The sequence below is a fragment of the Vanellus vanellus genome (genome assembly GCF_965231255.1).
Source record: "Vanellus vanellus genome assembly, chromosome: 1".
NCBI lineage: Eukaryota > Metazoa > Chordata > Aves > Charadriiformes > Charadriidae > Vanellus > Vanellus vanellus.
This window is the reverse complement of record NC_138905.1, coordinates 115,315,014-115,459,192: the sequence shown is the minus strand read 5'-3', so window position 1 is coordinate 115,459,192 and position 144,179 is coordinate 115,315,014. Positions and strand designations below refer to the sequence as shown.

General features: G+C 41.9%; 5 protein-coding genes across 6 annotated transcripts in view; 3 read left to right on the top strand and 2 right to left on the bottom strand.

Moving 5' to 3' along the window:
* Positions 1–8,118, top strand: part of LOC309685936 (amyloid-beta precursor protein) — a 12,255-nt gene extending 4,137 nt beyond the window's left edge. Inside the window, exon 3 of the mRNA XM_082498425.1 lies at positions 6,843–8,118. Coding sequence (XP_082354551.1) covers positions 6,843–6,944 — 102 coding nt within the window. The 3' untranslated portion in view covers positions 6,945–8,118. The remainder of the gene's footprint in view (positions 1–6,842) is intronic.
* Positions 8,119–39,913: 31,795 nt separating this feature from the next.
* Positions 39,914–68,625, bottom strand: LOC309672361 (GA-binding protein alpha chain). Its single transcript, XM_082483860.1, has 10 exons — positions 68,564–68,625; positions 64,247–64,347; positions 62,419–62,563; positions 61,437–61,521; positions 55,953–56,198; positions 50,445–50,639; positions 49,589–49,645; positions 48,438–48,578; positions 46,888–47,080; positions 39,914–42,718 (listed from the first exon to the last, which is right to left on the bottom strand). Exons 2-10 carry the CDS (start codon positions 64,321–64,323, stop codon positions 42,490–42,492), a joined length of 1,368 nt encoding a protein of 455 aa, XP_082339986.1. The 5' UTR covers positions 64,324–64,347; positions 68,564–68,625; the 3' UTR covers positions 39,914–42,489.
* A 279-nt stretch (positions 68,626–68,904) lies between these two features.
* On the top strand, positions 68,905–73,752 carry LOC309686189 (ATP synthase-coupling factor 6, mitochondrial-like). Of its 2 annotated transcripts, none has more exons than XM_082498755.1 (4): positions 68,905–69,047; positions 69,478–69,666; positions 71,315–71,439; positions 73,629–73,752. In XM_082498755.1, exons 2-4 carry the CDS (start codon positions 69,497–69,499, stop codon positions 73,655–73,657), a joined length of 324 nt encoding a protein of 107 aa, XP_082354881.1. In that variant the 5' UTR covers positions 68,905–69,047; positions 69,478–69,496; the 3' UTR covers positions 73,658–73,752. The 2 variants fall into 2 exon arrangements, with proteins under 2 accessions (XP_082354881.1, XP_082354880.1); XM_082498754.1 differs by having other exon boundaries at positions 69,000–69,137.
* A 444-nt stretch (positions 73,753–74,196) lies between these two features.
* LOC309686087 (junctional adhesion molecule B-like) lies at positions 74,197–116,411 on the bottom strand (the record flags this gene model as incomplete). The annotated part of the gene is made up of 9 exons (XM_082498617.1): positions 74,197–74,926; positions 76,064–76,097; positions 77,828–77,939; positions 79,603–79,705; positions 81,136–81,341; positions 83,143–83,295; positions 84,493–84,606; positions 88,922–88,987; positions 116,357–116,411. The coding sequence occupies 9 exons, from the start codon at positions 116,409–116,411 to the stop codon at positions 74,894–74,896; spliced, it is 876 nt and encodes a 291-aa protein (XP_082354743.1). The 3' UTR covers positions 74,197–74,893.
* Positions 116,412–124,836: 8,425 nt separating this feature from the next.
* On the top strand, positions 124,837–134,794 carry LOC309686088 (large ribosomal subunit protein mL39-like). Its single transcript, XM_082498618.1, has 10 exons — positions 124,837–124,904; positions 125,457–125,663; positions 126,018–126,157; positions 126,662–126,761; positions 127,401–127,468; positions 128,783–128,895; positions 131,468–131,533; positions 132,751–132,904; positions 133,570–133,617; positions 134,658–134,794. The coding sequence occupies exons 1-10, from the start codon at positions 124,853–124,855 to the stop codon at positions 134,742–134,744; spliced, it is 1,035 nt and encodes a 344-aa protein (XP_082354744.1). The 5' UTR covers positions 124,837–124,852; the 3' UTR covers positions 134,745–134,794.
* The last annotated feature ends 9,385 nt before the right edge of the window (positions 134,795–144,179 follow it).

Genomic DNA, 144,179 nt, shown 5'->3' with positions numbered 1-144,179 from the left:
TGCAAGGATTTTCCCTATACAGATACTTTATTACTTTTTGTTCTCTAAACAAGATTTTCTTTTGCCACCAATGGCCTTTGATTTATGACTAATCTGAAACTTAATAGATTTGAGAAACAAATAATATATGAGACTCTTATATGGGATTTTCAAGATGAAAACCCTTGTCTTTTCCTAATCTACCAAGTAAATTTGTGGTCAGTTTACAGTAATTTAAAATACCTCATCTGTTGCTTGGATATACAAAAGAATCTCTGTAAACAGAAAAACTTCATTATGAGAACTGGAAGGGGGTTCATGTAACCTTTTTCCCCCTTGTATATTGATATCTAGTTTGCTGTGTGAGTGCTTTGTGCATAGTGCTTACATTAGCCCGCGCTTGAAACTTTTATATGGTTTTGCCTTCACAAACTGATATTTTAAATTTTTGGTTGAAACTAAGTCTTTTTCAAGTCCACAGTTATGTTGGTTTCGCCTTGAGTCAAATGAACCTTGCTTTGGTCTTGCTGGAGGCATACATGCTTCCTCATGCATGTATTCCACCATCTAGGGCAGTGCAGGGTCTTAAAAATATTTGAGGAAGCCTTTGTCTTAAGCCTGTGCTTGTGTGTCCCTACGTCTGTGCTGTGGTTGCCCACATGGTTTCCAAAGAGACTTGGTCAGAAAAGCAACCAACGGTTTGAGGTGAGATTTGAGCAGACAGCAAGCTGTGCCGAATTTGGACCGAGAAGCAGAAAACAGTGAGGAAGAATCTCAGCTTTAGCTCTCCATATGAAGGCTTCCAGTTGTAGAAAACTGAAACAGGTTTTAGTTTTAAACCGCCTAGTTGATAGCTGCTGCCAACAGTTGTGCAACCTGAGACCCTCCTTTGTCTGAATTTGGCGATAACAGACTAGTCCAAGGAGGCTTGCTAGGTTAAAGCCCCGAATCAAACATTGATTGTGGACATACCGTTATGGCAGTACAACCTTAAAATTTCAGGTGGGCTTCACCTGATCAAATGCTGTTGCAAAGGTAATCCTGGATTCCTACGAGCTTTCTTCAGTGACAGTGAACTTGGAAACGTTGGACTAGGAAAAAACATGCACAAGCTGAACAAGTAATTTATGTCAAAATGACAGCTTCACTTCAGAAATAAAAAATTTTGCAGATAAAACCGTAAAGCTATAGCATGCGGCTCTACCAAGAATATTAGTCAATTTATAGTACCACACTGTAGATGCTGTCGCCTTGTAGATTGGCTGCACTGTGTCTGGCATTGGCAAGCACGTTTCCTTATGCTGTCAGACTTGCTCTGTGGTCTTGGCAGACTGCATAGCCTCACTGTCTGAGCTTCCTGCAAGAAAGGCATAACATCTATTTTTGTCCTAAGTTGATGAAAATTTTTTAGGATGCGCTTTGGGGAAAAAAAAAATGCACCCGAAGATCCATATACGATTGATGTTTAATAATAAAATGTCATCAAAATTAAGCTGTTCCATTCTAAAGAGGATTAATTTATTTAGCAACAGTGTACCTTTAATGTGCTGAGCACAAAATGCATGAAAGAGCAAAATCACTTGATATAAAAATAACTGTGCATCAGCTCTAGGTTGGCTGAGTATATTTGAACAAATCTTGCCACCTGTTTGTTGCGTGTCAGAAGTTACTGTGAGAATTTAATTCTGTGATAATGGATGCGAGATGACAAAAAAGGTCCTGTTCCACCTGTATTCTTATCTTCCAAAAAGTCAACTCTGACTGTAGTACTTTCTCTCATTTCACTATTTCTTTAACAAAAGACATTATTAAAAATCCTGTTAGCCTTTTTTTGAGGCTCTGAGGAGGAATATACTTGTCCTACTTAGAAAAAGTGTCATCATCATTTTCTTCCAAGTCTGAGAATAGAAATGTTTCAAAGTGGTTCAGCCTCTCCAGGAGCAGGACTGCCATAGTTAAGTAAGTAACTGACCGAGTGATTGAAAATGATTTATTGTATGTGCACATAGGAGCTCCAGCAAACATTTTGAAAGTGTTTTTTGCTGGTGATGCCACCCCAGCTGTCTGCAGGAGGTTTCTTCCTCCGTGAAAGCAGGTGGCAAAAGAGAGGTTCTCGCCTCTCCTGTGCTCCAGACTGCAGCTGACTGTCTCAACTCCGCCTCTTTCAGGTTCTCCTCATTGAAGCTCATTTGCTTTCTGTTATAGAGGCAGGACCTCCAGCAGGAGCATGTGGGGAGAGGCAACAAGGGGAGGGCTCACAGCAGTAGCAAAGAAGCCATTAAAATTGCTGTAGTACTCTCCGAAGTCCATCTCTCAAAGTCCGATCTGCAGGTGTATGTTAGGCAGCATTCATTTGCCATTCTTTAAACAACAGTGTTGTGTTCGGTGCATCTCTGAGGGCTGCCAGCACCTCCTGTCTGGGCTTTTGATCTGCCCCACATGTCTAGAGGCAGCATATGAATTTTTCTGTAGCATTACCATCTTCCTGAGCCCACATTAGGGTTTTCTGTGTGAAAGATCCATAGGCTGGAGCAGAAGGGGATAGATGGACAGACAGTCTCAAAAGAGGTTATGTACCTGACTGAGCTGTTTTCTCAAGAGACATCACGTCGTAGAAAAGAGAAGCATCTAGACTGCTTCTCAGCAGCACCGGAGTACCCACACCTCTTACATGCTGCGTTCAACTTCTGCCACCTCTGTAACGGGTGAAAAAAGCTTCTTAAAATGGTAAAGGGCTTTAGGGATTTACTGACAAGGAGATAATCGGGCTCAAGGCATGTCGTTTGGCAGAGCAATACCTAGGACAGAGGTTGTAAGGAACGAGAGGAAGAGTTTGGAAGAGTCAAAATGGGTAAAAGTGAGTAGAAGAAAAGACATTCAGGATGAGCGATAGTGCACGTAGGTCGGTGGTGAGATGGATTACCCTGCGGCAGACAGCTACAGGAAGGAGAGGAAGTACCACTAGTCATTTTAAAGGCTGAAGGGGAAATTTAAAAAAAAAAAAAAAAATTGACTAAGTAGAAGCCTCAATAAATCCCTTTCATCTGTAAATACCATATTTCAGAAGTTATTGGACTGTCACTATAAACTAGTTTTATCAAAGTGAGACTTTTTAATATGGAATATTGTGCAAGGTGTTAAAAATTCAGTCTGATTTTACTGTCCTTTCTCATATTTTTTTTCCTAATCTCTTTCTCCTCCCTGATTTTCATCCAAGTTCCTCTGGTTTCTTGTCAATTCTTTAGTCTCTTCTGCCTTACACTTTCTTTGATTCTTTTTTATTTATGTTGTTGTCTTACTCTTTTTCTTTCCCACAAGCAGGTTATGCTGTGTGCTTATCACATCTCCTAGTCCCGAATAAGAAGTGCTGAGTGGGAGGCTTAAGCTAAAACGGGTGACAGAGTTCAATACAGTGTTGTTTGCAGCTTAAATATGAAGAAGTATGGCACAGGTTCTGGTATACCCCTCCTTTGCACCCCAGCCCAGTGTGGGGAGCCTCCTAGAAAGGAAGATGGTCTCAGGCATGTACTGGTACATAGAGACCCCCGATTCCTCAACCCGAGAACTTCATATTGCACTTTAATTTCATGCTAGAAGAGAATCTGTTGGTGGGTTTAGTTGTGAATTGTGAGGCTGTCACCTCTTGATTTAGAGAAGCACCCATATACTCCTGTAGTGTGGTGTTATGGTGCACAAGAACCGGGGCTGACTTGACGCTACAGCAGCGCCTTCAAGAATGAAAGGAAGGGTGGCTTTTCCTCTGCGCTTGCTTTGTATTCCTATTTTCTGTGACTGCTGAAAATGCCAAAGGAACACTCTCCATTTTCCCTACTTTGTTCTTCTCTTCCCTTCCCAGCCACGTTAGCCACCACTTTAGCAGCAGCAGATGGCATACGGCAACATTGTCACAATGGAAGTAGCTGACACTGTTAAATTTGCACAGTCCTCGGGGCGCAGGCATAAGGCCTTTTACGTGTTTGTACAAAACCTATGTGGAGTGGATTTGTTAGGCCCTACTGTTGTTCCACTGATTACATACATCAAAAACAAGCGCTCTGCCAAACGGCAATAGGATCGAGGAACTGTCAAGAATTGATTCGGTGCATATCCTCCCTGCGGAGGCAGAAGTTGGCAACCCCTGGAGAAAGGACAGGTAAAGCAGCAGGAGGCAACCCAGCCCCTGGAGATACTTGCGGAGATGAGCGCTGTGCGTTGTGGCAGCTCTCGCTGCCCCTCTCTCACCCAGCCCCACCGCTGCCCTCGCTGCTGGCTGTAGGTGAGACTTGGGCCGCAGGCACAGACGAGCCTTTAAAATGCAGGCGCACGGTTGTACGCTGGCTGCTGAGCATGTTGTTGTACAGAAATGTCTCGGGGATTTGGGTGTAGAGGTTGAAGAGGAGACGGGCTGTGAAATTCCCAGAGGTTCTCCTGTCCTTGATGGATCAAAAAGATTGCTGACAGCCGAGCTGGCACTCACCACTCATGTGGGCTGGCCAGGGGAAGCTTGCATCCTTCAGTAGAAAAGAAGTTGTTTCTTTTGTCACTTCTGGAGAGGGAGGAGGGCACAGAAAGAAAAACACTATTTTTTTTACTGCCCCCTGATTTCTGAAACGAGGGAAATCTGGAAAGAGCAGCTTAAAGCAAGAGCGCCATCACCCTAAACAGGATCTCACTGCCTGAGACCATTTTGCAGGAGGTAAAGAAATTAGATGGATTTGGGGTTTGTTGCGTAAGAGGATTACTCCATTCAAATGCAACTTGGGGGGGCGGGAAACAAACCAAAGAGAGAAAGACAGCCTTTGAATGGCAGTATTTTAACAGCAAAAAGGCCAAGTTATATTGCAGAATCAGAAACACAGGGAGTACCGTGTTAGCTCAGCCCAGGAATCCTTTCTGCGGGGCATCCTCTTCCCTGCCGGCAGGAGTCAAGGCTGGAAGGCTCAGGAATCCCAGCTATGGGAAAGTTTCACAATAGCTTGCGAGCAAAAGCAGTACATGATCCTTAAAGTTGGGTATTTCACAAAAATGTGCAAGTATTGCATAAGAAAAAGATTTGATGGAAGATACAGTTTTGACTGAAAATGCAATTTGAGAGTTGGAACATCAACGAGGAGATTTAGAAGGGGCACAGATATGAAAACAGATCAGAGTTGGGGTTATCAGTTCATCTAAGCAGTCCAATACACATGCCACAGAGAGGACTATTTCTTCTCTTAAGTAACAAAAAAAAAACAGAACATGAAGACCAGAGATGGCTCTGAGAGGAGCTATTTTCCAGTTGGTACCGTGGGAAAGGTGGTGCTGTGATATAACCTACCCCAGTAAAAGAACGGCTGCAAAAATAAGCTAAGCTGTGTGCATTTGTCCCAAACATGGAGGAACATAACTTTAATCTTTCTCCAGGATATCAGGTTAACAACTTAGCGAAGGTCACAGTCTGTCCTCACTAAGCTGAGTTATTTCCAGTATTGTAGAGTAGATTTAAAATGAGTATCAGCCTTAAGTACTTCTCCTTTGCTTTTTTTATTGGCAGGTTAGAGTAAGTTAGCCTGCTATATACGGCTTCTTGAGACAATACACTTTCCGTTATCCAAAAGGCTATTTCTATGCTAAAGGTAAATGGCTGGTTTTCCTAAAGGTCACAACTTAGAGGAAGCCACAGGAAAATGTTCATACCTAATAGCGTAGAGTCTTAGGCACCTTCCTGCTTTAAAATTTTTGACAATGTAAATTTCACTTTTTGCTTTCTCTCTTAAGGGCTGTCAAAAACTAGATATATCTGATATCAAATGAAACAGCCGACAAGCCGCCTTTCTTAGCTCTGCTTTCATATGTTGTCACTAAACTGAACAAAATTTGACCTCGTACCCAGAGCAGTTCTGTTTCCGTGAGTGCAATGGGACTTTTTGCTCACCTTGTGCCTGGCTACTCTGGTGTTTCCTTGCTACCCTCATTTGATTTTTTCCAATTAATTTTTCTTGGTTTTGAGACCACAGCATCTGCAACAGATCTGGGAGCATGATATAGAGGGAGGGCAGCCTCAAGCCACTTCCTTTGGCTTTTTAGTCAGCTTTTTGTTTTCTTTTGAGATCCAGTTGATCCCAAGTACAGATACTCATATGTATCCGGGGAGGGGAACCTAATAATGGGGGCCTAGTGGGGATATGCAAAATATATCCCCTTCTTTTTGTTTGTGGAGTTGCATGTTTTCTGAGCCAGGCAACAAAACCCAGGTAGTGCTGAGTTTGATCAGCTGGTTTTGAAGCCCTGCAGCAAAAAAAAAAAAAAAAAAGAGTTGCAGAATTGTTCCTGTTGCCTCATCTTCTTGTGCATATTACTTTGTCTAAAAAGTGAACCATGAGTGTCCAAGCTGGAAGGGCCATCTCTTGCACGTTGCTCTTTGAAGCTGTTTGCTGCCTTCTGATGTATTGCTGGGTGCAGTGCCGTCTTGTTGATGTTGTTCGTGAGGCCACTTACAGTCCTGCATAACTTGGAGAGAAGAGTGTTCAGAATCAGTTGTCTCTTCAGACAATGTTGTAGCCTCCAGGTACTGGGTTTGATGCTGTGTTTAGTGGAGAAGTATCCCTATCACTTCCCGGCCACCTTTATTTTAGACTTTCTTAGGAGATTTGGACTGAGCTTGGGACCTAACTTGCCTTTCATTAAAAAAAAAAAAAAAAAGGGGGGGGTAGGGGCAGGGAAGAACCTGTCAAACAAACTCTGTCTTGTGTATCGGAAGATGCTTTCTCCCTGAATGCACAGGAGAGGGTACAAAGTATGTTGGATGGCTGTAAAGTGGGGAAACATGGAGTATGCTGTGAATTAAATGAGAATCTGACCCTGGTTGTTTCTTCTCACGGCAGGTGGACGCTGCAGTGACACCAGAGGAGCGCCACCTTTCCAAGATGCAGCAAAATGGCTACGAAAATCCCACCTACAAGTTCTTTGAACAGATGCAGAACTAGGACACCACAGCAGCCTCATGAGTTGGACAGCAGAATGATTGCTTCACTGCCCATCGGTGTTCAGCTATAGAATAATGTGGAAAGAAAGAAAAACACTCTGTTTTATTATTTACTCATTCTCGCCTTTTGACAGCTGTGCTGTAACACAAGTAGATGCCTGAACTTGAATTAATAAAATCAGTAATGTATTTTCTCTCTCTTTCTCTTTACATTTCAGTCTTTACACTACATTATTAATGAATGTTTTTTGTGTACTGTAAAGAGGTTAGCTGTATTTAACTAGTGCATGGATAGATTCTCTTTCCCAATTATTTATCATGTAGCTCCTTAGCCAGTTGTATATTATTCTTGTGATTTGTGACAAAAATTAAGTCCTAATTGAAATATGCTTTAAGAATTGATGGGGGATGCTTTCTGTGTCTGTGGGGTTTAGCTGCTTCTCTTTGCTGAGCATTTTTTTCTGATCACTATGCATTTTAAAGTAAAACAACATTTTTTAAAAAGTATTCCAGATGACTTATTGAAATTCTTTTCCTCTGCAGCTGCATTTTATTGTACAGATTGTTGCTCCTGCTGTATTAGTGACGTAGAAATCATGGGAATACACATTCGTTTCTTTGTGCCTGTTTTATGTGCACACTTTAGGCATTGAAAGGTAAACTTTATTTTCTTTTCCATGTATCTTTTTGATCTTAAAAAAAAATATTAAAAAGAATCCCTGTTAATTGTGAGCACTTCTGGGCGGGAAGAGTGCCTGCTGGTCGAAAATTAACGGGGATCCTCTGCAGGATGATTGTACAGAACCATTGCTTATGAATTGATAGCTTTCTACACTGTGTTACATAAATAAATTAAGAAAAAAACGTTTGGGCAAGAGTTTTCTTTGGAGGCAGAAAACAAATATTTCTGCAAGCCACTTAAACAGAAAACATGGATGTTCACACTGAGAGAGGGTTGGGAAGGGATATTCCTACAAGGATCACGGCACTTGCAGTCGGACCAGAGCGGAAAGAAGGCGGCAGCAAGGCAGGGTGGGAATGAGGGGCGCCAGCTTTGGCACATCTGCCCCTCTAAGACGTCATCTCTTTTTTTTTTCTTCTCGCTTTCTTTCTTTCTTTCTTCCTTTCAGTTTGTATAATAGTCTTTTAATGTAAATAAATACATTCCTGGAGGAGCCCTGTTGTGGTGGTGTGTTTCTGTGCCGACCAGCCGCCCTCACTTGTGCAGAGGAGCGCGCCAGCAATGACCAACCTCCTGCCTCCCCGCCTGTCCCCAGGAGCGACTTGCTGGCAAGCTCTTCTCTCGCCACCACTGCTCTGCTGCTGTCGGCTTCCCGGTGAGATCAATGCCCTGCGATGGTGACGTGCCTCCTCGGTGAGAACCAAGAGGAGCCTCCCAGGCTGCAAGACCATCCAGCCCGGTACTGCGGCATGACAGTGGGTGCCCAGGAAGGGTAAAACAGTACCACCAGTAATTTTTTTCCCAAAAGCTGATCTTCAGGGTGGCCTCTGTACCCAGCTTATAGCAAGGACCCCTCATGGAGCTTGGAGATCAGTTGATGGAGCTAAAAATGGGGTTATGAAGTAAAACGAGAGGTGCGTGTTGCATGAAAAAGAAAGCTAATCACTGTTCCTTTGTAGCAACCAGATGAAATAAAGCAGGACTGAGGAAGGCGAGCTAGGAGCAGAATAAAGACGGCAAGATAAATGTCTGGGGAAAGCTTCTTGCTAACTCATTGTATCTGCAAGCTGCAGCAGCCTCTTCTCCGGCACTGCCTGTGGCGTTTGCCTCCACAGCAAGATGGAGCGTGGCTGCAGCGGGGCCACACTGCACTGCCCAGGGGAGCAGGGGAGTCATTCCTGACCTCATCTAAGACAAGACTTCAGTTTCCAGCCCTGTTGCTCTGATTTGTCCCTCTTCCCCATCCATGACCTTCCACAAAACCTCACCTGCTCAGCCAATTTGCCTGCCGCCCGGGGCCGCAGCCATGCTGGCCGGCTGAGCAGGAGGTGTGATCATTCCATGAGGGGACAGCAGGGGCAGGTAGTTTCCCAAGCCGCCTGCCAGGATGCAGGATGCTGAAGAGACACCTGCTACTCTGCACCAGTAGCAGGGAAAACTGTGGAGCTTGCCATTGCCTGTCACTAACTGAGTGTTTATTGCCCTTGCTCTCCCATCCTCGCTATATCAAGGGAATTCAGCGCAAGGGACCGGAGCCCCGTAGGTCCTGGAGTGCCAGTCTTTTATAAAGAATTTATAGAACCTCCCTGGAGGATTTACCACCTCTGGTTTTAAAGCTGGACTCTTCAGGCCAGAACGACGGGTGGTGGGCAGAGGCCTTCAGGCCTAAAATTGCTCCACAAGAACCAAAAAGGTTTTGTTTCATAAATATTTGGGGTTAGGCTAGTGTCTGTGTATGTCTTGTTATATAGGTCACACACAACCCCTAGAAAGAAATACATAAGACTCCCTTCTGTGCGCATGTCCAGTATCGTAGAAAAAGATTCAGCTTTTGGGGGAAGGCAGGTTGTAATTCAATGTAGTGCAGTCTCATTAAAGGAGAATTATCAAAATTCCTTTTAGGAGGAGCTGGAGTATTCCATAAAGTATAGAGGGCCACCAGCCTTTAGAGCAAATCCCATTTATAATATCATAATCCCATGCAATCCCTGTTATAGAAAAACACAATTACTTGGAAGAGTAATTCCCAGACAGTCGAACTTCCTGGTGTGGGGTTATTTGTCCAGTGAGACATTGGTGCTGCTCTTGCTACTCATGAACCAACTCTTAATTAATTGCTCGGTTTTGCACACTCATTAAGCGATCATTTTTTTACGATTGCCTCCACATAGGTGCACCCCTGAAAGAAAGGCAGTAACTGCACACCATGACGTGCACGTAAAGCACAGGAGGTGAAGAAAAGTTTCTGAAAGTTCAAGGCAAACACTGCTAAGGCTGCTGCAACCCCAAAAGCTGCCCAGCCATTTATCACAGCTCCCAGGTAACTGTGGCAGCGTCCTGCCCGTCTCTAGCCATGCAAGCTCCTTATTGTGAAAAGATTGTATTAGGAGTGAACAAAAAGATGTTGACAGGCTCATAAAATAGCAAAGCTGACAGAGGACAGTTGCTAAGCGCCTCGCTTCCAAGTGCAGGATTGATTGGGCATCAGCCACTTCAGCAATAAACTGAGCGGGGCGGTTACATGCAGCTACGGACTGGAAACAAAATTCCGCTCCCCAGCCTTGAGGAAATTACTCTTAGGGGGAAGAGAAAAATAAAATAAAAGTATCCCTGGCTGTTGAGGTGATACATTTAATGGGAAAAGTTTTCTAGCCTGAGTCATTTTGACAGAATAGGGTTAGGGAGTGCTCACACCGCAGGTCCACCAGCTGAGCTGGTGAGGGTGGTCCCTGGTGAGAGGGAGCAGTGCCAGGCAGGGATGAGGGTCACCCCAACCTCCTCGGCTGCTCGCACACCCACTGGCTTTTGAAGATGCTGGCAGTCCCTCTCTTGGTTTGCACAGACCCACTCAGATTAGCGAGTACCAGGTGCGAGATGAACGTTATCAGGCACATGCTAGATGAGCCACCCTAAAAAACATGCGTACACATCTCACACTCTGGGTTCAGTACCTGCCTCTTGCTAAATTAGGTTCTCCAGCTACAGGGTGGTCTAGGAAAAGCAAGCCAAGGCCTGGTGTTGCCCTTGTAGAGAACATCTTGCAGTGGCTGTGTTTTCCATTAGGTCTGTCACGAACCTCGCACAGCTCCAAAGTCTCCATCCTCATTATATCTGCACTTACCAAAGCAATTTTAAGGCCATAGCTGTGTGGCCAAATGGCTCATTTTTATTTTTTAAACTAATGGATTTTGTGGGTGGTGGGTAAGCTGCTGTTAAAATGCCTCCAGGCAGCAAGATTGAAAATATCCTAATGACATATGAGAACAGATTACAAATAATGCTGTGTGCAGTGTCCTGGTTGCATTCCTCTGCAATTTTTCCACCACTGGGAAAGTGAGAGTCTCAATTCTGTCAGGCCAGGATGTCTCCTCTCTCTTGCTGCTTTCCAGTAACTCTCTCTCTTCCACCTTCTTCCAAGAAGAAGCAAGCACTAAATCTTCCCTGGAGCCTTCTACAGTCCTGGGAAACTTATTTGGCTGACTATACAGAAAAATCTTTTAAGGTTCCAAATATAAGTATTGGGATTTGTATAGAGGTAATAAAATATTCTGGATTTCATGTGATTCTTAGTTAAAACAGAGTTGAATTTGGACGCTGAAATAGAGAACGAGTCTCTATCTATGCCTCCTGGGTTTGTAACCCAATTTCTCTAGGGTAGCTCAGTGGAGAAAAGCATCCACGCCAACTTCAGACAGGTTATCAACTAGATCAAAAGGTAGACATTCCTCTTTTAAAATGTTGCTAGTAAAAAAAAGAAAGAGAGAGAGAGGGAAAAAAAATAGCTGGCACAGGGCAGACTCCCCTCAGCAGGGGCTGACCAGCACCTGCAGGAAGCAGATCCTTGAAATAGCAGTGACGCTGCTGCTGGTCCAAAACAGGACATGGTAATTACGGCTATTTTGAGTCCCTGATCACCACACCAGGTCCATCTAACTACGCCTAAGCTCTGCTTCAGGCTATAGCTCCGGAGAGCATTTCAAGTGCGGGATCTTTTTTCTGTTTCATTAGGGTGAGGGGTCGGGAGAAAGGGACAAAGTCCTATTTATGCCATATACTGCTTCTCTAGAAAGGGTTTACGAAAAAAGCCCTGCACCCCTCCAGCCTTTACACAGAGGTGGGACCAAACCCAAGCTGTGGCAAGTGGTGCTCCCTGCCAGGCTGGCAGGAGGGAAGCGAGCTCCAGACACGTAGTACAATTTCCAGAGCCCTTTGGAAAGATCTATTTTTATGACATTTTTGCACGCAAAGAAGCCATCTGGCCCTTGGGGAGGGGGCTGTACCCGCTGTGGGTGGTGCGGGTTGGCCCTGGGGCAGTGGGCCATGGAGGCCTGCAGCCTGGTGGCTCTGGCATGTGGCTGGTGCAGTCAGTCGCTTGTCGCTGTGTTACAATGGCAGCACAGTGGTAGCTGCTCACCAGGAATGGGCACTGCCTGCCATGAGGCTCCCAGCCCCCATGAAGCCCCTGGAACTGCAGGCCCCGGGCACCCCTCTGAGGGCTGCCTGGAGGGCGGACGCTTAACCCTGTGCTTCCACCTGCCGTGCGGCTGTGCCGGCCCACACCGGCCATGCTGAATACACTGCTCCTTCGCTTGGTTCAGAGTTGCAGCTGGGGGTAGCTGCAATGTCCAGGCAACACAGGGATGCACCGCCATGGCAGGCTAGCTGGGATCCAGACCCGTAATGACAAGTTTGACGTTACGATGCCGTATCAGCAGTAGCAAGGGCTGGAGTCTTGCTCCATGTCTTATATGCGTGCTGCCTGGTGACCACCTGGAGGGACTCTGCTGATTGTCACCATAAGGGCCGGATCTGGAGGGCTGAACCACGGCCAAACTGGCTTTAGCACCTGGGGAGCCATTATGGAGCCCCTGGTCTGCTGCCAGTGCTCTCTGGCACAGGACCACAAAAGGTGATCGTCACCTGCCTTGCAGGTGTGATCATTAGAAACACCTTATTTTCCACGGAATAAAGTCCCCCCAGAGCTGACATAAACAATGAGCAACAGAAGACTAAGCTGCAATTAGCCCAGTCTTTTTTAAAATATCATTTGTACCCATTACCTATACAGAGTGTTGTAATATGGTTTGTCTTTTGTTTTTCTGGCACAGAAAACCTGCATTGCCAAGGCACTTGGCTGATTTTGGCAATAGTGTTGCTAGAAAATCTGCCATGAAAGTCTGTGGGCTGCCAAAATTCAGTAGCCAGAAGAGTTTAAGAGTCAACAGCCTGCGTTTTGCGAAGCCTAAATTTTACATGATTGATTGGTACCAAAAAAAGTATATAAAAGCCAGATATAGAGAATTAAACTCTCTATTCAATGCCCCAGAATAGGTGTTATCCTTAAAAGCCTCCATAAATGAAGGGGACATCAGGAGGAGCAAGCTGATGACAGGCAGCAAAGAAGAGCTGCTTTCCTTCAAGGAGAGCTGGTCAAACCTCCCTCTGCTGCTTGCCAAGCCCTGAAGCCCGGTTTTGGCCTGATCCAGAGAGAGTGTCAGGGCATCCTCTATCAAATCTGTTGACACTGGGGCACAGTAAAGGTTCATGTGCCCACAGAGAGTGGAGCGACTGAGCATCTTCCGAGAGGAGGAAACACCTGGACCCACAAAAAGATATCATCCCAATCCCACTTATGATCTGTAGTTTATCCAGAAAACAACCAACACCCCCACCCCTCTTCAATGCATAATCAGTGCCCTCAGCAGGGACCAGAGGACATCTCCCAAAGGCTTTAGGACCCACCAATGGAGGCTCGAAGTAGAGAGAGAAAAGTCCAATTTGCACTGCATAGCGCTGGCATGACCAAGGCGGTCCTCATCCAACCCAGAGGAGAACAGAAAGAATAAGTAACAGCAGAAAGACACAAATGGATACACAGTGTCAGAACATAGGTCCACCTCAGCCCAGCATCCTGTTTCCCATGGTAACCAAAAACAAAGGCTGGAAAGAAGAGTGTAGGAGCACAGCAAGCTTGTAGTGCTGCTTTCTGTGGATATTCTTCATGCCTTACATAAAATTGTGGCTCTGAGAATCTGCCTGACCCAGAGATAGTGGTTTGGTATTTAACTTCCCTGAGTAAAGGTCTTTTCCACAACCTGCCTAGCCATTCTTAAGCCAACATACATTTTAGCATCCTCTGACAGCCTAAGTATGTGTTTGTGAAGAACCACCTCTTTTTGCTTGTTTTCAGCCTTCCACATAGTAATTATATTTGATACTCCCTAGTTCTTGTACTGAAAGAAGCACTGAGGAACTGATCTCTACTTACCCTTTCGGTACTGGTAGAGATTTCTTAGATATCCGCTGTGTTCTTCCCCAGCGGTCTCTTTTTGTCAGGACTCCTTGAAGGGTGCTCGTGACTGAGTGGACGGTAGCTGGTGCAAACCTCGGGGAACATTTAACGACCACAACACTTGGTCTAGATAGGCACATCTAGAACATGGCAGTGCAAGACGGGACTCCGACGGGATGCAGGCGTATAAGCTCTCTTCATTATAGAGATACCACAGCAGAGTGTGTCTAGCCAAGATAATTGCTACTGCCTTTGGCCTGTGTTGACATTTTAATGCAGAATCACATTTGTGACACAGAATCATTAGAATAAAACCCAGCACTTGTAGGCAAGCGACATGTCTGAGAATAAACTCTCTTTAATTTGGCTGAACATATACCAGTCCCACCAGAGGACTGAATCGTCATTCTGAGCATGACTTTGATCAAATAATATCATGCTTAAACATAATGGTTAAACAACATAATGCAAATAAGAATGATAATTTTGCAGATTCCTCAGAACTCCCACCTTCTCTAGCCTTCTGGCAATATTAAAGAATTGGGATTCAGTATGATTTCAGTTGAAGTTGCTACTGAGCTTGTGGCTAAAGCTAAACCATGTAAATGCAGACTGAAGGTGGCTTCAGCTTTCAGATCTGAACTCCGGGCTCCCTTGAAGTAAAGCCACATAAATCCTGTCCTGGGAAGATGCCTGTGGTTTTACACCACTGCTCCTGGGGCAGAAGATGTACAATGAAGCAATGAGACCAGGCACTGCCCACCTCTCACCACCACATGCAGGTAGATGTGCTAAGGAAGCAAGGAGTTTCCTTCCCGTCTTTCCTGAAGTGCAGACTCAGCCCCATGCCCACCTACCAACTTGGTCCATCACTATTTTCTAGTGGTAAGCCCAATGGCAGGAGCCTTCCTCAGCATGTAGGACGTAAGAGGGCTCAAGTCCTCAGCTGCAGAGGTTTCAGAAGTATTTTCTCATTTATCCCAACACAGCAGCCTGCCTACACAGTGAGATGGCTGTTCAGCACTGGGAGGAGTCTCTTGTGCTCAGCTTGTGCCATCTTAAAACGTCAAGTTAACTGAGCCTGGGAGAAAAAAGAGCCTAAGAAAGTTTCCGTAAAGCAGTCATGAAGGGTGGTTTGGTTTTTTTTCCATCCAGGTGGGGGAAGTTGTGGAGTTCTGTGTTAAAAATCAGTTCAATATACAATAAACAAAGGGCAAAAACCTCAACTGTATTTTATGAGCAGAAGATTAAACCTTGCACAGTTTCTGGAAGGAGGAGACATACAAACCCACTTTCTAGGGAGGATTTATTGCCCTACTTTAAGAGGAAGCAGAGACAGAGCTCTGAAGCCCTGAGGACATGGAATAAACACACATCCTCAGTTTTTCTTGCTGGTTTTCTCTAGGGGGCTTTCCAGTCATTAACCTGACTGTAAGACCTCATCTGAGGCTTGGAAATCAAACATGTTAAAAAAAAAAAACCCACAGCTTTTATGTACATCAGTCTTCTATTGATCTGTGTAAAATCATGAGCCCTGGCATATGGTTTTTATAGCCGCATGTGAGAGCAGTAACAAGTTTAGTTGAGAGAAGGAGCATTCTGCAGCATTAGCAGCCCTATGTATTCAAAACATGTGCTTGAGCAATGCACGATCCTGCGACTTCAATATATTATGCATTCTTATCTCCCTCCCGATTTCAGGACCTTGACGGTATCCTCATATCTTACTTCCAAACATTGGGCTGCGGTCGCGTGGACTACAGCCTGCTTGGCATGCTGTGGTCGAAGCGCAAGGTGAGATACTTGTGTGATTAGTCCAGCCCACCTTCAGCCTGAATGAAATCCATAATGCTGCTGAGACTGACACAGAGCAAAAGATCATACTGCCCTTTTGTGATTATAAAAATGCCCTTAAAAAAAAAAAAAACAGCACTGCCATAGCATGTTTGTGAAAGCAAGCAATTTTGTCAGAAATCTTACCAAGTTAGCATACCTAAAATACATACTTGTACTTGTTCAAAATGCAATGCCTGTATGCAGGCAAGACACCAAGATCAGGGTTTAGACTCAGAAGTGAGCACAAAGATTCACTTTTTCCCCAGTAAACTCTTTCTTAGCCCAACAGTATGCAAAACACAAATAACAGCTAATACCTCATCAAACAATCTCTCTTTCAGGCTGGGAAGGAAGACAGAAAATGCTACTATTATTTCTATTTTGAAATAATTGCGAGCTCTTTGAGGTCCGCAGTTCTGTAGCTTTATAACACAAGATTTTCATTAACATAAACTTTTATATTTAAAAGTTTAAATTTAAATACAAAACTCAGGAAATATTTTAAGTCAAAAGCCATAATAAAAATAGGCCTCTATCACAGAATCGACTACATTAAGAATACACACTTGTATATGCATCTCTGTGAACCTGTAATTACAATAAACACTAAATATATACGCACAGTGCAGGCAAGTCAGTGCTAGCTGAATGGCATTTTAAATGCCTCCATATGCTTTTGACTAAACTACTTTGTGCATGTCCACAATGAAGTCCTCAACATTTTGCTACTGCATAATGTTTCCTTCAGTTTTATAGTGCTGCAGACTATTACACAGCTCAAGAACAAGCTCTGACTCCGTTAACACAAACCCATGGATTTGTTTATAAGTCTGCTCTGATTATTTTCTTCCAACCTGGCTGCAGACTGCATAAACTGTAAACTCTTTGAAAGTGTCTTTTTTTAATCTGCTTTAATGGCACTTAGCTGAAGGAAACTCTGGTCCAAAATCTGTGCTTCTTCAGTAATAAATAATTAAACCTCAATAAGCACTGTTAGCCTTTCCTTATCTGTGAGCAAAGGTCTTAATTAGTTTAAAAGCGGGTGAGATATTTTCTCTGTAAACATGCAATATTTCTCATTTTGTACTGCTTCTAGCTTGGGAGCATTCAGCTCAGGGCTTTGTGAAAGTGGGGAACTCATAGGTCTCGATATTGCAAAAGAAATGCGAGTTCTTCTAGGGTTGAATTAAACAGAGCTGTTCAAGCAACTGGAAAAGAGAACAGGGGAACCATGAAATATAAAAGCTGTTCTGCAGGCAGTGAGTGCTGAGATGCATAGGAAACTTCTTGCTGCTGCTGCTTTTGATGAAGAGAAAGCTGGTGTGACATCTGGCTCAGCCTACCTTAGCAATTAATGCAGTGTAATAACTGTGGATCTGCTGATCAAAGCATTTGGTCCTGAGGCGTCTCACGTCCCCATTACGACCCAAATTCAAGGTGTTTATTTCAGAGTATCTATAATCCAGCCTCCAGGGCTAAACAATTCGACTGCATGTACGGTCTGGCACTTTCAGAAGCCCACCAAGCCCTACCTCACTCACTAGAAGGCCACCCCTTCTAGAAAGTACCACGCTGTCCTTTCGTCTGTCTCCTGTTAATGTGTCACTGCCCACATCAGTTTGTACACACATCATCTCCCTTTTAAGACTTAACAACAGAAAAACTCTATTTCTGTCTTTCCTTGTGCTGGTCCTGAGTGGCACCACGAAGTCGGCTTCTCCGTCTGCCTTCCTGCTCATGTTTGGACAGTGTGACCTGTAAAGTGCTGTGGGCAGAAGGTGGGATCCTAATCCTGTGGTGGTACTGGGAGGACACCTGATGTCTGTTGTCCTGGGCTGTTTTTTTCCCAAAGGTTGAGGATGGCAGGATTTCCTCCTGAGTGGCCACCGTGCTTGAATTCCTCTGCCCAAGTCTGACCAGGGCCTTGGGGACATATGGGGCTGAATCACCCTTGGGGTACCTGGCAAACATCTAGCTTCTGGATGCTAGTGGCCACAGTCAAGACCATCAGCTGTGAGTGGATGCTGGTGCTCCGTGTCACCCTTTGGGAGCTCACCCCTGGAGTCAGAAGTGGAGCTACTGCCCTGGGTTGTCTCACCATGCAAGTCCTGCCAGTCAGCCATTACCCAGTTTGGGGTGGGCAAGACTGCCAGGGTAAGGTGGTGATCAATGTCTGTGAGATAGTCCTCCAGGCTCACTCCTTTGAGCAGTGCAAGTGGGAGAGGCTGCTAAAATAATGCATCCTCCAGGCCTTCAATCCCTGTGGGAGCCAGCATCATGGGGGCTGCTGGCTGCGCTCACCTTCCCATCCCTAGCTTAGCTCAGGAAAGCTCTGACTGCACAGACCCCCAAGGCTTAGTTGTACATGGGCCTTCGTGGACCTCACTGTATGTTTATGGACAGCTCTGCAGAAGGACTCACGTCACCCACGACATCTGCTTCCAGCCTTGGATTCAGTAACTTTGCTGGTATCTTTCTTTTCATGCCCTACCACGGGCATGGTGGAAGCTGAGTGGCTGTTTCCTGTGGGAAGGAGAGCCCTGTGTGACTGACAGGGTGCCAGTCCTCCCATGGCAATCCAGCATATGGAGCTAATGGCTGTCATTGATGAGGGTCACAAACACACTGGTCACCAGGAGTGGATTGCATGAAGAGGGTGGGGAATGTGTCTCATCAGTGATGCTTTTGTCATTACAGTGAATGTAATGTCAATACAAAAAGATTCCCAATGTTTCTCTCTGTCATCTTTCTCCACTCCCTTTCCTCGGAGAAGGTTCATTCTTGCCTTCCTACATGCTCCTCTATGACTTGCCTACTCCACTCTCTCGCTTCTGATTAACACTCCATCTACAAGCACGTGGCAAGCATGGCTACTTGGTTTACACCTTCCCTGGCCCTCTGTGATTCAGACCCTTATATCCCCATCAGACATGGGCGCACATCTGAAACAGACCTTGCAGGTTCATGTCCTCTGAAAGGCATCTATCCTACATCTACCAAAACCCCTCTGAGAAACAAACATGCCAATGGGGGGAAACAGAGGCTCTCAGGGTCCTGTTTCAAACCCCCACACAACGGTTCATAACCGAACCACTAGAGTCAATGCAGTTTCTCTTTTTCAGGTGTGAGACACAGTCAGTATTTCCTGTCTTCCCCTCCTCTCCCTTTCCACCCCTCCTTCCCACTTGGTGAGAAATGTTAGCACTACGCTCAAAACGCCAAGTGATTTTTCAGTTATTCCCGTCTTGAATCTGGAACAAACTAAAAGTAGTTGAACCTAAGTCAGCCCAGCAGGAATATAAATTTGCTTTTTCCTGACAAAGAGTTACAGATTTTTTTACCCTTTGGACTGCCCTGAGTTTGCTCATGGTAACTACTTTCCCCATCTAACAAGCATACAGGGCCAACCTTTGAATTCACCAGACACACCACCAAAAAGCAAAAGCTGCATTAGGTCTTCTTACTGCTGTCCCAGCCATGTGAGTCCAGGCCATGCAGTACATCAATGCTTTAATGCTTTACACCATGCATTATAGGCAGTGGAGAGACAGTCAGTGAAGTCAAGCAAATGACTCATCTCAACCCCAAATTTACACATTTGGTCACAGGAATTACAGATAAACTAGATCATCATTGACTGAAATGAGAGAAGACAGCTAACGTGGTAGGATGGCCAGGGGAGGGAATTATAGTCATTGCAAACACCTCTTGTGGCCGTTCAAATGACAAAAATCCCATTCAGAGAACTATAACCTTGGCCTGAATTGAGGAAAATCATCTCTCTGGACTCTGGGTTCCTCTTGCTTCTTTTTATCTGTCTACAGTGTAGGCATCTGTTTCTAAGTGGCCTCTCCGTTGACCATCATGGGTCTTAGGGACCCACTCTGTAAGTGTTACCCACAGCTACATGACAGAGATTTAAAATGAGGCAGGACAAAGTGGAGTAATTAAGGATACTAACTGAAGGGCTCTTACACTAGCTCTACAACAAGGGCCCTGGTTCAAAATGGGGAGCAAGAGCACCAAATTAGAGTGAAGTAGCTAGCAAAAACAGAGGTTGTGTAAAACAATGATAAATATCTTATGCATTCATCAGTATGCGTCCATCAAAAAGGAACCTCAGTAGGTAAACTTACTGACAGGGGGGTCGAGTTCTGGGGCAGAAAAAAAAGCAGGAATTCCTACAGGCACAGGTTTAACCTTTTTGCTCAAAAGACAGTGAGGATGTTTTTTAAAGCTTTAGATGACTGCCTCAGAAAGCTTCGTTCAACAATAAATGTTCATTGGTGTAAAGCTGCAACATTTTCCTCTTTTCCATTCTGAATGTAAGACACCACCTTCACCCCTATGCCTACAAACGATTAATTAGACAGCTGGTGTGTGGATGCTGCTTATCACACTGGAGGAGAAACGGTAGCACACAAGGTTCAGGGTGTGAGTTAGGAGGGCAGCCATCCTACGCTTGCTCCGTGGGTGAGGAGACGGAGCTTCTGGGGTGAGTCAGGGAAGGAATACTCGAAGGAAGGCTGGGAGCTGCAGAGGATATTAGATCCGAAACTTTCCCAGGCAGGCAGAGTCTCTGCGTTAGCTGTCTGCAGGCACGGTGCATCACAGGCTCTGGCTCGCTCAGAAATATTCACTCAGTTGTTTCTAAATGGCAGCTGCATTTTAGAAATGCAGGAAGAAAAGCATCGGCTTTTGTGGAATAGGTGTGAAGTGATGTAAAGGTATAAAATGTTAAAGCAGGAGGAAGGGGCAATCGAAACAAAAACTGAGGGTTCAAACCGACTACCAGTGTACTGCTGGAAACGCCAGGAAAGGTCTTCCTCCTTCCCCAAGAACCCTGATTGTGGCTTTGTAGGGTGAAACAGAAGTGAGAAGAAACCACTGAGATTGACTTGCAGTTCCCAAGACATCCCAACTAGGTGATGATCCACGACAATTTTGCCTTATACTACAAAATGATTTTGCCTGCTGGTATCTGTCCTCAAATGAGCCACAAGCAAAACTTAGACCTAACAGTGTGATGCACTGGTGAGGAGAGAGAGGGATGGGGAGAAGTTCTTATTTCATTTGAGCAGATCAAGACACGGTTGGAAAAATAAGTCTCTCTAAAACATTCTGCTGCCCAGTTGATTAGAGGAAGAGTTTCAGACTAATGCACCGTTACTCAACATTAATATGGAACTAAACCAGAAATAGTCACATGTGACAACTTATGGAAACCTCAGTAAGGAGACAGACAAAAAGAAATGTATGTGGTATTATAAATGACTTAAGATATCAGCATTTCAGGATCCTATTTTTATCCTCCTAAAAAATGCATTTACACATCCCACACATTAGCTACATAATCTCTTCCTAACACTAACAAGCCAACAACCTTCCCCATCACATGGAATATAAAGAGCTCATCAGCCACTTGGAAAAAGCAAAGAAAGTGTCATTTGGAGAGGCCTTGGGGTGGGGGAGGGTGACCCAAAGTTTTTGAAGTCATGGTGCTGGATGCAGAACTGTTATCCATCACCTCACGCACAGCCAGAGTTTGTGGGCACCTGCTGAACCTCACGGGCCACCAGTCCCAGACAGGGAAGAACAAGTGCATCTTGACACCACAGGCAGCGAGCTTGCACTCACTGCCTCGGGAGCGTGGAGGGACAGACAGGATCATCAGGTCCAAAAAGCGGCTAGAAAAATTCATCAACAACAGGCCCATAAATAAATAACAGAGAGACTGGGCAAGGGTGTACCCCCTAACAGGCCAAACACAGAGCCTGGGAAGGTGGGGAGAGTGAGGAGGAAGGACTGCCGCTGGCAGCCGGGCTCACATGCTCACCTTAAGTGGCATCTCCTGCTGGCACTGTCAGAGTTAAGACGCTGGGCAGCCGAGATGGCCCATTAATCTGATTCAGGAGGACATTTGTCATGTTACAAATAACCTTCAGGGGGGGAAAGAATAAAATGAAAAAAAAGCTCTTCTATGTGACTGGAGAAAGTGAGAGAGGCACAGAGAGCATTTACACTCCTGGGAGCTTCCGTGGTGCTGGTCACCTCAGGAGCTGCTTAATTACACTGTTAAGCCCATTCCCCCCTGGGGCTCTCTGCAGCCAGCTAGCACTGGAGAAGCACTGGGGGTAATATTTCAGATGGGCTGACAGCAGGGATCACCGGCAGGGTCACTTTGCTGCTCTCTTCTCCTGCTCTATGTGCATTAGAAAATTAATACGGAAATTCAAATGATAGCAATTCTGTAGCGGGAATGGGTAGTGAAACAGAAGAATAACACTGCAGTGCTGACATGGAATAAACTCTGGCCAGGGAGAGGTTAGGGGTATGCATGGTCAGTGTTCCCTTCAGTGATCAAATTTAAAGCAAGCCGTGCGGGGAGTGAGGGAAGAACAGGAGGATACCTAACACTGCCGCAGAGGTGCCATGCCTCCGACACTGCTGAGCTGATGGTTTGCTTTTCCCCTTTACACAGATCCAGTCCATGCCGTGCTGTCTCATTCCGTCACTGCAGCAGCCAAGACGTGTATCACCGGGAATGGTGATACAGAGACGGAGAGGAGGATGGGTGAGCTGCCGTGGCCTGGATCACCCGGCCACCACAGCGCGGCAAGGAGAGCCAATCTCTCTCAGTGCTGAGGTGGATGGGTGCACGGTGGAGATCTCTGGGAGGGTGCAAGCAAGCTTACATCACTGAAGGTTGGGGGGCAGCTGCTAAACGCAGTGATTGCAGATGGGTTTTGTGATGCTACAGTTTAGACCAGAGATTAATAAGCTTGTCTTCAAGTAGCCATTAGGGATGCGGCAGGACAGACCTTGTTTCTTTGCTTGCACCCCTCCTGTTGAGCACCCACCTGTGTGATGTGGCCACCTGTACTTTTGACTCACACCTGTGTTTGTGTGTGTACTTGCTCTCTCCCTGCCAACAAGTGCTTTCTCACACGAAAGGGCCTTTGAAGGTGGGGTTACTTTTTTTTACACCATCATTAAAGTACCGTGGCATTCAAACCCCAGTTAGGACCCCCGTGCTCTAACAGGATTTGTAGTCAACAGGATTAAGGCAGCTTTTCAAAAAGAACATGAAGAAAATAACTTGCTCTTTTTGATAGCCACAGGTCTTTTTGCTGGTGCTACCTAAAGGGAGTGGGGTGCTACACCTGCAGTTACCAGGCAACAGCCAGGAATTATCTTCTTTTTTTGGGCTTTACCCAGTGGACTTGTCAGCTGAGGCTTTCTGGTGCTGAGAGGAAATAGAGAGGCTGGAAGCCTCAGGGAAGGAGGAACAGGCTCAAGAACCCTGCAGATGATGAATTCCTCACTAGTCTCTCAGATTTCTCTTTCTTGTCTCCACAAGAAGATATTAGCTGGTCCATCATTAAGGATGCTGGAGCTGTGGGCTCAGACACTTTGAAATGTTCTCTGAGCTTTCCTGGGTGGAAGATGGGCTGTTCTCCCCTCTCCTTTGTCCTGCACTTTCTCCTCATCTCCCTCCACGCTGGGTGCCATGGCCCTGCAGCCACCACCTGCTTCTCCCCTGCTTACAGAGAGAGCCTGATATCCCCTGGGTTTAATTTATTTATTTTGTGGCTTTTATGATGCTGATATAAAACCCTGGAAAAAAGTGACAGCTATTATTAGTGCATTGCTGGAATGAAGTGATTAAGTGTGTGCCAAAAAAAAAAAGGGAAGGAAAGAAATAAAAAAAAAAAGCAACTAAGCTTTAAGCTTTGTCTACAGAAAGAGCATTGATGCATCTGCGTGCCTTGCCTGGAACAGCCTGTGCTGTGAGGATACACATCAGGGAACTCCCCAGGCTGTCGGCGCTGTACAGCCTCTCAACGTACAGCCTCTCAACGTCAAAGTAGGATCCGGCTGCTCTTTGTGCCCAGCCGCTGGAGGTGGGAGCTTCTCCAGCGCGCAGGCGGCTGCCTGTGCAGTTACGGTTCCATCTCACAGGGAGCCAGAGCCCCCGCTGCGATCGTCTGGGAGAGGCAGGCGACATTTGTGCACGCCTTTTCTCTCAGCACCTTTCATGACACTCCTGTATGGATTGCTTTGTCAGCAGTTGGTAGTCAGTGTTATAAAAACCCGCTACATCTGGGGCAGGGAGGGAGGAGGCAGATGACAGACTATTGTGTCCTGTTTGGAGAGGTGCAGCTCTGCCATTACTGCTCACACAAGGACCACGGTTCGCTATGGCTACTTAAAAACATTATGGCAGATCCTATGGTTTTTTGAAAGATCCTCCAAAGCAGGTAGTAGCCTCTCAGGCTCTGCCTCGGGCTGCCCCACGGTTGCCTTAAAGCCAGCCTCTGTGGGCACGGCTCACCCAAACTCACATCCCAGGACAGCTGGGGTCTGCGGGCTCTTGTGGGCTCTGGCAGTCACAGCTTTGCTGCAGCCGAGACCATGACGGTCGGCTTGGAATAGAAAAGGCAGGTTGCTCGGTGTGGAGGGCAGCCCCTGGGCTGCCCTTAACAGACAGTACTGGCACAGTAGATTAGTCTTCATCATGCGCTAAGGGGAGGTCTGGGGCCAGGTGAACATTCCTGTCTGTGGTACAGCTGGCAGGCTACCTACCCGGCTGTACTAGCAATGCCCAGGCAGCATCAGGCCATCTGAGCCATCCTTACAGGCAGCCTACAGGAGCCTCTGCCTGCAAAAAAAATGCCAAGGGGAATTTCCTTTCCACGCGGCAAAGGTGGTTTCCCTCTCTTGAGTCTTTGCAGGACTGCCCGTGACAGGCGGGGTGGCTGGTGGCGTACCTGTCATCCTGTTGCTCTCATCTGTAGGGGGGATAGCACAGCACCCTCAAGCAAAAAGACCCCATTAACATGGTTTGGGTCTAGTTTAAAAAAAAAAAAATAAAAATTAGTAGCAATAAGCTCAGTTTGTTGCCCCAGGAGCAGGATAACGCTCTGACTAAAGAAAGGCAGCACGTCCAGGAAAAACGTGTGGGCTGCAGTGCATGATGGCTTTCACTGATCCCAGCGTCAGGATGACTCACTATGAGATGGTGCGAGGACAGACCTGTGGAGCGCTAATAAATCTGTTAGGCGAGAGGGGAGCACGCGAAAGTAGAGTTTTCACTAAGCTGCTTAGGAGACACAACATACTTCTAGGGCCAGCTTGTAAAAAAATAGAGACACAGAGCAGCAACTGCCGGTGGCAGCTATTGCCAGAGGCTGTGTGCCCTCCCAGGCAGCCACAGTGTGGGGACCCCAGGCAGGGAGTAGCAATTTATGGGATGGGTGAAAAGGAGCACCAACCCTCCCGCACTTTAAAGGCCTGCGTATGCTCCTTTCTGGCAAGCGGTTCCCAGCAGTGCTGCCAAACTGGTTGTCCCTCCAAAGAATTGACAACTCCACAAAAAAAAAAAAGGGGGGGGGAGAGGGGGTGGACAGGGAATGTGGTGGGTTGACCTTGGCTGGCTGTCAGACAGCCACCCAGCTGCTCTCTCATTCCCCTCCTCAAGAGTACAAGGGGAGAAAATAAGATGAAAAAACTCATAGGACATGATAAAGACAGGGACATCACTTACCATCATGGGCAAACATTAATTTAGTTTATTACCAATTAAAATACAGGTTATCCCCGGGTACTTAACAGAGGGGTTCACCTTGGCATGGCACAGGCTGCTGAGCCTCACAGGTCCGCCAGCGCGGGCAGCGGTGCTCGCAAGGTGCTCGGAGCAAAATTTGGGTTTAGTGGGATTTTATCATTTGAGAAACAGCTGACCCCTGTGACAACTGATGGGAGGGACAGAGGAGGGGGTGTGACTGCAGGGGCTGCTTACAGGGACTCAGGACCGAGCATGAGGTGCCGCCTGACCCCTGATACTGAGTGACATGTACTGTTTACCTATATCTTAAAGCACTCCGGGAAGGTGGCAAAAGCTATAACAGAGTCGGAAGGCCTGAGGGAGGAAGAGAAGCTGCTTTCTAGGCCTATGTGAGTACTATTTCTGATCTTCTGATCTTTCCATGATCATATGACATTAAAGAAACAGGGGAAAAAAAGAATTCTTTTCTTGCTATGGCAGAATGTGATGACTTAAAATTCAGGCCCGATAGTTGTGGTTTTGAAGCCAAAGGGATGTGTTTATGCAGACTGGAAAGAAAATAAATCCCTTCAAAGAATAAGCTTCAGAAAATACCTCCCTGGTAATCCATCCGTCACTTCCAATAAGCTGGTGATGCAGTATCAGGTATTGTCATCCTCTGGAAAAAAAAATTCTTCCAGCCAAGCGTAACACCATGGGGGAAAGTGAACTTTCCTGAGCTGCACTGGAGAAGGAGGTGCCATGCCCCAGACCCCACACCCTGCACCCCAGGACTGCCTTCTACTTCCCAACCTGCTCAGACATGGGGCAACCCTCCCCTGCGTCCTACTGGGCTCTTATCCTATGACCAGTTTTCCCCTCTCTTGGTACCACCTGCTCTTTCTGTTTAGACCAAATACACTTAGAAAATCCCAAAGCAAAGCCCAGCAGGCACAGTTCTCGGCATGGGCAAAGCCGTGAGCAGCCAGGCAGCAGCAGCAGCCCAGGTACCACTGAACGGTGCTGCTGCAAGGACCAGGATTTTCCTCTCATCCTCCAGACAACAACATTCAGTTTTGCCCATGCTTTGAGCTGCCTCTGCATATTGCTTCAGCGATGTCCTTTCCACCCTGGCTGCTGCAGAGTGGGTTGAGGGACAAGAGACGTGGGTCCAAGATACCTTCCCCTCTCCGGCAATGACTCACATAGGTGGGAGAGGCCTTTTTCTTCCATTGAGAAGTCTGGATGAAGGTTTTTCAGGCAAAATATTTCCATTTTCGGAAAACAAAACAAAACAAAACAAAAAAGTCTGGCCCACAGACATGTCAGTGGGAAAGACGGACAAGCCCAAACCCATGTATTTTCTTCAGAGAATAAAATTTCTGTTAGAGAAAACCTAAATCTGACAGAGAGTTCCCCCAGCATTGATGCTGACGTGGAAAAGTTTCTTCTTTCCTTTTTGGTCATGTCCTTTTATCTTCTAACTCAGAAAAATGGGGTATAGGATATCTCTTGCTCTCTAAAGGCCTGAATAAATTCAACCAGACAGATGCGTAATGAGGTTTATTTAACAGACCCTTTACACTTCAGATGTTTCCACAGACAAGCGTGCATGTGGAATCCATCCGTTTCACAGGAAGCCCATAATACCCACTTGAATTTGAAATGCACACTTAAGAAAAAACTGCACTGTATCTCAATAACTGCAGGGGACTTTGGAGGTCACAAACACGGGGAGACAAGTGGATGTATTAGCATCAGGCATTAATTCCCTTTTGCAAGGTCTACAGCACATGGCAGTTCTTGACCTGTCACAGCACAGCGTTGATTTTCCGATGTTTAGTGGGCTTTTTCTGACCAGCATTAGCAATTGTAACAAACTGTATTGCAGTTTTATTAATCAAACAAACACCCACTGGAGACTGCTATTTTTGCTAACAACTCACTAATACCTTTGGTCAAAGTCCATGCATAGTGCCAGCAGGGGTTTAAACAATAATTCAAAGTTCAAGGCCGGGCTCGTTTGTGCACTGTCAGGGTCACCCGTGTAGCTGACAAATTTCACATCAGAGAGAGGAAAAGAGGGAAAAGAAATAGCCAGCATAAGCCAGGTCATCTGCGAATTGCTTTGATCAAAGGATTCCTGATGGCATCCCTTTATTTACAAAACCACTGATTTTCTTTCCTCGACGCTGGTAATGAAAGCTAGATATGAAAAAGCACTCCTGACATCTTCCATATGTCCACGTGCCTTCCAGTGTGACTGGGAGATATGTGTGAACATTTCCTTGTGGCAGGACACAGCTTTCACAGAGCTGCCAGTCGCGCAAGCAGCCCGAGGGCATCCATGTCACACAGACGCAGGGTCCCTCCTTGGGCTGAGGGTCGCTTCATCCATTGGGCTCGGCACTGCCTGAAAACCTACTCCGTTTGCAGCCTGCGGAAAGGTTCCCCAGCCACACATTTCCAGGCTGCTGCCTGAGAGCATCACAGGGCTCTTTTATTTCAGTCGCAAGAAATGCTTTTAGGACTAATCTCGCTGGCAACCTGTTTTTATCGTCCTGCTTTCACATGATTTACACAGTCTTTTCAGCATTACTCAGTCAATGCTCAATTAATCTCGGTTACAAACCTTTATATCTAAACCATTTGTATCTTTCTTTTCAACAATATAAACAAATTTCAAAGCAGGTATTGCAGCATAAAATGTATTATTACCCGAACAGTTCACGTAAGAGAATATTTCATGACACCTTTAGCTTCCTTATACTCTCCAGGCAAAAGATGAAGGGATCAGGCTATCCCAATGTCCTTGAAGAGGTATCAGGAGCAAAGATTTTGCTGAGCTGCCCCTGCTCAGGCACGTGGCAGCAGGTTGCTATGAAAAAATATTTGGATTTCCCTTTTTAGCATATGCAGTTGATGGTCTTGGAAGGCTCAGAAAGGCCTGGGGGTCTTGCAGACTTTCATTCATGCATCAAATTTGTCAGATATAACAGACTTGTAGGAAGACAGGATAACCTTGACTGGATAGTTCCTCCTATTTTAGGGTTGAGTAGGGTAGTGATTTACACCTGTGCACACCACCACACAAAAAACTACCTGAACCCAAAAAGCATCATGAGGCCCTGTCAGCTCCCTGTGACTATGAGGCCAGTGCTTCACACTGCTTTGCTGCCGTAGTGGCTGCCTCTACCCAGTCAGAACCAAAGGGGAACAAGCTTCACCTTGACACAAGCAGCTCGAACCTACAGATGCTGTGAGAACTTGTCTGAGTATCGGTTTTTCTGCGCCGTGCTGCCTTCACGCATGGCCGCAGTAGGTCGGTGTTGCTTGACATTGGAGCCCGGAGCAGACTGCTGACCTCCGCCCAACAGAAAGCAGCAGTGTAAGTAAGGCGCACAGTCATCTGTTTGGGTTTGTTGGCCTTGCTTTTCTCGAGAGAATTTTTCTTGAAAACCCACGATGTCCTGTCTTGGGGTTTGGCGTGATTGCAGGCACCGGTAGGAAGCCTCTGAAAATGAAAAATATCATAGTTTGAACTGAATAGAAGACTAGTACGGTGGTTGAAAGACAGGGGGGACTTTCTGTCTCCTTAAACCATAATGGTTGCAAAATGTGAGGCTCCTGTGTCTCTAAATTACTGCTTACTGTGGCACTTCAGTGAATCAATCTCTGCAAATAGCTATCCCGTTTTAACTTCTCTCTAGGCATCCACTAACCCAGCCTCCTGCTCCGACTCTGAATGCAAGAAGTGGCTGCCACTGGCTACTGAATTACAGGCTCTGGCATCGCCACAGTGACATTTCATAACAACAAAAATTAGCCTGGGTTTAAAACGGAGGAAAAAAAAAAAAAAAAAGAGAAAGCATCTGAGGGGAGAAGGATGATTCTCCCTTCCAATCGCTGTACACGTGGCAGCATGGCACCCTGTAAGACAACACGAGCAGGACTCGGTGCCGACACACCGAGACGAGCCGCCTACCACTTCTCATGAAACGAGAGGCGAGAAGGATCCCCTCCAATTGTCTAGCAACATCACCAGGCCAGTTATTGGAGCCCAAGTGTAGTTTTAGCAGCTGCCGGCATCTGGGGGATGTGGGCAGTTGTATATTGCGCATGCTAACGACACATACCGGTGTTGGCTGATCCTGCATTTCTCTTTACAAACCGCAGTTCCAGTAAACTGGTAAAGGAAAGCTTTAGGGATCGGGGCTAAGAGGTGAGCGCGACCCACAGCATCAGCCCTGTGCCAGCTCTCGGGGGCTGGTCCCAGGGATATTGCTGCTAGCGGCAAACCCGAGCGGAGCAGGGCCCGGCCCTTGTCACATGCAGGCATATGTTCCTATCCTCATGCAGTCTTCTCCACTGAGCCCATACAACAGCTCACGGGGACACGTCATTAACGGGGTCACGGAATCGATACAGCTGAAAAACAACCCACACAAAACATACTGTGAGGGTTATTTTAAATAGCCTATCTATTCTATGCAAATATTACATATACATAATCATATATTATGTCATATATAATTGCTATATATGTTTTCATACATGTAAATGTATAGTTTTTACTTTGTCTGCCCAAACATCAAAACTTTTTAACCTGGATGACTTTATTGCTGTGGCTTCCCTTTATTGTGAAGCACAGCATTTTTAATAAAATCCTATTTCACAAAGCCTCTGCCTTGCACTGTTGCCTGCTCTGATCGGCCTCTGGTACCACTTTCCAGCTGGGACTCCAAATGGGATGCTATCGTCTCAGGAGCATGCAGCCCACAGGCTGTAGCCAGGACACGTAGCTTATTTAATGGAGCGTGCATAAAATCCAGGTCGTGCCAACGACGGCCACCCAAAATGTTACCCATTTGAACCAGCGCTCCTCTCCACTATCTGGCTGGTCCGTGACCTAGTGATGGGGAGTAACAAGGTGCAGCCATGGTCCCCCTGAAAGCTGGAGGTGCCCCTGCTTCTGCTCAGCTCGGTGGCTGCGGGAAGGCTGGCTGCTCGCAGAAGGGCAGAACAGGGAGTCGGCTGTGGATCTTCCTCAGCATCTCCCTCCCCCCAAAAAAGGCTGCTGGAGGTTGAAAGGCTGCACCCCCTTCGCTCAGCAGAAGAGGTGAGCCAGCAGAGCTGCTGGCCAGCCAGGCCAGGGCGTCTCTTCTGCCGCACGAGCTGCAGCCCCAGAGTGATCCCTCTGCTTCCCATGCCTCCGCGCTAAACCACCAAGTTGTGCGACAGCGTAACAGAAATGATTTTTTTTTAATATAAAAGGCCCTGCTTTTGAAGCCAGAGGTAACAGGACCATAAATCTTTAGAAACAGCTCATTAGGAAGCTGGAATCAAGCACAAGTGAGTAGGAATTTTAAAGATGACATTCTAATTTTTTAATTCAAATTATTGATACTGCAATCTTCTATTAATTTCCCTATAATTTGTATATGCACTTAAGAGAACATATACCCTCCATCCATCTTGTCAGGCACATACACCCAGGATTTTACCAGCAAGAGAGTGAGAGAACAACCCGAGGTTAGTAGAGAGAAAGCTGGAGCAACCCCCAGTGTCACAGGGAACTCTGAGTTCCTCTCCAGCAAAGGCACCAGAGCAGAGTTTTTTAACACGGGGAAACACGCAGACCCTATAGCTTCACGGCTTTTTTTTTTTTTTTTTTCCTGTGAATTACTTCAGTTGAAGTGCTTCAAGCACACCACTGATAATGTCGGGGAACAAATCAATATCATCGAGAGGAGAGCGTTGTTGCTGCACCGCCGTATCACATGTGAAGAGGGACCCAGCACTCCTGTCTGCAGGGGTTTTGCTGGTACGAATGCAACTGCCTGACATTTTCCCTCAGGGAAGAGAGAAGTGTTGGGATTTTAATCTTACTTCAGCTACCCATCCTCACTCTAATTCAGCTCAAAGCTCGGAAACCGTGACAAACCATCTCCGAGGTATGTCATAGCAGACAACCAAAGTGCTTGTTTAGAGAACGGGAGCAATTTTCATATACTCGGGAAAAGCCGAGGTTGAAAATAACTGTTTTCAGCTGACTCATTGCATCCGCTACCTGCTGCCCCAGAAGACACCTATCGCCTGCAGTGAGGAAGGCAAAAGCTCTCTGCCCACAGCCAGCAGCTGCAGATGGCGGGGAGGAGGAGGAGGAGGAAGAAGAGGAGGGACATGGGTCCACTCAGGGAGGTGCAACCCAACCAGACAGCTTCACAAGGGCTAAGGTGCAGCAGCAGCAAATGGGAAGATCTCTGCTGGACTTTGTGACAAAATCCTGTGAATCAATCAGCATTAAAAAAAAAAAAGCCAATAGAACCAAGTGAGTGGCTCATACTTTTTAGTTGTGCCAGACTCCCTGTGAATTCAGCCCAGGGACATGAGAGTGCTTTGTCACTGTGGTCCCTACCTCCTTGGTGCTTTGTAGACACCCAGTTAAGTAATTAATAGACGCAAAAATCTTGCTCACAGCAAGTTCTCTTGTCTCTGTCTTCAGCAGAGAACTTTGTCATGTGACTTGGTCTTATTTTGGTATCATAAGAGGGAGTTTTGACAACAGTTATAGAAGATGAAGGTTTTTTTCCCCTCTTTTAACACCATGCAACTTGCCATTAATTGGCAATCTTTTGTTATGTTATGCTCACCTCGTGCTAAGCCTAACCATTTTTAATTACTCCCTTGCTTTTGACTTTATAAATCTTTTTCCCTTGCCTTCCACTTGTTTTTTTATGCTCCTTTGTACATTTGCACGTTATCATCTTAGATTTTTCTAGGCTTTGTTCTGATGTAAAATATGGCCAAGTTACATGCAAAGCCTCGGAGAATACCTATTGTTACCTCTTTTCTGCACTTAATTTTCCCCACACCCTTGGCGGCATTATTCATGTGTTTCTTGGCTGGCACTAGCGTACTTGGGATACGGATGCCTGGTGATGTTACTGAGATCTGGACAACAAAAAAACATCCCCTGCCCAGTTGCCTAATTCCTGTAGCAACCACATGCCATTCCTCCTACAGGGAGGACATGGGCTATCAGGCTGGTGGGCAATGATGTCCTCTAACCAGCCCCAGCCCCACAGGGCTGGAGGTCAGGCTGCAGCAGAGACCTCTGCCACGTGGCAGCGTGAGCCAGGGGGCCAGCGAGGGCAGAGCACCAAAGATGGTAGGTGGCCGTGGTCAGTGGTCCCATCACCTTGGAAATACCCCGTGCCCTTTCTGCTGGCCCAGTCCCAGCAGCTGAGTGACACTGTGGGGCTCATGTGACCGCTGGAGCCTTCAGCTCCACCATGTGTGTTAATGCATCTCCTTCCTACGCCCCCAGGATGAGTGTCCTCTCCCTTCAGGAGCATCATTAGATTTTATAGAGTGCTGCTTTTCTATATCTGGTGTGCCTGAATTCATTGCCAGAGTGACATCAGCTGGGAAAAGCTGGTACTGGAGCACAACTTCATTTTAAAGAAATTTCTTTCCACCCAAAAGCAAGGTCTCCCTATGCTGCGCAGAACATCTCAGTTCTTTTGAAATCCAAAAATCCCAGGCAAATTATAACTTTCCGTAAGCTGAAAGCAACCAATGAGCTGCCTCTTCAAGAGTGTTGCCCAGACTAACTATTAATTTTAACTGTAAATTCTTCATACATGAAACAAGCAAGAGAAAATAGGAGGGCGACTGCAGCCAGCCTTGTTGAAGGACGGAGTTGAGCGCAGAGGGGTTTTCTCTTTCAGGCATACAGGAATGCAGCTTCAGCATCAGCTCTCCTGGGAGCTGGGGGTGGCAATTACCATACCAACGAACCGGCTTCTTGATGGGATCTTTTTTTTTTTTGGTCCTTCTGGTGGTTGTAATTGTATTTTAATGTTAACTTAAGACCACAGGCTTCTCATTAAAAAGCAAGGCAGTTGCAACGCTATACTAAGTGATTTAACGCATGTTTATAATAATTTCTATTTCTGGCTGGCAACACATGTTACTACACAAGAACATATTGTGTGTCGTATGATCTGGGCATAAACCAGGACCGCATTTCTTTATGAAAGATATCAACAATTACTGTAAAGTAAAGTACCTTGGACAATTTTGGCATACAGAGATGAGCAGTAAATATACCAAGATTTTTTTTTTGCAAGAACGCTTTATTTCTGAATATGTGATAGGTGAGGTTGGAGACATCCTTCTCAAAGAGGAATATAGTAGAGAAATCCTCGAAGACTCAGGTCAGCATTGAAAAAAAGTTTCTTTTTCTTGGGACAGGGGACAAATGTGTAGGATATTTTTCCAGCCAAAAATCTCTATAACTGAGCTTGTCTTTTGGGAAAAGAAGTTGTATGAGCTCTCGTTTAGTACTCAGTAATAGCAGTGATGTTTGCTACTCTCAAATCTGTTATTGATTTCCACAACCTTGACAGCAGGGCTTCTGATTAGGATTTTGTTTAGTAACTAAAGTTTTGTATTTCCAGCAACTGACAGGCATTTTTGGTGTCTAAGGCAAGCCTTGCAAAGGGAAATTGCCCCTTTTCATATAGAAAACTGATTTCCCTGAAGGTCACAGGGAAAAAAACCCTTTTTTGACACAACCTAAATTAAGTGATGATGGAAACATCCCATGAAAATGAGTCTGCACACTGCATGTCTTGTGGGAGAAGGGAAAAACCTGAGCTTCCCAGGAGAACGTCACTCCTGGACTTGTTTTGGCACCAATGCCCTTTGGTAAAAAGACAGGTGCCGAGCTGGATTTTTGCCTTCCCATTTCATTGAAGAGTTTCCAAGGCGATATAAGGAAAGGGAAGGAGCAAAGTGCATAGCAGACTAAGTTGCTCCAGCAATTCCCAAATTATTCATGAACGTCAGATTGAGTTGGTAGTTTGTGAGTTTCGTTGCAGCATCTGGCCAAACTTTAATTTTGCTGTTGATTGAAAGAAAATTGTCATCAGTAGGTGAAGCAATGGAAAACTGCAGGAAAAGTAGAGAGAGCTACAGCACGCTTCTCTCTAGCAAGAGCTCCTCCATGACTGCAAGGCCAAATGCAGTTTAAAAAAAGGAAACACAAGATCAGGTGGTACTTAGAGGCTTCAGGATCGAAGGCTTTAAATGGGTAATTTAAAATGCTTCATTGAATAGCTCTGTAATATAACAGTCCATTGGAAGCTGTGTGCTCCCCAGGATCACCACTCACCGGACATATCTATTAGCTGATACTGAAAATAATTCTCCACAGGACACCCAAAGTTTAATCAGAGCAGGTTTTTCGAAAGCCTCCAGTGAGGCCCAGTTAATGAAAGAAGAAATGTTTCTAGGTTCACACTGTTGCAAATGAAAGAGGAAAAAACGTGTTTATCTGTTTACTCTTCCTGGCCCAAGGGGATAATCAATGCCGGTTGCTTCGGTCAGCAGCTAGCGAGGATAGAATCAAGAACTACCGAAACACCACCTGGTTTAGTTACAGAGGCTCTCTGAGATACGGAGCCAACAGGAGACAGTCCCTCGGCTTGCAGCACTGGCCGCCCTCAGCCAGCAAGCAGCAGCGACAGCTCTCGCTGCCTTTCCTCGGAGCTGCTCGGGCTGAGTCAGGAGTTTCTCTGCTTCCCTGCATTTTTGCAGCGGTGGCTCCCTTTCCCTCCCCTCTGGCTTGCACCTTCAGTCAACGTCGGTGGTCTACCTGTATTTATACTCAGTATATTAAATAACGTATCTGAGCAGCTTTGCACCTCTGAGGCAGAAGTTTCTATTTCTTCCTTCAATTTATTCTCTTCAGCCAGGTCTCTCAAAACCAAAAAAAAATAATAAAAGCGCTCCTCCATTTAAGCTTCGTCTACGGCACGGTGAAGTCCAAAGGGCACAATGCCATCTGACCAAGCAAAGCAAGGGTACCACCCCCGTGAAGAACCCACCCCGAGGACACTCCTTCCCAATATATTTATTGATTTATAAACTCACACAGTACTTTTGTGTCAGGACCTGTTCAGTCCCTCAACACAAGTCGCTTTTCACAGAATCACAGAACAGTAGGGGCTGGAAGGGACCTTCAAGATCATCTAGTCCAACCCCCCTGCCAGAACAGGGTCACCTAGGGCAGGTTGCACAGGAACACATCCAGGTGGGAGTTGAATATCTCCAGAGAAGGAGACACCACCACCTCTCTGGGCAGCCTGTTCCAGGGCTCTGCCACCCTCTAAGTAAAGAAGTTTTTCCTCGTTTTGAGATGGAATTTGTGCCTGTTGCCCCTTATCCCATTGCTGGGCACCACTGAAAAGAGTCTGGCCCCATCCTCTTGACACCCGCCCTTTAGATATTTATAAGCGATGATGAGCTCCCCTCCCAGTCTTCTCTTCTCCAGGCTAAACAGACCCAGGTCTCTCAGCCTTTCCTCATAAGAGAGGTGCTCCAGTCCCTTGATCATCTTTGTAGTCCTCAGCTGGACTCTCTCCTGTCTTTCTTGAACTGGGGAGCACAAAACTGGACACAGTACTCCAGATGTGGCCTCGCTAGGGCAGAGTAGAGGGGGACGATGACCTCCCTCGACCTGCTAGCCACCTTTTTTTTAATGCACCCCAGGATGCCATTGGCCTTTCTGGCTGTCTTTTACTCCAGTCCTGTGCAAAGCCACCCTGATTACCCCAGCAGAGCGCCCAGGCCAAGGCTGTCTGTTCTCTTTGTACCCACGAGCCTGGCCTGGCTCGCCTTCTGGTCCAGGGAAAAACTCACCCCTATTGGCACCTATCTGGCTTTATAAGCTTTTTACAGTAGTTTTCAGAAATTAATTAAAGGTGCTGTTTTCAGTTTAGTGCCAGTTCAGTGTCATAAATCAGCTACGGGTATGGTTCTGTGCTTTAACTGGTTTCTGCCTCTACTTGAAGAACTATCCTTTGACAAAGCATTTCAGGAGCAACAATGAGACTAATGAAAAACCTGTTGAAACTAGTTTTCCAAAAAGTCCTTTCTGTCCCAACATGGCCATGAATTGCAGCTCTCATCTGTCTTCTCAATCTGTCAGTTGAGCCAAATTCAGCCAGTGGCCAGTCCAAAAAAGCATACCGATTAAAAAAAGGCTGAATTATGCTTTATATATACGCTAATCGGGCACACCAATTCAAGCACGATCGCAACAACTCATCTCTTCAGTTTCACAGAATTCGTGAACATTTACTGTTTGCAAACCCTTAGACCTAACAGGCCCACGGGTTGAGAAGTTGGTAAGGCAGGACAGACAGACGCAACTCTTCTCTGTAAAAAACCCTCAGCACTAGAAGTATTCCCCAGCTGATTTTTTTTTCTCTTCATTCTTACAGAGCTCACTTTATGCCTGGTGAATAAATCCCGAGGACAACTTCAAGCTCCTGTTACAGCTTCTAGCTCCTTGTTGGGTAAAGTTCAGGTCATCTTATTAATGTATGGTTCTTAGCCAAACTGCTTCCCCATCGGTTCTGCCTCCCTCAGCTGTTTTTAGCAGACAAGAGCCAGGGTGGACCCCAGCTACACAGCGAGCTTCACACCCTCACCGGCCATCGCTAACCTCCTTCCTCTGATCCCAAGGGGGAAATCAAATTCCTGAGGCGCGGATTACAAATTCCTGCACAGGGCAGTTTCTGTGAAGCCCACCGTGCTGGCATGCCTTAGGAGGCAAAGAGCACGCTTCATTTGGGGAATAATTCTGCTTTGAGTTTCTGGAATAAAACATTGCTTTCGGGGGGGGGGGGGAGGATAAAATAATACTTCTTCTGTCCTAACCCTGAAGTTCAAAGAACTGCACCCGGCAGGTGTCCTTCGCCCTAGTTAATCTCATTAAATCTCATCTCTTGCATTCACTCCCAGACTCATTTTTTCCATACATGCTGTTTGCAGCTTTCACTCTTACAAGATTTTTTTTAAATGTACTGGTTTCTCATTGTCTTCTGCAGCTGAAGCTTGTTACAAACCCAGTTCCCGTGAAGCAGTTCCTGCAGTCCTTGAAAATGAGAGTATTAAAAAAGAAAAAAACCAACTAGGATTACTGGGATGAAGGGGGAAACAGCTAGCCAACATTTTTTCATCCCAAAATACCTTTCCCTAAGTGGGAAGAATTTCAAATAAACAAAAAATCTTCTAATTTCTAAGAAACAGTTTGTTTTAGTGCCATCCATGCTTGCTTCATTTATAATTGATAACTGATACATAATATATTATATATAATTATATTAATTTGCTTTTTGTCTGCCAAGATGGCAGTATTCTACTTTGATTAGTGAATTCTGATAGTCCCACACGGGACTAGAAATATGGCTCCTTCCATTTAGGTTAGAAGGCAGGTTGCAAAGCTAAGAAAAAAAAACACGTCTTAAGATATGAGATCTATTATGGACAGTGCTTGAGGTTTGTTTTTTTTAATACTAAAGACTCCCAGCTCACTCAGATGATTAGTAGCGAATACCCGAAGCAAATCAACAGACAAAATTAAACGTTTCCACAAGTCTTCACACTCACCAAAGCTTTGCTAAACTAAACAAGTGTTTTTCCTGCTGTTTCTGAACGACCATTTCAACTCTGGCAACCTGAAAATCACTGTAAAGAACAAACTGAAATTTTATCACTATCTGCTGCCCAGCAGTTGTTTTACAATGCGAGAATGTTGGGCAATTAAAAACTAATGCACTGCAGGTAGTTTCAGCTGTTTCTGGTAATGAGACAGCTATTTACATGAGGATTCAACCGTTTCTGATACAGAGTTTTCTTCTCCCTTAAACTGCCTTTATTTTTATTAAGTAACTGCATGAGTAAGATGCTTACAATGATGATCAATAATTAATTACTTTCAGATCCTTTCTTTCCATCATAGCCAGTTACAGTGACACCACCTACAAAAAGAACCTGCATAGATGTTGTGTGTCACGAACCACAAATGCAAGAACCGATTCCTCTGTTTTTCCAGGTACGTGAGAGCTGTTTGACAGGTGACAGACATATCTTCCAATACCACTGCCAGTAGCCCCATTTAATCTCGATTTCCAGAAGACCAGTTCCATGAGTAAAGACTATTTTTAATTAAAAGCAGACGCTCAATATTTTTTCCTCCCTCCTCAGCAATTTTTTAATCTTAGTTTCAAATTATTAATGGCGGAGATGTCAATACTCTAAAATTACACGACGATAAAATTTCAGTTTGGTGCCCAATGAGATGCTACGGGCTCCGATCCTGAAACGAAGATGCAAAATGTAATTGAGTGACAATACATCTAAATGTATCGAGTCCCACATTACAACTCTCGACATCTATCATTCCGCTCCTTTGATTTTTAAGTAGGATTCTGTTTAGCATCATCCATATTAAGAATTACTTTTCCAAAAGAAAAACTACACAGCATCAACCCAAATGTATTGTAGAACTCCTGATACAGCTATATTAAACCCACAGCCTTTAAGAATATGTATGATCTTGAATAACAAACCCTCCCAGTCCAGTCAGTGAAAATATTCTCCTTAGACCTGTGTGAATGGATCTTATGATGTAACGCTCTTTTAAAAAAAGTTTTCCCCATAAACCTGTGTCAATGGACCTGCCATCATCCTTCTGTCTTTCACTCTCAGGCAATGGAGCCCCAGGTCAGCGTATTTTTCTTAAGACCGACAGTTGCAAGCTGTTAGTTTGTAATTCCCTATATTGTTCCAATAAAAATCTCGGTCTGAGAATGGGAATCCCAAAACAAACTCACTGGCATAAAGAAACACATTACTATAAACAGAAATAAAAAGTCCTCAATTAATCAGATACTGAACACTTGTAAATGCACTTTAAAGGCGGCTAACAAATTACTGAAATATTGTAAAAAGTTATTTTCAGTCCCCTTCATGCTGTTGCTGCTGAACTAAACATAAACATTTTGAAGCCAAGTGATCTGGTAGACTGAAAGATGACAAAATATTTCAGTCTTGAATTTGACAGTCCAGATGGAGGAGTTCAGAGGTATAATGAGAATATTCCTATTGAGACACGATTGAAAAATAAGGTAATAACAGTATAATCAGAATTTTATCTTCCTTTTAACGAGGACAGTACTAACAATTGACTTAGCAGGCCACAAGAAATAAGCAGGGCTATTTGCAAGAATGAAACGAAGTCCAAAGTTTACAGGTCAACATGAACCTTTCAAATTTAAACACTCCTAAAAGCATACACCGAAATATTTTACCGGGCTCCATTTTGTCCTACTGCTACGCTTCCATCATTATTTTTATCAAAGCACCATTTTGAGACCTCCAATTAAGATGTTAAAGAAAGTGGTTACAGTAATGAAGGACACCAAGTTCCAGTTCAAAAGCAGAAACACGCAGCCAAGGACTGAATCAAAGATGCATCTTCAGAAAATAAGACAGTCTGCAAGCTCGTTACAGGAAGAAGGCAATCTTAAGAGTAATGAGAATAAAGCATGTGTTAACCTTTAAACTGGTTGCACCTGAATGAGATTACAAACAGTTTTCTGAAAAACTAAGACATCAACAGGCATTAGCTGTATAACATTTTTATTTTACTATATTGACATTTTATGCACAAATATTTTATCAGAGTAAAAATAGAAAATAATTGTTTCATGTAAAATTACCCAAAAAAATGCAAAACACAAAAGAAATACATAATTATTAGCAGAGTATAAGTGTCTTTATTTAAAGAGTAAAAAGTATGCAAAAAACCTTCAGTTTTACAAAAAATTGAGAATATTCTTTCTATGTTTTCCTTCTGGCAGCAACAGAACAACCTTTGACAATATATTCTACATCTTTTATTTTATTGAAGACATCAAGTTAGTCAGAGTTCTCCCTCAACTACAGAGAATGCGACAGTGATTTTATACTGTTTGAAGGATTCTTTCTTTACTAATTAGAACACGGCGGAAAAGCAGATGATGCCACAAGGAAGAACCCAAAGGACTATCATACCTACTGAAAAGCTGCGACATAAGAATTCAGATGTATTTACAAAGAAAGTGTGATATCAGAAGTTTCCCCTAGAGGGCTTACATAACAAAAACATTCAAGGGGATAAAGTATTGACATTACATTTCAATTTTGTTGTTAGTTTATCCTCCCACAGTCCAGTTTGACCTAGAAAGCTGATATTTTAAGCTTCTCTTCTTTTCGTACTGTATTTTAGCTAAAAAGGCCTCTTATGAATGCTGCTCAATATAACCAGTCACTTGTATTGGGCTTCTGGTTAGTACTGGAGCGGTGTGATACACATAGCTGCTGCCACCAAACTTTCAGCTTCATCTTATTCTTCGCAAGCAAACTTGCATCTATTTGCATAAGTCACCTCAACCACTTGCCAACTGGTAGAATCAGATGACTGTAACAGTAATAAATGGATTGATGATTGACCTCATGGCAGATGCATTTACACATTTTGCTCAGGGCTTAAGATTTTTTTAAAAACAAAATATAACCAGCATGCTCAGCAGACTAAGTGCTTTAAGAGCTCAGGAGTGAAAAAAATATTGAGTTAGTGAAAGAATCTAGCAAAAAAAAATAAAAATCACGGCGATGATGAAAAAAGTAGGCTGTAACTACACGCAAGATTTCTAGTTAAGCAAAAGCTATCTGCAGATGAACATCCACCTATAAACAAAAAGCTTTGTCCTCAATGCATCTTTAAAATAAACATGAGTCTTCTGTGTTCTTTGCCCTCGGCCTGCTGTCAAATCAAGAGCAACAGTCCAGTGCTCTCCCTACTCAGTATAAACACATTTTATGTTTAGAAACTCGCTGTACAAGTACTTCTGATCTAAGGTTTAAGAGTAGCTCAATCCCTCACAGAATTATAGGTTTTCCCTTATACATTTGCATTTTAATTGTTAAGTGTTACCACAGGGGAATTCTCTTATATAATGTTGGAAAAGATGCATGGCGACATAATATTTATACTGTTTAATAACATGTAGCGGCAAAACCAAAATCAAAACTGCACCGTTTTCAGCCATCAGAAGAAAAAGTCTAACAGGCATCAGTACAGAAGCTGAAAAGCTGCAGCCTACTTTCTACTGCACGTGGAAGTTTGCATGAAGGACTCTTCACATCTCAGATTTCAGGATACATTCCAACTATTTCCATTCACCACCCAGACTTCAAACTGCACCCAGCTCTGGAGCATGCATTTGGTTTATGAAGCTTCAAAAACATCACTTGAAGTTCAGAATGAAATTAACTTTAAATAAAAAAATAAATCTTTGTATTTTAATATACGTCAGAGCGTACAATAATTTGGAAATCAAACTTCAGTTCTCTGTAAAACTATTTCCAACTTGCATTTTGTTTCTAAACAGGGACTACTGACTGTGATTAACTTAAGTCTTCAGTGACCAAGGCTGACTACCCCGCAGGTATAAGCACCTTGCAGAAGAGCATTAAACCCCGCCCCACCAAAACAACCTACTCTTTGGGTGAGGGCTATTTTTTAAAGTTTTCAAATCACCTGATGGGGGGTGGTAATGGGGAAGAAGTTTATCTTTGTTTTTTGCTAAATGGCTAGCGTTAACAACGTCTTTCAAAACAGGTAAGTACTTGCCCTCATATATGCATATTATCTACATATTACAATGAAATACTCATAATTGGCTTTTCACCGAAGCCAGATCTAAACCTGGATCTCCTTCTTCAGCACTGATCTTCAGTTTGGTCTAGTCTTAGTCTCCCTTGCTTATAAACACAGAAGCTATTTTAAGAACCTGATGCTTTGTAACGTTGAATGTGTCTTTCGGCTCTGCTTGATTAAATGAGAATAATGAGCACATTTAACTTGGAAAGCATCAAATGCCATTTGGTAGTTCAGCAGAGAACAAAAGACTGGAAAGGACTGAGTTCAGACAACTGGATCAGCCTGCTTGCTGAAGGTACTTCATTTTTGTAAAAAGCGCTGCAAAAATTATTTTGTACAGCTGTGGACACAGCGTTGACCACTTCTACCTTTCTCACCAATTTCAGATCGCATACCACAGAGGCCCTGACTCAAAGCTGCAGATGTTGTGGTGATCCCTTAACTTATACTGAAATATATGCTGTTAAAAGATCCAAATTTATGCGAGTCCCAGTTCTTTGTAGAAAACCATGCACTATATTGTACTGACAGGAAACAAAAGTTTCCAAATCTGATAAAGGTAAGAGCAGCAACTGCTCTGGTTATATTGGAAAGGCCTCAGGCTTCCACTTTCAGGTCCTAGTGCTTAATTATCTTTCTCTGTTTGCAGGGATGCTGTAGCTAGCGCCACCGCGGTAACTGGTTGTGCAATACCATGGAGCTGCATCTTGGCTAGTTTCTTCTGCTCACACTCTGTGACCAACCGATTCAACTCTGCTGCACTGTATCCGATGAGAGTTTTCAAGTCGCAGACAAATTTGTACACAAACCTCTTGCCTTGCACCTTGCAGATCATATCCCCATCATAGTAATACCTGTAAAAAGGGGAGGGGGGAGAAAAGTAAACTTTCAGCATCAGGAACTTCCATACACACCAGTCATTTACTTAAGGTCACTTGGAGGCCAAAATATTAATCTTTTTCTCATCATGATTCTCACATAATTTCATATACTAAGGGAAGAGGGTTGAAAGTTGTCACTGTACCTCAATATGTTAAGGAGAAACAAAACAGCAATTATTTGATACGCTGTAGGAAGCACCAGTTCAGAAATGAAGGTCTCAGAGCAGTTTAAAAATAACTGAGGGGGTGTGTGTGTGCATGTAAGTTTTATATAGTGCTTTGCCTTAATAAGAAAATGTTGTTTCCCCCCTCATTACTGTCTTTTGCTTTCTTTACTCTTGTCTCTGGCTTTTCTGAGGAAAAAATCATGTTGGAAACAGTTTGAAAATGAGTGGTTTCTATGATACCAAAGCAGCCATTCTCTCCCTGTTGTTTCCAAAGATGAAACTAAAACTATAAAAGCATGGTTTGCTTTTTTCTTTTTTGTATAGTTCATATGCTGGCACAACTACATCCTTTGCCTTTATTTACAGCTCAAAGTGACTTCTATAACTATGAATACTTTTTACAACGTGTCACAGAAGAGTTATCAGACCGAGCAGAAATGCAGTAAAGGTGCCAAAGTCTGTATGACCCACTGTACTCCAGAGACATTATAAATCTTTAGGTAAGACCAACAGAACATAGGTTAGAATTTTACAGTTTTGTTGCTGTTCTTGTCTCACTGCGGGCATTTAACAGAATGCATGTTACATTTCTCATTAAGAAAACCGAAGTGGTTGGGACATAACTTGGACCTGATGAGCTTAACAAGCTTATGACAAATTTAAAAAAAAAAAAAAAAAAACAAACCACCAAAACGAAACCAAACCAAAACCCCCCACAAAACCCAAAACAAAACCACCAATCAAAAAAAAAAAAAAAATCAACCAAAACCAAACCACCCAAACAATTTTATTTCCTCAAAATCGTCACCCAAATCAGCCCATCACACAAGACATCCCAGATTTCTTAACTGTCTAAAGCTCAGTCCTCTGAGCAACATGCTCGTAAAGCGAAGATGATTCTCATTCACCAGCAAAATTAAGTCAATTAAAAGACTAACTTTTGTCTTCTAGCTCTAATGGAAAACTGTCCAGGAAATTAATTATTTTTCTTCAAATCTCACTTCCCTAGTGGATAATTAAACAGATGTTGATTTTAGAAAAATTTACCAAGGTGTATATAACAAAAAAAGCTGCTCTTCCCTTTTTCACCCTGCCCTAGTTTCTCTACTGCCTGGTTTCCCTACAGCTGGGCAGAAGATCTAGCATATTTCCCAATAATATCAACATCATTTTCTGTATTAATCACCAATTGACACTGTAATTTCAGCCCATTAGTAAACAAAACATATTACCGTTTTTGTTTTAATAAAACGTTAGCTTGACAACAGTGTTTATCATGGGAGTAGCAAGAAGCAGACAGACTTTCCCTTCAGACATTCAAGTGTCAGACATTCAAGACATTCATCCCTTCAGACATTCAAGTGTTAGAAAACATGTCAATATTGATGCAGCTGCCAAAACGGCAACATTTTGAGAAATGTTATTTCTGTAATTCTGTGACTAAAATACAAATGCAAAACTTCTCTAATAGTGATTTATGCAAATTACTGTGCAGACATCTGTTTAATATCCCAGCGATAAGAGCATTATTCAAAAGTTCTTCAGCTGCCTTTGAGATCTTCTGCGGAGTTTGTTGACAAAACCCAAAAAACATTAGCATCATTTACATCACTTTTATGTTCCAGAAAGTTTTCACATATACCTTCAGTACACAAATGCATAGATTCACAAACCAGGTTAGAAATATGGGAATGGCATTGCCACAATAGAGGCTGGGGAGCAGCTCTACTAGAAAGGCCCTGCTTTGGGCAGGAGGTCAGACCAGAGACCTCCTGAGGCCCTTCCTACCCGAGGAATTCTGTGATCCTATTAAAAAAAATAACATTCTAGTTTAATGTATATAAATAATGTAAGAACAGCTATGCAAGACCAGACTAAAAATCTACCTAGAACAGGCTGTAGACTCCAACAGACCAAAAGCGTAGGGCAACTAAGATGATTAAGGGATTGGAGCATCTCCCTTATGAGGAAAGACTGAGGGAGCTGGGTCTCTTTAGTTTGGAGAAGAGGAGACTGAGGGGTGATCTTATTAGCGTTTATAAATATATAAAGGGGGAATGTCATGAGGATGGAGCCAGGCTCTTCTCAGTAGCAACCAATGATAGGACAAGGGGTAATGGATTCAAGCTGGAACACAAGAGGTTCCACTTAAATTTGAGAAGAAACTTCTTCTCAGTGAGGGTGACAGAGCACTGGAACAGGCTGCCCAGGGAGGTTGTGGAGTCTCCTTCTCTGGAGACATTCAAAACTCGCCTGGACGCCTTCCTGTGCAACCTCATCTAGGTGTTCCTGCTCCGACAGGGGGATTGGACTAGATGATCTTTTGAGGTCCCTTCCAATCCCTAGCATACTGTGATACTGTGAAAAGCAGATGCCTAAATGCCTAAGGAAAAGCATGAAAGTAGAGTAAGCATATAATGACACTCTTCTTTACTTTCAAATATCTGGGGCTGGAAGTTGCATTTTTCCATACTTTATATCCTTCAAAATATTTCTTTTTCATTAATTTGTCCACTTTCCTCTCAAACTCAAAACATATACACACAAACTCATAAGTTATCCACAATACCGTGCCTAAAGAAGTTAGGCACAAACTAAAACAAAAGGGTATAGTTAAGCTGTGTATCTGGTGCCTGCCAGTTTCTTCTGAGTCCTCCTATTCATGCAAATGAGATCCTGAGCAGTCATTCTATACTGACTTTGTGACGTTCATGGTCTTCTAGACTTCGCTCTCCCCCAGTGAAAGTACTCATTCAGCATTACAAATAATGGTGTTACTTAAACCTTCCCCAAAAGACTAAAGAAAGCCAGAAAGCCGTTTCTCATAGACTTATTTTTAAATAGAAGTTGATTTTTTTACCTTTTTTTTTTTTTAAATAACGTTAGATGAATTTACTTCCTTTTAGAAAAATAGTGTAGCCAATAGTGGAAATGCTGAAAAGCAGATCTTAGATCTCAGACTTCAAGCATATGCTTCACTGATATAATTCTTAAAACTGCTTAAACAGTTTGCAGGATTAGGCAATAAATTCTCTTGATTAGTTTTCAAGGTAAGAGCTTTAACCATACCAGATTACAAAAATTAGAAGTTCAATCTTAATGATTTCAGAGAAATTCAACGAATTGTCAAATGATTCCAGAGGCCAAAATACTCAGGGAAAGAGAGTCTAAAATTCAGGTACTTGTGTTCTTCCACCTCCTCAAGAACATCACCTACAGTGATTCAGTAATACAAGTCCCTTTTACCAATGTCAAGTACAAAATCATAATGGAACGATGACAAACTGAAACACCTTCATCTTTCTTCAGATGATAAAAGTTAACTATGTTGGAACCACTACTGCTGAAAGTTACCTGTCAACTGCATTTTTTAATTTAACATCCATACCGTAACAACAATGAAATGGATCAATGAACATTTGAACTTAGAAAAAGTTTTGTTACATACAGAAAAATATCCTACATACAGAAAACTACTAACAACTATGTAATTACAGGGAAGTATCACTTTATACCATACAAGAGGAAGAGGAACACAAACAAGTTAATGGTAAAATATAAAAATAAGTCAGTAATTCAGAATATTCGCATCTTTCTGTATCTTTCACCAATAATCAATATTGTTTGGCACATTACTGAAAGCATAAATGCTGAAGATGCATCAAAAAACTGTATTTCCAAAAGTGAGCTACACAAATTAATTATCATGTCAGCGAAAAAAAGAAATATATTTTCAAATGTTCAAGAAGTTATTGTATTAGCTTCTTTATAAAAAAAAAAAAAAAAAAGAACAAAAAACCCCAACAAATACCTCACCCCTGAGACTAGTACGATCTGATGGGAAGGAGTAGCTTCAGAAGATCTGTTTATCCCTTTACTAAAAAAGCTGCAAGTCTTGCATTATGATAGTTAAAAATAAAGTAGCCAAATGGAAGAAAATCACTGCATATCTGATTAGCTTCTAAATTTTCTTACCTCAAAGCCCGACTAAGCTTCTCGTAGTTCATTGTGGGTTTGTTTTTGCGCTGTCCCCATTTTTGTGCAACCAGTTCAGGCTGATTCAATTTGAACTCTCCTTCGTCACCAACCCAAGAAATACAGTCCCGAGCATCTTTGTCAGTGAGAAGTTCTAATAAAAACTGCCACAACTGGATCTGGCCATTGTTTCCTGTTGAAATAGGGATAGCAAGATCCATTTCAATTAGTCCTTTTTACATTCCCCTCATAGCTAAAAATTTCCAACCAACATATTAAAGTAGACCAACATAGAATACACGATGGAAGGAGAACTTGCACTTAATTAGTTTCTTTTAATTATTCTTTTGTAAACATTTTCCTGCAAAGTCATCAGCATTAATCTATTAAAAAATACGCTGATGAAAAGAGGGGGAAAAAATATATCAAGATTTCTCATAAATATGTCCCTAGAACTTAAAAAGAAACCCCAAACCAGTAACATAGTCATTTAGACACATATCTATCCCTAAAATAGAACAGATTTAACAAGAGCTGCTTATTCCTCTTCAGGCATACACACACACACATATATATATACATGCACGCAATAGAAGTTTTTTTTTTTAAAAATAGTTTAGTCTTCAATAGTAATATTAGAAATACAAAAAACCCCACAAACTTCAGCTTAAGTCAATACAACACCATTCATGTCCAATCATTAAGATTTCTTTTTAACTCAAGTATCTGCAGTTAAATTTCTAAACTCTTAATGAGATAAAGGTAGCAGACCTAATGTCTAAAGGGAGAAACATAGGGTGTTCCCCACTGATGTCAGCCCATAAAATCTTGGCCTAAGAATGAATGATATCATAATAGACTTTTATGAAGAGTTTAAAACAAAAATTCAATGGAAAGGAGAGGAAAGGTTTTAACAGAAAAATTCACAACAGTGGAGAGAACCAAAGGAAAAATGACAGCAAGAAAAAAATAAGATAAAGAAATTAAGATAAGCTATTAATAATCAAAGAATATGTACGAATAACAGTAATTCCAAAATCAAACTGCAGATTCAGTGTGCCGTTTTCCAGAGGGTGCATTCATTTAACAAAACAGGAATCTGAAACTTGCTAAATTCTAAAGTCACCAAATTGTGCAGGGCCAGGGGTGGGAAACAAGTAGAACAAGTAGTAGCAAGGCTAGGATTCTACAACATACAGTTTATTATCTTCCCTTTCTGCAAATGGAAAGAAGTTAAAAGCTTGAATAGATGCTATGTAGTGGTTTGAGAGGACAGACTGTTAAGTGATAGAAAGAGAAATAATTCTATGCATCTCATTTACTGCAAGACACAAAAGCTGTGGGATCACATTAATGTAGTGCCTGCATGAGCTAACAAACCTGCCAGGTCTGCATGTGTTTGTGATATATTTTGTAGCTACAGTCCCCTTCATACCACATGGACTTCTACAAACCTCACATATAGAGTGACAAAGGTATGTCCTACAAAACTGTAATTGAAATTAATGAGCGTTTACTGTATTTGCACTTAAAAATAACAGAGACAGTACCTGTTCTATTCCCAGGGGAACTTCTATCTTCCCCAGAGATCCTTGGAGCTCTCTGTACTTTAGCTGCCTTTGCACTGCTGTTTATTACTTTAATGGTGGTTGGGGTAGCAGGCTGTACAGATGCTGGAATAATCTGCACAGCTGTAAAGCAGAGAACATTGCAGAACATCAATTATAAATTGCTGGCACAGAAAGAGGCATATATTATTTATTACCTGTATTATCATAACATCTAGGAGCTAGCTTTTCCTTTGCTAAAACGACACACTATATAACTCACAATGCTAAGAATAATTTAAAGACTTTTTACCTCTTACAGTGGAAATTGTGGTTTTAGACTCATAGCAAAGATGCCACATTACAGACAAAACATCAGCTTTAGTTTACTACCATGTGTAATACATGTTTCCGTAAAAAAAACCCTCTCATGCCTTTGTTTTAGTCTTTATGCTGTTCCCATATGAACTACCCTAATGCCCTTTTCTCACCTGCTATTCAAACAGCAATCAAATACTCCTCTATTGCAATGGTGTAAGAGGTTGCAAATGCCACACTCTAGGTGGCTTTACCGAGACACAAACCCAGGATATAACGCACACTCTATCTATGTAACATATAAGCTGCTTACAAGTCTTCTGAAAATTGATTCATTTTAATAATTGATGACACTGCTTCAGCTGGAAGAATGAGGTTTCAAATAACTGGAAAGTTACTTTTCTAGTATTGGTTTCTAAACAAGTCTGCTCTTCCACACTCCCTTTCAATTTTCAGAAATGCTTTCTTTTGAAATTACAACATTTGAATATATCCATTCATTAATGCACTATATAACGTAAAAAAACAGAAGAACTCAAGATCTCAAATATGCATCCTAGACAGCTTATTTCAAGAGAGTGGAAAACCTACCATACAAAATGAAAGTTAGAAACTTCCACAGTTCAGGTCATATATCACATTTCAGCCAATAACAAAATATCAAGAAAACCAACATTTTGTTTTGAAGTTTAAAATATGCCCTCCTCCCCTCACCAAGAAAAAATTCTCCCTCGAGTGACTTTCTAATGTTGTACTATTATAGTGCTGAACCAAAGTACAGTGCTAAACCTGCAAACAGTTAATTGTGTCAATTAACTGCTGGAAGAAGTACTTACGCTGATCAATAGTAACAGTTGCTATTTCTCCAGAGTGTTCTTGGCTAGCCAACACATCTACAAATTAGGAAAAAAAAAAAAAAGTTTTTATTTAACCCACAAATTTCAAGTCACTCAGAGATCAAAAACTTTCATATTTCATAAATGAAAAAAGTCAAAATTGGCTATCAGTTTGCAAGGGACGTGCATAGCTCTTATGACTAGTCATAATGTCTGTCATTCAATTTTTAGAAACCAGGATGTACACGGTGCATTTCAAGGTATTTTATGCATTCTCCATCCCCTAAGACCTTTAGATGTATCACGTAACTGAAGATGAAAATAGTTTTTAGCCTGCCAAGTTACATCCAAGCATGGTAAATCTGAACTGCACATATATATTATTGTATTATGCACATACAATGCATCACTTATCGGTTGTGTTGTGTACAATCCGAGGATTTAATTATTTTGCTTAATAACTTTCACTTCTATGTGACACAAAGATGTCCATTAAATAACTTACAATCAATATTTAATCATAAAACTGTCAAATTCAGGAGACGCACAAACCAAAAATCTTTATTAAAGTAAAGGAGGAATCATCAGTCACTACTTCCTCCCTATTAGTTATGAAATTCGATGAAAGACAGGCAAACAGTGTTTAGCATGCAGACACGTTTCATAACGGCAGACAGCCTCACTAATACCTCCTGTTATCTTGTATTGATGCCCTCATTTTTACTGCCAATATTAAACAGAGGAAGAACAACTGCTCAGAATTGGGTTCATCTTAAAAGAAAGAAAGAAAAACAAAAAAAAGAGAGAAATGAAGAGGGGGAATAAGTAAAATTAGTTACAGAAAAATCTCCCGTACACTTTCGAAGAAGCTCCAAATGGCTCCAGAGGATTTCTCCCCGCGGGACGCGCTGGAAAAAGTCTTCTTGACTGAGGCTGCAGAGCTCCCGCCCAGGAATACTGAGTGCATTGAGGTCAATGTCAGTCATGCTGAACTCCTTCATCACCCACACCACCCAGTGAAGCACCTGGTCTGTCGACCACTGCACTGGGTCTGGGAAAGAGAGAAGAAAATGCAAATCCTCTCGTTGAGGCTCCTGCTCAATTATATAACAACTTTCATAAAAGTAAATACATAACATCAAGAAGCATAGTTACCATGACCAAATTTGACTGGATGGAAAGCTGACTCTTCTTAAAATACTGATGGAGTGGTCTGGCTTGGTGGGGAGATGGAAAAGGCAAAAAAGGGATTTTCTTCAGCAAAAGCTTTTACATCAGAACTACACCTGATATTTCTCAAACACAGAAAATAATTATTTTTCTTCTTCCATAGGACTTTAGTTTCAAAAAAAGAGTAGTCTCTCTCACACAAGGATGCTCTTCCTCAAATATGTTGATCAGCATGTGATTATGACCAAGTATTACGTTCTAAATTTATTCACGTTATCCCAGTTTCTAAACTATCAAAAATTACCATCATACTGGGTTTGGCTGGGATGGAGTTAATTTTCTTCTCAGAAGCCCATATAGTGCTGTGCTTTAGGTTGGTGACCAAGATGTTTTAGCTACTGTGGAGCAGTACTTGCACAGAGTCAAGGTGTGACTAACTAATGTCCTTGGGGTAGAACATGACTCACACAATAAACCTCTACAGTGGAAGAATGCTCAGAGAAGATGGGCAACGGTGAAGTGCCCATGCAGCTCAGAAAATACTGCAAATTGAGATAATGACTTTATCTCAAAAAAAAGACAACTAGGGGGTGGCCTTTGTTTTAGATAAACAGATATCAATAACTGAGTGGATCAACTGGTGGTATAAATGTCTCCCTGAGTCAGCCAAACCATGAACACGTGGTTCAGCCCAACGCAGAGCACACAAACTGGACAATTAGCAAAAGAATTTCAAACAGAGAAACAGCTTGAGCTGGTTTCAGCCCACATATTCCTTCCTGGTGACCGGGGACACCCAAGATCATGACGGTGAGCACATTATTGACAAGAATTACTATTGACGAGAAGCTCAACATGAGCCAGCAGTGTGCGATCGCAGCCCAGAAGGCCAACCGTATCCTGGGCTGCATCAGAAGTGTGGCCAGAAGGTCAAAGGAGGTGATTCTGCCCCTCCACTCTCGTGAGACCCTACCTGCAGTACTGCATCCAGCTCTGGAGTCCCCAACATAAGAAGGACATGGACCTGCTGGAGTGTGTCCAAAGGAGAGCCACGAGGATGATCTGAGGACTGAAGCACCTCTCCTATGAGGAGAGGCTGAAAGAATTTGGGCTTTTCAGGCTGGCCAAGAGAAGGCTCTAGGGAGATCTTATTGTGGCCTTCCAGTACCTAAAGGGGGCCTACAGGAGAGGTGGGGAAAGACTTTACTAGGGCATGTAGTGATAGGATGAGGGGGAATGGCTTTAAACTGGAAGAGGGCAGGTTCAGATTGAGCATTAGGAAGAAATTTTTCACTTTGAGGGTGGTAAGGCACTGGAACAAGTTGCCCAGAGAGGTTTTTGAGGCCCCATTCCTGGAGGTGTTCAAGGCCAGACTGGACATGGCCTTGGGTAACCTGGTCTAGTGGGAGGTGTCCCTGCCTATGGCAGGGGGGTTGGAACTCAGTGATCTTCAAGGTCCTTTCCAACCTAAACCATTCTATGATTCTATGATTATAGAGACTGGTAATGGGAATCACATTGCTATTGTGATTGAACAGCATATTGCAATTGCTGTATTTTTCTAAGTGTAACTTACCTTTTTATTGTGTTTGTAGTATAATTTGTATCACTCTGCTAAATCAGAAATCCCATGTAACATCAACCATCTTCAAGTAAATTTGATATTGAACATTACATCTCCATGCATGGAATATCTAAAAGAACCTGGTCAGAGAGTATTGGACTCTGACGCAAGGCCTCCTGTTCCTCACATGGCCACCCCAGTGAGTAGGCTGGGGCTGCACAAGAAACTAAGAGGGGACACAGCCAGGACAGTTGACACAAATTGACCAAAGGGATATTTCATACCATACGACATCAAAAGTAGCAATAAAACCAAGGGGCAGTTTTTTCCAAAGTAGCCCTTGCATGGAGACTGGTTGGGCATCGGTCTGCTGAAGGCAAGTGATTGCTTTTGCATCACTTTTTTTCTTTTCCTTTCTTTCTCTCCTTTTTTTCTAAGTCTATAAACGTTATCTAGGAGCCACAAATTCCATTTTCACAGAATCACAGAATGGTCAGGGTTGGAAGGGACCTCTGGAGATCATCTAGTCCAACCCCCCTGCCAGAGCAGGGTCACCTACAGCAAGTTGCACAGGACGGTGTCCAGGCGGGTTTTGAATGTCTTCAGAGTGGGAGACTCCACCACCTCTCTGGACAGCCTGTTCCAGTGCTCTGCCACCCTCAAAGGAAAGAAGTTCCTCCCCATGTCAAGATGGAACTTCCTATGCTCAAGTTTGTGCCCGTTACCTCTTGTCCTATCACTGGGCACCACTGAAAAAAAGACTGTTCCCATCCCCCTGGTACTCTCCCTTTAAGTATTTATAAGCATTAATAAGATCCCCCCTCAATCTTTTCTCTAGACTAAAAAGACTCAAGTCCCTCAGCCTTTCCTCATAGGAGAGATGTTCTAATCCCCCTAATCATCTTTGTAGCCTTTTGCTGGACCCTCTCCAGCAGATCCCTGTCTTTCTTGAACTGGGGAGCCCAGAACTGGACACAGTACTCCAGATGAGACCTCACCAGGGCAGAGTAGAGGGGGAGGATGACCTCCCTCGACCTGCTGGCCACACTCTTTTTGATGCACCCCAGGATGCCATTCACCTTCTTGGCCAGCAGGGCACGCTCCTGGCTCATGATCGTCCTGTTGCCCACCAGGACTCCCAGGTCCCTTTCCACAGAGCTGCTCTCCAGGAGGTCAGCCCCCAACCTGTACTGATGCATGGGGTTATTCCTCCCCAGGTGCAGCACCCTACACTTGCCCTTATTGAATTTCATAAGGTTTCTCTCTGCACAACTCTCCAGCCTGTCCAGGTCACACTGTAAGGCAGCACAGCCTTCTGGCGTGTCAGCCACTCCTCCCAGTTTTGTGTCATTAGCAAACTTGCTGATGGTACACTCTATCCCTTCATCCATGATAAATATATTGAACAGGACTGGATCCAGTACTGACCGCTGAGGGACATCACTTGTTACTGACCTCCAACCAGACCACTAACCACAACCATCTGAGCTCTATCTGTCAGCCAGTTCTCAACCAACGCCACTGTCCATTCATCTCACCCACACTTCCTAAGCTTGCCTGTGAGGATGATGTGGGAGACTGTCGAAAGCCTTGCCAAAGTCAAGATAGACAACATCCACTGCTCTTCCCTCATCCACCCATCCAGTCACCCCATCATGGAAGGCTATCAGATTAGTCAGACATGACTTCCCCTTGGTGAATCCATGTTGACTACTTCTGATAACCTTCTTTTCTTCCAGGTGCTTTGAGATGACACCCAGAACAAGCTGTTCCATCATCTTTCCAGGGATGGAGGTGAGTCTGTCCTTTGATAGTTTAGAAACTGGGATAATGTGAATGAATTTAGAATGTAATACTTGGTCATAATAACATGCTGATCAACATATTTGAGGAAGACCATCCTTGTGTGAGAGAGACTACTCATTTTTTGAAACTAAAGTCCTATGGAAGAAGAAAAATACTGTCCTTTATTTTGCTTAGTAAAGGACAGTAACATTGCACCATTTTTCACTGATGCTACCTAAAATCATGCAACATAATCCTTTGGGAAAAGCCATATCAAAAGGGTTTAGGTCTTCAAAACGTTATCAGTAGTGAATTTTCATCAAAAAGCTGCTAATTTGTTGATGAAGATACTAAACCACTATCTTTCTGGATGATGATTATTTAATGACTGGACTTGACTTTTAATATCAATGTACCCTGTCTTTTCAAAAGATTCAAGGAATAATTCCAGATTAATAATTTCAGATAACTTCACAGAACCTAGCCTCACAACTCTTTGAAGGAAACTGGCCTCTTTTTCTATTTTTTAAGATGTATATTTATAAATGTTGGGGGAAAAAAAAAAAAAAAGACACTTCTTTGGTTTTGGGAGACTACTAGTTAGGAACATTCTTTATTCTCAGAAACTTCCAACTATATTGTAACATAGAACTTAGTGATGCCTTATTTCAACCCAAGTCCCCGCAACGTCAACTCAGATAACATTTAAAATTTTACTCGTTCTAGGAAGGCAGTTTAGCACACTTTTCTGATATCAAGAGACCATATATTCTCTGAGAGAGATCTCTGCCATAGCCAAAACTAGTTTGATTTTCCTGGAAAATCTGCACTCCCGTGACACAAAAGACACTAAATTTTCAAAGTTACACTTGTGGGTTATAGGGTTTTCTTAAAGCAACAACATTATTAAAGTTTATAACAACATTACTCAACATAACAACAACATGGCTTTAAGGAATTTTCTTCTTATATTAATGGGAGAGCATGCTGAATATCAGTCTGCTCCTGATAACGCCTCACTTTTTTTTTTTTTTTCCAGACATTCTGTGTCAAATCCCTGATTATCAACAGGCATAGCGTGATGAAAGCTATTTTGGAAATGCTTGTCAGTGAGAGCAACAAAAAGGCAGGAAAGAGCCATTGCTTTAGTTATGAAAAAAAAAAAAACTTTCAAAATATTGTCAAGCTACATGTCCTGCAAAGAAGACCTGTGACTTTACTAGAATTCTTAAACACTTCCAAATATCCCACTTCCCAAATATATTTCAGTTTTGCAGGTCTGCTTACATACTGCAGCTTCATGTGCTAAATATGCCTTGACAGTACATTTCTGCAAGTCACAACAAGCAACTCAGCTGGATAATCTGAACATGATATAGGTCTAAAACCCACAGTTTCAGCTCAATCCTAAGCAAGGATTCAGAGGTGCTTTTTATAAGCTAACATTAAATTAGCAGCCTGTCAAGTAACAACATCAATTCAAAAGAGATGATGATCTACCAGAATAGTTATATTCAGGTTTGAATGATCTTTTTCCGCTTTGTTGAAGCCAAGTATGACTTTTCATTCAAAATCTGATTTTATACCATAGTCAGCATCCCACATGAACGATTTGTTTCAGTCTCTTTAGAGGGAAGCCCCACCAAGTCTAGTTCAAATTCAGACATATGTAAAAAAGAGCTTCATCACTAACATACACATTTTTAAGGAGGGGAAGAAGAAAAAAACCTGCTTTCTAAAAACTGCAGTGACAATATTTATGCAAAAAGGCCAACACTCCCCCCCCCCCAAATGAACAAAATAACCAGCCCCCACCTCAACACACACAGAGTCGTGTGGTATTACCATAGGGTATTCCAAGGCGCTCCTGCTCCTTTCGGTAGCCTTCCAATGCTGCAGCCCATCGTGTCACTTGTTCAGAGGTCTCGTCCGAAATTGTTGTAATATGTTTTGTTCCATCCAAGGTTATCACTTGAGCTTCCTCAACAAGGTGAGCTTCTGCCTCTGCATGATGAGCATCTGGATCAATCACTACCTCCACAGTCTCCACAGGCTTCACAATTTCAAGGATGTTTAACTTGGGCTCTATCCCTAGACATAGAAAGAACAAATACAAAACTTAAAAGATAGCAATGCAAATATGACAATGATGTTGTTTTAAAGCTTTCTGATTATTAGGTGTTAGCATACTTGGGAAAGAAGCATGACACAAAAGCATCACCAAATTTCTGCAAGTGTCCTAAATTAGAATAACATATTCTATTATACAGTATATACTTTAGCAAGGTGAATACAAAGCTGTCCCTCTTTCCTCCCCCGGTATTACAGCTTCCTGTTCTATTTAGGTGATCCATTTCACATATCTTGAACAGAATGTTCAGCATGTGGGCATAAAGAACAAGTATTTTGGTCTGCATGAAATATACTGAACCAAAGGAAAAAGGCAAACCCCAAAAAACCAAACCTAACATCCACCTCTTTCCCCCAACCAAGAGGCCATTCTTTCAGCTTGTACAGTATTTCCCTGCCATCTCTGGGATCTACACATAGGAGTTAACATTTTCTTTCAGTGACCTGCAAGAGGCACTGTGTTCAACAGCAAGTTCAAAGAAAACTAGGAAATTCTTCATGTTTTAAGCTTTATTAGCTATTCATGTTTTGGTTTTACATCTGTCATTTAAGATATTAGACCATGGAGTTGGAAGATGTATCTGTACCTATTATGCAGCAATAAAGAACACATTCAGTAATGCCACTAATACTTGTATCATCACCTCTTCATCTTCCGAGAAGGTGCTTTGTCCAGCTGCTGCCTCACCAAATTTCTGACATTGTATAGAAGACTTTTCTTGTCATTATAATATGCTAAACAGAAAAAAAACTTTCCATTTTTTGTGACATAACATTTCCATTATAATAACAACTAACAACCACACTTCTTTAACAGATTTGTATCAAACATATTTGGACACTGGAAGAAAAAATAATCTGTAAAAATCCATTTTAGCATGACTTGGAAAACCTTGACTAGGGTTAGGCAGTTGAAAGTAGGATTCACAGAACAATCCATGCCCAAAATAACTTCAGTATCTTGTGCCACAAGGTATTACCTTGTGTCCCTCCCATCTAATCTATATTAAAGCCCAATGTGAGATGGTAGGTTCTGTAGGTGAAGAGTCTTAAAAGCTAAAACCACAACCTATTCACAGTTTGTAAGGGAAAACAAATGAAGTACATACTTGTAGCACAAGCAAGAACAAACCAAGTATTTTTCGGATAAGTATTCCTCTAGACTTTACAAGCTTGAGAAAAATATTAGAAAGGGAATACTACAAAGACCTTAAGTACAACACACAGCAATATGAAATTAAGGAAGTGACAATAGATGTAGACAACCAGAAAGTGGTTGATTAGATGAAGCAGCAAACATGAAGAAAAAACAAACAAGAATCTTACTTTGGAGACTGTTTTATCTAGGCCATCTAAGATTAACATTTGCAGTGCAGGCTTCTTTTAAAGTCAGATAGAAATGGGTAAGGGAAAACACCAAGAGTTAAGATTCTAGAGTTAAGAAAAAAAAAGCTTCTAGAGAGGAACAGTTCACTATTGCTTCACAAAATAATTTACTGTCTGTCAAATAACTGCTTGTCAAAAGAACTGTGAATCTACTGCTTTATCCATAACACAAACACGGAGATCAAAGTGATGAATTTCTGTAGAAGAATCAGTTTATAAGTAAAAATGTTGTGAAGTAACAGTCTGCCACCTAATCTACTGCAATGTTAGATCAACATTAATTCATTTGGTTTGTCTGCATTTCTTCCCACATCTCTCTCTTTACCTACTGCATAAGAAAAAGAGATGTTCAACCTTCCTTGGACAGCATGTAAGCTGCGGAACACAATGTCACACAGCCCAGAACCATAAACTGGTACAAAAAGTACAAAAATTCAAGGACATTAGCTATCAAGGCATGTCCAGATGTTGCCAGTACAAGCCACTTCACTGCTAATTGTCTGAAGCTAGAGCATATACTACAATTAAGACTGACTTACCTGTTTTTGTTTGTTTGGTTTTTTGTTTGTTTGGTTTTTTGTTTGTTGTTGGTTTTTTTTTTTTTTAAAAACTTGAAATGTCTAGTATTAACTACAGCCAGAGACAGGACATTAGTCAAACTGCACCCTTAATCTAAATCAATATGTTTCATTACACTTGTGAACCATTCCTTTCTATAATAAAAATAATAAAAGCCTAGTTATTGCAATGAGGAGTTACACACTTAAAACAGGACACAGACGTCAGCTACCTAAATCCGAAGAACCTTTTGTGCTTAACTACCACTTAGTCCCAATATCTGTGTAAGTATCTATAGTACAGCCATGCACACATGGTCAGAAATCCTCAAAGTAGCTAGACACTAACCTTGTATGTCAGTCAAGCATTTAAAAAGTAGATGGAAGAGCATCTGTTTGGGAAAATGTTAATCTTGCAGGTGTGCTTTGGGTGTGCATAATAGACAGAACTGAGCTGAACACAAACAGCAGCTACAGACATGTTCATTCGCAAACACGGCCTTGACTCGTTTAAGTTTGTGTATGTGGTACGTGAACGACTTGAACAGCATGTTACCTGGACCACCTGTTCAGAGACTTGGCAAACGAGAAATATAAAGCAAAACTACATCGTCCACCTCCATAACACAGGTCTCTCTCCTCCTATCATTCAAACCAATGACTGTCAGAGATTGAAAGTGCTAGAATTAGAGCAGCAATCTAGTATCTGTCTCACACAATTCATCTGAAAAAAGTGTGGCAAGTTCTTCCATTCAACCTTCCTTCTACTCTGGCGATTAAGGAAGTAGAAAAAGAAATGAAAGACTCCTTCAGGTGACAGACTGCCAGCCAGAACTTCCATCTCTGAAGTTTTCCTGAAAAAGATTTCAACCTATTGCATACAACCAGCACTGGAATTTACAGTCAGAAAAGTTTATATTCCCTCCACACTACTCATTTCTTTTCTTTTTAAAAAAAAAAAAAAAAAAAAAAAAAAAAAAGCAAGCAACTAAAGGTAGGGTCAGAATCAATTTTATGATGTTATCATATCTCAAGAAAAAAAACACCTATCAATCTAAACAACTTAAGGATGGCAAAATGTTAAATCTGATATTATCTACAGCCTGACAGGGAGGAGAAAGGCTTGATCAGATATAACTTGTGTCGGGATTAAAAAAAAAAAAAAAACCACCAAAATATTTGCTATGGAGGTCTTCCAAATTAAAGCTTTTTTCAAATTCTTTGACATACGATGCAATGCAGTTATTTTGATCTCCACACACTTGCAAGAGGCTTAGTTCAGAGCAGTACAGAACAGAGCTGCGCTCAAAATAGCCGTTCTCACAATGGCAGGAAAACCATATACATTTCCATTCTTCAAACCAGGAGAAAAGAGTTAAGGCAAGGTGGACTGACAGAATGGTCTTTCTAGTAAAAAGAATAAACAGGACTGATATTTTATCTGCTGTAACTTATATTAAAATACCTTTGTATGAAACACTATAAAAGAACTACAATGGACTATATTTCAGTTGGTGTTTATTCCACTGAATTTACAAATGGCTTATCAAAATTTGATAGAACATGAACCAACATAACAACTCGTCTCTTAAGAAATAAGTGAGTTTCAATCATCACAAGGATTAGCATCATTGATTACTGCTAGCTGAATTCTATGTACTATACAAGTTGAGGAAAAATAAATAAACCAAGAATCATTCAATATCTCATCCATAGAAGAAAAACACGCAGATGGCATAAGAGGCTGTTTTTTTTCTCGCTGGCTTAAACCGTCACTGCAGTCAGAGTAACAAGTCCATTTCCCTGTTAGTGATCTAAAGAGCTTCCTTTTATTATTTATATCCATGCTATTTGTTTTCTGATATTCTCTCCTGCCATACTTTACTTGCCTTCAACAGACAGATTTGTTAGGAGTTGCTTAAGTGTCAAGTATCATGGCCTGAAAAACAACACTGAGGATTGTTCCAAAGTTATATCAAAGTAGTTAATACTCAGGTGTGTAACAGAGAGAAAGTTCTTTGTGCTATATGATCATGCACCTCAGTTTTACATTAAAGAAGGAAAAATACCCCAAAACTCAGGAAGAAAACAGAAGATAATAGTGAAGATATTTATCATCTGCATCTTTTTGAAACTGAAGGTCTGAGCACTGCATACTACAAGTTACTGGGCATAAGTTAAGAGCAGTTATTCTAGTACCCTGAACGATATTTCTATTCTACTTTTAAAACTGCAAAGGTAGTTCAATCCCCATTACATATGGGGAGCTGAGGATTCAACCTAGCAGTAGTCACCTGACACTCAGCATTAAATGCAAATCGGAAGTCTTACTTAATACTATTAATACAAAACAGAAAGGCTTTCTTCTGTATACCCTGTGTTGAAGCCACAAGAAAACGAAATGTGCTCCCCAAATTTTGCTAATCTACTTTGCTGACATAACTCAAAACAGATAACCAAGGATACTCTACTCCAATAGGAACTTGTTGCCACTGTTTATTTGAAAATATGACAAACATGTAGCTGTTTCCAGAGCCCAATATGAATGTTGTCTTCAGTGAGTGGTGGCAGTCCTTCCACTCAGACATATGCAGGAGGCAAAAGAGAAGAACAGGACAAAAAGTAAAACAATAAAGCTACTCATTCCTAAGGATTCACCAAGGGAAAATCCTGTCATACCTGATAATACAAATAAAAAACTATACATCAAAAAATCCCTACCCACCTGGTTAATGTTCCTTTGTCACAATGGTTTACTCTGAATTCTCATTCAAAAAACCCAGACAATAGTGATCCTAGCCTTTCATACATATTTTTAGTTAGCTACATATATTCTCATAATCTAGTCATTCCTCAAGCACACAAGCCCACTTGCCTCACAAAGATGAAATTGTCACCCACCTGGACAAAAATATTTTGCCTGCTTAGATATTTGGCCTGGTATGAGTCATTGCTCACCCTTAATGAGAGCCTCATACTCTAATTGTCACTATTTGACCCAGTTTTATTTGGTTTGCTTTTTAGAAATTGATATGAAGTTACTATAAAAGACATTTTGAATAGATCAGTCCATAACATTTATTTTAATTATTACAACTTATAACCACAGTACACAATTAAAGAGATATTCTGAAGCTATGTGACCATTCAGTGATTTTCTCAATTTGGCAGCTAGAAATAGTAGGGGATTGGGTTTGCTCGCAAGTGCTCCTACAACATTAATTTGTCTGTACAACAGACAAACATAACTGCTTACCTTGTCTAGATATTACTTGTACACTGAGTTGCACTGTTCCATCTGTTTTTACTCCTTGCTCAAAAAGGCTTCGATCTGGGTCCAGCTTAATAAAAGCAAAAAAAAAAAAAATATATTTTTAATCTGTATCATATTTTTATCAGATATCACAGTTATAAGAAACTCAATCTATTTTAAACTTCAGAAATACTTAAGTGCCTGCAGCAAATTTTCAGAAGCATGCAAATATTTTTAGTACTATGTACACATAGTACATGACAGAAAGAACTTCAGAATTTGAAACTCGCCACACTAGCTAGATTAACATACAAGGACGTTTTTTAAACTAAAAAAGCAATTGAAAACCTGGAAGTACCTTCAGTTTGTGAAAAGTATCTACAGTTCTTTTTCTCAGTTTTTAACACATAAAAAAATCTTGTCTTTAAAGCAGCATTATCCCTGTTGTTTCTGGAAAAGCCACATATGTTCGATTATGACTACAAAGAAAACATCCAGCTAAACACAATGTGAAACAGTTGCGCTGTCTAACATGTGGTGATGCCTGCAGAAATAGTGTTGAGGGGAAACTTTCTTGAGTAGTGTTTTGCTATCTATGCACCTGAACAATATAAAAACCTTCTCGCTTTATTCAGATTCAAAAGAAGATTAGACTCGCATAAGTTGAGGTAGCCCACATTTGTTGCTGCCCGAAGAGAAAATAGTGTAGTTGCTCTCATTCTTCTTTCACTTGCAAGGGTTTTTTTTTTTACTTTTGCTTTCTTACCCTCACCCCAGGAACCCTGAAAATTTTTTTATTCTAGTCACACTGAATTAGTACATATTAAATAGCGTGATGATAACAAACCGGAAATAAAATTAAATGCTTGATTACAATTAATATACCAAATGAAGCATGAATTCCACAAACAATGGAAGAAAAGAACACAGTATGTAAAATGGTTCTCCATTAAGATGTTAAATCTTTCATAACATTTCAATTTACCTGGATATCTTGCAGGCATATTTCATGTGCATCCAAGGAACACTGCAGTCTGGGTTCCAGCAACTTCTTAAGATTTCCAATTGGTTCATTGATGTCAATAGCTTGACTCACAAATTCTGCTGTGGTGTAGGTTTGCTCAACGATGCTTAAATACCAAATTAATACAACAAATCATTACCTACACGTTAATACATCTTGTGCAATACAGTTGGTGTACAAAAGCTTAAAAAAAGTTAGAGGTAAACAACATAAAAGGTAATACTGACTCTAAAATCTAAATACCATCCAGAAAAGCTCTTAGCTTGAGTAGAGAGTGAATTACTAAATTTGGTCCCACTGATTCTACAGTTGTGTAACTCTTCTTTAAAAAGTTATTCTTTTAAAAGTTAAAAAGCTAGATTAAATACCAGGATTATTTTCAAATCAGTTTTCAAGAGATTAAGCCATGATTAGTATATTATACATTAACTTGCATGTAAACTAGTTCTATTTTCCTTGCCTAGACTGTATTTAAAAGATATTTAAAAGATATATATATAGATATGTATGTATATATATTTAATATATATATTTAAAAGATAAAAACAAATACAGAAACTTAACAGATGGGGAACAAAGAAGGAAAAAAATATCCACTCTTATGCAAAGTAGTTGTCCATGTCTTTTAACCAGTCAGCTCAAGGATAAGCTTAATGCATACAAGACAAGCAGAAGGAACTACAGCAACATGGAGCCCTGAAGGAAACATTAGTCGCATGTCATGGTTGCCCTGCACTAAAACGACGACAGTATTGGTGTAGGCTTTCAGAAACATCAATGTTATGGGACCTGTATCTTAACAATTACCTTAGACAGCTGGTGTCCCTACATTTACACAGAAGGAAATCAGAAAAGTATATAGACATAGTCAGTTTGTGAGCAGTGAAAATATACAAAGAGCTCAGAATAAGAAGAAACTAATCAGTAGTTTTGAATCAGTTCTCCAAAACAGGTTCTTAAGGAGCAGGTCACCTACCAGCTTCAGCTATTTCTATCCAACACATTAACTGCCTCTCTGTGCTTTCAAAAGCAGTTGTAAAAATTAGGAGGGAAGCATTAGGAAGAAAAAAAAACAGGTTGAGGTAATTTAGTCAAAAGCTATCAGACTTCGATATCTACGGTTTCAATGACCCTAACAATATAGTCAATATACAGAACATCATTTCTGCTCGGTTAAAAACAAATGACCCTGTATAACAGTAAAGCAATGGACTGGAGAAACTGCAAGGTTCATCTCAATTACAGAGGGATGCACAGCTGAAAGGTTTGCAGCATGTACATGTAGACATATTCCTACATACACAAGAGTAGGGGAAGAGAACTATTACGAATTTAGCAAGAGACAAACAAAACAGTTTGGGATTTAAGCAATTAAGATTGAAAAATATGATAGCACTATACTAGTTTCCTATAGCGTCTACAGTTCCACTTCAAGAAAACCACCATGTAATTACATATGAAGCAGAAAAACTGAGAGCACAACCAAAACGAAGAACTTCATATCCAGCAATAAAGCTGAAAAATTGCGGAAACAATCAAAAGCAGGATTACTGAGATCACAATGAGCCAGCTACTTCTGCCAGTTCAAAGTTAGTTATTTCGTCTAGCTAGAAAACACTTGTACTTATTTCATAACCATGGCTATCTCTGAAGCATTACAAAATACCCAATAATAAATCTGAATAACCAAACTTAGTGTGCTCAGCCACAAATCTGAAACCAATTAAAGAAAATAAATAAATAAATAAATTGCAGCCTAAGGACACCAAAAAGCAAAGAGAGTACATACCTTTCTTCAGTGCATTCCTGTTTCTCAGTTCCATCGATTTCTATTTCTATCAGCTCCTCTGCCTCTCTCTTAGTCATGGCTAAAATGTCTTAAGAACAAAGCTATGAACAGAGAAGAAATTTTTTTTAAGTCATAAACAAACAAAACTAGATGATGGGTTGTGTCCTATCAAACATCTTTTAAACCAAATACCAGGATAGCTTTTTTAAGACAAAAATTCACCTAAAAAATAAAGCCAAAAGCTAATACAGATTTCACAAAATAGATGATAATACCTGTTCCTCAAACACTCCAGGGGAAAATCCAGTACTATAAATGGACATTAGCCACAGAGCCCAAAGCCTGATTTTCTTGGAGGCATCCAAATTTATGGAATGTTTTTGTTATGGGCCAGCTACAGCTTTTAGTGGCTGGTTGCAAAGAACTTCTGAAAATTCTTTGAAAGTTACGTGTATTTTGCCATCTAGATTCAGCTACATACTACCTTCTTAGCAAGGCTGAAAGATGCTGTTTATAAATTTCAGCAGCTTTTTACATAAAATGCTGCAATAGGAAGCTAGACAGAAGATCCATGATTTCCTCATAGGTAAACAAACTCAACAATAAAGCATTTATTGACCGTTTCATCTTTCCACCCATTCCTCTCATGGGCAATCACTTGACAATAGGTACATAATGAATGCATCTTGCTAAGTCCCAAATTAATGTAGTATGTTAGCAATTAAAAGGAAAACTATTCCGTGACGATATTCTCATTGACACTGCAGATTTTCATGCCCTGTAGAATACTGGAGTCTGTTGGAACATAAGGGGGAAAGAAAGAATTACATACAGCCTTTGGTCTGTAAAGACATAGTTTGTGTAATACTATCATGTTTCATTGACCATCCCACACGTCATAAGCATGAAATACATACAATAGAGAACTGGGCCAAATTATAGTAACAGTTTACAATAAATAACACCACCAACTTACAGGAAAAGGAGTAGGAAGTAGGAGTACAGAGGAGAAGAACACATTTGAAAACGCAAAACAAGCTACTACTTAAATATCCACAACAGAAGAGATTAGTGAGGAATCGTCCTGGAATCATTCTTTCCCAGGAACAAGTCTACCCCAAACCCAATTGTTAATAAGTGAATTTCTTAAAGACAAGTTAATAAGGGAACTTACTAAACTTTAAAACTTCTCAAAAGGAATAGTAACAAAGTTGTACAGATTTTTACAGAAAAGGTTAAAAGAAATTCAAACTGCTCATCTTATTATATCCTTCAAAAATTATTATAAAAAATTAGTTTTTAAGAAATCAAGTGCTGCATCTGATAGGAATCTGTAAGAAGCTACCAGGGCTAGACAGGAAGTAAACAGCACCTCATGATGTGCACCTCAGACCTCACAACACGAAGCAAAACTAGGATCTGTTCTGCTCACAGATCTGGGTCCATGAAAATCCCCTAACTGCCAGGGTAGGGTCCGCTGAACTGGAGTGGTAGTGTCCACTGAACAGAGTCCTGGGAGTCCAATTTCCGTATCACTTGATCTTGTCTATCACCTTCACAATAAATGAGGAAGAATGAAACACCACTTCTGAAGAATGTAGACAAGCTAAATTAAATATCTGAAAGAACTGACACCTGCACGCTTACAGGTGATCTGGTTGAATGTTACAAGATTTTTCAAAATTCAGGTTTGAGCAAAGTCCCTTACTGAAAACTCCCGAAGAAGCTAACTGGTACCATAATAAAGGGGGAAATTCATTCTTGCAGTAGCAATCAGATTAAAAACCCCAAACAAAGTAACATTTTTTTTTTCTGAGGAAGGGAGTTTACCAGTAAGGTCACAAAAGGGGTTAGACTAGGATTTCTGTTCCTTGATGTATTCCTAAGTTATTTATTGAGAAAACTCTGCAGACATATACTGCTAAATACAAAGTGATGCACAGTGAGTATATATTATAACAGCATAGTAACTATATAGAATTAGGTAAGAGATTTTGAAGTCCCTATGGATTGGACTCCAAATTGGCAGCTGGACAAATAACTGTTCACTCACTCTTTAAAGACAGTTTGTGGTTGCATTTCATAGACTCTACTACATTTCTGATTACCCTGAGGAGATAGGAGAAGGGAGCACAGGCACAGGTAGCAGCAGGTCCAGAAAGAGGAAGATGGTTCCACTGGACACAGATGCAAGCAAGGGAGATGATGGGTGGAAAGAGGAAGAATTACATTATGAAAACATGTGAAATCATTAACAGAATCACAGAATTTTCAGAGTTGGAAGGGACCTCTAGAGATCATCTAGTCCAACTCCCCTGCTAAAGCAGGATTGCCCAGAGCACATTACTCAGGACTGCATCCAGGCGGGTCTTGAAAATCTCCAGAGAAGGGGACTCCACAACCTCCCTGGGCAGCCTGTGCCAGTGCTCTCTCACCCTCACCGTAAAGAAGTTTTTCCGTGTATTTGAACGGAACTTCCTGTGTTCTAACTTGTGCCCATTACCCCTCGTCCTGCCACTTGGAACCATTGAAAAGAACCTGGCTCCATCCTCCTTCAACCCACCCTTTAGATACTTGTAAGCATTAATAAGGTCTCCCCTCAGCCTTCTCTTCTCCAGGCTAAAGAGTCCCAGCTCTCTCAGCCTTTCCTCATAAGGGAGATGCTCCAAGCCCTTAATCATCTTAGTTGTCCTAAGAGAGTTCAGAGAAACCTAATGGGGAAAATTGTTTTATTTTTCCTGTGCTAAATAGAAAGAATCTTGATGATATAAACACTTCACTCAAAGTCTAGAGAACTTGCTACAGGATGATGCAGAGATTGAACATGTACATCGGTTCAGAAGGGACTAAGCTTCCTGAGCCTTCCCTGAAGGCTACTGAGAAACAAGAGAACTCAAACAGCCTGGTTTGCTAGAAGGGTCAATGTGGTAGGAATACCACAACAGCAGCGTTTGTTGGAAGGAACATATAATACCGTGCTTCATTTGTGGAAGTTACAGCCTATTGATTTTTGTTTGTTTTTATTTTTCCTTCAACCTAGAAAGCCCTAAGACTTACATGTTACCCAAGAAGGAATCTGGCCATAATGCCCAACACAGACCTCCACTAACCCAAGAGAAGGCACCTGTTAACAGAGCCTTTTTTGCCCCTGTGCAATAGCCCACTGCTACTCCAGTACCTTTTACAGTTTGGCATTTGCAGTCAGGGGAGAAAACCCATTGCTCTATTAAGATCCATATTTTCTTTTCCCTGGAACACAAGGAAGTAAGCAAGTAACAAGCCCATTGCAACAGGGAAACAAACTCACTAGTAGAATTAGTGTTTGTTATCCTACCAGGTAATTATGAAGTGGGGGCAGCTGCTGGAGCCCATATGCATTATCGTCTAATACTGAAGCCAAATCACTGGAGATATTTGTGCTGCCAAGAAACTCCAGTGTTGATGGAGCATTCGGTACTATCCATCCCTGTCATTGTTCGAGTTGGTAAATACCAAAGCAAACTATATAACAAAGAAGACAGCTCATGCTTCACAGATCAGCTTTTGCAAGTTACCAGCCAGTTGGGATTTAGCACAAAGACAGCGGACCGCTAAACGGGGTGGAGTCATGCCAGGTTTCAAGTGGTTTCCTTCCTTATCGATAGTCATAAGTTAGAAATAAACCCGAGCCGGGCGAAGTGGTTGTGCCGCACGCACCTGGCCGAACACCAAAAAGCAAACTACGTAAGATGCCACATACCCTCGTACGTTTTCACCCAAAAAAAAAGTTTTTACGAGTGGAGTAAGTTTTTACGCCGCGGGGACGACTGGCGGACCTCGGTCGGTGCTGCCTGACTCGCCCCCAGCCACGGCGGCGGCAGCACTTGGCCCTCCTCCCCCCCCCGGCCCCGCCACCTCCGCCGCGCTGCCCCAGGGGCCCTTCCCCGCGCCCCACCGCCGCCCGCCGGCTCCATTTCCCGCTCCCAGCACTCGACCCGGAGGCGCCAAGGCCGCTCGAGTCGAGGCACCCCGGCCTCCTCCTCCGGCCGCAAGGCCGCCGCCAAGGGGCCTCCCGCCGGCGGGCGGGCGGGGGCCGCAGCCAGGCCGGCGCAGACCTGCGGCCGGGCGAGGCCGCTCCTCCCCGCAGGCCCCGGTTCTCCCCCCTCCACACACCCCGCCAGCTTCCCCCCCCTCCCTCCCCCCTTCCTCCTCCTCCTCCTCCTCCCCGCGGCGCCTCGTCGTTGCTTGAACCCGAAACGGAAATGAGACTCGCGGCGCCGGGAAGAAACGGAAACAAAACACGGGCCGGGCCGCCGCGCCGCGCCGCGCCGCGCTCACCTGCCGCTGCCGCTGCCGTCCGCCCCGCAGGCCCCGAGCGGAGCGGCCGCACGACACCTCCCGCCGGCCGCGGCCCTCGCAGCCCCAGCGGGTCTCGCCGCCGCCGCCCTGAGGAGGCCGTCGCGCGCTCGGGATTGGGCAGCGCGGCCCAGCGCGGGCCCGGGCAGGGAGGGCGCACCGACACTGCCACCCCCCCGCGCAGGGGCGGGAACTACAGCTCCCGGCGGCCCCCGCGCGCCGCCAATCCGCGGGCAGAGGGAGGGGTGGGGGCGGGGATGATGGCGCCTCTCCCGCCGACCCGTTTCCTCCCTCCCCCTCCCCCCCCGGAAGTGTATCGCCGACTTCCGGCGGTAACGGGGGTAGTGGGCTTTTGCCGTCCTCCCTTTTTCTTCCCGCCCTCCGGTTGGCAGCCGAGCGGGGCTGCGTCGTGCGGTGGGCCGGGCGCCGGGAGTCTGAGCGGGGCTCAGCGCTGTGGTGGCCCCGGGTAGCGCGGACGGGGCGGCTTCCCGGCGTGCACTGCGGGGGGGGCGGGGCGGGACGGACCCGGGGTGGCGGCGGCGGCGACTCTCCCAAGGTGACTGTAGCTGGGCCGGGGCAGCCCCGCCGCGGCTCTCGGCCCTCCTTGCCGCGGCGCCGGGGGGTGATGGGGGGCGGCTTTTCCTCCGTCGGTTTGCTCTTGGGGCGTTTGGGCCCTGGGGCGAACGGCGCCTCCCGGCCCCGCCGCCTGCGGGGGTGCCCGAACGGGTCAGAAGGAGACAGGGAGGGGGGATAGGGGACGGGGGTGGGGATAGCGGCGGGGCTGGTGCTGCTGGGTTTGGCTGGGTTAAAAATTCTTGCTTTTAAGGCAAAACCTGAGCTAACTAATCCCGTGTTTCTGTTTTGCTCCCCCCCCCCCCTTTTTTTTTTTTTTTTAGCTAAAACGTTGGTGCCATCATGATTCTGCATCAGATTCTGAGACTTTCTTCCATTTTTCGCTCTGCGGTTTCCATTCACTTGCGCAGAAACATAGGGCTTTCTGCTATTGTCTTTAATAAGACAAAAGAGCTCGATCCGGTTCAGAAGCTCTTTGTGGACAAGATCAGAGAATACAACACAAAGAGCAAGTAAGTAAAGGAAATTATTTTAAGGCTGATGGCAAAAGGGGGAAAAATGTTGAGTTTGACAAATGCTAGTATATGCTAGCTTTGTAGGTTGGTTTCTAAATGTTTAAGGTATGCTTTCCTGCAACCCTTATTGATAGTGTCACAAGTGAGGCTTGTTATAGAATCGTAGGACATCTCAAGTTGGAAGGGGCCCGTAAAGGTCATTGAGGCCAACTCCCTGTTTCTCGCAGGACTACCTAAAACTAAGCCACATGACTAAGAGCATCATCCAGATGCTCCTTGAACTCTGACAGGCTTGGTGCCGTGACCACTTAGCTGGGGAGCATGTTCCAGTGACTGATCGCCCTCCTCTACAGTAACGGGAATTGGAGGAGAAAAGAAAAATGTATTTCAGATCAGCTGCATTCTTGTGTACTTGACAGAAAATGTCTAATTTTTCCTCTTAAAAAAAAAAAAAAAGAAGTAAAGCCGATGTCATTCTTCTTGGGGAGTTAAGGCACTTAAAGTTAAGGTTTTTTGTGCACTACGTGAACATACCAGTATGTTAATTTTTACCCATCTGTGTGCTCTGTAAAAAGAAAAAAAAAAAAAAAAAGCCCCTTTTTTTTTCATCTGGGGAAGATGGCTGTTCTTCAGTCTTGCTGCCAGAAGCTGAATGGAAATTGCCTCCAAAAACAATTGAGAATTAATGGAACTGTGAGGCTGATTCCTTAAACATCTAACGTTAATAAGCAGTTCATTCAAATGGAATCTTAGATTCTTGTAATGTTTGAATTAACTACTTAACAGGAAACTGTACTATGGTAATTCTGTAATTTATTCTTGGGAATTATTTTTGGGAAGGAAATAAGCTACTACTTAGTTCTACTGGAGGAAGATCTGTGTTTCCACACCCATAAACTAGCCTGTGTAGGGAGGCATATTTTTGGTGATTTAACAACTCGTAAGCGGTATCTGTGTTGGTACAACTGAGCATTGGTAATCTAAAGAGTTACTATTTTATATTTCTATCCCAAGAAATCCCTGTCTCTTGGGTTTTTTGCTTGTGTAGTATTCAAAACACCTTCTCGTTGCAAGAACAGTTTAGCTATTTGAGAAATAGCGGAGGTGCAAATCACAGTTTTGTTAGGAAATCGCAGAAAGGTTTAGGTTGGAAGGGACCTTGAAGATCATCAAGTTCCAGCCCCCCTGCCATGGGCAGGGACACCTCCCACTAGACCAGGTTGCTCAAAGCCCCATCCAGCCCGGCCTTGAACACCTCCACGGAATGGAGCTTCCACAACTTCCCTGTGCAACCTGTTCCAGTGTCTCACCATCCTCAGAGTGAATCATATCTGGAAAAAGTGAAACAAAGAGCCCTGAAAGCCTGGATATTCATTGTAGCTTTATGTCTTAAAAGGCTACCTCTGTAGCTTGGATTTTCATCATTGATAGCAGAAAGCCTGTACTTTACCCTGAGAACCTTGTTTGTAAGGTAAGTAGACCCTACCTAAGATGTGTTGTATCTTGACTTTTGGAAATATTTTAAATGGTTTGCTTTAGTTGGTTGTCAAAAAAGTTTGTAATTCATAAATGGCCATGAAAATGTAGAACTTCCACATGAAATTTCAGAACTGAGCTATTAATCAGAACTTCTAATGTTTTTTAGGCAAGCTGGAGGGCCTGTCGATACAGGCCCTGAATTTCAGAAAGAGATGAATGAATCTCTTGCTAGACTGCAGCGGGCATATGGTGAGGGAGATCTAACCAAGTTCCCAGAATTTAAATTTGAGGGTGAGTTAAAAATCTTACTGAGTTTCTAATTGCAAGTAAGGATGTGTTCACTGACTGTTTTACTTAATTCCCATTTAGTTTTTATTTGGACCATTTATTTCACATAAGATGCCCTCAGTGAGTATCTTTACTTATGCACAGTTCACATCTGATTCCATCTGGCTCCTTTTTTTGATCAATTGCCTTTTCCATTTGAGATGTGGACTTAGACTGATGCTTAACAAAACTTGCAGTCAGATCCAGCTATCCTAATTACCCTTCACAGGCCCTAAAGAAATAGCACAAATATAATAGAAATAGCCAAGGGCCTATTGCGAGGGTTGTTTTTTCATCCTCCCCAAAGAGGTCAGGCAACTGGTTTTCAAATGATAGTCTGCTATGTCATCCAAACTGCAATTTGTAAATTCTATTAGCTCATCTGGAAAGCTGATGATTTCAGAAAATGAACATAGAACTTAACTTTGTTGCTTAGGATTACTTCATGATGAAATTATATTAACCTTTTTCTTCACTTGTTTGGATACCACTTCTGTTTAATTGCTCTAAGTTTGTGCTAGCATGTTTTCATATTACCCAGATTGATTATAACAAGAAGAATGCTTGTGTTGATTGGTTTATCAAGAATGCAAAGAAACCGCACAAACTCTGTCTGCCTTAGGACATAAAGGCAACTTTAATTTTTTTACGGACAAGCTCATTTCTGTAGTTCTTTGTTTCTTTTGCTTGCTTATGTAAGTACAGCTCAAAGTCTTCATTGCTCACAAGCAGTTTTAGCCTAAAGTCAGGTTTTGGAGGGGTAAGCTGTCTTTCTTATAAGCTGTAGGTAGCTGGGATGCAGCAATCTTGAATGCCCCAGCGTATTTGGTTTATGTGGCAAGGTTTTGGTAGTGGGGGGCTGCAGGGGTGGCCTCTATCAGGAGAGTACAGGGGGTGTCCACACATCTGACAGAGCCAGTTCCATCCGGCTCCAAAATGGACTCACTGTAGGACACAGCTGAGCCAGTCAGCGATGCTGGTGGCGCCTCTGTGACAACATATTTAAAAAAGGGTGAAAAACATTCTCTATTCTCAACCCTCCTGTGGAGGGAGGGAAAGAGCAGGAGAGCACAAAGCTTGGTGAGCATCTGGCAGCCAGCCAGGGTTAAGCCACCATAGTCAGTGACTTGTAATTCTGATCAGACTGACTGGAATTTCTAATTTAGATTAGGAACACACCTAAAAATGTTTTGGGTTTTGGTGTACTTCAGTTGGATTAAGGAAGAATTTGGTATCAGGTTGTTACTGCTGCAAATGAAACAAAGCATCTGTGAAGTAGGATCTGTGGTGTTTCTAACCCCACCTCCACCCCCCATTTTAGGGACATGTTTTCTTTATATTCAGTTTTATTTCTGTGTAATACATGAAACAGTACATTTTAAAGTTTAGGATTTTTTTTTTTGTAATGAAACAAAATTTGTGTGACCATAGGAACAGAACAAAGGGGGAAGAGACTGTGTTTTTACCACTGTTGCCTATCCTTAATCTAATTTCAACAAGTTTTCAAAACTAAGTGGCTAGATGGATAGAAACTTCTTTTTTTTTGTCTTAATGAAGATTACTATAAGCTGAGCATTACCTCTCTGACTCTTTGTAGCAAGGAGAACAGGCATTAATAGCCCACCTGTCAAAAGCCCTAACCCTTCTGAGTTTGTACCTTTGACATCAAGAGCTCCTTCCTCAGTGTTTGTATGTGGAGAATGTCTTTTCCTGAGTGGACTTGAAATTGTGCACTCCATTCTGTTAATCAGCTATAAGACAACAGGAAAGAGCTTGGTTACTTGTTCTTATATCAGAGCTATATTGGAAATACCAGTGTCATGTTATCCAGTAATGTTCTAGTTGGCCCCTTCATTTCTCTGCTGCCTTCTCCCCTACCACAGGTTTTGCTAAAAGCTGTTTTGGTGGAATGTTACTAAGGCACATGTCTGTCTTAAACCTTATGTATAACTCCTCTAAAGTGGAAAAGAACTGTCTCCAGTGTAGTTTATTCCTTTGTACTGCCCCCATCACACACTGCAGTGTACAAGACCTTGCTTTAGCTTTCCAACTTAATGTTTATTTTTCTTTGAATAACAGATGAATTGTGGTGTTCAAGGCTGGACTAAGAAGAGACTAATATGACTTTTCTCTCTCTCCCCTTCCTCCTTTAGAGCCCAGCTTTGAGGAGACTGCAAAGTGATCTCTGCAGGTTGTACACCAAACAGCAGTGTACCTTAATGGAGTTGCTGAACATGGCATGAGTTGTAACTTAATAAATGCAGTGTTTCTGTTTGATTTCAGACGTGTGAATACATTCTTAACTGTATGGTGAACATAGTTAGCTGTGCATGTCAACTCTTTAACTGAGGCATCTGAGTACTGTTTCTCAGTGTTAACTGCAGAACTCCTTTGCCAAGCTACATTTTCGCACTGAGAAGTTACAACACTGGTAATGATGTACCAAGAAGGAACTACCTGTTTTTCTGAGTTTGTCACATCCAAAAAGCTTCTGCAGAAAAAACCCCGTGAACTGTAAATCTGTAGCCAAGCCCTATGGTAGTGATGGACCTGCACAGCCAAAGGCATAGGCACAAATATACTAATTTTACACTGCATCAAATAAACATGTAAGTGATGCAGTGTTACTCTTATGGAAGTAACAAACCTGTTAATGAGGTTGAGAGATTTAAATTTTAGTAACTGAATTATTGACACAAACACTTCAGGTTTTGAGGAACTGTTTATTTGTGATGCTTCAACAGCTAGAGTCCAGATACTACAGCTTGAGTTGTTCTGGCATGATTTTTCTTCAGACTAAAATTACACATGCAGTCTACAGAGAGGGAGATACACTTCCTTGTGGAAGAAAAGCTGGAGGCATTTTATATTAGACAATAAAACACTGATTGAGCCTCAATTACAGGAAGTTTTATTTTGTCAGGATACTGAGTTTAAGTCTGTGTGACTACTTCTGCACTCACAGATGGCTTTGATAAATCTAATACAACATCAAAGTACTAATAAGTGAGAGTTGTAGGAGATTTTGAGCCCTTGACAATGGTGGAGACATAAGTAATAGAAGCAGTGGTAGCAAGGTCATATATGAAAGTTATCTGAATAGATTGTTCCAAGCTGTAAGAGTGAATCCTGTAGCGCTGCATGTATACATGAACAAAATGAGAAATCTTCACAGAAATTGATTGTATATTCAATTTAGTTCTATCTTTAAGGATTTTTTAGGGGTTTTTTTTGTGTTGTTTTTTTTTTTTTTTTAAAAGCAATCACAGTTAGGTTGACTAGATCTAAACATTGGCAGTTTCTATTTTCAGCATGTAGTATGCGAAAACAGTATTTACAGAGTAGAGGTCAAAAGATCCCTTTGATACTTTTGTATAACAAGTAGTCATTTGATGTCCCTCACAGAGGCTGAAATCTTCTATATAACAAAGGACTTGGTATGCTTGAAATCCTAAATGAAGCAAACAAGGTCACATAAGTAATACTTCAGAGATTTTAAACAGATTAACATTTAGTATACCTTTCAGAAGAAACTAAGGCATCGAGATTGAAAATAAGTATGCCTGCTATTAGTTAATGTTTACTCATTTCTGGAAAGCGAAGTCTACAGAATGCACTGCTACACAGAAGTAATAACCTATTAAAAAATACAATTATCAAATGACTCTGTTGAGCATCTGATTCATAAGTGTGTTAATATTGATAAACAGATACCACAGCTCTTCAAAATTTGTTCCTTCCCAACTCAGAGCAACCAGGTAGGTGGCCTCAGCAAGTTTTACATGCATCCTAGGTGAAGGAATAAGCTTGTGCTGTTTAGTACACTCTGTTTTCATTAAAGAAAAATGGGCAGCATTCAGTGAGCTTTTAAGGCTACTACTGTAGCTTTAAAATATAGATAGTGAAACGAAGTTGCTCCTAGTTGAAGCTTTAGTTGGTGCTCCGTTCCTTTTGCACCAATCTGAAAAGCTGGAGCAATGTACATGCGCTTACAGCCTGTGAGCCCCCTCAATGAGGAAGGGGGGGGGGGGAAGTAGTAAGTTTAGCTTCCATATTTAGTCAAGCCTTTTGACCCACGTTAATCTTAGAGGTAAGGCCAGACTTTCTCTAGCTGCTGCTTTGGACTGTGTCCGAGTTAGTTTCTTTGGTTAACGAATATGCACGAACAAGGCAGAGCAGAAGACTTCACAAACAAAAAATGGCATAATTAAGTGGACAATATAGAGATGAGATTGCCAGATAGTGTTACCATTTCAGTTTATCTGATGAAGGGAAAGTAATCATGAAAAGGGTAAAGAAAAAGAATGAAAGAAGCTAATAGACCAGGGAGATGTAGGAAGAAGTAGGTAAAAGAGAACCACTGCTCAGTATGGTAAAGAAAAAGATGGCAAAGTATAGAGCAAGGTGCTGTAGTTGCATGGCACTTGAGACTAAGTAAGAGGAAGCTACAAACACAAACAGAGATAAGGTATCTCCAGGTATTGGTGGCATATAAGGTTAGGGGGGCCTGTGCAAAAACATCACAGAACTAAGGCATTTTGAAGACACCTAGAACATTTAAACATACTACCAAATGCAAAATACTTGCCTTTTCACTTGTAGATTGATAGAGGGTCTTCTTTCTGTTAACAGAAAAGGAACATAGGTTAAATAGTGACTTCTCTGGTGTTAGTTTTAACCCTTTGAGAACTTATTTATGAATGCATATTTCCTGATTTCCAGCAATCCTTAGAGTTTTTCCCCTTCTTAGAAAAAATGATAACAAATCCATTGAGTGCTTTTAGAGAGCTGTCATTGTCTCATTAACCACTGTTAAATTACCTTCCCATACTTGTCTTTTCAATGCTTCCAGTTATGCTTTTTGTCTAGTTCATGGCCAGTATAAACAGCATAGTATTTTAAAGTAATATTAGTATTTCTCTTTAGTACTTTTTTTTTGTACCTCCTATTACCTAGAAGTGCTAAAATAAACTTTTAAAAGAAAAAAAAAAAAAAGAAAAAAGAGAGAGAAAAGACTTAAGAGCAGCCTCCAATGAAGAACACAATTTCAGCCTTGTGGGGGACTTGAGGAATTCTGACTTGCTACAAAGAAATTTAAGTGCATGAAATAAATCCATATTAAAGAAGGGGACCAGACACCCTCATAAAGCCTCTACCTGTCATATTTTTACAAATATTTCCTGAAATAAACTGCAGACATGGCTATGAGGACAGTTCAATTTAGTTCCGAGCATTTTTTGTCTAGTTTGAAGAGAAGACAAATGCATGCCTGTAGCTGAGTTAGGGGTGTGAACCATAGCTATGTAAAAGGACACATCTCTGGACACTTATGACAGCAATAATCCTTAATTCATTTTCTGACCAACACACTGGTTCTAATAAGGGAACCAGCTGGTGTGTAGGATTGAGTTTATTTCAGCATTCAAAAAAGCAACTGTACAAGAATCATGTGAGAAAGGCCTTAAACAATCCTCACAGTTACTAAACCATGAGAAACGTAAATGAAGTTTGCGGTGATTTGTGTACTACTTGCATCAAGATACTTACTGGGAAGAGCTTCCCTCTGAAAAAGAAAAAAAAAAATTAGTACAAGAACATTTTCCTTAGCTAATTTAAAGTTCTTCAAAATAGTTATTTATAGCTTATTCAGCTCTTCAGTTTCTAGAAGGAGTTTTTGAACCAAATGTCCTCTTTTTGGTGTAGTGAGTTTAATCAGGAAAAGATTAGGTTGCTCTCAAATGAACTTCCAAGTGAACATGAATTCTAACACGGCTCTGTTAGCCTTTTGATTTTAGGCAGCGGACCTTCTCAGCCCCCGACATTTGGCATCCCTCCTTGCTGTCCTGAACTCTACAGTCACTAACGTAAACGGGCTGCTGGGTTGTCCAGGTTTTTTGCAGCGATCCTCAAAAGCAAGGTTTCTCCATGTGCACTTTCGCCGCGACCCAGAAGAGGGAGCCAGTAATTTAGTTTCCCCTTCATCAGAACCCGGCCGCTCAGGTCTTTTAGTCTGCAAGTGAACGTGCACGGCTTGCTTTTATGATGCCTTTCTTTGCCATCCTTTCTCAAAACCAGAGCAGAGAGACTCCTGGAACCAGGGTTCGGCTCGTAGCTTTTCCCCAGATTGCTGTTTGGTAGCCTTATGCAACTGCACAAACATCTCCGTGTTGTTCTTAAAGTATCTTTCGCAGTAGAAGTTAGCAGAATAAAAATGTCTACACAATAAAGTTGCTGTTGTAATACTCTTTAGCTTTAGTAGCATGGAGTTAGAGCCTTCATAAAAAGGAAGACCCGTTACAGTCAGCAGAAATACAGACTGTTTTGACACAAGGAAGGAATGATTTTACTTTACTTACTTGAAAAGTAGCCCTTCTTTTGGGCATAAAATACTCCAAGGCCGCACAATGCCATTACCAGAGCCACAAATACTACTGCAGCAATGATACCACTTACGTTAAGGTCATCTGTAATTATAAAACATCAATCCAATGTTATAAGCCGTACAAGTTTCCATTGGCTGGATTTTTTACCTTAATTACTACAGGCACCTTTTGTATCTATAGGTGGGCTTTGGCCCAGGCTACATAAGTTAATTAGTAACATGCAGATGTAGATAAGCAGTCCACAAACATTAGTGCATCACAGCCACGTTAACTGGAGTGTCCGATACACTTCAGCTGCTTAGTTCGGCTCAAAAGTAAGGAAAGAATAAGAGGGTCAAGGGATACATACTCCTCATTATACCTGTCCCCAATAAGTATTATCCATGTCATATGTCTCTAAGGGAAAATATCTTGAAATCTTTAAAGTGTTTCCACACAGGTAGTTTGCCTAAAATGACTGAAAGAGCTGGTGGCAATGTCAGGTCCCAGTCCTGAAGAACTCTTCAGGAGAGTTACTTAAAATTCAATGCTTTGTTTATTTTTAAACAGCAAAGCTTTTAAAATTGAACACAATAAAGGCCAACAAGTATTTTAGCCAGATGTCTAAAGTTAAACTCTACACTGACCTACTGAAACATCTAGCCGTTTTTATTTTGAAGGTGATGACCCATGCCCATTTCCTGGTATAATCACTAAGAGCTTCAGACAATCATCCATTTTAGGAAAAACTAAAACATCAACAAGAAGAAACATGTTCATAGTTTTTTTTGTTATATATCCAATTATTCATTTGGATCCTGACTTTAAGCATACATTAATATATGGCTGGGAATTTTACCTCCAAACCTATCCATTTTTGTGGATTGGTTGATAGCAATTTAGGGCTTTGGCGAGTATTTCCACAACAAGGGCATTCTGTCTTGGTAGCTTGTGGAAGACTTGTTTATAATCAGCCAGGAATGTATTAAAAGTGACGATACAGTGATTTTCAGCTAAGTTCTAGGAAAGCACCAGACAATTGCTTTATGGAATACTTGGACATGTGCAGTATTAGTTAGGATCTTTTAGAAACTTTGTTTCTTTACCACCTGCTTTCCTATCGAATCTGCAAGAGCTAGTTTTATATTCTGCAAAAACATTCATACTTTTTGGGTTATTATAGATTCTACCCCTCCAGCCTTTACTAAAGTCTTTATTAACAAACCAATGTTACACTTCACCTACACTGTGCAAGTAGAATTTTTTAAGATGCACTGACTTCTTCCGTGTTCCTCTGGCAGGTATCAGTGAATCACAGTTAAATTTATGATCTGTTACATTAAGATCTCACATGAATGCATCTCAAAAGGGAGGCTTTTCTTAAAGAAAATAACCCAGTGGACTGGCACGTTATGCTGTACAGCTTCCACAAAAGCATTCTGAAATATTAAGCATCTCAGATGAATACTGCTGTTGTGTGAAGTTCAGTGCTTAGCAACCTAAAGGCTGGCTACTACAATAATTTTAAGGTAGCTGCTTTTCTGTGAAATGCAGCAAGACACGTTTGTGCTGTAAGAAAGGAATGCTTTCAGTAGCCAGAGCAACAACATATAAGGAATTGCTATTATTATTATTCCTCCCTCAAAATGCCATAATCAAATAAAAAGATATAATTCAATCTGGTTTTAGCTTCTCAGTGACATCATGCAATAAAATCATTCGGATTGCAAGACTGTTTTCCACCCTTATTTGCTTTGATACATACCAACTTGCATTCGCTTCACTGAACATTTCTGAGATAATCCAACCCCATTGGAGGCTTCACAGAAATACTCTCCAGTGTCATTCTTTGTAACTGTGTTAAATAGCTGTTAAGACAGAGTCCAAAACCATTATCAGAATGGAAAAAAATTCAGAATTCCCTGTGGGATAGAAATTTTCACATGTCAACAGGGTTTGGATGGTTGGTTGCTTTTTTAAACAAAAACAAATTAAAAAATGAAAGAAAATGAGAAATTCACCTCTTAATTCAGCTCCCTAGTCATATCCCTTGGTTCTTAAATTCAGCTTCTGGTCTAAGAGGGTCTTTTAGATGGATGTTCTAACCAGATGGCGTGTATCTATAAGGACATTCTTTTTCAGTGCTTTCCAACAAAATAGATTTTTTTTAGACACGTTCTAATTTCAGAATCCCTGATATAGAAATATTTTATTCATTTCACAAAAAAAAAAAAAAAAAACCAACCAACATCATGTAGTACCAAAAAAAAAAATATTTCCCATGGGAAGTTTGTAGGCTTCCACACCCCCCCCCAAAAAATGGCACTTTCTAGTGCTAAACTGCATTATTTATCAACTACTACTGCTGTAAAAATAAAAATAGGGAAGCAAGAGATGGACTGAGACTGACTTCATATTCGTTCCAGTGTTTCTCTGTATTTATTATTATTTTTTTAATCGTTAGACTTGTCAACTTTTTTCCCTTTAATATATCCTGTACTTTAGAACTAAGATTTTTCAGAAGTGATTGGTAATTTTGAGTAGTCCACTTAATTTCCACTGTGATGAAAGATCCACAGCACCTCAGAATGCTTAGTCACATTTCGGCTTCCAGGTTTGATCATGCACAAGAGTAGGGTGTCCCTAGAACAGCTCTTTACTTCTGAAAAACTTCAGCTTTTTCATTTGTTTTTGTTTTGTTTTGTTTTTAGAAGGATCAGCTAATGGGGGAGGGGTGAGAAACAGACAGCCAGTCCTAAGGGGACCGTCCATTTGTGTCCCCCCCAAAGCAAACAACTAAACCAAAAAACATACTAACGTTACTTACAACTCCAACTCATTCCCTCTGACTTCATAAGTACTGGACTGGAAGCTGTAAATGCCACTGGATTGCACAGATTCTGGAGAGCCCTGAGCGCTGCACTCCCACTGAAGTGTGTGAAGTTGCTATTTCAGATTTTAAGGTGCTATCAAATATAACTCTCTTGACATACTGAGAGATCATTCTCGCCTGGCACCAGTTAGTTGAATGACAAGGTGAAATTTGTCATTTATTTTCTAGATGCTGCTCATTTCTCGTTACTGCAGCCTTGCAACTCACCCAATTTGCCTCTATCATTCAACCTCTATGGCTTGTCTTTGGTCTAAGGCAGAAACCACCTTCTATGTTTGTTAGCACGTATTTCAGCATGAGATTCATCTCTGACGAAGACCTTGTGCATTTTTGGATCAAGACCCCTGTGCATCGTTGTACTAAACAGTAAATTTGGTTTTCTTGACAGCTGGTTATGACACTTACCAGAGTGCCAGACTTTTTATTCATGGTGTAAGTTATATTTGCTGCTCTAGCACTGCCTGCTCCTGTCTTTTCCAGTAAGGCAACACCGTTCTTGTACCACTGGTACTCAGATGGAGGAGACCCCTCAGTCTCCTTACAGCTCAGTTCCACTACTGTTCCCGTCATTGCGGAGCTGGGTACCTCACATACCGGAGTAGTCGGGGCAACTGGAAAATGAAATCGCACTTGTTACGCAGTCTTATCAGTATTGTCTACATGACAACAGTTTGACAGTCACTGGTGAGGCGGTGAGCACTTCTGTACACACTTAGAGACTACCACATTAACGAAGTGAGGTGCTGGAGTCCTGTTACTGGACAACACAGTAAAATTTGTGAGTTGCTAAAAATGGAAGAAAGAGGCTTGCTCCCAGACTCCCCCTCCCATGCTGTGTCATCCTGTCTCCAATCTATACACTCCCATCCAACCCCAGAGTTTGTTTCACTTCGTTTCTTGTATGGGGCCTGTTGCTCACAGACAGAGGAGGGATAACTCAGGGAATTTGTAGTTCAGCAATTCCCCCCTTCCCTTCCCCAATATTTAAAAACAGAAGCGAGGAAGATGAAAAAGATTTTTTTGTATTAAAAGAAGCCAGCTGGTTTTGGAAAAATGATTTCCAGAAAGAATTACCAAGACTGGCTATCATCACGGCCACTGTGTGAATCCCAGGTTGAGGGCCAAAACCAACTGCCTACTAACTTTCAGTTTACATTAAAAACAAACATTCCCACACACAGGTGCAGGAGAACTGATCATTCCTTCTGCCATGAAGATGAGTGTCTCTTTTCTGATTTTTATTACGTGAACAGAAAAGGAACTTAATTTTTTTGGTAACTTGAAGCTATGTAGAGGAAAACTAAGGGTGAAGAGGCACGCATGGGACATTAAAAGCTCAAGTGACACCTTGATAAGTATTCATAGCTTTTTCTTGGCTGATTTTAAAATAAAAAGCAAAAATAAAGAAAACCAAGTGAAATACTAACTAATTCAAATTAACTTTCAAAAAAAGGTTTGTGAGCAACACACAAACACACACTCTCCTTTGGGCTCTAAGACTTCAACTTTAAATTAAGAAGCCACATTTAAAAGAGGAAAGCTGTTGAGAGAGTGGACAAAAGGGATAAGTGGGGTTACCTCATTGTTGGAGCTAATCAGGAGTTCATGAATTTATCATCCTTTATGAAGAACTTTGAGACTTTTTTATAATTTTAAAAGATCAATTATTTTTGTACAGAAAAAAAATATAGAAACTACAAAAGCAAACATTTTCTCTTCTCCCTATACAGAGAAAAGAAGAAAACTACCAACCTCTACCATTCATCCACAGGGAAAAATACCAGGAACAATGTAAGAAGAATGTGCTCAGTATTCACTTTTCCCTCCTTTCCCCGAGTGGAAAAGAAAACAAACAAAAAACCCACAAAGAACAACCACCCCTCTAAGCCAAAACCATCTCTCCTGTAAATAAAATGCACAGATTGCTAGCTCACTGGCTGGCATTGCGCAGACACTGCAGCAGTTTCTCCTTCCAAAACCAGGAGGAGACTGTAGCATATTGGAATGAACTGTTGCTCGGGAATATTTGATAGATGTTGACAGATGCTGACTTTCCAGTGCCAAACACCATGACCAGCTTATTCAGATTCTCAGCCACTGAGTGACTTCAGTTGTAGTAGAAACGGATGTTTCGCCATCACATAAATCAGCATACTTGCTAAGTTTTGAGAACTGCAACCCATATTTATATCAACAAAATCCTAATTATATTCCTTTCTCATGCAAGTGTGCATTTTGCAAAGCTATTTTGTGAAGTATGCTGTAGAATGTGCATGTGCGCATGTGTTTATAAAGTCAGCCCAAAGGAGACCCAAAAACCCAGCAGCCACACACCGTATGGACAACCCTACCTTCAACACCCCTTGCCATCATTCAGTGTCTTTACAGAAGCCCAAATAACAAAGTTTGTACCCAATACTGTGAGAGTAATAGTAGCTTCTCCCAGGCGTTGCCCCTCTTCACTCTTTGCACTGATTTCACAGCGGTATGTCCCAGAATCTTTTCTAGTCACATTTCTAATACGAATTCCTGTATTCAGCATCTCTGCTCGGCCTCGAAGATCACCTTTAAGGGAGAACAAAGAGGTTTCTGCTCTTTGCTTATAGCATATAAGTCTACGTCTCATTGGCTTGTTCTGAAGTCATGTGCAATTTATGAACTATTGCTCATTTGTTCAGTGTTAGTTATCTATCATGAAGGAGCAGTATGTAATCCCCCTCCCAAGACAGTAAGAACCTTCCACAACTTGTCCATTTAGTCCAAAAAAACCCTCAGTTCAGAAAACCTACATCTGTCATACATTATCTACTTGGAAGACAGAATGCTTTTTTCTGCAAACATCTCAAGAAAACAGGTGACAAAGTCAATTTTCCACTAGAGGGATGGCAATCACTAACTTAATTACCTTACAGAAAGAATTGTGAGTGAGACCACAGCAAAGGATTTGACATGTTAACTTGGCAAGAAAAACTTAATGGATTCAGTAAAGATATTGCCATCAGACTTCTTACAATGAGGTTTTTTTCATTCTACAGCTTGTTATGAAATTAAAGTTACATGCAAACACAGGACCATCAGTTCCAGTGTTTTTCTAAATTAAATATATGCAGAAAAAAACAAGTTCATCAACAAGACCCGTACATCTTGCAAGCTCTACAAACTAAAAAAATTGCTGTGCTTTAATTTTACTTCTTAACCTTCATTTATTGTGTACAAGGTATCAGAAACCCATATTTTCTTCAACACCTAAAGCTGAGGTAAGTCTTTTTCAGAACACGTAAACAGAAATTCCACTTCTGAAAAGAATACAAATAATTTAAAATATACAGCTGAGTTTATATTTTATGTATATAAAATTGCTGCATTATTCATAGCTAAGCCTCCAGCTCTACAGGAGGCTGCAGAAACCTCTTCGTAGGATAGGAGTGCAGAGTTTGCAGTAGTTTTGGGGAGTTTATATCTGCATGTAATTTTGTTTTTGAAAAATGTCAAGGAATGTGCACTGCCATTTTTCTTAACCTTGAGTTTTATTATATTTAACTTCACTAAAAAGGTAACTAATCATTAATGATTTTATGAAGGAATGCTTCCGTCTCTCCCCCCAGGGAAGAATTATTTTCGTCAAAAGGACAGTTGTTCAGTATGGAGAGTCAAGAGCATTCTCTTTCAGTCATTTTCCTAATGTTATTCCTCAAGAAAGAGCCCATATCTATGCTGGAGAATGACATGTTAAACCAACAGTCTAAGTTTGTAGTACTGTACCTGTAAATTCACCATTGTAGTAAACAAATGAGACTTCTTGAGACTGGATTTTCTTCCATTCTATTCTTAAGCTCACGCCTTTTGAAAATTTGTGCTTGCAACTAAGAATAGCCTCTAGAGAAAAAAAATAAGAATGCAAAAGAGAAAATTAGAGACTTTAGCATTGTGTTTGGGACACGTTCAGGCCCCATGAAATTAATATTCCCCCTTCAAAAGAACTTGAGCTGTCATCTTGAGCAGTCAGCAGGGGCCAGATGCCATCAGACCTTCTCCAGACTTACACAAACAGAATGGAGAACAGAAACTAGTAATTTTCCCATACTTCAGTGGCCTTTGGATCAAAATTCAGAAGTTGGGAACTAGATATTCCCATGTTAGATGGACACAGATTCTGTATTACTACCCTCATTTTAGGCTTAAATATTTTTGTCAGTGAGCAGACCACCATTAAAAAGGACTCTGACCCTATTATCAACAATATTTTGTGAATTACCATTCTGAATTCAGTATCAGTAGTTTAACTGTTCAAATGTATAACTTAATGCAGATTGAAGACATACCAGTAAGATGGTTAAATATTCTCCTAAGTAACTGATGTATTTAGTTACAATTCCACATTGGTTATTGTAAGGGTATGTGGAAGGTGAGAGTCTGCTTCATTAAGGTTTCCCAATCAAAGACCTTTTCAATGCAAAAGTGGTAACAAGCAAAGGGGGCAGCACCAAACCAAAACAGAGACACGCATGACAGACAGGGACTAACAGAGATGATGGCAAAGACCATCAGCCTCCAAACAAACCGATGGGACTGAGGTGGGGGCACCTGGAGCAAATGAGCATCTCTGCATCAGCAGTTGGAGGAGCCACAGGAGTGGCCTGGAGTGCTAGCTATCGGGGCAGAGAAGGGTGGCTTGAGTAAATTTAGGGCCAGCAACTGATGTCACACTGGGGGTGTGTGGTGTGTGTGCAGTATTTGTATCTTCCCTAAACCTGGTGTGCCTGGAGGTGTGTGTGTGATTCACTAACAAACCTCAAACTGGGCAAGCTGGTGAGTAGGGCAGGGATAACAGATGGACAGAGGGGCTCCGCGGGTACTCAGGGGATCCAAGAGCGTGCACGTGCTTGTGAATCTAGAGAGTGTTGTGTGAGGGCTTTCACCACTGAACTTCAACCTTCCACCAGCCAGAGAGGAGGAAGGATGCTCAAATGTCTATACTTAATGCTTTACGTGAGCCCAGGCAGTGTTATACGTGGGTGCTGTCGAAGGCAGTGCCTTGTGTGTAGTGGACTGTGTAGCTGGCAGCGCCAGTGTCGTGAGTGTCTGTAGGTGTGAGTTTGTGCACACAGGCACACATCCCCAGGACACACACACAGCCTTGCTACTGGTTGAACCTGAAAATGAGAAAGCAGCAGCTGTGTCTACCGGCCTGGGATAAAGACCCCCAGGTCTCCAGGCACACTGGGCTGGGTGCCAGCGGCTGGGCAGGAGGAACCCCCAGGTCCCCAGAGCTGCTGGCAGCAGAGGCTGCTCATGACATCCCTCAGTGGTTCCCTCTTATTTTTCTTGAGTTCTTGAGAAAAGAAGGTTCATACAATTGTTCACCTTTCTGTCTGTCCACTCAAGTTTCCCTAACTTATGTATAGGGGGCATCACCAATCAGATTTCACAGAGAGGCTGAGATTTCAAGAGTTACTGATTATTGCTAAGATTGCCATTACCGTGTAGGAAATAAATCAAAACTAGTGCTCCTAATGAAGAGCAGGTCATACTGGGAGCTCAACAGTTCTTTTTTCCTCCCTCACAGCACGGAATCAGCATATGCCATCACTAATACGTAGCTTGCATCATAGTAATTGTGGTCTGTGGTCTATGTTCAAGCCTACAGTTATTATGGGGGAACTAAAGAGGGAGAGAAGACATGACAAACTGTATAGGCGAGTTATTGGGACAAACTCAGTGTTTCAGTAGTTCCATTCTCTGTGGAACAGCATGCTGAAATATCTATATGTATTTTTTCCCCAGTAAATAACTCTTAACTCAAGGTAGTAATAAGAATTTTTGGGAGACAACATCAGAGGAAGGAATACAACCACACATCTGACTGGCACCAAATCATTAATAAGTTTAGTATCTCCCAGAAGTTTCTGTAAGAGATAAAAATACAATACGGATCTCGCCACCTTTAGGCTGCTCATCTTCCAATATAGGCCAGAGTATCAAGGATCAAAAGCCTTTATAGTTTTCGCAATGCCTGTTTAGCTTTCAGGAGACAAACATCCACTGCGCAAACATACAGTCACTCTGCATTAACCAGCGCTCTCCTTTCCAGTCCCAGCAAACAAGGCTGAAGGACAATTAAGAGCTACCAACAGATCTACCCACTCACCCTTTAGAGTCTGATTTCCCAGGTCAGTTCTGTAGAGAAAGAAAAAGCTTCCAAGGGGCCAGACTGGTAGCCTTGGTGATCTCTCATAGGGGAAAAAATGTCCAGACTTGAAAGAAAAATTGAGGCAGGAGGGCATTCTTTGCCAGAAACATGTTACACATGCACTGGCTGCTTCGAAAAACATGCTGTGCACTCAGGAAGCCAGAGGTTCCTGACTTCAGGTTGAGTGGATGGGTGGAGGCTTCCTGAATCTTAAGATTTGCTAAAGTTTCCTTTCTATTTTGTTTTTGTATCCTTCTCACAAAGAAAAACCATCATTCAAGCTCAGCTTGCTTTTGCTACTGACCTTGTGACAGTTGGCTGGTCTCATGAGCTGGTCTTTATTAGTTGACATAGAGACAGTTCAGCTGAAGTGTTCTCAGCTGAACAAGCCACCTCCATCTTGAATGAGCTGCCCCTTTCTTGCATGCCACATTTTTTTGTTACAAAAAAAGCTAGCATTGATGCCCTCCCACTAATCTTATTCGGACAAAGGGAATGGTGTGGAAGAAAAGGAGTGCACACAGAACAGAGACAACATAATAAACCCCTCTTAGTTATAGTTCCCCTCTCCTGCTTTTTCCCATACTAACAGAGTCAGCAACAGGTATTTTCCAGAACAGGCCTACTTGACTTGCATTAAGGTAGGCCTGCAGGATGCTGTGCATCAGCACAGGCTCTGCCAGGCCTGGAAGAACTTTCCAGGATTTTTGAGAGGTCTAGACAATGTTTAATTTGGATTGACATCTGGTCTGGATGCTACCATTTGGTTATAGAATCATGGAATATCTCAAGTTGGAAGGGACCCGTAAGGATCATTGTGTCCAACTCCCTGTTCCTCGCAGGACTACCTAAAACTAAACCACACGACTAAGAGCATCATCCAGACGCTCCTTAAACTCTGACTGGCTTGGTGCCGTGACCACTTCCTTGGGGAGCGTGTTCCAGTGACCCATCGCCCTCCTCTACAGTAATGGGAGTCGGAGGAGAAAAGAAAGTATTTCAGATCAGCTGCATTCAGCTGAACAGCTACGCCTATCAGCCCCTGCCAGTCTCTTAGTGCTGCTACACAAAAAGAACTCGGCATGGCATCTGAGCTATGTTAAACTGATCTCTATCATACAAATAACAAAAGAACAAAATGCACGCCATATATCATATAAAAAGAGAGAATCTAATCGAGCTTTAATATTACCTGAAGAGCTTATCTCTCCTCTTGCCTACCCTGAGCTCTAAATGCATTAAGTTTTTCTTCCCCAAAAGTGACAAAAATACTTAACAGGAGCCCAGCTGACAGCTTTAGACCTCCAAAATATTTGTTTATTTATCTGTTTGAGGTAATAAAGCCTAAAGCTCAGCAAATAATTCTTTCAGTTCCCAAATCCCCACCTCTCTCCATTTCAACCAAATGCAAAGAAAAAAGAAACGAAGAAAAACCCCCACATAACCGACAAACCTCACATGCATACTCTAGGATCCCTTTCACATCTACCCAGCAAACACCAGGTTTTCCTCCCTGCTTCCTTAACATCTTTAGTTAGTAGTAATTTGTCATTTTACATATGACATATACACATATAAATATGTAAGTAGCCATTATAGTTACTGACAATTAGCTGACTTACAGTTGTTCTCTATGTAGTCCCTCACTTCTCTGTCTTGTAAGATAACTAATACTTCTCCTTTCTATCAGTTCCCATTATTTGGGGTGGAATAAACTCAGGCAGAAGTTACAGAGTGAGCTACCAGGACTGACAAACAAGTCACAGAATCACAGAGTAGATGAGGTTGAAAAGGACCTCTGGGGAGCATCTAGTCCAAGCTCACACTGAATAAGAGAAAATGAGGACAAGAGCAAGATTCACAAAGAGTCAATGGAGAGAGTAGGAGCAGGAACCCTCAGTAAAGATGAAGACAATCTTAACAGTTGCACAGCTTCTGTATACACAGTTTGCATGTATTGTGTATATATTAAAAATAATCACAGCAATGCCCATACTGTACCCTTAAACTCCTCTGCTTTTACATTTTTGTTATCCGTTTCAATGGAAATTCCAGACACTTTATGATCTGCAAGGGGACAGAAAAAAAAAAAAAAAAGACAATTCAGAAAAAAATATTTGTAATTTCACATGTGCTTCAGCAGCTACAAGCTATATTTTTGAGACCTCCTTACAGTGAACAGATTAGATATTGTCTACTAGAGAGAGCATGGGACTACGAGCTAGACCAGGGCTGGCCATGTGGGTGGCCTTGAACAATTCCTCTTTTCTCTATGTCCTGGCACCTGTAAAACAGAGTAATATTTCTCTTTTACAATAACATGATAATATTTACATGTGAAGAGTTCTATATAAACAGTAGATGTTGTTTTATACTGGGCTAATGTCTCAGTCTGTTTCTAACTACAGAGACTTGCATTAATCCGTAAGTGTATTTTCCATTGTATTCCTACTACAAGGCAGGCATGTTTACTGAAGAATATCATGTACAGCTCCTACAGGGTCAAACAATGTGTGCAGTAATTGGCAGTTACCCCAAATTCTTGTTGAAATAAGGAAAACATTAGTCAATGTTTCTATAGTTTTATATCGGAGACAGAAAAAAAAACCCCACCACCATACATTCTTGGATATCTCTTGAATGGAGAATACAGAAATTCCAGAGAGAACAAGTGAAATAACCACTAGCCCTACACCAACACCCACCCAGCTACCTCCTCCCCCACTGCACATCACTATACATCCTCTCTTAAGAGCTGCTCTCCTCCCAGGAAACCACTCCACTGTGTTCTTTCACGATTCAGAAGCGTTCCTGCAAGTCCCAAGAGTCGGTCACGGTTATTCCGATTGCTCCATGGCAGGCTACAAGTCTACCAAGTGCTTAACAACAGCTAAACACAGTTCATTGCACAGGTTTACATTAACTTTTTTATTTTTTTCCAAAAGCATTTCAAGTTCCCTTGTGTTTAGGACCAGCTTTGAAGACAGCATGAACACTTGTAATGCAGTCCATTTCCTCCATCTGCATCAGCCAACTTAGTAATTGCTACAGAGGGCATGAACAAGAACTGAGCCCCTCTCCCCATCAACAATGCCTAGAAACATGGCTTGTTTAAGAGCACAATACTCTTTTGACTGATAGAAACTAGGCTTGCCTTAGTCCTTTTAGTCTGATCTTGCTATTTACCTCTCTCTCACGTACACACAGACCTCCTTTGTTCATCCCCAAAGAATTAATTTTCCTTTCCCCTGCCTAATAGAGGAGGAATTGCACACAGCCTGGCAGATGGATATCTAGTCTTGATCTGAAGATGTGAACAGATCAAGAATCTTTTACTTCTTATTGTTTTCTTTTGACAGTTGACTACTTCGGTTGAAGCATGTGCCTCTTCTCATTTGAATGAGTCCATTTGGGTTTTCAGCTATGGGTTCTTGTCCTGGTTCCGGTGAAGATAGAGTTAATTTTCACAAGGAGTTGGGACAGGACACAACTAGGTCAGCTGACCCAAACAGGTATTTATATTTGCTGTACATTAATCATGTTTTGTATATTCTTCTATCAGTATTATTGTTGTTGCTTTCCTCTTTCCTTCGCTGTTCTGTTAAACTGCCTTTATCTCCACCCATGAGTTTTGCCTTTTTCTTTCAATTGTCCCTCCATCCCACTGCTGGGGGAGTGGAGTGAACAAAAGACTAGGTGGTTCTTTATTGTTGGCTGGGGTTAAACCACAACAGTTCTCACAGCTCTGAGTCAGCATGCTGTTTTCTTTGTATGAAGATACCATCATAGAATAGTTTGGGTTGGAAGAGACCTTTAAAGGTTATCTAGTCCAACCTCCCCTGCAATGCACAGGGGCACCTTCAATGAGATCAGGTTGCTTAGAGCCCTGTCCAGCCTGATCTTGGGATGGGGCATCTACCACCTCTCTGGGCAACCTGTTCAGTGTTTCACCACCCTCATTGTAAAAAAATTTCTTCCTTGTATCTAGTCTACATCTATCTTCTTTTAGTTTAAAGCCATTACCCCTTGTCCTATTGCAATAGGCCCTGTTAAAAAGTTTGTCCCCATCTTTCTGGCCTTTCAGTACTTAAAGGAGGCCTGCAGCAATAAGGTGTCCCCAGAGCCTTCTCTTCTCCAGACTGAAAAACCCCAACTCTCTCAGCTTCACCTCATAGAAGTGTTCCATCTCTCTGATAATTTTGTGGTCCTCTTCTGGACTGGCTCCAACAGATCCATGTATTTCCTGTGCTGAGGGCTTCAGAGCTAGATGCAGTACTCCAGGTGGGGTGTCACCAGAACCGAGGGGCAGAATCACCTCCCTTGGCCTACTGGCCATGTTTCTTTTGATGTAGATACGGTTGGGTTTCTGGGCTGCAAGCACACATCCAGCTTTTCATCCACCAGTATCTCCAAGTCCTTCCCAGCAAGGCTGTTCTCAATCCCTTCATCCCCCACCCTGTATTTGTGCTTAGGATTGCTCCAACCCAGGTGTAGGACCTTGCACTTGACCTTGATAAACTTAATGAGGTTCACATGGCCTCACCTCTCAAACCTGTCCAGGTCCCTCAGGTCCCCCATCCCTCAGACGTATCAACTGCACCACTCAGCTTGGGGTTGTCTGCAAACTTGCTGAGGGTACACTCAATCCCACTGTTCATGTCACTGATGAAAATATTAAACAGTAGCTGGTCCCATACACCATCATGGTTTTCTTCTCAATTAAAGATCATTCCTTATTGTTCAACTCTGGCACTACAGAGGGAATTCTCCATTCAAACTGTTCCTATGGCCCTTTCCCTCCATAATTTTCTAGGTTTTTTTCCAACATCCTCTAAAAATACAGATTACGGTTCTGTCAGTAACCACTGCCTCTGAGTCACGAAGCAACAGTCAGAATAGGTATTTGAGTCTCGTAGCAAAAGTTCGGTTACTCATTCACTGTATCCTGTTGTGGTGGGTTGATCTCGGCCAGCTGCCAGATGCCCACCCAGCCGCTCTCTCACTTCCTTTCCTCAACATGACAGGGGAGAAAATAAAATTAAAAAGCTCATGTGTCAAGAGAAAGATGGGGAGATCACTTGGCAATTACCACCACAGGCAAAACAGACTAAACTTTGGGAAAATTGATTAAATTTATTGCCAACTAAAAATAGAGTAAGCACAGGGGATGTGGGGAATGAGGGTTGCGATCAGTCCATAACAGCTCCTCTCTGCCGCTCCTTCCTCCTCACACTTCTCTGCTCCAGCATGAGCTCCTCTCCATGGGCCGCAGTTACCATCAGGAGCCTGTTCCAACATGGATCCTCCATATAATTCAGCTCCCTTCAAAGCTTATCAACTTGCTCCAGTGTGGGATTGTCCATAAGCTACAGTGTAGATACCTGCTCCAGCACGGTACTCCACGGGCTGCAGGGCAACACATGCTCCACCATGGTTTCTCCATGGGCTGCAGGGGATCCTCCTCCTCTCCCCTGGCAGGGCTGTCTCTCACACTGTTCCCCTCAGCCCCAACTGCCGGGCAGCATTCTGCCCTTTCTGACAGAGGCTTTACCCACGGTGCCGCCATAGTGGCTGCGGGGCTCAGCTGTGCCCTGTGGTGGGTTGGTTGGAGCCAGATGGAACCCACTGTGTCTGGCTTGGGGCAGTCCCCCCTGACAGCCCAGCCTGGGCACACACAGCCTGTACTCCTGTATTACTCTTCAGAGTTGCTGCTTTCTAGATATCTCCCCCATCCCCTTCCCCCTTTCAAATGCATGTCCAACATTTCTTGTTTCTAAGAAACATAAGTTCATATATGTACATCACCAAAAGATCCAAGTTGGTGTGCAACTATCCTGTCCTTAATATGTTTTAATTTTATCACCACATTTGTGTTACCCCCAAAATATGTACAGCAGAAGTTTATAATACAAAAATAAATAAGTGAAGACAATTCCAGCAATGCCATTTACGTACTCTTAGAATACTGAAATAGCAAAAAATATTTGCATTACAAATAGCACTTGGAAATTTTTTCCACCCCATCAAGAAAGGAAAAACTTTCCTGTTGTACTTAAAAAAAAACAAACCCACAAACCAAAAATGAGTCCCCCACCCCCTGTTGAAACCAGAGGAGGGAACTGCTTCTCCAGCACCTCCCAAAGTTACTGTTACTCCTGCATGTCCACACCGAGCCCATCTCCTCATTTTTGTCCAAGCTTGGTCTAGAATAAAGCCTGAAGTCATTAAATCATTTTCCTTTTATCCTATTAAGCCCTATTTAGATTTATGGAAAGAAAATTAGCTTTCTACTTTTACCCAAGCCATGTTGTTTCTAGAACAATACCACCATCACCCCCCCATACCCCCCATCCTATATGCCAATGGATAAGAAAGCACGTTTATCTATTGAAGTAACATCTTCCTTCATGTGTTCATGATGGGGAGGGGCCTTTTGTTCTGAGGCTCTGACAGCAGCTGACATGTGCCAACACTCAGGTAGGAAGCATTTCTAGGACTCCAGTGTGTGGGTAAAGCCATTTATAAATTATTGGGACATCAACCTTCTCTGCCTGGACACAAAACAGCTGAAATACATGCAATTCACCACTGTATTACATTCACTTTTTTTGTGGACCTGGAAATTTCTCTCTTCCTCTTTAATACAGATGTCAGGCAGCTCTATGTCACAGTTTAAGTGTTCATAAGCTAGAAGCCACAATAAGAAAATGTTTTATGACTTCTGGGACAGGATCATGGTACTTACTTCTCACTGTGGAAGTTATGAAATTACTTTGCATACTTTGTTTTGGGAGCTCGCAATTGCACAGTCTCCATGTTTCCCCTTGCATCAAGGAATTTATAAAATACATGAAGACCCTATTATGCAATGCAGAAAGTACAAAATACATCAGAGAAAAATAAAGTTCAGCATACACAGAGCCCTCCTCCTCACACAAACACACCACGTATATATATAGAATCATAGAATGGTTAAGGTTGGAAAGGACCTTGAAGATCATCGAGTTCCAACCCCCCTGCCATAGGCAGGGACACCTCCCACTAGACCAGGTTGTCCAAGGCCACGTCCAGCCTGGCCTTGAACACCTCCAAGGATGGGGCCTCAACAACCTCTCTGGGCAACCTGTTCCAGTGCCTTACCACCCTCAAAGTGAAAAACTTCTTCCTAATGTTCAATCTGAACCTGCCCTCTTCCAGTTTAAAGCCGTTCCCCCTTGTTTTATCGCTACATGCCCTAGTAAAAAGTCCTTCCCCAGCTCTCCTGTAGGCCCCCTTTAGGTACTGGAAGGCCGCAATAAGATCTCCCCGGAGCCTTCTCTTCTCCAGGCTGAACAGCCCCAACTCTCTCAGCCTCTCCTCATAGGAGAGGTGCTCCAGCCCTCGGATCATCCTTGTGGCTCTCCTCTGGACACGCTGTAACAGGTCCATGTCCTCCTTATTCTGGGGGCTCCAGAGCTGGATGCAGTACTCCAGGTGGGGTCTCATGAGAGTGGAGTAGAGGGGCAGAATCACCTCCTTTGACCTGATGGCCACACTTCTTTTGATGCAGCCCAGGATACAGTTGGCCTTCTGGGCCAACCATGACCCTCTTCAAGAAGCATCACAGACTGAACAGTAACTTAAGGTGGTGCAGATATAGCTGACCAAATTAAAACCATTATATATTCTGATCAAGCAGAAAGACAGGAGACCTCTTCAAAGTTAGAGCATCTCTTCCTTAAAATGTCCTTTTAGAAATGCCTCCACCAATTATTCGGAATCCAAGAGCTGAGCTTTGGATTTTAGTTCACCATATAAACAGCAATACTGAAAATATGACATATTACTGTACCAGTAAATGTTTTTATACAGACTGAAAAAAAACACCTTACTCTTATGTGTGAGTAGCTTCATTTGTTTAGAAGTAAACCCCCAAAATACACACTTTCCATTTGATAATCACTCACACAGCTGTAAACTGACACTACTAGCTGGAGGAATCATTAAGGAAAAACACATTAGTCAAATCAAATCAAAGGAAATAGCGTGCCTGGAGGAAATTGCATGAGAACAGAATCAAAACAAAGTTATAAGTACAAGAGAAAAAGCAGTCTTGTGATATTTGTTTTGCCAAGTTTTAAATAGCAGGTGGTCTAAAGCAAAGCTTAACAAAGGATTTCAGAGGATACTGTAAGTTTAGGAAGTCCGATGTCCCAAGAATAAAGTGATAACAAAGCCAGTTCTCTTACTGAAATCCTTAAGAGAGAATAGGAAACCAGGCATCTGTTTGGCATTCGCATGCTTCAGACACATGACGACCTCAGGATAAACCATTGGTGACACGCTTAGATGCTGATGCGGACTTCTCAGCTATGGAAGCACCTACCATGAGGCACTCATGTGATACCCAGAGTTTTGCCACAGTCACATCATTTAAACACTCAGGTCTGTGTTGGCTCTCCTGTTGCCGTATTTTTTCCTAAGAGAAGTAGTCCATAGATTACATAGTCAATAAATGGGGAAGGGGGAGGAGAAGCTATCGACATTTGGACAGAATTAGTTGTGAATCACCTAAAAAGAAAAAAAAAAAAAGGAGACAAAAAACCCCACAAAAAAAACCTTCCTATTCTTCTTAGTAGTCTAAGATGTGGTGGCTAGGTGGCTACAACCAAAAGGCTAACAACCCTGCTCACAGTGACGTTGGCAGGCCTGGCTATGTTAACTCTGACAATTAACAACAGGCAGTCAGGGCTCAGATTCAGCACTCTTCCCAGCCATGTTGCTGTCAGTCAGCATTAACAGGCCTCCATCAGTTCGGCTTGGTAAATGCTAACCTCCAGCAAACATACTGGAGAGAGATCAGGAGTATTCACAGCCTCTGCAGGAGTCTCCTGTGTTGAACCAAGTCCTTAACTGATCTCTGAAACTGGAGATTTAGGTGCCAAGGTGTAGCCTGAAATAACTGGAGTAAACCCAGTTTCATTAAGTAAGCATAATATAAACATGGTGTTAAGACTTCAAATTTTGGACAAGGGCTAGAAGAAATTATCTCATATCATTGAAAAAAAAAAAAAAGTAAAAAGAAGCTCAACTTCAGTCTTTCAGTTACAAAATTTCTTGAATCTTAAAGAATAACAATAGAACAGGAATTACTTTGGGCAGAGTTTATCAGATTCACAAAAAACCAACCCTGGGTATCTTCAGCAGCCACAGAAAACAAATAAGGGAGTAGTCTGAAGGGGGAGAGGGAGGGGACTGCAGGGTGGGAATAATAAACCTATCTAAGCCCAGATGCCAAGAGCAAGTTTGTATTTTAATAGGCGTAGTGCAACGGCATAAAGGATGGTAATCCAAGAGAGAAGGCACATTTTCCGGCTGACCAGCTGAAGGGGTCTAAAACACAAAAGGAATTTAAAGATCTTCTCAGCCACCCCTTCACTTATGTGGTAGCTGTCAGCAGCGCTTCTGTCATGTTTTGGAAACCGCTAGACTTAAACACAGCGAGTTTTAGTCGTTCAGACCCCGGAGCTGCTGCAACAATCTGAGACCTGGTGGTAACATACACAGCTCTTGAGAGTAGCTTAACACGCTGTGAAATACGTGGCAAGATTTCCAACACTCTTACTGGCTAATTAGGACATAGACTTTGCTAGACTTTGCAAATGTTTTTAATCAAGGAAGAAAACTTAGGGATCCTACACTATGTACACATGTGCTATCCCTACATCAGTGGTAAATGAGAAAAGTTTTGTGGTTTTTTTTGGTTTTGTTTTTTTTTTTTTTTTTAGCAGCTTGAGGAAATTACTTTTAACAAAAAAGTTAAGTTTTTAGTCCTTACAACTGTAAGGAAAACTGTTCCTTGATGCAGCAGATGCAGTGCTGGTTTCCTGGCACTACAAAGAAATTGTTTTAGTGTATCTGCACTGGTAATGTTTCAAGCATCAAGAAGAAAATATGGCTCATTATTTTCACCCCATAGACAGCACTAGAAATGTAGTATCTTGGTCTTGACTCTCGGGAATGAAAGAGATACAGCAGAAGCAGCAGGCTTTTAGATACTCAGAAAGTTCAAAGAATAGGGAGATGCAGGGAATAAAAGCTCACTGGCAGAGTAACACAGCTTAACTTCCACATTGTAGGCAGTGCCCTTTCCATATGGAGATTTGTCATAACCTCATGAAAAGCCTTGTAATGAACCGCAACTTGTGTGCACAGATACCTGCTAGCTTTCCCTCTCTTCCTTTTACACAAGCTCCCTCCTAACTAATTTCTCATTTGCTGAGAAATGGACTAGGTTTTTTGGAGCAAGGGAAGAGCTGGGGCAGTGGGAAGAAAACAGCTAAATCCAATATTTGGTTTGGCTTCTCTTTTGGAAGAGCAGTTATTACAAAATTAACATTCCATCTCTACAGCTGATTATCTGACACACACAAAATTGACCTCCCCCCCACTCCCAGCAAAACAAAAAAAAATTTCCCCAAAACCCAAAGGCATTTTCGCCCCTTCCAGCCCAGGCTCAGAGCCATGCACGATGGAGTAATCATCCATTCTGCTCTCCTGAGCAGAACTATACATATGAGGCTGATAACAAGACAACCATCCAGATTTTAGATATATCTAACTGACAAAAATCTATAACACACACATTAAGAGTCTTGCTGGGAAGTCAGCAGATACTTTCTTCACCTTTTTTTTTTTTATTTTATTAAAAGATCTCAAAATAAGAGCAAAACCAGTCAAATTTAAAAATTAAAATTGTCCACAGATACTCAAATAAGATAAAGCAGTCAAGTTTTAAGGTATCCTGCCTGAAGGATCTCTATTGCAAGGTGCCACCCTAAGGTGTACTTTAAGGTGGTTCCTCCAAACAGGAAAAATTTGACAAGTAGTAGGCTGTTTCAGAAAAAAGAAAAACAACCCCCAAACCACAAAAAAAAAAAAAAAAAAAAACACACCACTAATACCCTACCCGCCCAACATTTAGGCTAAAATGACAGAGTTTAAATGGCCAAGCTGCTCAAGTTCAAATAGTTTTTCTTGGATTTACTACTTATTATATATCCGGAGGTCTAGAGCCTAATTAAAAAAAAAAAAAAAAAAAGCTATTTTATTTAGATGCAGCATAAACCTGAAAACAATCCTTCACACTCATCCGTTACAGAAAGTAGGTTTTAATCAGCTTCAGTAACTCTGCTTTCATAATGGAAATCACATGAGAAACAGACTGCAGAACTGCATTTTCATCCAGCCAGGAGCTATTTAAACAGGGGAAGAGAAGCTTTGCCAGAAAGTGACTAAGAGCGGGACTTCTACCTGTATTAAACGCTGGTATTGGATGATCTGAGGAGCTCTGCGTCTCACAAGCGAAAGAAGTTCTTGTGTTAAATGCTTCACTTCAACTACAGAGCAGATTAGCAAAGAGGTTTTCCTTTACAATGCCAACCTAAGAATGAGTTAATCTCGGCTTTGTGTCTACTGTTCTGTGCAGTCTGGAAGGCTGGCACACCAGCTGATGGTGCCTTTATTATTAACTTTCAAGTTAAGAAAAAAAAAAAAGAAATCTTGAGAGTAAGAGACTGAAGTTTTCAGAGCCAGTTATCTAACGTTATCAGTAGTAGTCCTAAGAGTCTAAAATCATGTTAATGATTCATTTCAGAGCAGAACCCCAAGGAGCGTTGGTCCTGGAAACACAAAACTGGAAGTGCTTTTAGAAGATGAAGTTGGGAATAAAAAAAATCAAGTGGCACGGGACAAGAAAGGAAGAGATTATTTAGGTCAGCCTCTCTGAAGAAACTGAACACCAAAATACAGCAATTCCAGGTAAACTGTACAGCCTCCCAAGTGCTTTGAGCAGTCCCAACACAAAGACTACTGCATGAGATGGTGTGGGAAATTCTGGGAAAAGATAAATTTATAATTGATTTTTGCCTAATTAATAAACAAAATGTGAATTCCAATTCCCTTTGAAGTTGGGGGAGGGTCTTTTTGCCTCCTCTTTTTCTTCTCACACAGAAGAGAGGAACAGTTTGAATTCAAGGCTTGCAAAGGTTCAGTGCAGCATGGAGTTTATTCCAGCAGAGAGACAACTCAGAAAGCATATGCTATTAACCAAATAAATATTTATAGCTCACACTTTTACAAGCTCCCAAACTCCGCTACTCTTCCTGTCTCCATGGCAATTCAGAGGGAACTTCTGAAAACGGGGGATGGGGTTTTAAACTCGTCAGGCTCCCACAAAAAAAAGCCTCTTTTCCAGCCCTCTCCAAGTCCTGCTCAACATCGGTTTCCACGGCAACTCAGCAGCAGCTCAAAGGCAGCTTGTAAAGGCACCGCAAGCCTGTAGCTGCTTCAGCTGTTGCTTATTTTAAGATGCATCAGGATGCTGATGGCCTGTCTCATCATGTTTCAAAAGACCATGAGAACGGGCTATGGGAGGAGAAGCCCTTTGCCACTGCCGTCCCGCCCACCTCATATCACACACTCCAGCAGTGATGGGAAGAAACAGATTGCCAGTTGCATTACTAGGTGTAACGATTCAGCAAAACACTTGCCTGTGCAAATACCTAGAGAACTTGTCGTAGAATAACTATTGAATTAAAACAAAGCTGGGTACCCAGCACAAATTAGCACGTTCCTCTGAGGTCAGTAGTACTAGCCTGATTTACATCAACTGTAAAATCAGCCCTGAAACACAAAGAGCTGGGAAACTAGAAGAAACAAACCACCCCCAAAACACCCACGCAACAATTCTGGCCCACAATTAGAGATAAAGATGTCTGAAACCTACAAGGCTTGAGTGACTTTTGCTGGAATTGCTGGGAAATGTGAAAAGGAAAAATCCTTGCAAGAAGTTGTATCATTTATAAACCTACAAATACACATATTAGTTACCTAAAAAAGCCTGAAAACAAATTTAGTTTACCTTCCAACTGTGCCAGCCAACATTAGTTACAATACCAGTAAACATTGTATAAAAGTGTAATCCCTGCTCATTCAGAACCAGTGAAGTCATTCAGGCTCCCTCAATGTAGGATCATGTTTCCAGACTCTAGGAAAAACATCAAGATGCTACAATTTTAAATCATTGTAAGTAAATACATTGTTATAGTGAAGGAATGCCTCTTCCCATGGTCAGTTTTATTCATTTAAGCTTGAACCAAATTTCTTGTGCATCCTCAGTCCCTTCTCAAGTTTAAGAGCAGTTTTTCCCCAGTAGGTCTTCTCAACCCCTTTTTGATTAACCTCAGTGTTTCTACAAAGGGCTTTCACTGCGGAGGATGAGTATGTATTAAGTTCTGGCTTCTTCTGGAATAGCTAACTAACCAGAATCACACATTGCAAACAGATCTCACGTAGCAGGTAGGACAGCTAATTTGACCAACTATGCCCAAACGTCTCATTTTCAGCAAAGTGTAATAACCAAAGCCAAGTCGGTGTTGTCACCTCATGTCCTCCATGGAACATCTGAAATACGTTAATTTAAAAAGAAATTGTTCTCTCTGAAGAAAATATTGACCTAGAATATACTTCTATACTAATATGCAACAGATGTAAGAATAACTCTTTGTGGTGAGTTTTTAAGAAGGGATTTACACAGGCTTTCTCCCATTCAATTTTTGCTGACTTGGGACATATCATGACCTCATTCTAGCTAGCATGTCCACTTAAAAAAAAAGTCCAAAAACAGCAGGATACTCTTTAAATACAAATACTCAGCAAGAGCCTTGTGTAATGCTTTGTGAATTTGGGATTTCTGAGGAGGTGTTTCCAGTAACTGGAGGTAGTGGTGGTATTTTCACTTAAGCAAATTTCACTCAAACTGTGAATTTTATGACTGCATCCTATTACTGATAAACAGCCCTGAACTTAAACTTTTTAATTTTTTTTTTTCCCACCAGGCTATAGACCAGATTCTTTGCTAATATGATCTGGGAACATGATGACCACTTCTGTCCTGGCCAAAAGAATTTGGTGAACTCTTCCTAATAATCCAAACGCAATCGCTGAATTAGCTCATCCCATTTTCATTCACACATGATCTCTTGCACTGCCAAGTTTGCTCAATTGACTCTTCCTGCCAGAAGCAGCTAACGGTCATGTTTGATGACTATTACTTTCAATCAACACAGTTTACAGTACAAATGCATATCTTTAGCCTTAATTCTACAGGCCTTTAATAGATGATTTAGTTCTTTAATATCAAATTTTATAGAAGCACCTTCCGGCACATTTGAACAAGTCTGAAGCCACTCCTTAAATTCATTTAAGGCTGATATGTATCAAGAGGTTCTAGAACAAACAGAAGATGTTTTGCACGCTTAAAGGAGAAAGGTAATTAGAAGAAATCCTCCGGAAGGTAGAGCTAGGAACAATAGGTCACAGTATTATAGTAGGTGCCAAGTTTTCCTTAAAGGGGATGAAGACGGTAAAAACAAAACAAAAACACTACAGTCTTCATCACATTAAAAGCTACACAAGCAAAACAACATATGGGTATTCAGATTAGAAAATGTTAGAAGAACAACAATGGAAAGTTACACAGGAAACATATAAACATAATAGAGCAACTCTGTGCTTTGTTTGTTTATTTTTAAAGCAAGCATAAATGTTAACTTGGAGATCATCACAGCTTTTCAACAGATGGGATGTGTTAGGAGCCACATCCTCAAGAATATTTGGGTAAGGTTTGCTAATGAAACACTGCTGCTTTGCATCAGAAGAAGGGAAAGCTCAGTATGTGAGCTAACAGTCACAATTCACTGGTTTGCTGCTTCATGTAACAGGATTTGATGATCTTGTCCACAGTTACTTAAACTAAGAAAGTACCAGCTGTTTCACTCTCACAAAAGTGAAACAAACAAAAGATGTCAGCAATTCTGTAATGCTGTAAGACAACAGAAAAATAATCCCAGAGACAGAATGATTTGTATGGAAGACATAATCTGGTCAGAAGTAAATAGTCAATCTAGTCACAGTTCAGAGAGAGAAAAAGCACCAAGAACATGTAGAGCTGGGAATTTTTTGAATATATATATTTTTTTTAAGCAATTAGATTTTTTTTAAAACTTTTTTGTTTAGAATAAGCCATACCCGATTAAGATTCAGCCCCCTGGGCCACTACCTTCTCAAATGCAACCTAGTGCTTAAAAGTCTGGTGGTTAAAATGCCTATATCTGGAATACTCTACACACATAAGATACAGCATCATCAAAAAGCATGTGCTACATTTCTAGAATACTTGTTAGAGTCAATAGATCACAGTTCATGAAATCATGACTCCCAGATGGGCATATATGCTGCTTCAAACTACTGTTTTGCCACCTGCTTTGCCTGCTTATGCCCATATTCCCTTTATAACCAACTGTTCATGAGATACCGATGCTCTAGAAACTTGTGCCACACTATTATTGCTTAAGCTGAAGTTTCCTTTAGGAGTAAGACTAAATAATACTACTTTGAAGGTGATTGTGTTCCTTCAACTCAGGTCAACTCATTTCGTTTTAAGGATCTCTTTTTGTGAAAGATGACTGAAGATCGGGCCAAGGACTGTGCTTGCAAACAGATTATACAGGCAGATGCACATGAGCATAAGCACTGTGACCACACGAAACCCAAACACAAAATAAGGTCTTCAGAGTTCAGGTCTAAATTCACAGAACAGTATATTTTAGTAAGAGGAGGATCAGGGCACATTTATATATTTATTCCCACTTTTGTTGCAGGGCTGAGATTATTGCAATAAGCCAGGATGGTACAGAGCTAGCATCAGCAGAGCTATGGGTGGTCAAGAAATCAAACACGGGAACAACATGGCTTAGATTGCTACCAGCATTTCTCTTCTAGAAGAGGAACTCATCACCACTAAGTAAAAGTTCACCGGTTCTGCTGAATGTGCCTTTGTAAAGTAAGCCCATAAGTTTTATGATTTATGTTTACAAGTGCCAGGTAATGATTTATGTTTACAAGTGCCAGGTAATGATTTATGTTTACAAGTGCCAGGTAACAAGTGCCAGTGCTTCAACTTCCCAGACGTCTGCTGGAAATACAATGCAGCAGAGAGGGAACAGTCATGGAGGTTCCTGGAGTGTGTGGAAGACAACTTCCTAACACAGCTGGTGAAGGAACCAACTAGGGGAAGTGCCCTACTGGACCTACTGTTTGTTAACAGAGAAGGTCTTGTGGAGGATGTAAAGGTTGGAGGTCGCCTTGGGCACAGTGATCACGAAATGATAGAATTTTCAATTCTTGATCACGTAAGGCGGGGAGCCAGCAGAACTGCCACCTTGGATTTCCGAAGGGCAGACTTTAGCCTGTTTAGGAGCATGGTCGAGAGTGTCCCTTGGGAGGCAGTTTTGAAGAGCAAAGGTGCCCAGGAAGGCTGGGCATACTTCAAGCAGGTGCTCTTAAAAGCTCAGGAGAAGGCCATCCCCTTGTCTCGAAAAACGAGCAGACGGGGAAGACGACCAGCCTGGCTAAATAGAGAACTTTGGCTGGACCTCAGGAAAAAAAGAAAAGTTTACATTCTCTGGAAAAGGGGGTTGGCAACTTATGAGGATTATCAAGATATAACAAAGCTATGTAGGGGGAAAATGAGAAGGGCCAAAGCTCAATCAGAACTCAGCTTGGCCACTGCAGTCAAAGACAATAAGAAAAGGTTCTTTGAATATATCAATAGAAAAAGGAAGACTAGGGAAAATGTAGGCCCGCTGGTGAACGAGACAGGTGCCCTAGTGGTGGAGGACGCAGAGAAGGCAGAGTTACTGAATGCCTTCTTTTCTTCGGTCTTCACTGCTAAAGCTGTCCCTCATGAATCCCACCCTCTGAAGGCAAAAGGGGAGGTCTGGAGAGTGGAAGATTTTCCCTCAGTTGAGGAGGACCGAGTCAGAGACCACTTGGCCAAGCTGGACATTCATAAGTCCATGGGCCCTGATGGCATGCATCCGCGAGTGCTGAGAGAGCTGGCGGATGTTATTGCTAGACCACTCTCCATCGTCTTTGAACGGTCATGGAGAACAGGAGAGGTGCCTGAGGACTGGAGGAAGGCCGACATCACTCCAATCTTCAAAAAAGGCAAGAAGGAGGACCCAGGGAACTACAGACCGGTTAGTCTCACCTCTGTCCCTGGGAAGGTATTGGAGCGACTCATTCTGGATGTCATCTCCAATCACGTTGAGGAACAGGAAGTTATTGGAAGTGGTCAACATGGATTTACCAAGGGTAAATCGTGCTTGACCAATCTGATAGCTTTCTATGATGTTATAACTGGTTGGCTGGATGAGGGGAAAGTCGTGGATGTCATCTACCTTGACTTTAGCAAGGCTTTTGACACTGTCTCCCATGACATCCTTATTAGGAAGCTGAGGAAGTATGGGCTAGATGAGGTGACAGTGAGGTGGATTGAGAGTTGGCTGCGGGACAGGACTCAGAGGGTTGTGATCAGCGGCACAGAGTCTAGTTGGAGGCCTGTAACCAGTGGTGTCCCCCAGGGGTCAATACTCGGTCCTATTTTGTTTAATATATTCATTAATGACCTGGATGAGGGGACAGAGTGTATCCTCAGCAAGTTTGCTGATGATACCAAACTGGGTGGGGTGGCTGACACCCCAGAGGGCTGTGCTGCCATCCAGCGTGACCTGGACAGGCTGGAGAGCTGGGCAGAGAAGAACCTAATGAGGTTCAACAAAACCAAGTGCAAGGTCCTGCACCTGGGGAGGAAGAATGCTAGGCACCAGTACAGGTTAGGGGCTTACCTGCTGGGAGATAGCTTGGAGGAGAAGGATCTGGGGGTTGTGGTAGACAGTAAATTATCCATGGCCCAGCAATGTGCCCTTGTCGCCAAAAAGGCCAATGGAATCCTGGGCTGCATAGGGAAGAGTGTGGCCAGTAGGTCGAGGGAGGTCATTCTCCCCCTCTACTCGGCACTGGTGAGGCCACAACTGGAATACTGTGTCCAGTTTTGGGCTCCCCAGTTCAAGAGGGACAGGGAACTGCTGGAGCGAGTCCAGCGAAGGGCAACTAAGATGATTAAGGGCTTGGAGCACCTCCCTTATGAGGAAAGGCTGAGAGAGCTGGGACTCTTTAGCCTGGAGAAGAGAAGGCTGAGGGGAGACCTGATTATGGCATACAAGTATCTAAAGGGTGGGTTGAAGAAGGATGGAGCCAGGCTCTTTTCATTGGTTCCAAGTGACAGGACGAGGGGCAATGGGCACAAGTTAGAACACAGGAAGTTCCGTTCAAATACACGGAAACAGTTCTTTACGGTTCGGGTGACAGAGCACTGGAACAGGCTGCCCAGGGAGGTTGTGGAGTCCCCTTCCCTGGAGATTTTCAAGACCCGCCTGGATGCAGTCCTGAGAAATGTGCTCTAGGCAATCCTGCTTTAGCAGGAGAGTTGGACTAGATGATCTCTAGAGGTCCCTTCCAACTCTGATAATTCTGTGATTCTGTGATTCTGTGATTCTGTGATTCTGTATTGTTTTAGAGCAGATAAGGAACAGGTTCCTTACAAGAAAAAATTAATTCTCACAGAAAAGAGTATCCACTTCAGACCTTACAAATATGCAACTCTTCATAGCCAAGTCAACACATACCTTCCACTTAAAACAGTCTGATTTCTCAACTAAGCCCCTCGCCACATTTAGCCATAGGAGGTTCCCTGGATAGTTTGTCACCCAGCACACAGTTCCCATCCCAAAGCAGAGGCAGCTAAAGAACATGGACTGTCTACCCTTCAGTCACCACAAGTGACAATGTAAAATAATCAGATTTCATACCACATTTTTACATACAAGATTTCAGCAGGGCTCCATAAAGTTATAAGTGATTCAAATGTAGCATATAGGTGCAGGACTGCAGCCTTAACAGCAACATGATGCATTAGATAACTTTTCTAGTTTTCAGGTGGTTAACCCCACCCCACAACTGAAGGTGTTTAAGTTACTAATGTATTTACATTTGACACACTATTTTAAATAGTATGCCTGCAAATAGGGTTACTAGAACTTCAGTCAACTTCTTTATGTGTATATTGGACACACAAACTACTCAGTTTGATTGATATTCTCTCTAGTTACAATTTGTTCCTCTCCCCCTCTTTGTATTCATGCAACATGAGCTAATTCAGCTGCAAAAGAAGGATAAGTTCTTCCTTACACCCTCCCAATATTTCATTAACTGCTTGTAACATCTAATTTCTGCTGGAATCCATAGGTACAATATTGCTTCAGTAATGAACAGCAGCTCTATTCCTTGCCCATGCTGTTCTACCTCCAAGCTGCTCTTTTGCTTTGGGGGTGGGGAGAGCATGTACTGGTGTATACAATCAATTGTTAAAGATGCCAGTAAGAGCCAAGTTCAACTCTGCCTTCCCCCTGAAAAAATTAGATGAAGGTAAAAACCAGTTGTGTTCAGAGTTAATCAAATGTTAGGCTGATCCTAAATACTGAGTTATTCCCAGCTTTCCAAAGTGAAATGTTTAACAACCTTTTGGGTTTAGTAGAATTTGTTATACAGATATTCTATTCTTTTCAGTTCTATTATTTTACTAGAAGACAAAGTATCTGTCTTAGAGTTTTATGACATTTTTTGATTAGAAAAATATAAGTTCTCCACGACTTTTTTATTGGACTGAAGACTAGCCTAAAAAGGTAAGAAAAAAACCCAAACACCTTCTGTGCAGCTTTGATGTTCCATAGAAGACATTAAGTTTGCTTTAACTAAGAAAAATATTCTGCACCTGAAAGTCTGTACATATGAGAACTGGCCATGCCCCTCCTCTTTCTCTGTTTATATAGCTTTCAAAAGCTTTGCATAAACTTTAAATAAGTTTAAATGCTTATAAAGAGACATCACTCCATTCTTCTCTCACAAAAATCAGTGCATTCTCCCATCAGCTATTTATGTTAGAAAGCCACTGCACTCTTTGGCAACTGGGCAAAACCTTTGTAGCACTGCTTTCCCTCCCTTCTCCCCCCTAAAAAAAGAGGGCTAAGAATTTGAACACAGCTGGAAGGCAAGCAGCGACTGTGTGTGTGTATTGTTAGTGTCTTGAGGACTCAGCTAGAGATAAAACTGGAACGTGAATAAAATAAGAAATAGAGTATACAGTGACAGGGCAAAAGTAGAGCTAAAACCATTTTTTTCAGTTAGTCTCTCTACATGTGGTGCCGATTCCCTGTTGATGAACAGCTTCCCCAGATGAATTTTATCCCCTAGAACATTATTAATTGAAAGGCTCCAAAGACAAGTGCATTAACTTCTGGAAGTACCCTTAAGCCATCATTTCAACAACCCTTAAACTGAACACATAGAAAGAAGACAATCATATTTACTTCTTATGCCTAATACATTTCAGAAGACTTCAGTATCACTTGATTCAAACAGCACTAGTTGACGTCCAGGTCTTGTGTAGAAAAGGAAAAAAATAAAAATAAAGCAAATTATTTTCAGATGGAATTATGTGAAGGCCTCTTAGACTGTACGGCCAGCAGCAATTCCATACACTAGCGCAGCCCAAAGGGTTGCTTCTTGATATCTAAGCATACTTCCACTATGGATGCATCTGCTTACTTCTCTCTACCTCCCCACTCCCAGGCACCAACCTTGATGTTACCAGTGAATTTGGAGTGTCTGAGTTTGTTTGCTTTACTAGTCACTCCAATACTACAACAACATTATCTTAAAAATCATATCAGCCCTTACTATTACCTGGCTGTCCCAACCTTCCCTCTTTTACATTTGCAGATGCTGTATTGCTCTATTCCAAAATAGAAATATTGATTTTCTTTTCAAATGATTATGACATTCCTGTGCCTCAGTGAATCACATTACACCAGGGAGGACCATTATGTTGGTGAACAGAAGGCAACAGCAGCATTCGTTGCAAGATACAAAGAATACTCAAATACTGACTAAAAATAAAATATTTACCTTTCACATAACAATATTTACTGACATTTAAATGGAAAGCTACTAAGTCTTCTCAGAGGATAGAGACTTTTTCTGCACAAACTCTTCCAACATATAAACATGGCTATTAGTAATCTTTTAATTGGATTTTATGTGAACATTAAAGGAGAATTAAAGAAAAAAACAGAAAAGAGACACACCTCTTTCCCACCTTCCAAGGAGAACCCTGCAATACATGTTTGTTCTTTAGAGAAAAGGAGGGGGGATGGACAGAGGCACAAACAAACACCCCCAACAAACCAACAACACACAACAAAGGAACTCAACCCAGTAACATTTGTCACTTATTTTTGTTTCTGAACAGTGCTAAGCAGCTATCAGTGATGTCTTCCTATGATATTCTACTACTTTGGTTTTAGAGATAATCCTCCTCTATATAGTTATCCTACAGTTAAGAGTTGCAAGCATCTGAAACCAACTGGAGTTGTTAATGTGCAGTATAAGTCACTGATTAGTTATAATCCTTTAAGTCTCAAGCAATGAAATATATGCATTTATCTGTTAGAAGTTACTAAAATTTATACCCTTTTCCAAATCTTGACATATAACATCTCAATTGGAAGTACGTCACATTAAAATTTGTTTAATTCAGCAGCAGCATCTAAAGAGTCTTCAGTCATGTCACATTTATTACAGAAAGCATGTTTGTTTAGAATTAACTTGCACAACTTAAGAGTTAATTAATGTACACTCCTTTCATAGGGCATGGGTCAGCTAGGTGCTTATTCTTGGCAGGGTCTGACTTTCACCTCAAGCCAGAGCTGTAGGGGCTCACAGCCAGCAGCCCTCCATGAGTCTTGGCACACCAAAGGCCATACTCTCATCCCCAGCCACTGTGCCCTCTCAGATTTTGCTGTATTTACACAGGGGAGCCGCTCCCCAAACCCAGCAGCATAGCCCTTTGTTATTAGAGACAGCTTGCTTTAATCCCAGTTTCAAAAGTGCTCAGCACGACCAGTTAGAAGGGTGTCAAAGCTGCATAAAGGCCCGGTCATGCTCCCCAAAATCCCAGTCAATCTGGAACAAGGGTACATAAAAGAAGAGCCACAAAAAAAAAAAAAAAAAGCGCCAGGAGTTTAAGACAGAATTTCTCACCTTTGTGGTTGACTAACTTAAAGACTAGAGGAGGAGTAGAAAAATCAGTTGAGGTCGCCCAACAGACAAATGGCAAAGAACCAATATTTACTTTTTAAGACAGTTTTCATAGAAATAGAAAGGGTACTGGAGCACAAAGCTAGGCATAACACGCACCTAAACACACCTACACGTTCTACAGATACCATTCCAGATGATGTGGTTTTACTCACTTTTGCCAGTACAGTTACTAGAAGTTATGAACCAGGACCTCCCGGAGATAAGTACTGTTTATACATTCAAGTGGCAAACTGCTGTCTAACTCACATAACATGTACGGAAACTCTGGTTTTCTGCCTATCATTTCCTCATATGTTTAGAAGTATGTCAAGCACAAGCACTTCAACTCTAACCCAGCTCTAGCCAACATCCACAATGTTATGACTTAGCACGCTACCCCCAAGAATTTCTCCCAATTCATTTTTGCAGCCTGATACACAATGCATAAGCATTTTGGTTTCTTTATTATGTTTATTTGAGCAGAAATCCCTTCTCAAACATGCATGTTCCATCACTACCTCCAAGTACTGTGCTAGCAGTTTGTGAACAGCAAATACAGCTCCTACTGTTAACGTTATCTGGTACCAAAACAACCCCATAATACATCACTTTCCATCCAGACCATATGTTTTGTTTCCCTTTCAGTCTGATCTGGTTTGGATGGGTCTGAGAGTGTGTTCAACCCCAAGAAGTTAATCCAAACAAAAGCTATGTAAATATATCTACTGCAACTTCATACCTGTAGGATCTGTTCTTTCCCACTTAAGTCTGACCATTTCTTACTTTTTCAAAGAGCCAGGATCAAGTCGTAGCTATTTCAATGCAAGTTTGATCTTCCCATCCCTTACTGAAAACTGCTAAGTTTTGACCTCGTAAAAAGCAAGCATTCAAAAGGGTTTATTACCAGATTTTCCTTTCATGTTTTCCCTGCAAATAATCTTTGAGAGAAACCGGATGCCTGCTTGAATTCCTATTAACCAGGAGGGGTTACAGACTTACTAGTGGTTCAACAACCACCGCTGTTGTATGACTTGCTGCTGTTCAGAAATTGCTATTTTCCCCTTCTTCCTTCTCCGAGAGCTCCTTCACCTCCCAGTGTATATTAGGAACTGACAAGTGAACAGGACCAGATGTTCAGCTGCCAAGCTCACCTTCTGCCTGGTTTAAGAAGTTTTATATAAGCACTCAAGGGCTCAATGATATACTGGAGCATAGAGGTGACACAACTCATTGGAGCCCTCCAGAAAAAGAGTGGCTTTAGAAATACAGGTGAGCACAGACACTGGCAGCCATCCAAATGCTCCTCCAGCCTCCTTTGCTGTCTCATTCTTTCAAATACATATTCATTTCCCTAAAAAAAAAAAAAAAAAAAAAAAAAAAAACTAACACAAACACCTCCCAGTATTTAGATGAAGGAAACAAATCATTTGTCTTGATTACAAGACACCATAATATTTGCTTTAAGCTTCCTGTGGTGGAATTACAGCACAACCACGTACAGTGTTTTGAGGAAGACGTGACAGGCTTTTCTGCAGAAATGTTTCATTAAAACTGAGGGTTCCTTGAAGAGTACTTGCGATGGGAAAAGACATGCCAGAAAGTAAAACTGTAACAAAACTAGCTTTACAAAATTGGGCGGGGGAAGAAGGTGACCTAAACAGAATAGAAATAATTCCTGGTAAATGAATTGCTTTTCAGATTCCACATAACATTTCCCTGTTTCCATTAAAATGCTCACCCCATTGCAAATTAGCCACTAAACTAGAAAGTAAGAACTTGTAAATCATCTATTTTCCCACATTTATGCAATAGTGCAACAAAGTTATTACGGTGGAGAAAACAAACAAACAAACAAACAACCAGCTAAACAAGAAAAAACAGCAATAAGATAGTTGATTGTATACATCCACAGGGACACTATTTTAAGCAATTTCTTTTATTTTTTTTAGTATCATTGTATAACTTCTAAGGGAACCTTAATTTAGCCATTCCATATGGCCCTGGCAAAAAGTCTGCAATGACAAATACAAATGTCTACCTTGTGCTTCAATTGTTTTGATATACAAGATATTTATATTGCGATGTGGACATTTCTGGCTGTGTGAACATTTCTTAGTAATCTTCCTTTACGTAAGCATTTACACTGGAGTCACTTGCTAAGAGAAAGTATGACATTGCTAAGTACAACATGAAGCCTTACTTTGAGAAAATTATTCCGAAAAGGGATGACCAGCTGCAGGGAACTGATGACAGACAGACTGTCTTCAAAAGTGCTCCAACAGAAAGATGACTTTTTGAGTGTTGATGGACTCTAAGTAGATCATACCGTATGTAGACTTTAAAATCCTAGTTTTAGAATTAAATTACCATTTGTTCCTGCCCCTCCAAAAGCACTGAGGGCCCAAACCTATACCCCTCCCTCCCAACAAGGGAAGCTTGCTTACTCCTACTGCAGAAGATTCACGTGCATGTCACTGTCCACCTTCAGTGAATATCACTGTGTCACTGTATACATCACTATTATTTACTCATGTGAAATAAGAAAACTGGATTTTTTATTTTTTTTTTTTTAATATCAGTTGTACAAGAAGCTTCTCTCATACTTAAGGAGAGCACTACTCTCGTGACCACCAGCACTTGAGAAGAAGCTAAAGCACTTGGGGCACCCTTTGAGGAAGGGTAAAAGCCTTCGCTGACATTTTTAGCTCACTTCTTTAAAAACAGGTCTCAACACATCCCCAGTGACATTTGGGGTTAGTCAGTGGACACAGACAAGTTTGGTAGCTCTAGGTCACAAAAGATGTTCCGATGTGTTTTGTTCAGTCAGCTAAAGAGAAAAGGTGAAGACAAAGTTCAACTACTTGCGAGTTCTTACCTAACCATTTGTGATGTCATCAGCCAGCTTCTGCAGCAGAACCTGGCAGCTACTGTACTGCTGCCAAAACAGTCTGCAGTAGGAAATATTGGCATAATACAGGAAATAATCGCAAAAATCTGTGCAATTCAGTTAGATAGCCAATGAGAAGACCTCATTCAGGCTCAATTAGATCTGCTAATCCCAGAGGTAGTTTTAACTCTCATTATTAATGCCAGATGCCCTATGGTATTCACAATTACCAGAAATACATGTCCTATGACATGAACAAAGAATTGTTGCAACATTAAAGCTAAGAAAACAGGACCTCAGAGGCCAAGAGACAAAAAAAAGCAAGTCCTTCACTTGCATACATCTACCTTACGCAGAAGAAAACATGAGGAACTGTAGTTGTCTTGACATCACATTTCCAGGTACGTTTCATGTCTCCTGGATGCGGGGAGGGAAGACAGTCACCCTCATTTTTTCATTTGCACATCCAACAGCAGGCTGCGGATGGATGTGCATAACCTCAGCTAAGGATACTGCAGGGCCAGCCAGGGACCAGCTCTCTCTGCCTCCTCTCTGCTGGAGAGAGGCAAAGCCCTTACCACAGAACAGCATTTCTTCTGGCTGAGTCCTCTCAGATGAGGACTCCTTTCCGGGTAGCATGCCTAGGTTTAAGGGAAAGAAAGTGACTTGCTTAAAGGCAGCAAAGACCATGATTTCTGAGAGACGTGGCAATAACTCCCAGCTAAAATTTCTTCTGAGTGCTAACCAAGAGGGTGAAATTGAGACCCCACTTGAAGTACTGTGTCCAGCACTGGAGCCCTCAGCACAGGGAAGACATGGACCTGTTGGAGTTCGTCCAGAAGAGGGCCACAAAAATTATCAGAGAGATGGAACACTTCTATGAGGAGAATCCGAGAGAGTTGGACTTATTCAGCCTGGAGAAGAGAAGGCTCTGGGGAGACCTTGTTGCTGCCTTTCAGTACTTCAAGGAAGCCTACAGGAAAATGGGGACAAACTTTTTAACAGGGCCTGTTGCAATAGGACAAGGGTTAATGGCTTTAAACTAAAAGAAGGTGGATTTAAACTAGATACAAAGAAGAAATTCTTTTATAATGAGGGTGGTGAAACACTTGGTGAACAGGTTGCCCAGAGAAGTGGTAGATGTCCCATCCCAAGGTCAGGTTGGACAGGGCTCTGAGCAACCTGATCTCAAAGATGACCCTGTGCGTTGCAGGGAAGATTGGACGAGATGACCTTTAAAAGTCCCTTCCAACCCAAACTATTCTATGATTCTATAAGCTAGAGAGAAGAGTAGGTCTCCCTTTTAAAGACAGGAATGTTTTCCAACCAAGTCTTCAATTTTTATCTGTTTAAGAAGCATACTGGTATCCTGTGCAGTGTCACCATAGTCATAAACAAAAAAAGTTAGGCTGAACATTAGAAACAAACGTTGCTTTTCTGTAGTTAAATTTCTTTTGTTTGTTTATATTTAAGAAGCTTACCATCACCTCACAGCCTATGTTATGGTGTCTAAGGGTCTGTGCAGGTTTGCGGACCACTAGCAGTCTATAGCAAAGAAATACTGCTTCTCAACTAAAACAGCTAGAGAAGGAACCTTCCTTTGGTGTCTCTTCCCTAACTCTCTCTCCACAAAATAGGTAGTCTGGTTTATGCTATTATGTTGTACAGGTATTACTAGAGAAGTATGTAGTCTTACAAATTTAAGAAAACCCATCTCACCTGAATACAGAGACAGATTTAAAAATTGGAGTAAGTCCTTACCAAGTTAATCCAGCAAACAAAGAGGATTCAACAGAAGACTGGAGGTTGACAATATTCTCAATTTTGAGTACATCAATTGTATATCACATATACTCTGGAAAGCATAGTTTAAAGACTTCCACTGTCAGTTCCTACGGCCAATGCAGTCATGCTTTACAGTTTCTTGTTGAGGGTGGGGGGGAAGACACAAAAGGCTTTTTTGGCCTTGAACCTCTGTATCTGGCTGAAAGATTCCTGAGCACTAAGGAATGTTTGTTTTAAAGACAAAAACAAGCAAACAAACAAACACATGCTCACCTTATTTGTTGCTCAAACTGCCCCAGTGAGCTCCATCAAATGTTTATGCAAGACTACTATTTATTGCCTCTGCATTGTCCTCACACAGACACATTGTACTGAATTTGCTTCCAGCTTCACCAGCTTACATTTAATTTCTACTGTATGCTAATGCAAGAAAAATCACACCTAGAAGCTTCACAAAAAGGCCAGTTCATCAGTACATACCATCTCCTCCAGAGTAGCTGTAATGATTAATAACAATAATTTCTGGACATTTTCTAACTGTCTTGCCAACAGGGTTCACAAGTCTTACTCTGTAGCACCTTTTAAAGCTTTCCAGATAGCATCAGTTTCAGGACCTCATGCCAACAGAGAATATGATTGAAGACCTCCAACTCCCTTATTTTCCCCTCAATTAAAGGTGAAAGAGAAGCTTTAAATCCAAGAAACCACTATTTCTGTGGGTCATTAGTACTTCTTAGTAGGTTCTCACTAAAAAGCAATCCAAACTTCATCTACCTCAGCACTGTTCTTGGCTATGCTGATGTCCTTTCACCAACAGCTCTTAATTTCTGCAGCTAAACTACCAAGCAAGTTCTCTAGACCCACTCCACAATATAATGTTCACATGCTTCAGGTACCAACCACTACTTTCTTTTCCTCATCAGTTTCTGCCCATTCCCCACTACCTCTATAGCACGTTGGGCCCCAGTCCCACATAAAAGACCGCTCAGCCCATGTGTTGTCTGACTTGGACGCCAGTATTACTCAGTCTTATTGTTCTTGTGAACCTACTTCAGCCACAGGAGCAGCAGCAGACTCCCGATTGCCTGGATTTCTGCCTGGATTTCCTCTGGCTCACACAAACAATCGACATTTGCACACCCACCTACAGTCGCTTTCTTCATGCAAAGACTTCTTATCAGCACCTTGCTGGTAAACTTTCTCCCCACCTGGTGTATCTTGGGAATTGGGACAGGAAGAGGAAAAAAAATAAATGCAAGTCTGACAACAATGTAGGCACCAGACTTTGATCCACTGTACGGCTTCCAAACCACCCTCTATCATTTCCTCACTGGTCAAAGCCAGCACCGCCAGCAGACACAACTAAGCAGAAAGCTGAGCAGCCTGAAGACACTGAAACCTGTCACCAAAAAAAAAAAAAAGAAACCCACAGCAGCCTCATCTGCTCAGATATACCCATGCAGTTAACAACAAACAAAGACAAAAGAGATCAAAGAAAATAATTTTTATTATTACTTACTATATGAAAGAGAAACTCTGCGCCAGCTGCCCATCCAACAGCCCAACATTACCATAAGGTCTCATAAAAGCAAAGAGAGAGGAAAAGAAAAACCACCACCAAACCAAAGACCTAACAGACACGTGTCACTTCAGGTCTCTCCTTGACCGGACTCATCCCTCCTCAGCAAAAAAAGGAGCTTACACACACACAAGTTTCTGTCAGGTGAGGAGGAAGGAAAGGTAAACTACAAAACATACCCTACTTCATCAGCACTGTGGATGTCCCACATCCACAGTGGACTGAACCTGTTCCAGGCTGGTCCCAGGTGGTCACTCCATTGGCAAGACTGTGCTACGTAATTCTTTTCAAAGCATTATTTCCATGTACAGCCTCTTTCCCTAAAGTATCAGCAAGACACAAGAAGCATACAACAGGAGCACAGTAAGATGTGATCTGAAAGTGACAGCCTTATCACACGACTGGCACTACCAACACTGCATATTAATGTGGCCCCACGGTACTTTTTTTTTTTCTTATTTGCCTGTGCTTTCTGGGTGGGGCAGCTTTTGCCAACTTATTTTAATATTACATACCCCTCTACCCCCTTTTTGTTTGTTTTGGGTTTTTTTTGTTTTGCTTTTTTAACCAGTTAGACAATAGAACATAAGTCTGTTCTACACCTGCAGCATCCTGGGCTAGCAAGCGAGACCATGCTCCCATCACTTGCTCACTCATCCCGTAGAGGCCACCAAAAAAGCAAACCACGCAGCCCGCATCCTAAACTTCGCATCACTGCAGAAAGCCGCTGCCTTCGCGCTGACACGGGTCCGGCTTAGAACAAGTTACATCTGCGCGCAAACAAGAGACACATGGAAACTATCAGGGCGCAGTGCTGCCCCGGCTGCAGCGAGGGACGCCCTCGCTTTTACCGCCCTGTTGGGAGTCGGGACTCGGCTCCTCTCGCTCCGGGGTGGAGGGGGAAACGCCGTCCCGCCGCCGCCACCGTTCCCCTCGCCCTGGCCCTGTTCGGAGCCCACCGGAGCAGGACCCGGGGAACCGAGACCTCCCTCCCCTCAACACACACACACGCTCCGGGGGGACCGTTCCGCCCCGCGACCGGGCGGCCCCCGGAGGGAGCGGTACCGCGGTACCCCCACGCGGGGAAGGGACAACGGCCACTTACAGCTCAGGACCCCCAAGTAACCGAGGAGCAGCAGGCGGAGGCTGCGACTCGCCATCTTCCCGGCAACGGCCGCTCCCCACCGGCGGCAGCCGCTAATAACCGCCGGCGGCGGGGCGTGGGGCGCGGCCCGGGGCGGGGGGGACGGACCGGCCCGGCCCGGCCCGGCCTCGCTTAGCCTCGGCCCGGGGGAAAACGGGGCGGCGCCGGGGCCGCCTCGGACAGCGACCGTGGAGCAGGTGCGGCAGCCGGGGCGCAACTCCCGCGCCCGCCGGGATCTGCCTCCGCCCCGGCGGAGCTTCCTCGTGCTGCTCCCGCCGGCCCCGGCCCCCGCCCCCGCCCCCGCCTCCTCCTTCTCCTCCTCCTCCGCCGCCACCCCAAAACTTTGAACGTGCCCGAGGAGGCGCCTACCCGCCCCGTACCGGCTCCCAGCAGGGGAGACGCGGCGGGCGGCAGCTCCGGGTGCATCGCCCTCCTCCTTCTCCTCTTCCTCCTCGTCCTCGCCATGGGGCCAGTGCGGTGCCACGCGCATCCCGGGGCCGCACTGTGCTGTATGTAGCAGCTCTTCCCTCCGAATTACTTTTTTTTTTTAATTATTATTGTCTTTTTTTTTTTTTTTTTAACCGCTAGGTCTTCCTAAGCTGAAGGACATTTGTTGCGACAGGATAAACTTTTCATTCCGGAAAAAAACTTAACCTTCTCAAAGCTGACCGTAGTCCCTGTCGGGGACCTTTCCCGAAGTCAAACCCACGCGGGTTGGAAGCGGGAATAATCGGGGAACGAACCCGCGGGGAGGCGGCGGGCGCCGGTGGGAGCCGCAGCGGCCCCTTCTGCCTGCGGGGCTGGGGCCGAGGAACCACCCCCCCACCCCCCCCGCGACCGCGGGGCACGGCCCTCAGCCAGCACACGGCGACCTTCAAAGGCTTTTTTATTAATAGTTTATACCAGTCTAGCACTAAATATCCAGGAGGTCTCATGGCTCTTTAAATTTATGAATCAAGGAAAATTACTCACTGTGACAGTTAATAGCGCATCTGAGCCATTTTGAACGACATCTTAAAAATATGTTACCACTGATGTAATGCGGTTCTGTAACAAGAAAAGTATCGCAAGCATTTCTTTGATAACCAGAACAGCAACGTTGGCTATACTTTGTTACAGTGTAGCAAAACGAGGAAAGATTATTTAGAAATAAAATCTCTAGCAGCTATTTTAATGGAGACCGAAGAAGTAGGATGCCATGATGCTCTTCATATCAAAATCTTCTTAGCTTGTTTTTCACATGCAAAAATATATTTAGAATACAAGTGATCTTTCTGCAAAAAATATGTATATATATATATACACACTATATATTACCAGTGCAATGGTGACATGCATTTAATAAAATCAAAACTATTTCATAGGCAACAGAAAAGTTCTTTATTTTGTGTGGCCTAACGCATCATAACTTTTAGCATATACAGAATTTCATTGATTTCAGTAGAACTGCTTTACTGTTTAAAGCCACGCAGTGATAGAAAAACTGTGGTGATATAAAATTTAAATATAAGGGAGGGGCCAGGTGCAAAAGGTGTAGAGGTAGGGAATGTTAAGAAATGGCAGTACAGAATTAAATTAAGGGATAGCTCATAGGATGACTGCTAAACTGAGGTAATGACAATGAATTGATGAGGGGAATGAAGAGATGAATCGTGAGAAGGTATCCCATGAGACAATGGGAGGAAGATAGACTTGTACAGTAGCCTTTCCACAGCAAACATTCAGTTCTACTTGCCCACATACATAGACTCACATATAGGGTTTAATTTGGATTTCATTAAGATGACTCTTATACCACAGTAAATCCACTTAAATGCATCAAGTTTATGTAAGCATGAGGTCATTTTTTTTTTTTTTTTCTGTTCACTGTTTTGTTTCTCTTGCAAATGAAACAAACATCCAGTGTACAGGGTTGTCTCCCCAGCATTTCTCTGACTTTTTCTAGTACAGTTTCACAGGACTTTCACAGTTTCTTTACGTTCCTCTCTTTTATTTCAGCAACACCTAGATCATGGTTTCTCGACTTGCTTTATACAACTGCAGGAAACACCAGCAACTAAATGAGGGTATTCCGAATGCGTTTACAGAATTATTGGAAAACCGGTTGTAATGCATACAGTTCATTTAATGTGCATACTTTTTCTGTATGTACTTTGCTAAACAAAGGTGTTCTTAAAAATACTAAGTCCTTTGATAGAAGAGTACAAGACTGCTATCCATATTTTTAATATTTTTAAGTTAAATGTAGTAAAAATATTTTCATTAAACAGTACATAGAGCCAAACATGGGTTGCACAGTTATTCTTGGAGAGCTTTCCATGGAGACTCCTTTTTAGAATAATAAAAATAGTCTGTAATTAACATCTGCACACAGAATGCCAGTCAAGAATAGCTATCTTATTTTGTAATAACTATTCTAGTCAAGTTCTTTGTGTAGAAAAGCCTTTAAGAATTGTGCTGAAGTGCAACATGATTTCAAGACGTGGATCCTTCTTAATGATCTCAGTAATTCATAAACCAAAAGATTACCCGCATTTCATTAGATGATATTTTAGATAAATCTACATTCTTACACTGCAATGGAATTCTTTCTCCTTTTAATGAAACTTTCTATTAAAAATGCAGAGTGCTGATGATAACCTGCTCTAACAACACAAGTTTATCTCTTTTATTATGGTACCATCACTCTGTTAAAGACCTCCTTTCTAAAACAGTTTTGAAAAATAATTTTCAAAAATTCTGTGAAACGGTATGAGCTGAAACTCTGACTCTTTGCTTTGGGAATGTTTCATTTTTCTTAGCTATAGAATGATAAAAATGAATACAGAGGAATTAACCTATATTAAGAAGTTACTTCTTCTGGTGATTTCTCCACTCAAAATAGGTTTCATTTTGCAGAAGGAACAAAACCAAATCACCCTAGATTTATTTTTCTGCACCTTGCAGGCTGATTTCTAGAATAACTTTGCGGTATAATACTAAAAAAATCAGTACAACAAGTTAGGATACGTGGTTACAAATGTGTTGCAACATAAATACTTGAACACATTACAGTTAGGTAAGAGAGGAAGATTATTATGATTCCTCTTTCAAAAACATGCATAGCATAGGGGGGAAAGTAGCTCGGTACAAGAAGAGAACTGGCTGTTTAATTAACGCTTAGAAGAGTAAAATGTTAATTCCTGTGTAATCACCCATCTGTCATGCCTTACACATACCAAACTAGAAGGCAGTCATGGGATAGCTAATGAATGTTCATCCTTGCACCTCCATTGAAAAAAAAAAAAAGCTTAATGAAAGGCAATGCTTCCCTAATATATCCTATTGAGGCATAAATCTGACATATCTCAAGTTTACTTGTTGAATTTAAGTAGATCAACTAGTGTAACCCTAGCTTCATGTAAGCAAATGCACATTTTGTATTGTGTTGATGAGCAGGTAGTGTGGATGTGCGACGATTTGTAAGTAGCTCATCTCTTTTTAGTGGAGTGAAAACATCAAAGATTACAGATATGCACCACTTTTCCCCTTTCTTCCTGTGCTTTCCTAAGTTCAGTGTTCTTTAAACTTTTTAGTGTCTCTTAGCTGATCTATAGTAGCAGGTAGCCCAGCAAGGATCTGGAACCACTGAGGGAGAAAGTAAAAGATATAGGAAAAAAGCACTCCTGTGCATAAGTATACCTCTATCTTTATTTATATGGAGAGCTGATTGTTGTTGGAATTTACATTGTTTAGGTTTCAATCAAGAAGACACCTTTGAATATTTTTCCATATTCAAAGAAGAAGAAACAGATTTTCTCATACTTCTAAAAGAGGAACATTGTGTTTGAGGTGGTCAGAGATGCCATTTGAGATTTGGTGCCATAGCCTGTGGGTTAAATCTCTGTACATGCCTTTTTTCTGAGCACACCAAATTATTGTCACAAAGGTTTGTTCTAGTAAGCGCTGAAGACAGGAGCGCATAGCTGTAGAGTGACTGTTCTGGCGTGATTCTGAGCATGGCAATGGGACAAGTTGATGGAAATCTATGTTGTAACACTGCTAAAACAGATTCCACTTAATAAAGTAGCTTAATCATCAAAATATGTATTTCGTGCTCCATGTTACAAACGTCGTTTCTGAAACTCATTGATCGATGTGCTATGTATTTTTTGTTGTGCCCATACTACCAGCCTGCAGTACATTGAATCTGTCAGCTTGAAAGCCCTGCTCTTCACTATGAAGAATTATCAGCAGCTGTGTGTAAGTGTGTGGAGAGGTTGATATCTAGGGATATTTTTTTTCTTTTGCAGTTTTAGCTGTCACCACACCTAGCTTTTTATAATGTCCTGGGGTATTGCTTTAATGGCTATCCACTCCTTGCTCCTTTCTGCTTCTTGGCCTTGTCTCCTTTCTATTTCTGTGGCATCTTGTTATTTTGTTTCACTGCTTCATGTTAGTTGCTTTAGCTGTTGTCTGGAAAAAAAATCTGTTAGCTAGCAGATTATCTGCTTATTATGTACTTCGAAACTGAAAACTGTGAGCAAGTATAGTTTTGAGAAAAGAAGCAAAAAAATTTCAGATATTCTTTTTTTCCACGAAGCTGTTGTTGATGTTTAAAGAGACTATGCCAGTTTAGTCATCTTGCTATAGCGAAAACGATTGGAGCGCTGTGATAGAACACTGTATCTCTATTAGACTGTTAAAATATTTCATATCTAATGTGTCAGCCAAACTTGAACAAGGAAAGCCAGAAAATGTGAGGGTAGAACAAAATAACAGTAATACAAATTGCTTGTTCTCTGTAGCTTTTTTTCTGTTAATATCCCCCTCCATTTTCTGGAATGTCTTGTATAATTTTATCTTTGACTTGCAAAGTACAGTATCAATGACATTTTTTTCAAGTGAATTTGCAAGATCACTGCCACTGAGGAGACAGCTCAGTAGCAATCAAAGGTACCTTTCTAAAAGAGATACAACAAATTGGATGGCATTGGACATTTCCTGATACAACCTAAGCAACAGTGGACGATGCATTAGCCATGATGCTGATGGTGCTACATTCAGAATTATTTCACCACAGCGTGCACAGGAATGTGTGTATGAAGCTGCCCTTTAAGCCAGGTCACTGAAATAATGTGAATAAGACATAATCTTTCAGCAAAACTGATCCTGCAATTTGTATCACTTCAGTGTTCTTTGTGTTCGGCGCCTTGTACAGCGCTGCCACAGTTATCTACCTAGAGCGTAAGCAGTGAGAAATGGATGAGAATGGCAAAGGAAGGGGTAGGAGTTTTTAAGCCAGTTTTGCTTTTGAGGCAATCTTGCTTCCATAAGAGCCATAAACTGTCATGGTTTGTCACTTATCCATTACGGTTGGGTCATGTATTATGGCATAAGAGCACTTAATGAGGTTACTGTTGCCTCACAGGGCAACCTCCCATTTTCTTCTGCTCATTAGAAACTAACATCCATAGTTAGATCCAAGACACAGGGCTTTATGAAGTCTGATACCTTGTAATTATTCTTGGACACTTTTGTCACCTGTCTCTTCTTGGTACCACAAACATGCTCCGTGTTGGACTTCAGCCTAACCCTTCCCAGAGTACTTCTTAATCAGAAAGCCTTTGTCTTTTGGCATTGAGGGATTGACAGCTGGGGGGATTGCACCAAGCCTTTACATTTACTGCCATGTTTAGCAACCTCCAGCTTGCCCTCAGCAAAGTCCATGGGGTTCCAGTGGACCCAGGGGTTTTTACCCTTCCACAGAAGCCTCAAGTAAATATATTGTCATAAACAACTAAATATATTGTCATAAACAGAGAAATGACATTACGGTTGTGAGCCAGCTATGTCAGCATGAATCAAAAATAAGGTTGGAGACTGAACTTTTTAATTAACCCCAAATCTATGCTATTGTTGTGCGTCTTTTCTGCTTTTGTCCGGGAGCTGTAGAGATGCCAGCTGAACCTTTGGTGAAATTTCCAGTGGCTTTGGATGTCTTTTGATTTCCACTGGGGTGTAAAGTTTTGCACTGTTCCACTGGGGTGTAAAGTTTTGCACTGTCACTCCATTGGACAGGGATTTCCAAAAGGCAGAGGGCTATGACCATGCTCCTTCTGTAGTCTTCAGTGTGTTACAAGTCCCTGACGGTTTTTATCTGCATTGTGCTTCCAGCGCAGCATCAAACAAGTGGTAGGAGGGACCAGATGTTCTACCACCATTTTTTGGAAGATTAAGTTGAATAAAAGTTGCAAATACTTGTACAAGAGAAGACTTAGAGATTAGAAAGTGTCAGTTTAAAACAGAGAGACATATAATAAAGTGCAGTATCAAATAGGATTTTACTCCCATCGTTCAAGACTTTCTCAGAGTGACAGAATAGGGTTTGTTTCTGTCACTTTGCATACGTTTTGAATTTACCTCCTCATAGAGTAAAAATGTTCTTTTTATACCCTACATTGTGAACTTTGTTTTGTTTGGTTGGTTGCTTTTTTTTATTATTATTATTTAAGACAAAACAATTATGTGATGTGGTCATTGACCGCATATGATTCCTCACACCATAGAAAAAAAAAGTTAATAGAAGAAATGGTGTAGTTGAACTGTAATGACATAAGTAATAACAAAATCTTTGTGTTTCTCAGGACCTTTCACCTCAAGGCTATAAACTGTTTCACATGTGCAAGTATGTAGCCTACAATAAGCCTGGTGCACTAAAAAATAACTTGTATTTATCTAGTTTTAAAATACGAGGAAGTAGGATGATGGACTTGCTGAAATTCTTAATCTATCAAATAATGAAATGAAGGGCACCAATAGCTACTGTACTTGCACACCTGGTTTTCTGGATGAGAGCCCGGGTGAGCAGGGAAGGCAGTGCCAGGTACTGAACAGGGAGGAGCCAGCTGTCCCACTGCTCTGCAGACGTGTTTCCACAGTGGAAAATTCTCTATCTGTTGCCGGCCCTTGCCAGCATTAACACACTTTTATTTTTTTGATGCTGAGTTTAATTACATCCTTTGGCTCTTAATGACACTAATTCAGCGCAACTGTTTGACATTGGCATTCCTGACGGCTATTGTTATACCGTTGCCAATCAGGGATTGGGCTGAAGACCACCATCAGCTAAATTGTAAAGCATTGAAACACATTCTGAGTTATTTCACAAATTTTAACACAAGCCATGGTTTTCCTACCTGGGCAGTAGCTAGTTTGTGCTTGGCTTCAGTCTTTTGGGGAGGAAAGGCAGTAGGGAGGTCGGTGATGGCGAAGGGGAGCTGCAGTTACACGGGTCTGCCCATGGCCCTGCCACAGCAGGGAGCTGGGCACCAAAGATCATTTCCACCAGCCACCAGGCTGTTAATGCTGTAACCTCACTACTACATATCTGCAATCCTTACTAGGAGATGACTGAATCACAGAATCATAAACTCATAGGCTCATAGAATACCAGATTGGAAGGGACTTCAAGAACCACCTGGTCCAAGCTTGCTTAGCAAGAGCACGGTCTAGACGAGGTGGCCCAGCACCCTATCCAGCTGAATCTTAGAAGTGTCCAATGATGGGGAATCCACTACTTCTCTGGGAAGATTATTCCAGTGGGTGATTGTTCCCATTGTGAAAAATTGTCTTCTTGTGTCCAATTGGAATCTCCCCTGGTGTAACTTGTATGCGTTACCCCTCATCTTTTCGATGTGACTCCTTGTAAAAAAGGAGTCTCCGACTTCTTTGTAGCCACCTTTTAAATACTGGAACATGGTGATAAGGTCTCCCCTAAGCCTTCTTTTCTCAAGGCTGAACAAACCCAGTTCTCTCAGCCTTTCCTCACAAGGCAGGCTTCCCAGTCCTTTGATCACCTTGGTGGCCCTTCTCTGGGCCCTCTCCAGCACACCCACATCTTTTTTTGTATAGCGGGGACCAAAACTGAACACAGTATTCCAGGTGTGGCCTGACAAGTGCTGAGTAAAGTGGGATAACGACTTCTTTATCTCTGCTGGTGATGCCCTTGACGATGCAGCCCAGCATCCTGCTGGCTTTCTTAGCCGCTGCTGCACACTATTCGCTCACATTGAGCTTGTCGTCCACCAGGACCCCTGAACACCTTCAGGCCACCCAAAAGCCGCTGGTTTTGGGGATGACCTTACTGCCTGGCGAAATAGGGCCAGTCGAGGCAAAGGGAGGACAGAGGGGTACGCCTGGCCCCCAATGGCAAGCGGAACCGGCATATACGCAGTGCGGCCTCAGAAGGGAGAGCTAAAAGCCGAGGCCGAGGAGGGCCGGCTCCCCCATGCGCTGCGGGCAGCCGCCGCCGCCGCCCCGCAAGCCCGAGGCGGCCCCGGCCTCTGCCCCGGCCCGGGCCCCGCGGCGCCGCCTGGCGGCCGCGGGAGGACCGGCGGGCGGAACCGCGCTGCCGCCGCCGCCGTTTCCCCCGGAGCCGGAGGAGGAAGCACCGGGGAGGCGGGACTGGGCCGGAACATGGCGGCGCTCTGGGCCGCCGTCTGCCTGCGGGGCAGCCGTGCGGGGCGGCGTAAGTGGCGGCGGGCCGGGGCCGGGGGCGGTTGCAGCGGGGCGTCGGGTGTGCGCGGGGCCGGGCCGGGCCGGGCCGGGCTGGGCTTGTCCTACGCCGGTGCTTTTGAGGGGCCCGGCCTGGGGCGGCCGGGCCTGGCCGGGCGGGGCGGGGCGGCGCGGGCCGGGCTGAGGAGGCCGCTGTGGGCGCAGGCCGGGCGGATGCCGCCGTGGGGAGGAGGGGGCCCTGGGGACGGGGCGGCCGTGGGGAGGAGGCGCGGGTGCGGTGGCGGCGTCGCGGAGCGGTGGCGGGCCGCAGGGGCCTGTGTGGGGGAAGGGCCTTTGCAGCCAGAGGACGTCGTGTCCGAGTTTTCTGTTGTGACTGCAGGCGGGCGCCGCAGGGAGCGAGAGTGGACGGGCAGCGAGAGCTGCTGCAGTGGTCACCTTGTGCACATTGAGACAGACACCTGGGTTAGCAGTGCAGCGGCACGTCCTCCTTTGTGTAGAAGCGAGTGTCTTATAAAGAGGCTTTAAAACCTCCTTATTGCTTATTTTCAATCATTCCTCTTACCAGGATTCATCTCCACGCAGACTGTTTCTCGACTGACGTCAGAAGAAGTGATTCAGATGCGTAATGAGCTCTTCACCAAAGAGAAAGAGAGACAGTTATCTTTGTATCCACGAATTGAGAAAATTGAAGTAAAATACACTGGGAAGTCTCACCCCGGAAGTGTGTTTGTAATGAACAAAGCTTTGTCCACTCCGTACAATTGTGCCATGCGTAAGTGAACGGACTCTTAAACTAATGTTGTGCCACTGGTGATGAAAATTGCGCCGCCAGTTGCAGTGCTTGTCATCCAAATTTGAAATATTTATTAATATTATTGGCGTTTTAATGATCAAGATAACAGATAAGCATTCAGAATATTTGTAGTTGGTATGCTTAAAATACATTTGTACTAAAACACATCAGCAGAAACTGAGTTAATTTTTGGAGGCTGCATGAACAGATCATTCTTGCAAGTAATTTACACAAGTGAAACTTGTAGTTTGTTATTATAAATGCAGGGGTCTAAACTGCTGACTCTGAGGAGTATGGTTAATAACTGTGTAATACTTTTTTCATTTTCTTTAGACTTAAGTGAATGGCATTGCAGCAAATCCGTTCTAGCTCTTGTGGATGGTGAAGCCTGGGATATGTATAGACCCTTGACCAAATCCTGTGAAATCCAGTTCCTTACTTTCAAAGATGAAGATCCAGAGGAAGTCAACAAGGTAAGTCTGTAAACCCATTACAGGTGAGCCTGATTATGACTGCTTCATTCTGTAGAATGTCTGTCAGCAGACACTTCAACCTTTCAGTTCCGTGTCTGTCTGCTTTCTTGAACTTTGTTGTTGTGAAAGTTCAGATATTTTTAATAGTTGCTTGGCACATCATGGCTATTGTTAATGGGACCAGGGTGTGGGCTAGGTGATGTGCGGGCATCCCTTTCAACCTATATTGTTGTATTATTCTATGATTTCAGATTTAAGTATCTCCAGGGAAACATCTGCCTTGCATTTTAAGTGCAGTTTTGATTTTTTTGATTGATTCTATATAGAGATTCATCTCCAAATAGAAGTTTAAATACTAAAGAAAGTAACGATTGGGTTGACAGCTAGGTTTGTGCCTAATTCAGTTAAATGTTGGTGTTCATTTGGAATAAATAGCTGGTGTTCATCTAGTATGGGTTGTCAGTCTCTAGGTAATAAATCTCTGTTTTGAAATTCTCTTTATAGGCCTATTGGCGTTCCTGTGCCATGATCATGGCGTGTGTGTTAAAGCGGGCATTCAAAGATGAGTACTCAGTGAGTCTGATCAAAGCTCCAGAAGTGCCAGGTGATACGTGTTTTATACTGATTGTCTTGTCTTTTGGTGCTTCTTATGTGACTGCCTAATAACGTTACCAAAAAAATCAGAAGCTCATTTTCCAATGTTTGAAGGTACTTAGCATTAATTTGTGTATTACATGCTGTTGTTGAAGGCTTTAATGTATAGCAATCACACTGAAAACATTTTTGTTATCCAAGTGCAGAAAATTGGCCTGTGGCAACTGGGTTTCAGACCGCTTAGGATTTCATAGGCTAAGTTAGTAACTTGAAGACATAACCTTTTTATTGTGACGTTCCACAAATAAGGTATTTAGAAGATGTGATGTGTTTCTGTGAAATTTGTCCTAATAACTACATAACCTTGTGAGCACTTGTATACATCATAATTTTTAGTAATGCATCAAGTTGGAAGATTATTGAAGTACAAACAGGGTTAGTAACAACTTTTGCTTATCTGTGACCTGGTGCAGGTTTAATCTGCTATTTGACTGTGTAATCACAGCTGAAAATGTATATTTTGTGGTGGATTTCTTGTGATCGTTTTGTTTTTCTTCTAATTGACTTTGATATAAGTGTGTATTATGGCAATGAAATACGTACTGTGTTACAAACATGAATAGTTTTCTCTTTGGAATTTGAATTGCAGTGATCTCTGGAGCTTTCTGTTATGATGTAATTTTGGACAATAGACTGAATGACTGGAAACCAACAAACGTAAGCACAATAACTTTTCAAAAAGTTGTAAAGCTTGCATCCTTGTGTAATGGTTCTTTTCTAATGGGGAGGAGAGGGTGGTGAGGTTTTTTTTCTTTTCATAGGGTATATCTACACTAGTATTTTATTTTAGGTCAGGAGTACTCTTTGGAAACTCATTTCTGCATTTACCATATACTTTTTTTCATGGAAGACTGGTCTCAGAGCACACAAACTGGGTTCCTTTCAGATGAAATTAAACCTAGAGCTGTGTTCCAAATACTTACAGGTTTTAAGTGTATGGGGCTAGAGTAGCTGTAGTCTGAAATACAATTCCCAAAATAGTTGGCGTGAGGGTTGGGACCTCAGTGCCATCTTTGTTACTCTACAGATGTGCCACTCAGCCACTCTTGCATCGTAATGTAGATGTAGAATAGATAGCCCTATAGCCTTTGTGTGACTAGACCCCTCTGAAAATAGAAACGTGTGTAATAAGTGTATTTTCACCTAGTGGTTTACAGCATAATCAGTCTATTGTTGTAAAAGAACCATGAGCACATTCAGCTGAAGCTTTCCTTAATGACTCGCTTATGGTTCATGCTCATTGGTAAATTTAATTATCTAAAACCTTAAAGTCTCTTAACTAGTAGCTGGTGTCATCAGAATTGTTTTACTCGTCTGGTCCCAATTCTTGTTCTCATGCCGAAATATTAGCAGAGGTGTGTATGGCTAACAAAACAATGTTAGGACAATACAGATTTTTTCTTCAATATGATCTTGTAGTTGAAGTAACTTAGTTTGAAATGTTTTCTAAGTGATCTTATAAATGTAATTTCTCTTAATAAAAAATTCTTATTTATCAACAGTTCTGAGTATGCAGAGCTTTGGATTCTGGACCAAAGTGATCAATGTCTGTTTATTAATTATTCAGTAGTTTTTCCTTTTGATTCCATCAGAATAGAGGTCATTTATAAATGGAATCACGACTCTGGGAAACAGGGTACACAGATGAATATTTTAACAGTAGAAAGACTGTATGTGTATATATCACGTTGGGAAAACCCGAGAAGTGTAACTCTAAACAATACGTATCGTTTTTGATGGAAAAATGCCTGTTGATTTCACTGGGCATTGAATCACTCCATTCAAACAGCAATAATCTGTAGCAATCTGTTGCAGATAAATATTGAGTTACAATCCTACAGCACTGTTCTTAGGATTTATAGTAGATGATCTGTATTGTTTTGGCTAATATTTAGTGTTTTCTATGCTTTGTTTATTTAGTACAGCTGTGAAACAGTGGTGACAGTTTTGTATGTATCAACTGTGTTTTAGGACAACTTCCGTTCCTTTACAAGGGATGCTGGAAAGCTAATTCATAAAGACCTGCCGTTTGAAACACTGCTTGTTGAGGCGAAAGTTGCACGTGAAATGTTTCAACATAACAGGTAAGCGTCTGAATTTGCCTTTCTTTCAGACAGGCAGTTAGAAATTAATTTAAATCTCTGGTTGTTTTTGTAAATCTAAAATGTGACAGGGGAAGTAAGAAGGTACTTCTCCCACTACTCTGAATGAACTTTTCTCCGTTCTCTTTATTACACTACCTTACTCCATTTTTAATGTCCTCTCCAGAGGACAACACCAGGCACCTTTGCTAGATGTTGTTTTGTGACAAATGGAAAGACTGTAGACTTCTTACTTTAATAGTGAGCTTCAAGATTTCACCGCTTTTTAATTGAAGCTCTGGTGGTTAGACGTGGCGTGCTAGTTACTGTCAACCTTCACTGAAAGGCTGTCATATTCAAAGAAACGTAGATTTTTCATATCTTGGTATCTTCAAATGAAGATTTGATGAAATGCAGTTTTTGAGCTATGCAGGGTAAAATGGGTAAAATACTGTGGCCTGTGCTGTAAAAGAAGGCTTGTTCAAAACACTCCAGTTGTCTTTGCTGCAAAAAGCAGTTAAGCAATGTTTTGGGAAAAAAATTCTCTGGTCCACAGCTTTTTGGCAGTTGGAGAGAAGTGGGTGGGAATGATAAATAATTTATACTTTTGTGAACCAAAATAAATTTACGCTAAAGCTAAAGTTGCAAAAATAACTAGTTTTTTTTAGCTTAATAATGATGATATTAGTGTGACATATAGACTAGCACCTCTTTGCTATGTTGGCTTGCAAGTTTTGACAGCAGGTGGGAGCTGACTTTTGACAATAGCTTTAGACATTTTGCATGGATTTGTGTGTGTGTGTAGAAAGAGCAGAGAACACTTTGCTGTCTTGGAGGACCACACATTGCATAAAATGAGTTTAGGTGATCTGATACTGTCTTCTAGTCTTACATGTGACTTGAAAAATTCTTATTTTTATTTGAAGTAGAAGGTTCATTTTATCTGTCTGCTGAGAGAGCATGGCCCTCCTATAACATATGCATAGGTATATATATATATATATATATATATATATATATAATAGAGTAGAATAGTCATGAATGAAATAGTCTTTTCAGTTGGAGGGGACCTACAATGACCATCTAGTCCAACTGCCTGATTAATCCAGCTGACCCAAAGTTAAAGCGTGTTGTAAAGGGCATTGTCCAAATGCCTCTTAAACACACAGACTTGGGGCAGTGACGACCTCTCTGGGAAATCTGTTCCACTGTCTGACCACCCTTTTGGTAAAGACATGCTTCCTAATGTCCAGTCTAAACCTTTCCTGATGCATCTTTGAGCCGTTCCCACGCATCCTGTCACTGGATCCCAGGGAGAAGAGATCAGCACCTCCTTGTCCACTTCCCCTCCTCAGGAAGCTGTAGAGAGCAATGAGGTTGCCCCTCAGCCTCCTTTTCTCTGAACTAGACAAGCCCAAAGTCCTCAGCCACTCCTCATGGGACCTTCCTTCCAGCCCTTTCACCAGCTTTGTTGCCTTTCTCTGGATGCTTTCAAGGACCTTCACGTCCTTTGTAAATTGCGAGGCCCAGAACTGCACAAGGTACTCAAGGTGAGGCCGCACCAACGCTGAATACAGCAGGATAATCACCTCTTTTGACTGGCTGATGATGCTGTGTGTGATGCACCTCAGAATGCAGTTTGCCCTCTTGGCTGCCAGTGCATACTGCTGACTCCTGCTGACCCTGCTGTTGACCAGCACCCCCATATCCCTTTCTGCAGGGCTGCTCTTCAGCCACTCCTCTCCCAATTTATACTTGTGCCTGGTGTTATTTCCTCCCAGGTGCAGAATCTGGCATTTTGACTTGTTAAATTTCATCCTATTAATCATAGCCCAATGCTCCAATCTATCTAGATCCCACTGCAAGGATTTCTGTCCCTCAGGTGAGTCAACAGCAACTCCCAGTTTGGTATCGGCAGCAAACTTGCTAACGGTGCATTCAACTCCTGCATCCAGATCATTGATCTGAACAGAACTGGCCCTAGAATTGAACCCTGAGGAGCACTGCTGGTGACTGGTTGCCAGGCAGATGTAGCTCCATTCACTACAGCCCTTTGAGCTGTGCCCTTCAGTCAGTTCTTCACCCACTGCACCGTGAGCCCACACATCCCACAGTAGGACAGCTTGTCCAGAAGGATGCTGTGAGGGACAGTATCAAAACCCTTACTGAAATCCAGAAAAACTACAGCCGCTGCCTTCCGTTCATCCACTAGGCAGGTGACCTTATCATAGAAGGATATCAAATTAGTTAAACAGGACTTTCTTTCCCTTTGTGAACCCATGTCGACTGTGGCTGATGATTGCGTTATTCTTTAGATGCCTTTCAATAGTACTCAGTATAATTTTCTCTGTAATTTTTCCAGGAACTGAGGTTAGACTGACAGCTCTCTGTGACATGCTTTATGAGACATGCCAATAAGTGTTGTCATATAAAATTAAGAATTAAAAATAATGCTTGTATTTATGCGAGCTTTGAAACAGGTTTAAAGAATGCTCCTTAAATCGATCTCTTTAAGTATTCTTGTAAGAACTAGGTGTTAAAGGTAAGGATTTTTTCTTTTTTTTGTCTTGTTCAGATATAAAATGGAGTTGATAGAACGAAAAGCTTCACAGAATATGGAAGGAAATGTAACGTTACATAGGTGAGCAAAACTGAACTCTCATTCTGTAATGATTTGCTGAAAGATTTGATTACATTGCAAGTACTCTCTGCAATTGAAAAGAGTAAGTTGTGATGGTTTTCAATTTAGAAATTGCTTGTATTCATTGCTGTCTGTACTCTGTCTTAAGTTGTTGTTTGGGTGGCTTTCTTTATACAATCATTGTTTTGTGGTACTTAACACTTGGTGGGTCTCACTACATTTCTATTTCTATTTTAAAGGGTGGTGCCAGAGAAGTCTTACTGCTTTAAATATTTTTACATAAAATCTAAATAAATCTCTAGAGCTTGGCAGGTTAAATAAAATACAAACCAAACACTTGTTTGAAAACAAGAGTTAGCATTGTATAGTGGATTTTTCTTCCAAAGTTGTAAAGGTCTTCCTAACTGGCAAGCTACTGCCTTGTAGTGGTGGAGATGAGAATGGAGCTGGCTCCTGGGATACAGTGCAAGATGTAAAGTTCTTAGGCTGGAGGCAGGAAGCTTGTATTGTATCTCAGGCATGCAAAAGAATTTGTGACTAGCTTAGGCTAGTGTAGGGTATTCAGTTTTCTAGATGTCTAAATTGTTCTGCATTTGATTTTGGAGTCCGCATCTCTCTAAAGGAACAGACATCTTTGCACTGACGGTTCTTGAAACTTTAGAATGATGTTATATCTGTTGTTCTTCCTTCCTCCCACTCTCTAATTTGCTCAGTAAGAGGGAAAATGGGATTAGCTGTTGTTTTCTGGGAGAGGTTTGTTCTGAATGTTCTTTGCTGTATGTCTTTTTGTCTCTCGCTTTTTTAAATGGAATTGCAGTTTTCCAAGACCTGAAAAGGAAATACCTGTGCAGGTTGTAAATACTGTACTGTGGAAAATGTGTGATCTCGGAGACAAATCTTTTTCTGGTGAATGACAGATTTATCCCATGTGTAAAACCAACATGGCTTCAAAGATTTGTTAAACCTAGAGTCTTCTTTTGAGACTTGAGGTTTAAATTTCATAATTAATTTTAGGAAGTTTTGTGACCTTTACTTTTGCTTCAGGAGATCTAGAAGTGCTGAACTGGGATTTGTTTAGATTTGGTTTGGGATTTGTGTGGATTTTCTTACATCTGTTCTGTAGATAGGAATTTGCTAATCAAAAATAAAAACAAATAGGCTTGTACTTCTCTCCGAGTGTATTTGTCATAGGGTTTTTTTTTATTTGCTCCCATCAGGTTTGGTGACTTTGTAGATGTTACTGAAGGCCCTCATATTCCAAGGACAAGTTTCTGTTTCCAGTATGAGATAACGGCAGCCCATAATCTTCAGACTAATCAATCTGAATTGATAAGGAGGTTCCAGGGTGTGTCCCTGCCAATCCATTTGAAGGTAACTAATCCATTTTGTAAAGGTTTTCCTTCTTTAAGTTAGGGCATTTGGCTTACTTTCCAATCTTTATTATATGCTCTGCTGGTAGCCAAATGTTAATTCCCAGGTGAGAACAGCAGAAAGGAAAGACAAATGATCATGACTGTGTTGGATAGTTGGGGTTCGTTTTCCTGGAACTATTGTGGATGTGAAATCAGAACTAGAAAAGTTTGCATGAGAGGACCCTTGATGTTATTTTTCAATAAGTCTTTTATGACATCAAAGTAAAAGTTAATGACAATAACCAAAAAAGTCCTAGCACCAATCAGTCTTAAACTAAGGCTTTGCAGAACTATGGGTGGAGGCAAGAGTCTTTCTTACCATTTCTGTTGGCTTACGTGATTTTGACCTGTGCTCTAGCACATGCGCTATTGTCTCAGTGGAGGAGTTTTCAAGGGACAATTGGGCACTGAGTTTCTCACCTCATCTCTGTGTACCCTTCTTCATCATAAGATTTTAATTCCCATGTTTTGCCCACTACTGCCTCAAGGATTCCACACAATGAATGGGTATGATCAGCAGACATTTATTCAAGTCCCCAAAGGAATATGGGCAAATTGGACACAGAAATCATAACCTGGGTTTTTTTGGCCTCCAATAACATTATTTAATGACATTTTATACAGGCTCACCACACTGTGTGGCACAAACTGCTGGAAAGATCGAAGAGGCTGGTAAGTCTAATTAGCAGTGAAGTACAGCTTACCAAATATAAAGATATGCTGTAATAGAGTAGAATTTGAATGATTAGGGATGGGTAATATCTTCAAAAACATACCTTCAAGAAATGTTCACAGGTGAAGAAAAATCAGATGCATGTGAAATCTCTTAAGCTGCTGTTAATTATCACTTTAAACTATATCAGTATTTTTCAAATTAATCTCTAGAACTAATGTTGGTATCACATGTGTGTAAAACTTAAAATTATTTTTTCCTGGTTTAATCGTGAACATGAAATAAGAAAACTAAAAATTGGAATAACGTGTTTACACTTACCTAGTTTTTAGGTAGTAACAAGTTCTCTGCTGCAGGTTTGAGAGAATGCATACGAACACATTTATTACAAGTAAATGAAGGGATAAAAGCTGATACCACTGGGTGAACTTAGGTGGAAGTTACTGGACATAAAAGGGAATGCTATTTCAGTAAGCTGCATAAATGCACTAGCTAGAGTATTTTTTGCCTGTTTAAAATCTACATGGAAAATAAGAGTTCCTTGTAAGCATTCTTCTGTTAAACAACCAGTGTTTCAAAGTTGAAATGTAGTTATCCAAGAGAAGCTTTACAATGACTTGAATAAACGCAAAAAGCAAGTTTTTAAGATAAATGGAACTATAAAATATCATAACCAGAGACTCACTATCAAGGCATGCTTAAACGTAGGAAACCTTCATAAGAATTAAACAGCAGATGTTGTGGAGCCGTCAGATCAAATATTTTACTTATTTGTGTGAAGAGAGAGGGGAAAAAAAAAAAAAGCTCTGTGTCTACTGAAACTTGTTAGCCGAGGATGCGTTCAGAGCCTAACCCATGATATTTTTCTATGAAATTAGTTTGAAGATGCTTGTCATTCAGGTTGTTTAATTTTGGAGACAATAATTGTCTTTGTAGGCTGTCCTTTCTTGTTACAGTGACAGTATGAGGGGAGGTTTTCCAGGATCAAGGATAATGAAGTAATTCTAAAAAATGTAACAAAATCGGTATGTTTCTGCAGGTCACTGAAGAAAAGTATTTGGAAGCAGCAGCAGAATGTCATGAGGCAAAAGATGGAACTGAAGAAGGAAAAACTGTATCAATTTAAATCAACTTTAACATCTAAATGTACATAATAAAATGTGTATTTTTACATGACTTGTGCTGCATGTAATAATGTAATGTGCGCTTAATTTGAATCTCTGCACCTAAATCACAGATAGATAAAAAGCCACTGTCAGACATTTCAGTCCACTTTAAAAATTTCACTTAAAAAAAAAAAGAGGGGAGGGGGCAGAAGATAGTGCTTTATTTGTGATAACTCATCTTGCAAGTTACCTTTGTCCTTATCTCCACAACAATTGTATGTGTCTGTATGTTGTCCCCTGTGATTAGTGCAGTTCGGCCTACAGACTGTAGTTGAACTGGCAGCTGGAAAGGCCATCCCCTTTATCTTGATGTAATTTCAAGACCCCTTGTTTGGTCTTCCATGAAGAAAGTATTTCTTTCTAATTTCTGACCTGATATGTTTGTTTCTTGCTGGAACTTCCCAATGAAATTCTGCGGAGTTCTTTGCCTACTGCAATAGAAAGTCAAGACAAACAATATCCTAAGAAAAAAAAGCACCCTTTCAGAAGCCCATAAAGGGTTCCAAAAGATTATTATTTTACCCGTTTTGATTTCCTGTCAGAATTGAAATTGGATACTCCATTGTGTTTCTGGTTCAAAAGACTCCATTCAGTAGACAGCTGTGTAATTGCCATTGCTTTACTAATACGAAAATAGCAGAATGTAAAAGCTGAAATGTTCTTTGAGTTTAATATTTTCTGCTGTACAACTGCAGTTAAAGATCATTTTCAAGAATAGTACCAGGAATGTGGTCTATTACTTGCATCCCCAGTGTAGTAAGATTTATTATGCATTTTCATTCTTTGATATTTAAATATGGTGACTTCAATTAAATTTCCCAAGAGGTTTTCGTTAGGTGATGTTTTCTGACATTTTGTATTTTCATCCCTAGCTCATTAGAGCTGTTCTCATTGTACCAGAAGAGATTTTTATTACTTTTTGAAGGGCAAATAGTTTCTCTAAATTTTATCCCGATTATTATTTTTACCATAACTGCATCACTTGCTTTCTTGACACTATAGTTTTCTAAGAGCAGGGTAGCAGTTCAGTAAAATACGTTTAGGTAAGGAAATGTTACCTAGCTTAATCGAGTTAAATAATAAGTTGGTAAATGCTGAATGTGTCAGAGCACAGAGGAAGAATCACAAGTGGTAAAAGTAGCTTTTGGTGAAATTGCAGAAATCTGCTTCAGATATATGTTAAAATATGTTTGCTCCTGTGCATTTCTATTCTCAGTGCAATCTTTAGCTATTCAGATTTACTGAAATTAGTGAAATTTGAAGTCCGCTGATGTGCTACCAGCCTGTGACCTCTGGTTTAGTTTCTTGTTAAATACAACACATCTTTAAAGTACAGCCCATGCCTTCTCAGACTACGTGAAAAACTGATTTCCCCCCCCCCCCCCTTGATTAATGCTGCAGAGGACTTCTTATAATGGTATCAGATGCTCATTTTTTAACCTAAATAAGGTTCTTGATTCAAGATTTACCTTAAGAATACACACACATTCCATGTATTTTCTTAAGACTATCAATGATCTTTGCACTGCACTTCGAATATTTGGGTTTCTTTTAAACCTGACCTTCAGGGGTATATGTTGGCTTTGGACCTGTTGCTCTGGTGCTACTGAATAAGTCTTGAGGGACACAAAATTTGCTGTTTGTTTGGTTTTTTTTTTCTTTTTTTTGATGTATCATTAACCCAAGACCATAGTGAAATTACCCCAGTAGGATCTCATCTAAGTCTGTTTTGAGCTTCTGTCACCAAATCACACAGTCTCCTGATGTCTGCTCCATCTTTTGGGAATCCGGTTCAGAATTCGTCCTGGATTCCACCACTTGCAGAGGAAGGTGAGAATGCTGCTTCCCTTAGGAAATGTTTTAACCTTACCTGGAATTTCATGTTTCAGAGCTTTTCTGGTGGTTATTTTTTTTTTAATCTGGAGGAGGAGGGAACCCGGCTTTTATAGGGTGCAGCATAAGAAACGGTTTGAAAGGCATATAGTCGGGCTGAAAAATCTAGAAAGGGAATTTCCCCTCCCTGACTTTTACCGGGGCTGGGACGAGCGGGTGCGGGACCGGCCCGGGGGACCCGCCGAGCTCCGCCGCTAGGTGGGAGCAGCGCCTCGGGGAGCAGCCGCGCCGCCCCACCGGCCGGAGAGGAGCGACAGCGTTGCCCTGCGGGGATGTGGGTGAATTCCCCACGGAAGGTACTCTTGCAAGTGCAGAACTGCATTACCGAAAATGCTGTTGAGGGCTGCGAGCTGAAGTTTACACGAGAGTAGACTTCCCCCCCCCGCACCCCTCCCCCCCTTCTTCCCCGGACGTCTATGTGTAAAAAGGTGGAAGCTCAAACTTCTGCAGAACTTGGTGGAGCTCACGTCTCGGCTTAAGTGGGCTCCAGAAGGCACATCTTCCATTGGGAGACTGCAAGACATCTTTGAAAAGCACCAGATTCTTGCAGAAGACAGTAGCAGTTAGAATTGCGTTATAGAAGGTATCATCCACTTCTTTCTTGCCATCAGTGTGGTGGTGACTGCACTTTCCAAAGAAGTAGGAGATGTAGATTCGATTTCCTATTCTGCCACAGGGAGATTCAGAGCCACACTTGCAGGGGGAAACATCTGCGGGGGGTGGATCCTAAGGTACTCTGAGTACTCCCTACCCAATCGGTATGAAGTGATGCCACTACTAGAAAAAAGATTCCTGAACATTTCTTGGACGAGCATGAGAACAAATGGGAACAGGGCTCAGGACTCATGACAGCCACTGAGCAACAGGGAGACCTGGTCCCTGAGCTCGTGGCCATTTCTGTATTTTACCATTTCTATAGTTTATCTCCAATGGAAGTAGCCAGAAGAGACCACTGTAAGTCAGTTCAAAAAGAGGCAGGAAAGTAGATACTGTTATTTCTCTATACTGAATGCTATAGACCCCAAGGATTAGGGGAGCATAGATGGACAAAAGACACTACAAGATTAAGCAAAGTCACCTCCTTGGCTACTTCTTCTTTTTATTAAATTGCTTTTCAGGTTTAAAGAGGCACTTTTTACTGTATCTGTCCAGTAAAGGAAATGCACAGCCAGTTAAAGGTAAGGAAGAATCTAGGAAGACACCATAGTGCAAAACACAGATGATGAAGAAAGGGCAGGGTGAGGTGATTTAGGCCAACATACACGAGCAGAAGACAACACTGGCTGGATTCTGATAAGGAGTAAATAAGGAAGAAATTTTTTTATATTGGAGGCGGTGAGACGCTGGAACAGGTTGCCCAGAGAAGTTGTGGATACACCAACCCTGGAAGTGTTCAAGGCCAGGTTGGATGGAGCTTTCAGCAGCGTGATCTAGTGAAAGACGTCTCTGCCCAAGGCATGGGGGGTGGAGTAGGTGATTTTTAAAGGTCCCTTCCAACCCAAACCATTCTATGATGCTATGATTACAGAGGAAAAGGCAGGAACTGAAGCCTTTTTCCTCATTGCACATCTCAGTAGTAGGTCCATGGCTTCTCACATTCAAGTTCCTCCTTCCATCTCTTGTTTGAAAGAGAGTTGAAACTTTTCTAAATTGCGTAAGTTTTGCTCTGACCTTAGTACACTTGAGCCTTCCCTTTTATTTATTGGTTTTAACCGAAAAAGGAAACTGTACCAAGGTTAAAGCTACATGGTGTCTTGATCCTAAGACGTGGCAGTAGGAAAGTTGAGCTGAGTCAGTTCCACCTTTGTATACACATTACCTGACCAAGTGAGATATTTTTTTCCAAGGAAATATTCTGTAATCCATGTTATCATGGATTTTGGAGATAGAAAAGGCAATTAGGAGGTAGTCTGACTTCCTTCATGACAGAAGGAATTAAATGTCAAGAGAGAGTTATTTTTTTTCTTACCAAGGAAGTGAAACTCTTCCCTGGGAAATTGAACACATGCAAGTGATGAAAACGCTCAATCATCAGTAAACGTTGAGTCTTTTTATGACAGCAGCCAGAATGAGCTTCCTTTTCTATTTTAACCTCTGGCAAGAAGTAATCTCTTATTGCTGTTTGGTAACTTATCTAATGCTATACCACTCAGCTTATCGCAATACTTTGTCATATTTGAAGCCAGTGAACTTGCCAGTGCAGCTACATTTATTTTATTAGTTTTTTTTAAGGAATCCAAACATAGGAACTCAATATCATAGAGGCGTTCAATAGGAAGAGTTGGCAGTGGATATTTCTTGAAGAACACCAACCGTCTGAAAATGGTAATGCTGTCATGCTGTGGTCTTTCACAAGATTTAACCCCAGTCATGGACAGCATTAACATTTTTTCAGAGTAAAAAGAAAACCTTTTTTTTTAATATCTGCTATTACAAGATCTATAACTTAATATGCGTGCTTTTCTGGAGATTCAGCTATGCAGAAAAAAATACATATAGGTGGTTTGATGACCATATTTATAGCTGCTATTTATTTCTTAAGTTTGCAGGCCACTCACATTTTAAAGAGAGAAGATATAAGGGAGCATACATTTGATTTTTATAGCATGACTATGAATCAGAATGGTGAGTGGCGAGACCCATTTTCTCCCTTAATATACCTTCTATTGGCATGTGTCTATATAGGATGGAAATGGGAAGTCCAGGCTGGGGAGTGGAAAGGTGAGGTGACGTGAGGAAATCACAGTTGGTCGTTGTTTCAGCACTGTGTCATTCACAAGCGCTGGGGATGATACTGTACTCCAGCTAAACTGCCCTGATCTTAATTTAAGCCTTTGAAGAAGAGGAGAAAACTCTTACTGGTTGCGGGCTTAGGGTGCTGTGCAGTAAAGGAGGCTTCTTTGAATGCAATGAAGAACCAAGGAAAATATCAAGTAACATCTTTCTTTAGTAAGCACAATTGACATAATAAATGTAATCACTTAACTAATACTTCACTTTAATTTACACATCCCAAGGGAGAATCTCCGAGTTGTGGAGACAAGCTCAACAGCATCTCCAGATTTCTGCGTTTCACAGAAATCTTAGCTTTGAAATTGTCTTTCTGTGTCGATCACACAGCTAGGTGCTCCGTGAAGTACTGCAACCACGTCAGGGCAGTACTGCGCTTGCTGCCGGTTCACTGGTCACTGCACCACGGAGGAGACAAGCAGCAGTGACCTGCCAGTCTGGGACTCCCCCGCTTTTAGGGTTTCGGGGACCACCTTGGCTTCAGTAAGAGAACCGATACTGCCAAACCTGGCCTCAAGTGGAGCGGGAAATCAAACTGCACTTCACTGTTTCACCTTAGTCCCAAGAAATGAGAATTTCTGTTGACTCTCTTCCTCTCCTTCGCCACAATTTCCTCCCCACTATTTTTCCTGCAAAATGAATAGGAATATGCTGTTCTTTAACAAAAGGATTAAGAATCCCCGCTCAGACCTGTGGCTCTGACTTTGGAAGGGGTGAAGCTGGCTTTTGCTTTTTGGTGGTCATGGCCCCTGGCTGTATGCACCCCTGGGGGAGCCACTGAACTTACAGCCTGATTTGGAAAAGGTTTATGCCCTGCAGCAGTTCTGAGTGGAAAAAATCACGTTCAGTGAGACCGTTCATATGTGAGACTGTTTTATATGTGAGACCATTGATTCATAAGTGTCTGCGGTCTCGAGGCGCTCTGTAATCATACCTCGTGCTGGGTGTTAATAGTCAAAACACTGCAAACAGAAAAGGATATACATATTGATACAGCACAAATGTTAACCTTATTTCTTAATTAATGGTCAGTACCATTAATGGTGAGCTTTTTTGCTTCCCCTTCTGCTCCCCCCATCAAATCAATGTTTCATAACTAAACTATATATTAAGCATATTTCATTACAGTGTAAGATAGAGAATTTTAAAGACTGGCTCTGGCACTCAGTTTTTGTGACTGTGAGTATTCAGTATCTATTTTGACCTTCCACAAAATGAATCTAACAATACTTTCCTATGTCTCTGGAATTTTCTGAGATGTCCTCTAAAACTTTGGAATGTATTGGTAATCCTAAAATAAAATAAATATATTTTCATTTTCACCTGATGACCCATTGACCCATTTCTCCTAATGAACTGACAATAAAATCTCAGACAAACATTTTCTGTCAGTTTTTCTCTTACATATAAAATTATATAGAAATGAATAGAATGCACAGTTATACATGCCAAAAGTTTAATTCATCATTTTTCTTTCCTAAATAAAATGTAGAAATGAAATACTTATGTGGGAAGAAGAGCTGAAAAACAATAAAACAAAATAAAACCCAGGTTGTTGCACTCAAATGTTACATGTTCTACATCCTAATAAGGACTTACTGATACACAAAGCTGCTTTTTTCCCTGTTTTTTTTTTTTTCCAGTGACTCTAAATCTAGAATGTTTGCTAGCAAGCATGCCTGTATGCAGAGCAACTTGTCTTTTTACGCATAGAATGGAGGTTTTCCCAGCATAGCACTGACTGATTCATAAATTCTGTTCTCCTCCCACAGCGGCAGTTTGTTCCATGTAAATTCTGGTAAAAGGCATGATACAGTGTTAATGCTAATATGTAGGAGTCAGTCAGAGGTAAAAACCCCTATCACGATTAGCATTAACAACATACAGCCTTCAGAAGAACTCCAGAGACCAGAGTATGAGACATAAAGAACTGAAACCACTGGTTTTTCCCCTTGATATACCTAAAAAAAAAAAAAAAAGAGACAAAAAAAAAGACAGAAATGCATGTAAAAAAATTATGACAGAGACAGGACAGACATCAGAGGAAAAAGGATTGTAGTTAGTTAAATACACAGGAACCATCCGCTGTACGTTTAAAACCAGTCAAACCTGCAATTGTTTTAGTTACTTTTATAAGAGAACTAGAGCAGATTCACTATTCTTCTTCTCTGAAGGACTTCCATCATACTGCTTATTGCATTTTTTGTGCTGTTTTAGTTGCACTGAGCAGAAGGAATACAGATTGTAGCACCGTCTTGCCTAATTTTGTATCCCTTTAGACAGACTTCTAATATCAACCAAGTTCCTCAAAATGTTAAGAACCCAAGATAAACAAAACCAAAAAAGGCTTGGGCTTATTTTTACTTAAATTAGACAAAATGCCCATCAGGAGAGCTGACTGTTTAACAGGATTTAAGAAAAGGAGCTCAGAAATAATCATAGTTTCATCAGTATGCAGTGTTTGTGATTAAGCAACAAATATTCCCTTAGATTCTGGCATAAATGAGGGCTGAGCAAAGACAAAACCTGTTGGACAGATTTAGTTGCTGGTCTAGGATCCATATACAGGAGTCCTAGACCCTCGTTCCAGTAGGCTACAATGAGATTAGTGGTTATAATTGTCTGTGTTGAACAGTACATTGTTTGCTAATTGCTTCTTAATATTAACCAGTCACTGATCATAAAATTAATAAGAAGTGCTGAATTTATTTGACCGAAGTTGAACTTTTTTTTTTTTACTTCTTTAAGCCTATTAAGAGCTCTCTCCTGAAAACTAACAAGGAAAACATAGTTTTAGAAATCAGTCATTCTATAAAATATTTCAAGAATCTGCAAAGAAATCACATAATGAAGTAGAAATGCACGCAGTAGAAGAAAGGTTAGAGAATCCTCATTATATATCCAATTATCTGAAATTTTTTTACAATTTTCAGTTACTTACATCGGTAATAAGGATGGAATAGTTGAGACAGTCATTCCAAGAAGGTTTAAAAAGACCTAGGTAATGCCCAGTTAGTTCTCTGCTAAGTATGTCTTGATTGAAATATATTTTCCTTTCTCCATCCTTCTAAAATAAAGAATCGTCTCCTGGGCAGAGGTCAGAAATGGTTGAATCTTGTTTGCTTTCTGTTTGGTCTCCCAGTAACCATTTAAAAAAAAAAAAAAAAATTACGGTTGTTTAAGAAAAAAAGTAACAAAAAAAACAGTATGGGAAATGACATTATATATAAGACACAATTTTGGAGATCTTTTTTGTATGTAAATTTAAAGAAACCTATGTACATTTATAACTTCCCTACTCTTACTAACACATGTTTTAAGAGGAAGTTAAAATGTCATAGTAAGACTGTGATCTAATTTAGAGATTTTAGGGAAATTACCTTTCACTTTGTGCCACTCTAAATGAAACCAGCCAAGTACGTGCTTGTGATATGTAAGCAGCAAACAAAAATTCCAAGATGAATATAAAATTTGGGTAGGCAGAAAAAAGTGGTTTAGAAATTTCCAGACCTCAAATTTAAAATGATGATTCAGAGCTGTGTTGAGTGTTCAGGCTAAACTCCTACTGAAGTCAGACACTGAGACCAGTGGTGTAACATTTGCATTTGTGGGCAATGAAGTGAACAGTTTCTAAACTTATACATCAGTACTCCTAAATGTTATTTGTGCATATGTGGTATGTGTGGGGGGGTGAGGGGTCCAGGTCAGGGGAGGAGGATGAGAGATGCAAGTTAAGGTATTAATTTTCTTTTTTTTTTTTTTTTTTTTCTTAAGGAAGAAAGCAAACTAATTCTGTCAATAAAAGGCTATTATCTTATCTGAATTTATTGTGGTTTGAACCTGCTTTGAGCAGAGATTCAGATTTGATGACCTTCAGAGATCCCTTCCAACCTAAATTATTCTCTGATTCAATTACTGTGCTTTTAATGTCTCTAAGTTCCTGAGTCCTTATTCACTTGCTGTCACCCAGTGGGCATACATCTTTATGAAACACTTTATGCAAAATGTTGGTTCCTCTTGTGGGAACACTAAATTTGGCTTCATTAAGCTTTGGATAAGGATGACACTATGCAGCATGCCAAGAGCCTTGCTACAAGAACCTTTTGTCACCTCTGAGTCTGTTGCCCCAAGAATATTTGTAGAACATGTTTGTAAATTTGCACTCTCTTAAATGTATTCCAGGTTGCTCTTCTTTGCATCATGCTTCCCAAACCCTAATTCTTTCATATCTTTTTAGGCTTTGCCAGAGACTCCTATGGGTTTTGCTGAGAAGAGAATATTTTTATCTGTGGTTTGCAGCAGCCACTTGTGGTTGGCGGCACTTTCCTATTCAGTCTGCCTTCTCCTGCTTTCAGTCTTGGATGTTTTTGAAGAGATGTTTTTGAAATCCATCACTTGAATAGACCTAATAACTGTTTCTCTAAAGAAGCTGAATGAGTGCCATACTTGCACATGCCCACTTCCAACATTACCGTTGAGCAGTGAGGGAAGCGAGAGACTTCAGGCAGTATTTGCTCTCTGCAGCTTTAGTCCAGAGCATGATCTTGGATTTAGTTAATGGAACAGTTTTGCTTGGGCTGGCACCCTAGCATTTTAACTTTGGGTTTGAAAGCTGCATAGCATCTCCAACGCTGCAAACTGTTTTGCTTCTGTGTGCTAAAGGCAAAAAAAAGAATCATGCAAGATCAGGAAGTGGTGAGAAATGACATGTG

Excerpts from the sequence above, each read along its gene's own strand:
- LOC309686088 (XM_082498618.1), top strand. The coding sequence starts at position 124,853 with ATGGCGGCGCTCTGGGCCGCCGTCTGCCTGCGGGGCAGCCGTGCGGGG. Across the intron at positions 125,664-126,017 it reads TCCGTACAATTGTGCCATGC|ACTTAAGTGAATGGCATTGC; the intron begins GTAAGTGAACGG and ends CATTTTCTTTAG. Across the intron at positions 133,618-134,657 it reads TGGAAAGATCGAAGAGGCTG|GTCACTGAAGAAAAGTATTT; the intron begins GTAAGTCTAATT and ends ATGTTTCTGCAG.
- LOC309672361 (XM_082483860.1), bottom strand. The coding sequence starts at position 64,323 with ATGACTAAGAGAGAGGCAGAGGAGCTGATAGAAATAGAAATCGATGGA. Across the intron at positions 61,522-62,418 it reads TATGCCTGCAAGATATCCAG|CTGGACCCAGATCGAAGCCT; the intron begins GTAAATTGAAAT and ends GCTTTTATTAAG. Across the intron at positions 42,719-46,887 it reads AAGCTTAGTCGGGCTTTGAG|GTATTACTATGATGGGGATA; the intron begins GTAAGAAAATTT and ends CCCTTTTTACAG.
- LOC309686189 (XM_082498755.1), top strand. The coding sequence starts at position 69,497 with ATGATTCTGCATCAGATTCTGAGACTTTCTTCCATTTTTCGCTCTGCG. Across the intron at positions 69,667-71,314 it reads GAATACAACACAAAGAGCAA|GCAAGCTGGAGGGCCTGTCG; the intron begins GTAAGTAAAGGA and ends AATGTTTTTTAG. Across the intron at positions 71,440-73,628 it reads CCCAGAATTTAAATTTGAGG|AGCCCAGCTTTGAGGAGACT; the intron begins GTGAGTTAAAAA and ends TTCCTCCTTTAG.